At 41.8% G+C, this 112,972-nt stretch overlaps 1 protein-coding gene across 6 annotated transcripts; it reads right to left on the bottom strand.

Annotated features, from left to right (window-relative positions):
• Positions 1-384: 384 nt before the first annotated feature.
• On the bottom strand, positions 385-65,728 carry EDAR (ectodysplasin A receptor). 6 transcript variants are annotated; one of them, XM_066176694.1, is made up of 12 exons: positions 65,656-65,728; positions 27,753-27,821; positions 26,941-27,063; positions 25,667-25,848; positions 20,732-20,817; positions 9,876-9,962; positions 8,617-8,742; positions 8,454-8,528; positions 8,077-8,149; positions 7,194-7,353; positions 4,312-4,372; positions 385-2,939 (listed from the first exon to the last, which is right to left on the bottom strand). In XM_066176694.1, exons 1-12 carry the CDS (start codon positions 65,686-65,688, stop codon positions 2,620-2,622), a joined length of 1,395 nt encoding a protein of 464 aa, XP_066032791.1. In that variant the 5' UTR covers positions 65,689-65,728; the 3' UTR covers positions 385-2,619. The 6 variants fall into 6 exon arrangements, with proteins under 6 accessions (XP_066032791.1, XP_066032790.1, XP_066032792.1 ...); XM_066176693.1 differs by having other exon boundaries at positions 8,617-8,745; XM_066176695.1 differs by lacking the exon at positions 65,656-65,728 and adding an exon at positions 28,118-28,165 and having other exon boundaries at positions 8,617-8,745.
• Between the last annotated feature and the right edge of the window lie 47,244 nt (positions 65,729-112,972).

The raw sequence follows: 112,972 nt of genomic DNA on the forward strand, positions 1-112,972 counted from the left end.
TTAGAAATGCAGAATGAAGACATGCTAATGAGAGCACAGTTACTGCGACATTACTCACCAGTCTCACAGTCTGCAGAGTTCTCAGTACACAGATAAAAACTTACAAATTCTCTGAGGAATTGCAAGGGGCTTGGTATTTTCACGTTACCTTCAAGGTGAAATACTGAATACAAATTCTCTGACAAAATGTTTTCTGCTTCAAGTTTCCTAAGTGATGCAGAGAAGCAGTATCTACAGGAATGCAAAGATTGCTCCATATATGTTACCAAGACACTCCCATACCACAGGAATGTACCTGCCAGCCCTTGGCTAACCTATTTAATTACAGATTCATAAGGCAATGTGCTATTTAATCAAAGAAATGCCCAGTACAACTGTGTTCGACCTCTTTCTTTTATTAGTATATTTTATGTTCATATTTTACAATATAATAAGTTATATATACAACATTAAACAAAGTTATTAGAAAGTAAGCTTTGGCAAGACCTACAGAATTCTTTTTTCAATCCCGTACATCTCTTGTATAACAATAAAAATACTGTATACTAAATAAAATAACGTTAAATAGTCTGTGTTCGCATTGGCACCATCAGTTTCAAACCCCTAACTTTTCATGGCCCAATAAACATAAAAAGAAGAAGATTCCTGTATCTTCTTTTTAACAAAAATGTGATGTGTAAATTTAAATAGGACATAAAACATAGGAGGCAGTCCACTGAATAACACTGTAGTTACACACTGGCACAAAAAAAAATGAATCTTGATGCTATTTTTTCCTTTCTTTCCTTTTTTTTTTTTTTTTTTTTTTTTTAATTCTAGTAGCAATAGTAAAACCTGCAAATTCATGGTCTTGAAAATCATGTTGAAGATTGCTGGGGTGTAAGCAGATCTAGTAATCTTATTGAAGCCTGTTGAAATCTGTATGTGTCATTAGTTTCAAGACAGCAAGAATTTCACGCCTAAATTCAGCATCAATCAGCTAGTTTTCAAATAAATGCAGCTTGTTGCATCATTGAAAGAGTTAAAATCTTATCAAATTTGGCATATGCAAGTTAATCAAGAGTGTGTTATGATGTGAAAGAAAGAGGGTGGAAAAAGAATAATGAGAGGGATAGGTTTTATGTTGCAGTACGTACTTCCCGATATACAAATCAAGTGTTGAAACAATAGTAAATATAGATGTTAAAGGGTGATGCTAAATGTTTTGCACAATTATGATAGTATCATAGATAAGATCTAGTTACTAAGTGATGGAATACTGGATGCTAAATTCTGGGTAATAATAAATATTTTTAATAGCATTCTGTTTAGTCGTCCATTTTGGAATTTAAGAACTACTGCTTTGTAATTGACACATCTCTTAATTTAGTGGTTGCACTTGATGAAATGCATCATCACTATTTTAGCTATAAATTAGGCAAAGAGGTTTGGTAACAGACACTGACCTGTGGTCTGAATGAGTTTTAGATAAATTTTAACAGTGAAAACCAGACATAAATTAAGAGAAAACCAAATTAGGTCAATTTTTGTACTTCTCAAACTAACAATAATGCATTACCTTCCAGATGAGTTTAATGACACTGGTGGATTGTGTGCTCGTGATCTAGGCTTATGAGAGTATAGCATTAAAAACACTTTTTCCTCTGGATTTCAAGTGTCTCTAAAGAAATCTACACTTTTTTTCTCTTTGTGTCACATGTGCATCACTGTTGTCTGGAATTCCTCTGGTTGGAATATAATTTGATATATAGATGTCACTACTGGAAAAGTATATTTTTAATGGTAGTGGACAATCTGGTTTTGATTTTCCTTTTTTCTTAACAGTAAAGAAAAGAAGATTTTGCTCTCAACTTGCAAGGAGTAACCACCCACTTTTACTGCCCACTTGCTAACCAGCTTGTCCTCAGTAAGTCAGCAGTTTGAATTTATAATTTCTGAAATGTCAGTATGGACCAAGGGTGCATTTATGTGCATTTATGTAGATTGTTTTAAAGCACTTCAAGCTGGAAGTTATGTTGACTCTTTTTCCATGTAGCATAGTTAGTCAGTCTGAGGACTGTGCATATACACCTGTGCACATAATGCACATACTCCAAGATTCAACAAACCCATAATAAGTGTAGAAAATGAAACTGGTTGGAGCAGATAGAAATGAACGTGCCAAATGTGTATTAATTGATACTGTAGCTGTGGTACTGCTTCTGACTGTAACTGTTAAACCACTGAGCCATTGAATGAAGCCCCAAGAGACATGAATATTTTCAGAGAGCTATTCAATGCCTTTCCTGAAGGCTGGGCAGGAAGGGTGACAGAAGGGTTATTTGCCCTTCTACTCATACACAGACTGCAAAATGGATGCTTGTGTTTCCACTTATTAACAGTAAATTTTTAACACAATCATTTTGTTTAATGACATGTTTCATGCCAAGCTTCTTGGGAAATTTCTGTTCTTGTTTTGGTAGATGTGTTACTTCACTTTTAGAAGTCAAAGAGCTTCCCACTGGTTATTGTGAGCAATTATGTAGAAGAAGCATCAATCATCTTTAGTCCAAAGTCTTTGATGCAGTGCTTACTGGAATCACACTTCTGATGTGGAAGTGCAGGCCCCAGGCAGGCATGTCAGGATGTCCCTGCTGGTTCAGGAGCCGGCATTGCTTGTGCCCACTCCAGAATGTCTGCACACAAGGATTCGACGGCATCCAATCGCTCAATTTGCACCAGTTTAGTGAGCAGTTCTGGGATGCTGTAGCCGGCCGTGCTGATGCGGTCAAACAGCTGCATGCCGTCTGTCATCCCGCCGATCTCATCCCTCTTCAGCCCAAAGCTCTCGGCCAGGTGGCGCCACGTCTTCACTATGGCTTTCTCTGTGTTGTAGGTCGAGCTGAGCATTCTGCTGGTCTTCTCCAGGCAGTCAAATGGCAGCTCCGTGGGGCTCAGACCTGCAAAGGGAGGGGTGCATTGTCAGGTGACCCTGGGTACAAGTCTTGACATTTATTAAAGTACAACACATTACACTGTTAGCAGTTAATACAGCTGAAATCTTTAAGTGATAGTTCATGATATATGTCTAGGTTCAAAGTTACTACTGCATATTACCAAATGAATTCTTCGTAATGACATTAGGATATCATAATTGGGGTAAAAAAGTTGCCTGGAAAAGAAGTAATAGATGGGTTGTATGAATTCCCATGGCTCTGCCCTTTTCTTCAACAATTTACTAGCTGTTAGAAAAAGTATATTGCAACTGTGTCCTCAGTGAGCAGCCCCATTAATACACCTCTGCACGTCAGGCTCAGTATTTAAGCTCCAGAGACAGCTTTGACCCTTCCCTTAGACTCACCAGCAGCTGTTGAAACATATCTGTAATTGAAAGTTGCCCTTGTAGGAAAGTGAGAAGTGAGGTGGAGCAATGATGCCAGATGCAAGCATAAAAAGTCCCTGCAAGTGCTTAACTGTCATTACTGTAGTGAATCTCTAGAGAGGATTTAACATTCATCCTGTGGGGAAAAGGCTGCTTTCTCCTGGATATATTTTCTGTGTATTTGGGTTCAGAAAACAGAGGAGAGAACCAGCTATGGCATCTTTCCTAAACCAGACTTTTGCTTCTTTAGTTTTCCTGCTTCTTACGCATTAGGAATAATTTGATGGGAGGCAGAGCTCCCTGAATTACAGAATACTCACACACGTGCACACAAAGTGTGTGTGTATGTGGTGGGAAGTAAATGCAGTCACATCTACTGTTCTATAGGGAATTTAATTCGTATCTCCTGCTAAAACAGTTCAGGTAGTCAAGTGCTAAATAGGGTCAAAACACAGCCTGGAAACTCCACATTTTGTTGTGAGATGTGGGACAGAATTTAGAGAAACAGAGAAGGTTGAGAATTGTGTTTTACCCTCAATCCTGACCCTCCCCAAATCACACTTTCATATTTGGAACTATTTTTTTCTGTTATCTAAAGAAATAAGACCAACAGGCTTCCTCTAGATGGGGAATACAAAACTGCTTCTCTGCATCTTGGTCTGTTTGTGTGTCCCAACAGAGCCACCACAACTCTTCCTGTTCTCCACAGGAAGGAAGCCCACGCACGTGCCCGGAGAGAAGCCATGGGCTGCTCCAGCCCAAGCCCAGCCCGGACAGTGCTGTGGTCAGGGCACCATAGGGTTCTTGACAAGTGAATACAAATCTGCCTACAGAGTGTCTTCTCTGGTTTGGGACTATTTTCCACTGATAGCCAGAGGCCTTTCTTACTTTACAGCAAATGCTTGTGATCTAATTTCATGTTTTAACATAGATGCAAATTGTACACTCACCTTCTGCAACGTCACACACGTTAGCATACACGTCAAGTATCTTTTTCCTTCGACTTTGAATCTAAGTGAGAAGAGAAATTTTATTTCATTAATTTTTCAGTTACAAGATTAAACAATTAGCAGACAGCAGTGGAAAGTCTGTGGGGCGTCTCCATTTCATGGGGTTATCGCACAGTGTCCTAAAGGGTCCCTTTCAAAGACTCAAAGAAATTGGCACAGCAATTATTCCATGAAGCATAAACATATTTCTGATTTCACTTGCCACTTCTAGAGATCTTTCATTTCAACTTCTAGACTTTTTTTGAGAGCAAGTACTTTTCTGCCCCAAGCATTTATTTTATTTCTCTTTCAGACTGAGGCAAACTCTTGAGAAGGAGGACAAATCTGATACCATATATGCAACAATTTATGTAGGGATGTCTAGGTAAACCAGGTCAGGACTGGATGCAGGAAATTAATTCAGACCGAAAATGCCTTTTTCCAGTAATCTAAGAGGACTGTAGAGGAGGGGCTCTTCCTTTCTGTATCTTGACGAAGACCTGCTTAGTGCATTACTAATTAAGTGAAATATTTTACAGATAGATTAAAAAAAAAAAAAAGTCAGTGAAGTTTTGGAGAGGAAAAATCTGAGGTCCAGGGGGATATAGTAATTTTTGACAAGAAAGAAACAAGACTGAAAACCTGACATTTTTCAAGCTAAAAATGGACACTCTTCTATAGTTTCATTTAGGGAAATATTCTCAAGTTATGGCTTTGGATTCAATGTGGAGTGAAAACAAATGTCAAAATGTCATGAGCTCTCAGGGACTAAAATTTTCTTCCCTCTCATTAGGACTGAGCTTTCTGAAAAGCTGTCTTTTTGACAGCACTCTAGCATTATCTCCACAAATTTGTCCCTTTCACTGCAAACGAGGCTTGAATAAAAGCTCTACTTTCAGTACTTTGTTTTGTAGAAAGATTTTCCTCATTTTATTTGGGCTGTAAAGGGCAAGGTGCATCAATGGCGTGGATTAATGGGCTTGCAGCTGGAGAGCACAGAGTGGCTGCTCCACCTGAAGCGTGTCTGGCGGGTGCAGGGCAAGTGCATTGTACTGCTGGGCAAAGCAATGCAGGAGCTGAGGGATGTTCACATCTTCCTCAGAAAATTTACATGTGCTTCGTTGGTCACGGTGCTATTCTAGGCTTGGATTGTCTGTTTTAGAACCTTGAAAACAGGAACTTTTCTTTTAATGGGGTTTATTAAAACTCCTCCTAAGAAAACTATCGGATGCTTATTTTCATTCTCCTCTCACTTTTAGGGTAAGGAAGCACGTTAAGTAATTCCATGAAGAATTATGCAAGAACCCCTTTTAGCAGAGCCAGAAGATGGGGGATTTTTAAACTTTAAGCTGGAAGCAGAAAGGAAATGTTCAGCCTGATGATCCTCTGTGTGGTGGCTCATTGCAAATGGGTTTTGTTACACCTAGGAAGAAGACTTGGTTAATAGCGAGCCTCTAATTTTCTTTATCCTTGTCCAACTGCTCTGAATACTCTTTCCTGTGCTAGTAATGCTATTTAATTCCCAATCTGAATAAAATTACTGCTTTTCTAACTTCTGGCAACTGGCTTAATTGTGACAGCCTATGGAGCAGAGAATCTTGATGCAATCTACACTTTCATTGAAAGGTCTGTCTTCAGCCTTGTCAGCAGTCTTTAGTCCATGAGCACGTGTGTTAGAACAGGTCTGGAAGAAATAGTTCATGCTTTAGGTGCACTTACAAGCAATCTATCTAAATCACTCTGAAGAATGTATCTATGATATACAGTTTTTCAAAGGTAACCTGCTTCTTACGAAATATTCTGATTTCATGACTACCCAAGGTGTATTATCCTATTTCAAGCTTACAGAAGTATCATAAAGTTGAATATTTAGAGAGACCTCAAAAACCTGAACTTTAAAATGTGAGCATTGGAATAGTAAGTTATTTTTCAATGGTCATAAATGTCTACAACTACAAAACCATTTAACATGTTGAGATTTTGTGTGTCTGATCCCAGCTGAAAAGTGTTGTGTTTTAGAGATTTTGAGCTGACCCTCTCAACAATTTTAAACATGAAAAGATGCATTTTCAAATCTGTTTCTTCTTAAACAATCTCTGATGTTTGATACTAAAGATGTGATTTGGACCTAGCTATAGCCATTTTAAAATAAATTTGAAATACTAAAAAAATCTGAGCACACACCTTCTTTTTAAGGGTAATTTGATGTCAACACAAACTGAAAGGTTGTGTGGGTGAGGTGTGGCCTTAACTGTGCTTAAAAATACTCCAAGTGAGATAAAAAGCCCTGAGCAGAACATGCTCAGCAGGAAGAAGCAAAGGCCTTCCACAGCAAAACAGTGGATTACAGTGTCCTTCAGAGCACAGGAATGACCTTCAAACCTTGTCTGTGTTTTTCGAAATTCCACACAGAAACCAAGCACAACACCGGATATTATTGAGAAATCTGTGCCATGGAAATTCCAATGCAGCTGGGTCAAGGTACTCAGATTTTCTGCTGTCAGCCAAATCCAGCCTGCTTCATTATTTTACTGTCTTAGCATTAGCTATGACAGGGGATTGCTGTTTTTCTTTCTTGAAACTGTAATGTATAATAATCCAAAAAGCAAATTAATTGTAGAAAATTTCTTGTAGAAAATTTGATTTTTATCCCTGAACACTATGCATATGCATAGATGTCATTATGCAAAGGAGATTCTATAACAAATTTGTCTGGAGAAGCTCTTGCAAATCAATCTGATCTACCCTACAAATGCATTTTGGGGGGTTGATACTTTATATGCTTTTTTCTTTTAAAAAAATGGAAAAATGCTCTAAATTTTTAAATCTCAAGGTAGCCTTACCCCAGTTGATTTATTGCTTGTAGAAGATTTCTCTCTGGCCAAATGCACTAAAGATAACAAGCATCTCTCTGGAGTCCCTTGCTTGTCAACTGCAGCTTCTTCATCACTATCCATACTCCGGCTTAAAAGTCGTTCATTCTCAGAAGATGCATCATTTTCACTGTAAAATGAAGGATGTGGTTATCTTAGTGAAGCCTCTCATGGGTTGACTTCTGTCATTTTCTTTTTGCTATCTGAGAGTAATGGAATAAAAATGTTCTCCATTTTTTAAAATGCCTTTCCTCTGACACCCTGTGAATGTAACAGCCTTCACCAGCCCAGCATGTATGTGCAACGCCCACCAAGACACACAGTCACAGGTAGCTGCAAGAATCCTTTTATAGAGAGATTTTCCAGCTGAGGACAATGTTTAGCCCACCCTAGTCATGTTACCCAGGCAGGTCTGGCTGCTGGGCAGAGACAAGATGAGGAAAACTACCACTCCATGCCATCCAGAGGATGCTAGGGACAAAGGGTTTCCTTAAGGCCTGTGGCAGATATTTTACTCTTCCTGCCTAGAAGGGAAGGGGAATCTCAGTAAGGCCATGTGAGTGAGAGCTGCACTCAGGTCTGAGAAATTAACCTCTGAAAAGAGGAGATGGAGTCCCAAGATCTGATGAATTGGTCACAGAGGGAACGAGGAGGACACAGGTGTCTCTTCACAATGTCTGTTATCATCTCTTAGAAACCAGAGGGGAGAAAGCCTATTAAGGCTGATCTTTGCCCTGCTGCAGCAACTTCCCAGCATACCCATCAAATTTGTGTTCCACTGTACCAGGAAGAATGATGACCACATGCCTCCCCCACTTCAGTGAAACTGGAAATATATTTATCTTTTACCCACCTTTTGACAGCCTTAGCTGGAGTTGCTGTAAGTTTTTCAAACTCTTCTTTCTCAGAGAATATCACAACATTATCTGTAGAACAACAATTAGAGAAGTTTAAATTGGCAAAAAGTTTCCAAACCAGTGCTTTGTGTCAGGAGCTAGTTCTGCTGGCAACCTTACTGACAAAATAAATCTCTCTGCTATATTTTTAATTGCTATCAGAGGATTAAGTGACATTCTGGAAGTACAAAAATCTAGTATGGACAATTCTTTAGTAAACTGGTGAGGGTTTTATACACTCCAAAGGAGAAACTGCAATTAAGAGAAAAGTATTAAGAATATTTAAGCCCAATGTTGTCTTGGATAGAAAAAGCAAAACTATAACAACTTGTACCTTGCACTTCTTTCTTCTCTTCTTGTGTGTTGGCCTGCGCTTCGACGTTTTTTACAGAGTGGCTCTTGCAACAGGCTAAAATATACAAATATAACACTACTTATTCTCAGAAGCTTTCTAGAAATAGCATTTGCAACTAATTTTTTACCTGCTGAACAATTACCTTGAGCAGATGGCTTTGTTTTTACAATGTAAAACATGATGATGAGGACAATGGCAATAGCCATTATGAAGATAGTAGACATAGCAATTATAAGAGCTGTAGCCAGATGTCCTTGTCCTGAAAGATCTGCTGGAATTAAAAAAAAAATAAATGAAGGAGCAATTCTTAGGATCAGAGAATAGTTAACAGTTTGCAGTCTGCTCTACACATAGTAATCCTTTAGTTGATCTGAGTCTTGGTTACTTGTTAAGCATTGAAAAACTTAGTGTTGCATCTCAAAGGCAAGTTAATTAAAATTTTCTCAAAATTTTGATTTTTAGGCACAAACCAGTTAGTAGTATTCATTAAGAATATTTGATGGTATGATCCATCAGACACAAAGATGTAGGAAATTGTATTTTAATATGGGAAGCTGTACATATGCAAGAGTAGAAGCTTTTGTGGCACTGCATTCTGGGAATCAGCATTGAAAAGACAAAAACCAGTAAATATACAAAGGTAAGAAGAGCTAAAATGACTGTTGATTACTGTGGCTGCCTCAAAAGCTCTAAGTTCAAAGGAGGATACAATGCACACACAGAATAATGGATGTTTTTCTAACAGATACTTAAAAAGCAGCATGGCTAGAAGGTGAATTTAAAATAAGCTACGTGAAAAGATATTCAGAAAGAAAACTTGGATGTGAAAGGCTAGAATTGAAAAGGCATGAAAGGATGCAGAAAATTATAGATATGCTAAAAGGCATGAAAGCTTTAATTTCTCTGAAAACCTGATCCTAACAGTCATGTTTTCAGACAATACCAAGAACAGCATTGTCAGTACCTCATTAACTGCACCTTTCCTGATTTGTCTTCTCAGGTTCAAAAATTTTAAAAGCCAGATGATCGTGCTGGAGAACTGTTTATGTTAGTTCAATAAGAGACTGACCATATTTGTGCATGAAGTTATTTTCACCATTCTAAGCTATGCTTTGCTGAGGCAGAGTGCTATTTCTGTAAAGCTACAAATAATGAGCTAAATTTATTGCTGGCATCACTGGGTGCAGTTCAAATCCTCTTTATGTTCAGCTGACAAACAGCGGTGTTGATTAAGTGAGAAAAAAAAATGAAATCTGAATTATTTCTAATAGCAGTTTTAGAAATCTGGAAATAGTGACAGATAGTAAAAATAGCAACAGATATTTTCAGTTTGGTTGCACTGTGTTGATGCCCTTTCCAAAACAAAGAGCTGCTAAATTAACCCTGTGAGTGCTTTCTTACCTTTGTGAGCATGCTGGTAAGGTGAGAAAGTGCTTGTGCCAGAGGTGCTTGGGAAGATGGCTGAAATGCCAGAGTTAGTGCCTGCACCTGCAATATAAGAAAAAATGCCATAAAATTCCGTGGTTACTTTGTTGAGTCAAAGGAATAGGTTGGTTCAAGGAAAGAGAGCCTTTACTTGTCTTGATTGCGTTCCCATTTATTAGCAAAGGACCCAAGAACTACTTGCTCTTTGAAATGTCTCTAATCCCAAAATGCGTTACTGATACACTGAAAGTTGGGTTACAGACCATGTTTTTGGACACTGTCCAGAGGGGGTGAAAGTCAAACTCCTGAACAGATATGAACTCAGAAGAAAAATATACATAGATTCTCATGTTATGGATCTGTCCTAGGTAGCAGAAAGTTTCCCAGCATCCAGCTGATTACTCAAACCATTTACAACCCACTCCAGTATTTGCAACTGCAGACTGAGACTTAGCTGGTAGGTTCATCAAACTAGTGCATCTCATAAGCAACCTTCACTAGCAGCATCAGCGTGAAGCTGTGATGGTATGCAAAACCTCATGACTTCCCAGGAAAACCTAGGGAAGGTGACAAATAATGGTGTTGATTGCTTTTCTGTTCCATGGAACTGTACTATCATAAAATGGAATTTTAGAATTTCCTGCAATGTAACTGGGCAGTATGTTTCTTGTGATTTCCTGTCAGTCCAAATCTATATTCTGGGGAAAGTGAACATTCACTGAAAAATTAAATGAAGAAGTTACAGGAAATCTTCATCCTGTCAGAGGGATGAGATTGTCCAATAGGTGTTTCCAGGTCTAAATTCTACAGTCAAGGTTAAAGTTGGTGGCATGTACAGCATTTACAAAGCATTAAACCAAGTCATAAAATAACATATTTTGACAATAGCAAACAATAGTGCATTTTATTTGGAATAAAGCTGTTCATGGGAATGCTTTTATATAGAAGGGTGTTTGTATAGTACTCCAAAACAGAACAAAAATATTAGGGTTGGGAATAAACATTATCTTCCTTCTCAAATGAACTCAAATGCCATTGGTAATAGTGTAATGCAAACAGCTACTACCAATGGACACTGAAAATCATTTTCTGTCTTGGAGGAGTTATGAAGTTCCTCCTGCTTTGTATTAGCTGTCTGTGGAAAAAGTCCAGCGATAATTAAACTCAGCAGACCTAAAGGCAAAAAGCTGCCCCAGTCATCTGGTAGGGTGTGCACAGCACATGGCTCCACAAGCTGGTTTGGTAACCAGAGTAGATGAGAGCTCACTGTGCCCTTCTTTTGACAAAGTAAATATTCAAAGAAATCAAATCACCAGGTAAACTTGATAAGAAATCAAGAGGTCTGGAATGGTCTGAGAAATGTTCTAGGGTTAAGAACAAAGCAGTATGCACTTTCTTCAAATGAAGAGAAATGGGTTTTTTTAAAGGAAAAAAAAACTTATCTAAAATAAAATGTCTGCATGTTATGAATGAGCAATGTACACCTAAAGAGGCCACAAAGTATGAGTTACAGATGTTTTCAAAAGAAATTTTTCTTTAAAAATCATAAAACTTCTTTCAAACATCATTTGTTGAAAGGAAATGGATTAACTCATTTTTTTCAAACAGAATATGGTATTTTTTCAAACAGAATAAGGGTTTTCATAAGGTTTTAAATATACTAATTTATTAATTCAGATGCATTTCATATTTTGTAAATTAAGGCTAAATTACATAATTCTTGCCTCTGGTCCTTTCTCTGTGACAGATTTCCTTCTACGAAGAATTAGTTCTAAGCTCCAGAAACTGCAATGCACTAAGACTATCTAGGGATCAGTAAATGAAGCTGTCATCTGCATGTAGTGGACATTAAAGACAGGTAATTTGTAAAGTTTTCAGCAATTCTTCACAAAACTGAAGTGAATCATCCTTGGTCATGACCTCTGTGTTTACTCATCATGGCTGGACAACAGAGGAAATTTAGCAAATGGCCAGTGCTGTAGCCTGATACTTTCCTTCATGTTCATGCACAGCCACCAGGCTTACGCCTATTCTTGCAGCCCCCCTGGCGAATCCAATTACAGCCAATTGGAATTCTGCACGGTCCTTGCAAGCTGCAACAAGTCAACAATATTTTCTCTGACACTGCCTCTCAGTGAACGCAGGCAAGCTGTGCTGCTTTGTCTGCCTGGTGTTTAGCTAACAAGCTTCAGCTCATCTCCATAAGTGAGTTTTAGCAAACTTGCCTCTCTTTTCCTGCATTTGAAGCATAAAGTCATTGAAGTATTTCTGCCTAATAATCTTTCAGCCTCTTGCTATTGTTAACTTTGTGTTTTTTACCCATCTGTGAAAAGAAGTAGAGCCTCTCGAAGCGGGAAGTCAGGCAGCAGCAAGTAGCACGGGAAGGGTAAGGAGGAAGGTCACTACTCTTCATTCAGCAGCATCATCACACTTCAGCCAGCTCCACCCCACATCAGGGCAGGGTGTGCTGCCCACATCAGGCACACACGTGGACAACACAACCCCCTCTCCTGTGCACACCAGAGAGAGCCTCCAGCCCCAGAGCCCACGTGCAGAATGTCCATTGCATGGGCACGGAGCCACCTTGTTTGCTCTGTAGTGCTGGCATGGCAAAATCAAGGCTAGCCCTAGAATGTTGTGGCCTTGTACATGTACCTGGGTGGCAGTTACTCATTACACGTATTTTAAGTCTATTGTCAAATGTAATAATTTGGCACATCCATTATAAGCCAAGATTTCTCTTCAGATGTGGCTTAGAAGAAAGTGCCAATTCATGCACCTGCACTACAAGAGGAACCAAACTGCCACCTTCTGTGGAATTTCAGTTAATTTCCCTTTCGTATGAGCAAAAAGAAACAACTCATAGCTGCTGCTTCGTGTGCACATCCAGTTTTGCATCCCAATCACATTATTAATTCTGCTTCCAATATAGATGACACATAATCTATAAAGACTCAGATATAGCTTGGGCAGAGACATCCTAAGGTGTTATAGCACACCATATGGAAACAACTCTATTTTTTAAATAAGGACCGATGGCTCTAATATAGCTGTGCAAAAGCGTGGTTTATGTACCTAGACACCTCTGTGTAATACTGCAGGAATGTGATAAAGAAATTAGAAAAGAATTTTATCACTCATGGTTGGTCAACTTTTGCATTATGAATGTTTTTATTTTAAAAAAAGCGATTTAGTAGTTACTTTCTTGTAGTCTAAAGAGAATTTCAATTAAAAAAATTCTCCATACCTTTTGTTTAAAAGAACAATTGAATCTGTATTCACTTTTGAATATTTGGGGATTTCAACTCAAAAGATAGCTTAAACTTAAATTACCACGCAGCTGCCTTTTGTTCTTTCAGGAAACAAATCCTGGGCAATAAAATACTTTTTTGTTGTTTCAATGAACCTTTCTGCTTTATGTAACAGACTATTCCAGTTGTTCTTGTACCTTGAGACAGAACTTACAATACAAAGTGATGAACAAAACTACCAGATTCGTGTGAGGAGGAGGGGGAGGGCACATGGAGGTTTCACCACCATGCCCCCTTGCAAGTGTTTGTGAGTGAATAAAATCTGGTGCAGTAGGAGACCATATGTGCCCTTGACATATGTTGCTGTGGGGATCAGCTTACTGGTCCATTCAAAGGACTGCTGCTCACAACTAGCAACAGATATTTTTTGAGTCTATTTAATACTTAATGACATGTTATAAAAATCCCCAAAGTCTGTACACAACAGACAATCAGAGTGATCATAAAATAAGACACATTTTTTAAAAACTGGAGTCTATATGTGTATCTATTTCTCGCTTGAGTGCAGCTTGCTTTCTCCTGATGCATCCCTCCTCTCCCAGGCATAGTCCAGCTATGAATGGCACAGATGAGCTGTGAGTGCCATCCCTGAGACTCTTTTATGGGCTGAAGTGGGATAAAGCACACATGCAAATAAATGACTACAAGCCTGAAACACGAGATGAGAAATAAATGATACTGAGTTGAAATTCAATAAAAATAGACAGTTTAGGTCTGACAAAGTTAAAACTGGATTTTAACTAAACCTAGTCATAAATAAAGACCTAGATATGTAGAAATCAGGGGTCAGAACTTTTAAATAATCTAAATCTGTATTCAGGTACTTACATGAAAGGTTTACTTTCAAACTTAGGGAAACAACACTTCAAATGGAATGCCTGTGCACTTGGAAAGTCATGGAAGCTAAAGCAGCTGTCAAAGCCAACCTGCTTTCTGAGGTGCCTAAATATGACTTCAGTAACCAAACATAAACCAACCCTGAAAATATCATAAATCAATGATAACCGAACATATCCCAGGCAATGGAGGATTGCCTGAGTGTTCTTTATTTTACAGAATACTATAAGTTATTCTGATATTTTCTGGAATCACAGGTAGATACTTCAGTTAGTGTAGGTAGCTATTACACCAGGAAGAGCATGAAGTAAATCAATTCCTGAGAATTAAACTTTGGAAAATGATGATAGGATAGTTCCCCCCGAGTTTTGTTTTCAGTCTGGCCAATCCTTCTGTAAGTAACTACATCAGATAAAAGGATTTTTTTTTTTTTTTTTTTTTGCTGCTGTGCTTTCCTATAATGCCTATAACTATTTATTTCTCTCTCCTTTTATTTTTCCAGGGCAGGGAAGTGATGATGTTTATAGGCCACATGGCCTTAGTCTGACAATTTATTTGCATCAGTTGAAGTTTTGTTTAGGACTCACTGGGAACCATAATCATTGCACAGCACTGGAAAGTCATAGACAAACGCTCCATGAACTCAGCCTCTGTCCAGGAATTCAGTGTTATCACCCCTTTCTCTGTGCAACATGAAGGAGATAATTGCTATTTAAACTTTGTTGTCATGACTTTAGAGCATCATAAGGAAGAGAACAGACCTGCCTGGAGATGGTCTCCCATTTCCCCGGTGTCTTGGTGGCCAGTCTGTTGGAATAGTGGTACAAGGCTGCAGGTCTGCAGGTTTTTCAGCTCCTGAGCCCAGTCAGAGCAATCCTGCAGAGACCTGCAGTCTCCCACAGGTGGGTGGTGCTCACTGTGGGAGCTGCAGCTCCAGCACCAGTGAAAACATCAAAGTCATTGAAGTGGTTTTATAGGGAAGAATTGCACCAGGACCACATAACCTCCTGAGGGATACCCGTCATGGGTTTTGTAGGCAATACCTGAGCTCAGCTTTCCCTGCAGCTGAAGACAGCAAAGCCCACATTTTCTTCACAGATCCCTCCCCTTGAAGGCTGATGGCTCAAGCTGGCCAATTTTATCCTAAGGTTAGGTTCCTTTCCTAATATGGAAAAATCTTTAGGGGAGGAGGATCAGGCCATACCACCAGTGAATAATAAAGCACGGCCTTCAACATTTCTCGCAGTACATATGTGAAGAGGAAATGGGTGTTCAGAGATCAAACAACTCAAAAAACAAAAAGAAAAAAAAGTTTGTTACTTCCAGATAACAAGCCTATTCGTTTTATAGGCATAATTTGAAACAGAAGGAAAAAAGGTCCTGATGTTGATTGTATTACAAAAGGGTAAATCTGGCTAGGAATGGAAATTAGTGATATTACAAAAATAGAAAGTTAAAATAAAAATCTCTGAAATAATTATTTTAACTAATACAGTGGCTTTGTTTAAGTTTGTTTGTGTTAAGCCCTTCAGTCAAGGAGGCCAAGTTCTGAATCTTCAGTACAGGGGCTTGGATGTGCCCCCCTGATCACACCTCGTCACAGAAAACCATCAATTGTTAGTCAATTGCTTCATCTCATCTGTTTAGTTCTTTTTGAAGTTCTAATGATACAATAATAAAAATGATCATTTCTATTTCTAGATGTCATTTGCTCTCTGGTATTTAAAAAATAGCCTGACCACATAATTTTTCTTTTATCACTATTTTTCTTCATTTAAAAAAAAAATTTCCCAAGCTACCACTGGCAGATGTGAGCCCTAAAATCTTTCACAGATTGGTTATTGTATCTGTTTTCATATCTAAATCCACCAAAAAATGAAATAAAATAACATGAAGTATTGTATGCACATACACACTTATGAATGTATACAGTAGATTAAAAAGAAAACCCGCAATCGGTTGCTGAAGTTCTCTGGACCAATAATCTGTGAGTAGAAAAGGATTTGCATATTTGATGGAAATGTGTAAATTCAGCTTCAAAGTAAGTGTTCCTAAAGTTATTGTAGCATGGTTCGATTTTGTTTTTCTCCAACATTTTTGAATTGGAGTGGCAAATATCAAAGTTTGAAGAGAAAGAGAGAGTTAATATACATAAAATAATTGAGAGTTTCAGCTGCTAAAAGACAATCTCTTCCAGCAGTAACTGTACCTCTCTGCCAGAGAAACGCCATATATGGCTAAATCTTCTGTCTTTTGCATATACTTTTACACTAGATAAAAGAAAAAGAAAACAAAAACACCCTACATAGTCAGAGGCCCGAAGCGACTCCAATTCTAGAGGTGTTGACGCAAAATTCAGCACCAATAACTGTGGGAAGCCACATCTTAGAGTGGTTTGGTGTTCATTACCTTAATAGTATGATTTACATGGAAAACCTGCCTCCCCTCCCTTTTGCAGTGCTGTTATTTATCGTAGAGCTATCAGATCCCCATTTAGTGCCGCAAGGGGCATTGACGGCTCATGATCTGCCTCAAGCACAGCTGAAGTTCTCATACCTTTGGCTTTTCGCGTTGGGCTCCTCTGTGCTCAGCACAGAAGCTCCTGCACAGGAGACTTGAGAGAGCTGCATATTGAGATCAGAAATCTTCCATAGCTGTTTCACAGTGCACAGGACAGGGCAAACTGTAGTCTTTATGGTGATATTCACCTTTTTCACAATAAGAAAAAGCTTTCCTGCTACGTAACACACATTGTTATGCTCATGCATGCAGAGCCCTTTCCCCCCTGTGTGTCCACTGTCCATAAGCTGCCACTGAAGCCTGTTATTCCTCCCAGGCTGCAGAACTTTGCTCCCATCCTTCAGACCAGTGACATTTTCAGCACCATAAACTAGTGACATGTTTGCCTCAATTAAACCTCTGGCCTCTGTAAATGATCTCCCTTTCCTCCCCCTCTTTTCCTTGCTATTTTGTGCTATTTATGTCTCAAGTCCTTTGAGAAGGTAAAAAAGCCAACAAGGTGACACAAGGCACATCAAGGAATTCCTTTCTCACTTCCACTCCTTTCTACACTATTTCCAGTCCTTTTTTACAATATTTCCAGATGCTGGGTCATGGGGTGTTCATCTCGTGTCCTTGGCCATTTCAAGTTTTATTGACTGCATATGAGCTGAAAGATATTTGCTTACCCTTTGATCAAACCCAAACACTTTTCTGCCAGATGAAATGTGCCATCAGACAAATTCCCTGAGCAAGTTTCCATGCAGGGGCACATAACCCTGGACTTGGCCATCTGTAACACATAGTACAGGCACTTCCCCAGTAAGGAATATTTACAGCTAAGGAGAGCACCACTGTTCTCCCATCCTGTCTCAGCCTGAAACAGGATTTATCTGCCCTCATTTTTCTGTATAGAATTGCAAACTCAGAGATTGTCACCCCGAACTTCCTATTTTTTAAGTAATTTGTCATTCTCATTTCCTTGGAACCTGCTGGGTCACCTTTCTCCAGTGGTGGGCAGGAGAATTTGAAGAACTAGGAGCTCTAGGGGAGAGGCAACGCTGTAGTGTGGGGTTTAGGCTCCTGAATGCTGTTCATTGCTATTCTGAACTCTCATCAAAAGAACAGAAGATTCCTACAGCCACCTGGAGTTTTCATACTGAGTTCTCCATCCTGACAGCCAGTTAATAAGCAGAGGTTGTTCTGCACAAAGAAACAATTCCTACCAAAATGTTGGTATTATCCTTCATGTGACAGAAGCCTTGTCCTCTTGTTAAGGTTATGCGCTCAGAGCGGAGCACTTAGATGAGTTTGGAATTTGCAAACCTTGAAAAATTCCACAGCTGTGCAACACTAACATGTTACCTCTTCTTTGCTCTGACTGGTATAATCTAATGACAGTGAAATGTGTGAAAAAAGATCATCTGCTAATACCAGATTTTACACTGCCTTTCACACTAACAGGGAGCATTTCAAGGGGTTCCTGCAGCAAGGCTGGTTTTCCAGGTGGAGTACAAATTAATGCCTATGAATGGGGGTACTGCTATTCCAAATCGGGCCAGAGATGTAGATATCATAAACCAAATTACTTATTGGTTTGAGGGACTTGGATTTTGAGACACTTTCTTGCTTTTTGAACACTTGTAATCAAATGGTTGGTTTCATGGACTTGATTAAAATGGAAGTATTTTGTCCTTCTAGAACTAATGTTTTCTTTTATCTAGGTACCCAATCAATTTGTTGGTTTATGCACCTGCCTAAGTTTCTCACAAAGATAATACGTATTTATTCTTGTGTTTATCAAGGTAAAAATTGCATGTAGTTGATCAGTTGTGCTGATCATATTGTCCTTATAGAAACGCATTACTTGTTGTATCGGCCAGATATCCTACAAAAGACAAAGATTTATTTTCTTTTAGGTGAGTAATAGCCGTAAGATCTGGTAGTTTCTTCCCAAATCAGTAAGTTATAACATGTCTGATCCTACTAACAACCCATTTCAGCATGTGTTTGAGACAGACCATCTGAGCTGAGGAAGGGATTAATTTCCAGCTATAGGTTAGCAGTATGCATGGTTCTATTCCCACCAATGGGCAGCCAGGTGCATCTGCACCCTCTTACCTTATCCCCTCATGTCCCACCATGACCCTCTGTGCTGGGTGTGGCTGGGGTACAGTCAATTTTTTAAATAGCAGCTAGTATGGGGCTAAGGTTTGGTTTTGTGACCAAAAAGGTGTTGATAATTCAGAGATATTTTCAATATTGCTGAGCAGTGCTTACACAACATCTTTTGTGCCTCTCAGCCCACCCCATCAGTGAGGGGGCTGGGGGTGCACAAGGAGTTGGGAGGGGACACAGCCAGGACAGCTGACCCCTAGTGACCAGAGGGATACCCCACACCACATGGTGCCATGCTCAGTAAATGTGGGGAAGAAGGAGGAAGTGGAGCACGTTGAGAGCGATGGTGTTTGTGGTCCCAAGCCCTCATTAAATGTGATGTAGCTCAGCTTTCCTGGGGATATTTCCTGGATACTGAACTGCCCATGGGAAGTGGAGAATGGATTCCTTGTTCCACACTGCTGGATGTGTGTTGCTTTACCTATTTAACTGCCTATATCTCAACCATTGAGTTATCTCAGTTTTACCCTGCTCTTCCCTGTGTGTGTGTGTGGGGGGGGGGGGGGTAAGTGGCCACTGCCTGGGGCTGGACTGTCAGCTGGGATTAAACCTTGACCTTCCTACCCTTGTGTTTTCATTTATCTCTGCACCTTCTTCCTGTATCTCACATTTGGGTCCTCCCTAGCACCCTTCCCTCACCTCCTAAACAGATGTCTCACCAAACAGATGTTTGTTTGTCTCACCAAAATCGCGCTCACCCTGCCCTTCACCCACTCCCACTGTCTCAGGCAGAAGGGCAATCTCAGGGCTGGGTGGATTTCTGCAGCCAAATGGGATGAGCAGCTGTAGAACAGACCAGTCCCTTGGCATGCAGACAGCTCGGGGAGCTGCCTCCTTCTGGACTGCTACCGCCCACCAGGAGCTCTGTGAGGTGGTGATCATCCCCTGGTGAGCTCCACCAAGCTCTTAAACTGTAGAAAAGGTGGGAGATGTTCATGTGCTATCCTCCTTTAAAGTAACTCCCAGAGCACCAGTGATACACATTTCTGCAGCATCTGAACGAAGCAATTGCTATTTATGTACATAAATAAATGCTCTGGAACTTTCAACCCTTGCTTTCAAATCAAGCAGACAAAATACTGCAATTCCTTTTCATGACAAAGATTTCTAAAAGAACATGGACAGGATTTTTGTTTTAGAGGCATCAGGTTTCGCTGGGGAACTGCTCCTTTTTCTGTTTGTTTGCATTTTTGTTGTTGTTTTGTTTTAAAGATTTTGTCCTGATCTTCACCAGATTCTCTGAGGGGGTGTCAAAGTAATTTGGTCATTCAGAGACAGCCTCACTTTTCCTTTTATTTTTCTCACTTTCTTTGCTCCCTAAAGAAGACAGCAGTTTTCTGGGGGGTTGCCCCTGCAGGACAGTGATGGTGTCAGCTGTCTCTCCTCCCCGTGACATGAGAATGGATATGCCATTGCATGTACACGGCATGCAAATGAACTTCTAGGTATTTCTAGGTACATTCACACATGATTTCTTCAATTAGCAAACAGCAGACCCTTTTGTCAATGAAATCTACAGAACTAATTCTCTTACCAGTGCTGACCACAAGACGTCAATGTCAACCCTTGAATCACTTTGCAGCCAAATGATATGAAAAGGTGTGATGCCCTTTTACTCCTCCAAATTACAGATCTACAAATTGTCCCAAGTTTTCTTCACAGGTGAATGGACTGTGAAGTTCACTCACGTTAAAAAAATACCCAGACATGGGATTTCCTGGACCTACTGGTTAAATCACCCTAATAAGTCCTGCATGGGATATCTTAACAGATAAAAACTGGAGAACAAATGAGCAAGAGATCCTAAAATAAAAGATTCTGTTTTTTTCTCAAATGATATGCATTCCCCCCCTTTGTTGGCAAGGCGTGCTGGAAGCACAAATTTCTCAACTGGAGCTGGGTTTGTTGTTTGAACATAACTATCAACACTGAAAGATTTCACATTGAGCTTCCAGATGATTTCAAGTCAAAACCAGATGAAATGCATGGAAACATCAGAACACTTACATTCCTTGGTGTTGGGAGGCGCCAGCAAGCACGAGTAGCAAACCATCCCATAGATGTTCCGAGGTCTGTTTTCCAGCATGTAGTAACTGCAGTGAAGGGCAAGAAGAGGCAAAACAGTGCAAATTAATATGATATGACTGAACATTGTTCAGCAGCAACCAATTATATGGAGATAAAATCATTTAAAAAAAACTTTTATATGCAATTTGAGGCAAAGATTATTCTTTTTTTTTTTTCCAAATTGCCTAATAGAGACTGTGTTTCTCTTCTTCCTTTCCTCCTAAAATGTAATTAATCAAACATCTAGACATGACAAGAAGTGGTAACATCGCCTAAAACAATATTAGTCTCCCTGCTGAGTTCAAACTGCAGTTTACAGCATGCCCTGAAATAAGATTTTTCAAAATAAGAGAATGCCGTTTTTTGAAGCAGTAATCTTTCAAGCAAGACCACCAGTTGGATACGGCTGGCTAATTTCACTCAAAACACTGTAAGAATAATCTCTGTAATCTTAGAACCAAATCTCAGCCAGATCATAATAAAAAATACAGGAAAACACCACCCTCACAGGGCAAGGCAGATTAGGTTTTACAGGTTTGTTTTGTTATTTCCTTGCTGTATTGTTTATAAATCAGTCCTTGACAGTGGAATTACAGTGTGAAGGAAAGGTTTTCATAATTTGAACTTCTGGGCTGCTAATAAAGTAAGTGTTGAAATAAGGCAATTGGCTACTTAAGAGTTGGAACCACATGCACCCTAATGAGTAACTGCATCAGAATCCTACATATGTTGATGTAACATCATACTGTTGTTGTTACGGATATGTCCTTACAAATCACTTGTAAATCACTACATATTTTAATGATGAGATGAATAAATTCATAATCTATTCTGTGTAGACAGGAACTCAACACTACAAACATTTTATGCAACTGGGGATCTGTTTTCTGCTCTTATATACCTGCCTATGCATGTGAAGTGTGGGCTTTTTCTGGAAAATGTATGCATTGTTAGAAAATCACTGCTGAAACCATCCATCAAAATCAGTTGGTGCATTAATGAATGGCAAATAAGGGATATAATTCCAGGAAACGGAATACACAGAAATGCAAAGGGGAGACAGGGACTGGGGGAAACTCAGAAAGCAGGGGAACTACACATGGTTCCTCGCTTCTTTCTTACTGGTTTTAAAAGATTCACCCTCACTTCTTCCTTCAAATATTTCCTGTGCTCCATGTGCCACTCTACCATTCTCTCAGGAGCAAAACTTCATCTTTCCTCTCTTATGGGGGCCTACATAATTTTAGGTTGTATAACAGTTAATAAATATACAGGAAAATGCTGCCAAACCACAAAATGAAAGAGTGGAAACCCAAAGATACACATAAATTTATGAAGAAAAAATACAGGACAGTTAGAATCCACAGTCTAATAACTGTGCTGGTTTAGGAAAGACAAACAATCCTTCTGACACTTAATTAAATCAAGCTGGTGGAATAATTCTTGATTTTCACCACAATGCAGAATGGTGGAGGACATGTAAAGAAAACTGAAGAGGATGCTCATGGCAGGCAACCATTCACTCACATGAGTAGGAAACTCTGCAGTTGCAAGCATTAGTAACTCACCCCCATGAAGTACTGGTGACAAATTTATGTTTCTGGTTCCTTTCCAATGCATCAGATACTAAAGGTAATGTTGGAAATATGTGATAGCTTTATATCACCACCTATGGAGAAGTGACCCACTAATGACAAAATGAATTTTCACAGTATTAATCTTCCACTATGATATTTAGTCTTTCTTTCCTTGGCACCAGCAAGGCTCAGGTTTGGAGGGGCTACAGGCAAAATTCAAGAATAGAGGCTAGACTGAAAAATTGACTTGTTTTCTTGCTTAACACCACAGTGGCTTATCTTGGGCTAACCTTGGTGGTGTCAGTCCTGAATCAGGGACTGGGACCCAGGTTTAGGCCTGCACTCCCACAGGAAGAGGGGGCCTGGGACTAGGGCGGGAGGTGGAGAGGGGTGGGTTGTGCTGTTCTCAGCAGGGGACAGTCTGCAGAGAGACAGCAAGGAGGAGTATCCGTGGTGGAGGCATCTGCTGCTTAATCCAGAACAGCAAGGGTGGGACTCAGTTTCATTAGAAATTCACTGGCTAAACCTTTTCATGCAGAAAACAGAGGAGTATTCACTCCTTCTCTTAAAACCCCTAGAGGACTGATCCTGCATTTGCTGTAGCCATGGACAAACACATGAAATGGGGAAGTGTCAGTAGCAGAGGCATTTCTGACTGCATTTAAAAAGAAAATGATCCCATTGCAATTCTGTCTTGTGAGGAAACTGGAGACTTACCCAAAGCTGAAAATAGGTGCTGGGACAGCATAAGGGATATATATTACTTATACTTGACTTTTTCTTACTCCTCATGGCCACTGGTGGGTGAAGATGACCAGGCTAGAGGGACCCTTGCTCTGACCAGCCATTTCTGCTTGTAGTCGGCTGTGGCCTCAGTCACACTCCAGGAAGACCTAATGGACCACCTCACTGAGGGAAATAGTCTGAGTCACACCTAATTTCCACGGTCTTAACCTGTCCTACTTGGCATGATGGAAGAGCTTCTGGGCGGGGAGCAGAGGACAAAGCCTGCAGTGTCCCAGGAGGTTCAGACTAGGTACCTCTAGAGTTCACTAGCAACTGAACTTTGGTTTTGAGGATCACAGATTTGGAACTAAGCCTTTAAAATCTTCCCGGTCTTGCACACTTCTTGTGAGCGTCACAGTGTTATTTTTTTTTTATATGAGAGGGAACAAAGAAGCAGTGGAAGACCTCAACTCTTGTACTAAAATTCTCCTTCTTCCCTAAAACTGGTCATCAGTAATAGTGAAAAAAAGAAAATAAAAGGAAAAATATATAATTATCCAGCACTTATTTTAGGATAAAGTACAGAGGATGGCTCTTGTAACCACTGGAAAAGACTGCCCATTCAGAGGTATTCTGTCTGAAAACTTTCATACAGAATGTGCCATATGCTCATCTTTTCCTCAGGCTTCTTTACTGAGCTGGTGAAAAATAGCAAAGAGGTGAGATGTCCCTAAGTGCAAACAGCAGCATGTGGGCTGTTACATCAGGCAGGTCTGCAGTGTGGTAAGGAAGCAGTCCTCTGAAAATGGAAACCCTGCTTTTATCCCTCACAGCCACTCAGGGGTTCTCTGAGGTTTACTGCCCAGGCAAGGGAGCACCCTGCCAGCTGCCACTCACCCTGGTACCTGGCTGTCCCTGTGGCACAGGGGACAATAAGGACAATCAGCTACTCACCAGCTCTTTGCTCTGACACACAGGCTCTGCATCTCCCCCACCAGCACCCAGGAGCAAAGTCTGAGGACTCTAGCATGAGGAGTCAAGGCAGCTTCAGAGCTTGTTTTAGCTCACATTTAGTTTATCTTGAGAATTCCATCTATTCAAGCTTGGACTGAAAGAGGGTATTTCTCCTCAACTGCTGGCTTTGACAAACAATCCCAGGACCTGAGCATTGCAGGAGGAGCGGCACACAGCCAGATTCCCGCAGACCACTTTCTGCTGCAGGCTACACCTGTGCAAACACGATGTTTTGAGATTTCTCCCCAGGCACCAGCTGTGCAAGCTGATTATTTTCAGCCAGCACCCTGCTCCCACCTGGGTGACTTCATTAGTCCTTACAAAAATTGCAAAACAGCAACTGTGACCACTATTTGAGTTTCTTGCTCTTTATGATCTATGAGGGGAAGTCAAGAGGGAGCTTTTTTCAGGTCACATCATCAGTCTGTTTGGCTGGCAGCTAGACACATACTTCATTTTATTTGTAAACTGTGGAAATTTCACACAGGCTCACTGATAAAATAAACCTGGAAGCTTGCAGGGCCTCTTTAACAGAGCTTCCTGTGCTAGAGGGAGTGTGGGTTATACAGCATCGGCAAACTGCACAAAAGCCAAATGTCAGAAGGAATTACTCTCTAAACCAAAGAGAAATAGTGGCAGAAACTGAAAAAGTATGTAAGAAGAGGTTGTATGTTAGAGTATTTACTCACCCTGCAGAAAGATATCAAGAGTCCAAATATATGCTTGGGTTTGCAGACCTTCAGATGTAATATTGTCAAGGATACACATATCCAGTGTAGCAATTTCCTTCTCACTACTATTACCAGAATTATATCGAGTGTAAGAGACCACTACAAAAATGGAGTTAATAAACAGCACCTATTTTAAGCCCCTTCAGCCAGCTCTGAAACTTGTTTTGACTCTGAAGAACACTACACACGCTACATTAACAGCTCCTTAGACTCCATTCTGTTGTGTAGAAAGGACCTCAGAGACTAAAACGCCTTGGTAAATCTCACTGAACAGCTATGTTAGCTAATACTGTCAACTACTGATGAATGTGCCAGATGTTCACATCTGGAGAGGAGATATTTTATGCCCCTAAACATTCTGTGGTGCCAGCATAGACCCTACAGGGTATTTAAGGTGCTGTCATGCAGCTCATAAGTAGGAAGCAGGACTTAGAAGGCGCCATCTGAAGCTACAGCTGGAGGCCAAGCTGGATTTCTTTGGGTATTTAAAATGGCACTGTGCACCTATGCTTGATCCCTTTCCATTTCTAGTAAAAGTTTTCTAGTTGTTCCAAACCACTATTTCTTCAGTGAGAATTCAGTAAGATTAAAAACATCTTCTTTATGGTCCCTTCCAGGCCTAGCTATTTTATGATTCTGTGTTTATTAAACTCACCAATGCCTTTGAAACATTTGAATGTACTGTTTTAGCAGAGATGAAAAAGCATAATTTACCAGTATTGCACCTATAGTCAGCTTTGACATGGAGAGGCTGTCAGAGATTTTGACATTAGAAAAGTACTTCCCAGTGCCTTGGGTAGAGCAAAGGTCCATGGATAAGTCCTTACCCTGGGAGACAAGGACCACACTCTGCATCATTCTCCTGATCCCCAGGTGTCATGACTGTGGCTCGAAAAAAACCCTCACAGTCCTTGTGCCGTCTGCATATCTGGTAACCTCCTTTGGAAAACTTCTCTGAAGGGCAGGGGATGCATCCATAGTCCTCATCTTTGGTGCCGTATCCACATGTCTGCAACAACACACAGTCACTGAAAAGCAGTCTGATGCTGCACACCAGCTTCCAGCAAAAGAGAATGTTCACAGCCTGCCCCATTGACTTGGCAGCACAAAGGGAGAGCAGTCTGTCGTTTGGCCTGTTAGTGTCTATCCTAAAAAGAGCATGCAGGGATATAAGGATCCAGCACGCTGTGTGCTGGAGAGGGAGAAGGGGAACTGGACCATCATACTGCTTGTAAGTGGCCCCCCACACTACTTCTATCACAGTCCAGCAAATTAGGGAAGTGAATTTCAGCTGCTGCTTGGATAGAAAGGGAACTAAAACTGGAAGAGTAGAGAAGACTCCTGCAGGAGAAACACAGCTGCAGCAGGGCTATCAGCAGTTTCAGGCTAGGAGACCCCAGAGGGAGCAGCCCAAAAGGCAATGTTTGGGTAAGATTTTGTAACCTCTGAATTCACATGTCCCAGCTGAACATTACATTTAGATGAAATAAAACTAAACCAAACTGGTTTCTACCCAAACATACTTGTTTGGGTCTACCAACTGTGTGAAATGCTTGCAATAGGATGTTTATCCCATTAAAACCAAACAGGATTTCAGTAATTTATTTTTTTTAATAAGCAACAATTATCTGCTGTAAATCAAATGCTAACTTAGGAACTATAATTTAAAATATTGCAGAAACATCCAAGCTCCTCTAGTGCCAAAATATCCTAGTGGGAGAGCAAAATTAACTTGTCAGTGTGAGGGGCCAGCAAGCAGACCAGACTGACCAATTTATCACTCTGTGTTGGACTGTCAGCATCAGATTCTAAATAACTACAGAGATGACAACAGACGGGCAGAGACTGTGTATGGAACTTCTACCTTTCAATTTTTTGCAGTATCCCTTTTAACAGGCTACTCCTGGGATGTGGATTGCTGGTGTGCATGCAAGATGCCTCGCTCCCATGGCACACTTGGAGGTGTGAGTGCTCCTGCTTAGGCATCCACAGCCTTCCCCATTTCCTTTCCTACCCATTACTTCCACATAACAAAGCATTTGGGCTTTTTGCATTTGGTGTTTGATATGTTCCCCTCAGCAGCAGCAGAAGCTGAAATTACCATGTAAGGTTCTTCGCCCGGCTCGCACTTGGGGCAGTCATGGCACATGCCGGTGGTCTGGTTGTAGTACTCGTTCTCACCGCAGTTGGAGTATTCGGCACTGGCAGAGTACACCAGGGAGACCTGTCACCAGAGAGCATTCCAGAGCACTGTCACTTCCACTGCCATTGTCCTCCATGCTTCACCCCCTCCCCTTGCACAGCTGCTGTGGCTCAACAGGCAGCAGGGCCAGCACTGCAGTGTGAAACACCCTTAAAGCTCAGAAGCAGAAGTAGTGACACTATTTAAATGGAAGCAGATGCAGGTTCCAGCAACCTGGTAATTCCAAGAGTTTCTCAGAGACTGACATTCATGCTAGTTGGCACTGTTACTCCTTAAAACACTGAAGGCCATGGTTCCTGACCTGTTAACTGACATGCTCTCCTGCACATGCAAAGTTCACACCCTCATCACTCCCAGCTCTAATGAGCCTTCATAACTGTGACTGGAAGGGACAACTATAACAGCCAGAGATTATGCACTGCCTCAGGCCTCAACCATAATAGGGCTGTGCCTCATGTGACACCCAGGCTAATGTGCTCTTCCAGCACCTTCTGTCTCTGCTCCATCCTGGGTCCTTCTCCTTCCCCCTTTTCTCTAGCAGCTGCAGTTTAAACACCACATTCTCAGGTGTTTTATGGAATGAAAATGATCACTGCATTGAGGTTCAGTGCCTAGTCCCTCTGCCACAATTCACAGGTGGTTATGAATAACCCAAAGAGAGCCCTGTTATGTTTCACACTAGAGAGACACGTACACACAGAAATACCTACCATCAGGAAAGGGAACACGTGAGTCCATTTACATTCACCCAGGTGAGCCATGCTCTCTTGATATTTTACCTGAAAAGATAGAATTGGTGATTGTTTATGAACATGAGTAAATATTTGTGTGTGTTGCCAAAATAAGAACAGAAGGGCTCATAAGCAGAACAAAGGTTACATGGGAGCAATGCCCAGAGGTCTAAACAAAGAGAGGAGGAGATGTGCACGTGCAGTCATGCACACACACAGACACCACACACCCATACCACACATCTCTTTCCTCTCTTTGAGAAGATAATGGCAGGAGGGAATCCAGTCTTGCCATATTTATAAGAATCTGTGAAATATGAGGAACCAAGCCTGAATTCTGGCACCTCTTGGCTTGCTCCCACAAGAAATCCTCCCACAAGGAACCGAGGGGTGTGTCTTGACCACTAAATGAAGGAGGGCTGGGGATCAGCAACCTGGCTTGTGTCCAGACCAATTAGTGCTTGACCACAGCACATCAGGTTTGTCTGAGAAAGATCTGTGTGGAGCAGCCAAGGCAGAGCCAGGGAGTGAACCAATGGCAAGCAGTGTGGACAGTCAGAAAACCAGGGCTGCACCTTCGTTGCTGGCTCCCGTGGATGCACTGAAAAAGCCCAGAACTGCTTTCCCTCCTTTGGGAAGCACCAGCTTGATAAGCAAACTGCAGATTTAAGAAGTTAAACCCAGGGAAGGAACCAAACTTTATATACAAAATGCCATTGAAACAGTTGGAGAAAAAGAAAGGCTGAAATCAATGTTACAAACACATGTGCTAATTTATTTAGTTTCTTAAAATGATTGATTTTGAAGAAGAGCTAATGTTCCATATTCAAGTACTGGATTTTTTTCTAAGGTGAAAAAAGAGACAGGAAAAGGAGGCTTGTTTTTTATTTTTTTTTTTAAGCTTGATGCTAACCTATTTACTTATATTGTTACAGCACATAATATGCCCTGGGGGTTTTAGAACTTCAAATTGCAAAATGTTTGAGATACAGTTGCAACATTTTAGTCCTAGCAGATGTAGACTACTCTTTCAATTTTCCATGTCTCAGATGCTAGGAGACTTTTAGCCTCCCAGAAGAATACAATTACTGCTTTGTGCTACATTCAAGCACACAACTTACATGAGAGCAGCACTCTAGTATTTGAGATAGCTGCTAACATTTCCATTTTTAAACACTAAGTAGATTAAGCAAAGATTATATCACTCCAGCATCAAGCTATGAACTTGCTTTATATGTTCCTTCCAGCAATTGGGCTAGCTGAGACAGGTAGCTGGGTGGGTGGGTGGACAACCTGAATTATGAATATATTCGTTTGTGCAGGAAATTACACTTTGAAACCTAGAAACAAAAAAGAATCAGAGATAAATTGTCCTAAATCTGGAGGCAAGAGATGGAAAATAGTAATTCCATTGTATAAAGTGTCAAACATGAAGTTGGATGAAGGCTTTGTCTGTGGCAGTGCAGTTGCCTGGAAAAATTCCAAGGATATTGTCTTAATGCATATGTATGTTAAACTGTACCCTAACTGGATAAGAGTTTTTTAGACCTTAGATATTAATATTATTAAGGCCTCACTGATGCAGCTAAATTATCACATTACTTATAAATCTGGTCTGAGGCTGCTCAGAACCAAAACTTTCACCAGTAAATCTTGAATCTGTAACTTCACAGTAGTATATCTTACAGCAAAACCACGCTTCAGTTGCTTTCAAGCCACCCAGATGTTTGCTGTTTGAGGCACTTTCATGAAATCATAGCCAGATTTGAAAAATGGAAACGAAGAAGTAGAGCCCACTAATGTTCAATACAATCATTTGGCATTTATTTACATAAAATGTTGAAAGTGTCAAAGTTATACATACATAAATAAAATATTTTTCTCTCTCTTAATATAAATATGCATGTGGGGTACATTTTGTATGTAAACATATTTTTCCCTGCATTCCTTCATTTTATGCAGCAATATGTCAAGCATATGGGAAATACTTCTTTTAACTAGAAAAAGCCATTTCGAAGTGCTAGATTAGAACTCCACAGGAGACTTCCCACAAATTGCAATATCAAAAAAGTTAAATTTTGGTATTCAACCTCCTATTCAAGTACACTGCCATAAATTGGCTGTGTTATTTCTGTTGGTTTTATTTGTTTGGTTGGTTGGGGTTTTTTCCTCCTTTGGTGTTAAAACTCAAAACACTTATTTTATAACACAGGAGTGAACATGGGAGTGCGGGGAGGGAGATGAAGGAGGTTTCTGGCAGTAGGGCCACAGGTAGTTAGTTACTCAGCTGGGGAGAAACCTGAAGGTATCTACAAAGATCTGCCAGGCTGCTCTTGGGCTTGCTGTCAGTTTTCAGGCATGGTAAGTTGCATCTGCACCATGCTCTCTGTCACTCAATAATCCCATCCGCACAAAAAGGGGTCTTCTAGTGCCAAGATCACTTTTGTTTCTAGCTGACACCTATGAAGACACGTTCAACCAGCTGCCTTCTGCCAAGACGCAGGAAAAAGAGTGACCAGACATTATGGCCCCTAACCATTAAAAGAAATTAGTTCTTAATGAATTATTCTCTTCCAGCTGAAGGAAATGACTTTCTCCTGTGGGATGTCATGAAGCAGTGAGCAGGAAGGAGCTGGAGGTACTTTTCGCTGGGACTCCGGTATTGCTCCTAAGGAATTCGGGATCTCCGGCTGCTTGTCTGCCAAGCCCTCCAGAGATCCTGATTTGTGTTTTTGTTTGGGACGTGTGGGTGTCTGCAGAGAGGAGGTGTAAAACACAGACAGTGTCTTTGTGGATCAGGTGTGCAACACACAGCAAGTCTCGTCATGACTAGCGGGGGTTGCTAATTACAGCTATATTTGTCTTTTGGGCATATTCGTTAATAGCTGGGAAGAATATACACGTAAGATGACAGGAAAAGGAAGACTACTTTCCCAGTGGCAACCACAGCAAGAAATGCTAGAGACTCCCTGTCTCAGCTACTTTCCTGTAGATGCAAGACAGAAAGTTGGGGAACAGAAAAAAGAGATGACTGGGACCCTATTACTCAAATTTTTTTCCTCTCAGACCAAAAATCCTTCCATACAGTCCTTGTGGTTTCCTATCAAGAACTGGCAGATACAAAAAAAATAAGTAAATAAGTAATTAAATAAATAAACTACCAGGTAGAAAATGCTTAGTTCATGTTGTCTAAACAAGAAAAAGTATCATTCATTGTAGTTAGCTTTCAAATTTGATAATTTACTTAGAATATTAAGTAGCACTGCCATGATTTATTTACAGCTTCCATGATTATAATCATAGTAAATATATGAAATGTGCAAACAATGAGGTTACCATGCTGGTGGACTAAGCTAAAGCTCACAGCTTTCAATGGATGACCCTACATGTTCTTCTAATTCTCTGGCTTCGGTAAGTAATAGAGTGGAAAAATAATTTCCTATCATAGACTTTTTTTGGTTTTTAAAATACAGTTTAAAAAAGGAGGAAAACAAACACATGGATTGAAGCACAGAAATGTTTCTCATGTAAACATATGGGGGCTTTTTCATATATCTATATTTCCTTAGTTTCATCATTGACATAGATATACTTCAAGGACAGAAAACAACCCTGTGAGAAGGAAAGGCACAACCGCTGTCTCAGACAACTTTGCCAATTCCAATAGGTCTATACATATTTCTTTTCAGGGGTTTCCTAAGCAGCAATTTGGTTATCAGGTCTGTGGCTAGGAGTGTAATCCTTAAGTAGCAGGCAAATTGGTACCGATCATCCACATCCAAGACCCCAGCTAACAAAAGCAGAATGCAAGACAAAGGCATTCATATAAATAAAGGTGGGCACATTTCATGTCCTTCCCAGGGCCACTAGAAAACCCAGAACTTTCCCTGAGTTCCGAGGGTTTATGGGAACAACCTCACAAACCACCTTTTCCACGGATTATCACAGTTTTTTGCATGAGCTCAGTAGACAATCTCTGCATGCTCCTGATGGTGCTAAATCCTTCTTAACTGAGATAAACATATAATCCTCACTGCAGGGCCTCAACAGGCTCCAGAGTTCAGCAGCAGAGCTCACCCTGGCTCCAGACTTCTGAAAAAAGATGCAGCCTAAGTTTTGCTTTCAGGCAGGAAGCCCATCACTGAATGACAATGATGGCACTGTATGCTCAGGGATGGAATAAACTCAACGAATTAAAAGTAAATGGAAACACGGAGATGATGGAAGAAAGCTATTTTGCAGCTTTAATTACAGTTTGCATTGTTGTAAAAAAATATTGTACAGAACATTATTACATTTGCAGGACAATACCAATTATACTGTTTCCCACTGTTTCTTTATCACTTTGACCCCGCAAATACCTTAAGAATTTCTTCAGAGAGATCTAAAAAGTGCTAAAATGATACAACTCTATTCTCCCTTTTCACCTGAAACATCAAAAGGCAGTGAGAACAGCCCAAGTTACACATAAAACTTTAATTGCCCTGTGATCTGGCAACCCTGTCAGAAAAATAATTGATTGATCAGGCACAGAAACAAGATTTTTCCAGTGGGAGCAGTATTGACAAGAGGAGACACAAGATTCTTTAATTTGTTAAGGGGGGGCACTGTGTGCTGAGGACCTGGGGACAATCAAACCTAATGAAAAGCCATCCATCTCCTATAGACTTATTTATTTGGAAACTATGTCTTGAAGTTGATATTTGAACCTGTTTTTTCACCTCATATAAAGACAGTATCAGCTCTCAGGTAGGTGGCCCATCAACTTCATGAAAAGAACTCTGGGGGGAAAAGAGGCTGCGATGCAGGAACAAAGCAAAAGCAGGAAAGAAGGAAAGGCTTTTCTAACACACTTGGCATGACTGACATACAATTCTGCAGAAAGAGGGCATTGACAAGTTCTGAGAGGACCCTGGGGTTTCCCGTAGTGCACACACTGTTGGCTGGTACCAAGCCAGCCGTGCCCCAGCCCGTTTGCTGCTGGCATGGCCCTGACTCAGCCTCTCCCCTGGGCTGACATTGGTTTCACCTGCCAGCAGCAGCCCTCCAAAACCTAACCCTGCTGGGCTGGGACTCTTAAAACACTGGAGGACCACTGTGGTCTCCATTCCTGCTCCAAACTCCTCTCGGGGCACATGGCTCACAGGCAACTCCTCTCTGTGCTGTCCCAAGCCGCTTGGGGAGGTGAGAGGGAAGTGAGCATAGGACAGATTTTTTGGGCAGGAAAATGCAAATTAATTAATCTTGCAACCTGCCACCACAGCACATACACATCAGTGATGTTCATGGTAGACAGACTGGTGTTTTGGTGGGGGAGTGATACTGTAGGGAAAAGGCACTCATGACCTCCTGCAATGGAGGCTACTGCAGCTGGTGCTGCTTTATACAAACAAGAAAATATTAGGGAAAAAATGTGAGCAGGCATTTGCATCTCTCCCAGTCAAAAAGCTGCCCTGATCTTAGGAGATGTTACATAGGCTCTTTTGCTTTCTCACTGGTGTTCTACTATAAAAAAAAAAAACAACAAAACAACAAAACAACAAAACAAATAAATCTGTGACGTCTCCTGATGCATAATTAAGTAAAAAAAAACCCCAGAAACCTTATATCTCTGAGATATAGATATAGATATATATATATATATATATATATATATATATATATATATATATATATATAATGGAGAAAAAAATCTTGAATGCTTTGGGCAGTCGCCAGAAGGATTTTCCACAGTGGTACAGGCTTGCTTTCCACCTCTGCTTGTTTTTCTAAGGTGATTTCCATGAAGACTTTCTGATTATTTTCAGCTCCTCCTAATGTCTGCCAGGAAGTGCTACAAGGGTCATATTATTCCTTCTGGTTTCCTTGCTCAGGTATTTGTTTTCTGAGGGCTTGGGCTTTTCTTTTGAGAAGCACTGGCAACGGTGGTGGTGCTGGGGGCACATTAGGGCTGCACCCCATCCTCCTCAGCAGATCTCCTGCTCCACCGCCCAGGTGAGCTCACCCTGCTGCCAGCTCACAGCTGCCAGAGGGCATCTGAGATTTCCATGGAAATAGTGGGAAGATTAATCTTACATCACCATGAAAAATTGCAAGTGAACATCCTAGATTTCCCAGCCTAATACTTCTAAGATGAGAATTAATGAGCAGCAACACAGTCATTCGCTGTCTGATGGATTGTCCCAGTGCCACATCTGCTCAGTGCTTTCTCCACCACCATTTCCTAAGAAGTTTCCCCATTTACCCAAGGGACAGGAAACTTGTTTTTGGAATTTTGCTTCCAGGGACAAGGTAAAACTGCTGATGTGGAAACAATTTAGATTCAGAAGCTCTCCTGAGACAAGTATTGCTTTCCATTTAGAGCAAAAAATTAAAAGCTTATTAGGAAAATACAAACTGCCAAAGCAATGATGGTGCTTCTCTAAGACCTTTTCCTTTTTGCTTTGTTTTACTCTTCTAGATGACAAGTAACATAGTAAGAACAGTCTGAGACTTGTTTTTTGTTGTTAAGACCAATAAGGATTTGAGCTCACACTTTGCTTCCATTTCTCAGGGTCTGTTCCTGGGAGCTGTTGATTATCTTCAAAGATCACAATATTTGGGAAGCAGATGATTTTTAGCACAGCACAGACACTGTCATTCTTTAAATACAATAATGGTTGATTAATGTATTATTATTGTATTATTATTTAAATACAATAATGGTTGAAATTTAGAAATATTTTACAGGAAGGAGTTGAGGTGAAATCCTGCAGTGACCATTGAAAGAATTTATTGAAATTGTAAATAGAATAAAAGTCCCATGGTGACCATTCAACAAATAATGTCTGTTCTTAGCTCTACAGTGCATTTGCATTTCTTAACTAAAAGCCAAATATTGTTAGAGAGGTCAACACACAGTTCTGGTTGTTCCATGGTTTACATGAAAACATCTGAATTACTGCATCTGACAGGCACAGAGAATAGCAGCTGGGGTGCAGTGGGAGGGAGATGCAGCAGAGCACGGTGGTGCCTTTGGAGGTACTACAGAGCAGGTCCCTGCATGGGCAGGGTGTTATCAGGAGGGTCCTGGCCACAGATTCTCCCTCCTTGTACAAGTGCATAAATGATGGTGCAGCAGTTTCACTCTTTGGCAAAGGTAACGGAGGCGGTATTATGTCGTGGCCATGTATACTTTGGTACTTGATGTTAGAGTCCCAGAAAAGCCTCTCGTTTGTCAATGAGCCTCTGTCTTACAGACAAAGGGATACGTATGCTGCCAACGAACATTAAGTTTTTTATTATTCTACTTTTTACATAACTGTGTTTGAAGGGGACTTATTATTTTTGTAAACTAAGGCTGGCTGCATTTAAATTCAAAGCTACATCCCAAGTTGCCTGGGCCACCATTGTTGGGAAGAGCAGGGAGACAGAGCAGAGGGAGGGGAAGCTCTCCGGGGGGAGCAGGGGCCACACAGCGAGCAGGCGCCGTGCCGGGGTGCCCGAGGAGAGAGGCGGCTGCAGGGCACGGCACAGGGCCCGGAGCACCAGCCAGGGCTTGTGGGCCCCAGGGGCCCCAAGCAGGAGGCTGGGGCATGGTCCATGGGAGCAGCCCCCCATGTGCCCCATCCACACACCCATCGCAAGGGCACGGTTCCCCCTGGGGCTTCAGTAAAGGGACGGGGCACAGAGGCCAAAACACAGCTCCCAGTCCCAGTGCTGGGCAGAGGAACATGCCTAAAATCGCCCGTATCTGTGGCTACTGGCGAGCTACGGCCTGCTGAGGCTGCTATTTATGCCAACCACCACGTGTACAGGCAAGAGAAGGAACAACCACCACCTTGACTAAGAAGAGCTGAAGTTCCAGCCCGTCACACGGACATGCCTACAGGAATCGCGTGTTTTCAGGCATGCGTGTGTACACAAACACAACTATTTATACACACAGGTCTTCAGAGAGGCTGACTGTCCTTCACATCTCTGTTCAGCCAGGATGTCCCAAAACTCTGGGAATGTCCCAGTGCAGTGGAATCTCTATGGTCAACATGCTTGGTAGGGTTGCAATTACGAAGTATGCTGCCTCTGTTCCTAGAGAAGGAAGGAGAAATGGGTTTCTCTGTTGGAATACTCTCTCTTTCGAGTTGATAATCATAAAATCTCTTCATCATTTCTCTGAGGCCCTCATTTCTTTTTTAATGAAGGTGTTTACATTCCTAATTAAGGAGTGCATTAAGCCTAGTGGTACCTTATCTGATAAACCCATTAGTAGGCTATGTCAAGCTGAGCCTTTCAAGGTAGCAAGCTAGCGCTAAACTGGTTATCCTCTGGGCTGAAATATGCAAACCAAGAGCTCACAATTAACTTCAGTTAATTACAAAATACCAGAAATGTAACAATATATTTAAAAATACAACAGAGGTGCTAATGACTTTTTTTTTTTGTCTTCTCCTCCCCTTCTCCTTTTTTCTCCTCTCTGCAGGAGCTTGCAGCCTGTCACTTTGTTCCCAGGTAACACCCCCCCCTGTGCTCCACAGGTGTTAACCACCTTTTTCCTCTCATGTGGAGGGATTTATTAGCATAACAAGATTGATCCAAGAATTCTTGCTTCTGCCTTGCAGTTACCATGGATTTTTCTGGTGCTTTTTGGACCTGATGAACAAACTAGGCTTGAAATGTTTATTTTTTCTAGGTCTGTCACTTGGTCTAATAAAAGACATCACCTATCTCTCCATGCCTATTCTCTCAACACCACCATCACATGACTCAGGAAAACTTTGAGACACCACCTCCTTGCCACACAAGGTGTCAGCTTGTGGAAGTAACCATTTGACATCCTTCCCATGAAGCAGCAGCCTTGTGACTGCACCCTGCCTGTTTGAGAACAGATACTGCTTTCCACCATGGCACGCTCAGCCACTTGTCATCGCAACTTGCAGCCCAAGCTCACTTAAATAAGACTGCTTTTGACAGACCAGACAGGAGTCTTCAATTCAGTGATTGCTCTTTTGATGTGACCTGTAGGACCTGTCTCATGTTCTTTATGCATATGAGTGCCAAATGTTTTATCAAAGTCCAAGGATTCCATAGTATCCTCTTTATTAGGAATTAAAGCTTCCTGTCGAGGGGAACTCGGGACCCAAGTACTACCTACCAAGGACATATTGCACATTTATATTGTGCAATGTCTCTACTGTGATTTTACAGGAGAGGGAATAGGCTACAAGCACCCATCTTGAAAGAAGGGGCCAATGGTGTCCAGGGGCTGCCCGCTGCAGGTACGTGGGGGGCTGCCCTAGGGCAGGTGTGGGTCTGCCTTCCATGGGTCCCACTGGTGCCTCGGCCTTGATACCTGTGGCCTGGGAGCTGAGGTAACTGGAAACCGTTGCACATGATGTAGGCCACCTCGCAATATATGACGGCCAAGCTTTGCCACCTGCTGACCTGACAGCAAGCACTCCAGAAAGCACAGACAAAGTGGGGAGTTCAGGCTGGCAAACTAATGCCCTGGAAGGTAAGCCTATGTGGTGTTCAGAAAATGTATCTGCAGAAAGGAAGCCATATTCCTGCTGCTAGTGCTGTGCACTACCAGGTGTCTGTGACTCCCTTCCCCAGGCACCTGGGGAGAGCTGCTGACTGCCTCTGGCTCGGGTACTGCTAAACCCAGCCTACATGTTCTCTTCAAATATACTGAATTACAAATCAGCTTTATATTTCTTCTTGTCTCCACTCCATTAATTGGTCATTTAGCTGATTCAGGTGCCTTTTATGGTGCTACAACCCAACTAAGCTGCTGAGAAGATTTCTTTATCACTCATAAGCACATCTACTGCCTCATCCCATTCCAGTGACACGGGCACAAGAAAACATGGAGATGCACTTTCATCCTGTCCTGACACAGAGGTGATGTGATGAAAATATGGCAGAGCACTGTGGAAAAAATGGAGAGGATGAAACCAGAGAATAACTGACACAACAGTGAGTGTCACAGATTTATGGTCTTGATTTTTATCATCTATATGTTTAGCTGTATGTTTAAAAACATATAGTCATGTAAATCTGCTTTTTGATAAGAGTCTTTGGAAATGCCATAAGTCTGACTGTAACTGTGAACCTAACCTCAGGTTTTACAATATTCTGTGTTGCTGTAGGAAAAACCAATGATGATAGGAAAGGGACTTCTGTAAAGCAACAACAGTCCTAAGATGTATAGAAAACAAGGAGCCATTGGGAGTATTTAAAGTTATCTCCAGAAACATCCAGTGTGATCAAATATATATAACTTTTTCTGTTTACCTACCAGAAAGCAATACATTTTCCTACCAGACGATGAGGGATGTTGTAGTGAATAAATACATGTCCTGACAGCTGCTTTAATAGTTATGTGTAATACCTCATTGGCCTTAAGACATTTTAGACTTGGCTATTCTCTAAAAATGAGAACTTCCGATAGCTCCTCTTAGAATCTTGGGAATGTGAAGCATCACCCACAAACAGCTGAAGACCTTCTGTTCGCTCTAACTGCAGTGCTTGCTGAGAAAGGAGATGTACAGGGAGAGCACTAATTGTACTGCCAATTTAAAACCGTATGCGAATCATCCTCCCCATAAAACACATTTGAATAAATTTAATACTGCCCCACCAATGGTTAATTTAACGTTTTGATTTACCATATGTCCTGTGAGTGCTCTCTTTACCCACTTCACAAGTGAAGGTCGGCAAAGCTCAATCTCCTGAATAGGATTCCGACTCCACTGGGGGGCAGTGCATTAGCACATATATTAATAATGCACTTACCTGCTTCTGAGAAAGCAAGTTTTCCAGAGAAATGTTTAGCGACCATGAGACATTCTGCTTAGTGGAACAAATATGCACTAGTATCTCTCCTATATGTGCTGTTAGGTTACTGACTTGCTAGGTAGACAACCAATGCTAACCTGAGGATGAAACCAAGCCTGAGTACAGAGATAGTTTAAACTATTTATTGGCACCAGGATCAACAGGTTCTAAATTAGCTACAAAGCTGCAGGGAATCCTGAAATGTGAAATCAGTTTGGTGTGGGATTTTTTATTTTTTTTTTTTTTTAGTTCTTAGCCCCTCAGGAGATTTGAGATGGTTTGATGTTCATCTGAAGACTTGTCAAAATTCCATAGAAACCTAATAGCCTGCCAACCTGGGTGGTTGCTGCTTGGAGGCATTTTGACATGGCAAAGGTCCTGTCTGCATGCTGCAAACCTGTATCCATCAAAGGCTGCCTGGAACAGCATGAAAACAGGAGCTGCGTGGTGTCAGAACGCCATGTGCAGGATTGCAGGAGTAATGTGTGCACATCCCAGCTCTCCCAGGGCTGCCAAACTGTGGGAGGAATCCATCTGGCCCCTTAATTATTCTGAGCTCTGCCTAGCAGTTAAGCCCCACAGGGTGCTGCCACACCTCTATGGCAGGGTTTGGGTGGGACGGTGCTCTGTGCTCTCTGGTTAAAAGAGAAATGAAGACTCTAAGGCAGCTGGGGAGGAGGGATGAAGCTGGGCAGAAGCAGAAACCAGGGCAAAAGTCTGGGCATGAAGTGCTATTGTCCAGACCAGGAGCCTGCACTGGAGAGAGGGCACCAAGCGTGGAAACAGGAGTGGGAAATGTGACATAAGCACAGGCTGCAGTGGCCCTTTGGGGGGGTCCTGCCTGCTGGCTGCTCCCTAACCGGTTGCCTGGTGGAGTCTGGGTTACATGACTCTGGAAAATGGAATGGGGCCTCCAGGTCTGGAGGCAATCAGGGTGCATAGGGCCTCCAGGCTTGGAAGCAAGCACAGCATGATGGAATGGACTGGGTTGTTGAGGCTTCATGAAGCAGAACTGGAGCCATCCTGTGCTGAGCAGTGGGAGGGGAAGAGGATGAGTCTTAAACAAGCCCTGTGATGAGGCTCAAGCTCTTACTTGCAGGCATGGAAAAAGACAGCTTGACAGAAAGCTGGGATGTCTGCCCCATGGCAGCACAGAGAGACTTGCTCACATTTCTCCAGCAGAGCTCTGCTGAGCTATGCCAAGTGCCTAGGGATGGTGACGTGAATTAGGGTGAAGAATTAGTCAGTAGGACAAAACTCAGTTACACACCATCCTGAAGGAATACATGTTGGTATTCTGGGGATACATATACACAGAGCAGCAACCACAGGTGAAACACAGGAATTACATTGCAAGAGAGAAGGCACTTGGGCAGGCCCTGCCTTTCCGAGTGAAGCCCTCACCCTGAGCAGTGCTCGTGGAGGAACTGGTTAGCTCAGAGGAGCCTGAGCTGGCAGACAGACTGGGACTGCTCAGGACAAGTCCCTGGGAGAGCTATGTGCTTTCTGTAACTCAGTGACCCTCTCACTGGAGCCTTAATGTGCCCTTACTGGGGTCCTCGTAATAGTTTTGCAGTTGCACAGCTGAGGAGAGATGGGTGCTGTTGGCGTCCAGGGCATTCCTCTGGATGCCCTAGGAGGCCACAGACCTGAGCAAGAGGGTTTGAGATCTGTACAGGGGGGGTTGGAATCTGTACAGGGGGGTTTGGAATCTGTACAGGGGGGTTTGGAATCTGTACAGGGGGGTTTTGGAGCTGTACAGGGGGGTTGGGGACCCTGGCACGGAGCTCAGGAGGACACTGCCTTTGACTTCAGTCCATGGGAGCGGCTTCCAACATTGAGGGAAGAATTACAAACCACAAAGATGTGAAAAAAGTAGTTTAGTTTGGTATAGGATGAGAAACGATGTAGTTTTGAGTTTTTAGAATATAGGTACATGGGGGACAAGATGGAGGATTTAGGGTGTTGCCCTTAGTTCTTCCTTCTTCTCCCCTGGCCTCCATCTTTTGGTGACGGTGGCACAGTGTAGTTTAAGGAGACTGGATTAAAGTTGACCATTTTAGTATACGTGATAGGTATTGGAATATTAAGTGTAAACAGGTGATACGTAACTTTCTGTATAAAGGGACTGCGACGTCCCACTGTGGGGGGAGTTGCCTCATGTCCTAGTTGCTGTTCAGATCTCGGCTGGGCACAGAAAACATTTTAAGAAATGAAACAATAAACAACACGAAATATCAAGCGAACAAGACCTTGAGGACTCCACTTCTTTCTTGCAACCTGGCTTGGGGCTTTCAGAGGGAAAAAAGTCTGTTTACCATCTTTAAGCTCAGGTGAGGAGACCAAACCCGACAGGTGCTTCCCTGTGTCTTGTTTCAGACTGTAGAGAAATGTAACATATCCACCACTCACTACAAAAAGCACATTGAGATGCTGAAGTGTATCCAAAGAAGGGCAATGAAGCTGGTAAATGGGCAATGAGCACAAGTCTGAAGTGGAGCAGCTGAGGGAGCTGAGGGTGTTTTGGCAGGAGATGAGGAGGCTCAGAAGTGAACTTTTCACTCTACAACCACCTGAAAGGAGGCTGTAGTCATTTGGAGGTCTGTCTCTTCTCCCAAGTGATAAGCAATAGAAGAAGAAATGGTCTCAGGTGGCACCCAGGGAAATTTAGATTATATATTATGAAAAATTTATTCACAGAAAGGGTGGTCAAGCATTTGAACAGGCTGTCCAGGGAAGTCATCATCCCTTGAAGTGTTAAAAAACCATGCGGATTTGGCAGTTGGGGACATGGTTTAGTGATGGACTTGGCAGTGCTGGGTTGATGGTTGGGCTCAATGTTATTAGAGGTATTTTCCAACCTTAAAGATACCTGCACCAGGACTATACCTGTGTCAAATGACTTGCACTAATCCCAGTCACTGTTCTTGTTCCCCTTTGGGTTTTTTTGAACAGGTTTCAGAGCAGAGTGGGGCAGAAGTGTTAGAGCTATGGAGAATCCCTCTAGGCTAGGAAGAGGCAGAACTTGCTGGAAAATTTGTGCTTACTCATCAGTCCCTGGATTTTGGAGCTTGTGGAGGAGGAGGTTCTCACTGGGCTTTGTGAGTTTTGTTTTGCTTTGCTTTGTTTTGCTTTGCTTTGTTTTTTGGGTTTCTTTTTTTCAGGGCTGGACATGCCATGAAGGGCTTTGTCTGAGAGCCTTGCAGCCAAGAATGCAGATTTACCTCACCACAGGCTGGTGGATCACATTTGGACTTCACAAGGAAGAGAGGAGGGGCTGAGCAGACACTTGGAGAAGTGGCCTGACTAGGTCCCACACAGCTGCTAAATTGTAGTATGGCTATGGCAGGATGAGGGGTGAAGTTGGGTGTGCTGGGCTCTGGGTGGGAGAGATGGGCTGTTGGGAAGCAGAGCAGTAGGTCCTTGGCCGAGGAGAAATGTTACATGTCTGGCTGGAGGGATGTCACTCCACTCAGCTTGTGCACAGCACAACAGTGCAAGCCAGAAAGCAGAGCTGGCTAAAACTAGCTAAGATAATTCTAAGAAGATTAAAAATAATTTTGGCAATTAATGGATAATTCATATTTATCAGGATTATAAGAAAGAAGAAGAATAGCTTACAGCTGCAGATTTAAGTGCTTTTCTTACTGTCCTGGCACTTAAGAATTCACTGTAATTGCAGCAATGAGAGGCTGAAGGGTCTCCTTGGATTAGAGTTGCCTGCAATTCAGATGATATTGCAAACACTTCTGCAGTTCTCGTGGATCTTTATTGGAAAGCTTGGACCACAGATGCTTACTGATGTGGATATTGCATCTCCATCTTATGGCCTTCATGCAGTTTATTACTAAACATGGAAGAAATTAATTCTCCCTATATTTCATTTCTATCACATCTGACAGCTTTGTAGTTTGTGTCTATGTGCAATATTTGTGGCCAAGTATTTTAACATAAAAATTCCTTTTGCAAGGCCAGAATGGATATTTTTCTTATACTTCATCTCCCACTTTTTTCAGCAATTTTGACAATGAAGTAATATTAATAGAATAAAGTTTACACTTAAACAAACCTCAGAACTATATTAAATTAACCTAATTAAAGCAAGATTCTTGCATCTTCTCGGCTGTACTTTCTTTAAAGTCTATGTATCTCCAAGACACACCCAAAAAGACCAGATTATAAAGCAATCAGATTCTACAGAGAATTATACAGACCTCTGGTAGTTCACTGTATCACTGCATTAAAGTGCGTCCTATCAGAAAAAGAAAAAAAGGTACTTCTGTGATAAGTGCTTATTTTATATTTAACAGTTATCAAATAATTCAGTTGTCAAATGAACACCAGGATGAGATGGGACCACAAGAAGTTATCTTCTGATTCATACTCAGAGAAGTTACCCTTCTGATTCATACTAAGAGAATCATTCTCTCCCACACCAACAAACTTTTATATAACTGCATCTTGGGAACCTCCAGTGACAGAGATTACACAGTTTTCCCTCATCTCTTTATTCCACTGCTTTGCCATTCCTGCTGTTAGGCAGCTTCTCTGCATGCTTCATCTGTATATATCTCCCTTCATTCACTTGGAGCTGCTGCTGTTTTTCTTACCCACCACAGACACGAAGGATTATTTCCTTCTGCTCTGCAATAGTCTCCTAGGTATTTGTGACCTGAGCTTGGTCATACTTTATGTAAAACAGTTCTGATTCATGCAGTCTCACACCATTACCCACCATTTCTAGAGCACTGTCTGCTTGTGCTTCTACCTGGATTTTCTCCACTGTGACCTCATCTTTCTTGAAATGAATATCTAAAGCTGAACAGAGTAATTTTATGAAAGCCTTGGCCACTCTGGATAGAGCATTGCATTAAAGAGTTTATAATTTCTTTTTCACACATCTCCAAATGAGGTTGTGAGAGACTAAAGGTCCTGAAGTCAGCTAGGGATCTGCTGGAGACTAAAATCTCATCTATTAAGCTGCTACATGTTTGAAGCTGGTAAGTTTTTTAACTTGCTCTCCTCCTTTCTTCCCCACAAGCTATTTGGCATTACTACCAAGATGAGAAAAAATATCTTGCATTTGTAAGACATATATCAGTTTTGCAGTGTTTCTATTTATACCCCAGCAAATGCATTCCAGTTGTGCCTAACAACTGTCCTGGGTTTTTTATTCTGCTGGAGTAAACTCTACTGAATTTTCTGTTCTGCCATAGCAACACATTCCCATTCTTCATGCTCCTTGCTTTGCCAGGCTGGTAAAGGAGATGTTGAGACTGCTATGGTAAGAGTGTTTTCATCTGGAGAACAAAAGCAATCTGCACCCTCAGAAAGCTGTCATCGTCTCTCCTGCAGACTGCTGAGCCATGCCAGCTCACATCTTTCCACTGTGATGCTGGATGAAAGCAGTGACTCCAGCAACACGAGCTGCTATTTTGAGTTGGATGCTCAAGTTGCTGAAAAAGATTTTTCTGGCAGAATATCTTTGCAATATTTCCCCTACAAAAATCTGCTTTCATCCTCAAATTCTAGTGTCTCTTTTTTGAGGACTGAATGTTTTACAGGCAATACACTTGTGTGGTCAGGAGATAATACAATTGTGAGGACTGGCAAGAACAGTTGTGCTTTAAACAGAGCTGGAAAATTGCTCCCCTTCGTCCATTAACTTCTCCAAGTATCTCCTGTGTCACTTGTCGGCCAATTCTGAACTCGAGCTACTGGAGGATGCCGTAATAGATAACATCTACTTTAATAAAACAACACAAAAGAATCGATGTCTGCAAATACTCTTTGCAGATATTTAACTGCTCTTTAAGCAACTATGTTAAAATTTGTTCAACTCCTTAAGTAACCTGAGAGAAATGGGGTCAGTAATTGCATTTAACTGCCATCCTGAGCATAAAGCAAAGCAGAGTGATATGCAATGAGTAGAGCCTAGGAAATGTTATAGTGAAGCTTATATCTTGTCTTTTTGGAGTACATCAGCAATGGCTTAGTGCAGGCTGCATTTTTTTTTTTTTTAATGTGGAAGAGTGAAGGATGGCTTTCACATGGAGACACTGAACTTCGGAAGCTTTCTTTAGTATAAAGCAGTGACTACTTCTCCAGAGCCAGCACCTCTGTACTTCGAAGATCAACAACTTAGAAGAAACATGGGAAGCTTTGATTGCCTACAAACCCTAAGATTTTCCCATCATTATCACTACAGGGCCCCTACTAAACCAAAGTTAGGGCAATTGGAGAGGGAAATTTCCATGCAACTGGATGAAGTTTTAAAGGACTGAATCTTACAGGTTGAAGTAAAATCAAGCCCCAAGGACAAAAGAAACAGATGATGAAAATATATGTTTTTACCTTTCTGCTTTTTTTTCCTTCAGTCTCCTAAAAAAACAGTGCATTGAAAATATACTGGAGTGCCATCCAGGTATACTATTGCTTGCCTGATTTTGCACCCAGATAAAGTACTTGCTGGAGTCAAGTATCTGCTTTGAAAGAGTCAAACAGGTCAAAAGTCTACTTACACTATCACATGAGCAAGCCAGTGCAAACTGAATGTTTTAACGTGTCTTACCTGCCAGCTATTCTCAATTTTAGCTGTTGGGATGGGACCATATTGTTTTGAGTTTATGTTGAATAAAAAGCTTGTATGTACATCAAAGCCAGCTGGAGGAATGGAGAAAGCCTTCTTTATGTCTGAACCAGCTCACTCAACTAGGTCATACTGGTAACATCTCCTTCAGTACTTTCTGGAGCACCTTGAGGTGCCGCCTAGAGTCAGTTTGTGTAGTAACCTCTCCTCCTGAACAGGATAGGTTTTGAGAGCTGCATCCAAAATCAAATTGATATATTTTAATTAGTTACATTTTATGTTAAAAACATGTATGTGTTGTTTCTGCAGGGCAAGTTGGAAAAAAACCTTATGCACAGCAAAGTGATGCCTGCACATCTGATCTGTGATCTATGATGGGACAGGCATTTACAGCAGTGGGGAGGGGAGAAGGGTGGCACAGATAGGGCACATGTGGTTTAGCAAGATAACCAGCCCCAAAAGGACTAATGCTGGGTGCTCCTGGGTTCTATGTGGGCTTGAGAGGAGCTGGTGCTGCTGCCTGCCCAGAGTCTGGTGTCCATGCACCAGGAGGAGACAGGAGGCAAGGCAGGACATGCAGTGAACCCACTGTCTCAGAGCTGAGAATGGTAAATCAAATAGCTTTGAAGAGCCAGAAGCAGAAATACACTGTTTACTCCTTAAAACCTAAAATGTTATACAATTTGGAAACAGAATGAATGAGACTTTGTAGAATGAGAGATTTTGATGTTTTTTTTTTTTCCTTTTATAAGCATCTTTCCTCCCTGGTGGCTGTTAGGACAGCCAGGCTTTAACCCTGTCTAGCCACTTCCTTTGTCTTCTGTAGAGCTGGAACAGATGTTGGTAGTAATCTCAGTTTAAATTAAACTTAATTTTAATAAACATGTTTCTAGTATGCAGAACTCAGCTCCTTTTTTGTGGAAAGATATCTTGACCACCCTGAAATCGTGGCTGCTGGATTACCATGCCTCCTCATGTTCCTTCCACCTTCACTACACTGTAGACTGCAAGTCACACTAATATTAACAAATATGTTATACTTAGAAGTTTTGTTTTGCAGCCCTATAAGCAACTAATAGTGATTGCTGCAGAGCTCTTGCAAACAGGTCCATGGTTTCTGGAGTCCAAAGGCATATACCATAAAGTATTTTATGGTGCTGGTGAACCAGCAAATTTTTGGGAGGTAGTGTTTCTAAGCTAAAAATTGCAGCGAGGTGGTTATTCCTTACTGGTTACAAATAAAATTTAAAGTAATTCTCTCCTTCCTTCAGGTTAAAATGTCTGCAGGTATCAATATGTAAATAACCCAGACACAGACAGCTCTGGATCGCACAGGTGACTGTGATGTTCAGTGGATATAAATAACAAGGAACTATTACCTCTTGGAGAAGCTGTTTTGGTAAATTCAAGTTGAAGCATGAAGCAAGAGCAACATAAATTTTAGGCCTTTCCTGTCAAACACGCTGTCTCGTCCCACTGGTTTGAAAAAGAGCAGTTGTTTCCCTTAGAACAGCATGAAAGCCTTGGGGAAAATTAAAAATGGTGAGAGATTCACTATGTAAAATATATAGTGCAGAACACTAGAGAATCTCACTCTGGGCATGAAGAATCACTCTTGTCAGGAGCTGGCAGGAATTTTATCCCTCCTCTACACAAAATTGAATTTGGGGGCTTGATCAGTGTGCCTGCTAGGTGAGCCATCTACTGGCTGTTCAATGCCAACAGCTGACCACCTCCATCAACTCCAAGTGTTAATAGGTTGAGGAAATCTAATGCAGGAAGATGTGTGCCTATGTGAAGCAAGATGTTGTCAATTAGTCTGTTTCTGGAAAATATAATTCGAAGAATTTGTGGAAGAAGAAATGCCAAGTTTCAAGTTAAACTTGTTGAGTATCTCTGGCAAATTTGAGTTAGAAATTTTCTCTGGAGAGACTATAAAAATAACTGTTCGAGCCAAGTAAACAATGTATTCAATGCGACAGCTTTTGTCATTGTGTCAACTCTGATTTTCACAGATTATGATAAATGCATGAGCGAGAAGCTAAAATAACACTAAAGGCTTGTAAGCGGGGGGGGGGGGGGGGGGGGATTCTAGGAGAGGACCTGAACTTGTAATATGAACTAAACCCATGAAGTTAAAGCACATTAAACCTCCAAGGCTTCTTCTGAAGGTGGCTGCTAGAACATTCTCAATCTGCTTACTAAATTAATTAAACATCCAGCATGGAGAAATCTGGAACAGCCTAAGACTCTCATATCACTGTGAAGCTACGAAAGCACTGAGGGCCCCAGGTGTAATTGTTTTCCCATGCTTCACATAGTTGCTGCTGACATCCTGTGCTAAAGTCCTGCATGTTGGCAGCGCTTCCAGCTGCAGCCTTATCTGAGATATAGCTGTATAAAACTCCCTGACTGTGCTGTATCTGGAAAAGGGGAGTCTTCTCTCACAGGGAAATACAAGGTCTTCCACTATATATATATATACATATATATAAAACTATATATATAACTATATATATATAACTATATATGTATACATACATACACACACACACACACACATATATATATGAGAAACTGCCCTATGGTGTGAGAAAGGATTAATGCTGCTTTTCCAACCCATAGGAGATCCAGGCAGACCCCTGATGCATATTCTTCAGGTGGCTCAGACACAGCATGCCATTGTGTAGTGCTGCTCTTGTTCTTGGCCTCACATTACTCAAGGTTATCCCACAGGGATGGGAGGCCCATCCTGGAAGTGAACTGCAGTAATGGAGGCTGGAGCATGACCTTCACAGGTAAGTAGACTAGCAGAATTTGTTGTGTTGCATAGTAGGAGCTTGCTTTAAAGGGAGGGGCTGAAGCACAGAAGGATAATTCCCATAACAGACTGACTGCTGTAGATGAGCTTGGAAGCAGCAAATATGAGAAACATTTTCTCTCTTACATAAACACGCTTTTTTCTCTAAATAATTGGACCTGTCTTAAGAGGGTGAGCTCATGTGCAGCTGAGTAGACTTTAGTTATCTTCCTATGGATCAGTCTGACAAGTTGCCATAGACGCTTCAGATAACTTAGAAAACCTGTAACCATTACTACACCCTGCCTTGTGTGCCTCCATGGTCCACTGGAGCCCTTACAGCTGGATACAAGTCAAAGCAGCTTCCCGGCTACTTTAATATATTTTGGGCCTAAGCCAGGAGAGACAAAGCCCAAGGCATACCTCAGGCTCTATGCTGAGGCCCTTGTTGCCACATGGATGTATTTCTTCTGTTATGCAAACTACATAGTGTGCACGCAGTAGCTCCTGGTCACATTTTGCATGGTGCTTTTCTGCCCTAAGTAAAACAGACATAGTCAGCCCAGCCTTGTTTATTAGGTAGGCTTCTTCGCCCTGTCCTTCAGAGATTTTTCTCTTGTATTAGGGATTTAAAACCTGTCATCTCCAGCATTGTTTACTAGAAGGCACAGAGGGACACAGCTGTGTCTCTGTGAACAGTCCCATGCTCCCTGTGTATGGCAGTCACTTCCATCTGGTGAAGTGGGGTGTACACTGAGGTGCCTGACTCCAGATCTGTGAGGGATAGACACCACTGCCCCCAGACTAGGAGGGGCTGAGACACTTGAGGGGATGTGGGTTGTCTGAACAGCCCCACTTCAAAAGTACAGCCTGGCAGCTCAGGATGAACAAGACTGCTTCCTCCCTGAGGTGAAGCATCAGGCACAGCTGTGCAGCTGAAACCTCCCTGCAGTCTGCAATGAAGTTCTCAGTGATGCTGGCGGCATCTGGATTTGAGCCATGAGACACAAAGAGTGCATTCTGTATGGCAGTTGACAGAGTTAATAAAAGAGAATCACGTAGCTAAAACTGGTGGGTGATCAGTGCACTCAAAGGAAGTAGTCTTATAATTTCCCTTTCAAAACAATACCACTATAAGCACCAGAGACCTACCCTAACATAAACCTGTACTTAGCAGTTTGATCAGAAACCTGAAAAGTGTTTTGAAAATAGCCAAATCTGAGCTCAGAGACTGAAATACAACACTCTGCATATTTCAAGTAATGGAATAATCACAAGAACATTAACAATTAAGTAACAGTTCAGTTACAGAACATATGAGAATTGTCGTAGCCTTTGCTGTACCAAAGGGTTTATTTGTAGTCTGTTGCTTGCATTGAAATGACATGTTACAGAAAGATGAAGGAAGCCTGTCAAAATCCATTTGAAAAGTCACTTCTTCTAAACAAGGCCGTCTGCTTTCATCCCTCTTTGCATTATCAGCTGAACTGCTGGCACCAGGTATTCAAGGAATTTCAGAGGGAAGGAGGAGAGCACAGTATTTCCTTGTCACTGTGATAGATTTGACAGAGCATTTGGACAATAAAGCTAGCATCCTGTCACACAAATTGACATCTTGGGAAAGCAACAGGCTTTAAAAACAACCCTCAGCTCACTCTAGGACTGGGATAGTCAGTGATGACTAGTGCCTCTTTTACACATGAATCACTCACTTTCTTCCTTTAAATGTTTTCAGAGAACTGGAGGTTGGGATATGTCTGCTACAGGCTGCCTGGGTTTGTAATTAAAGTGCCCACCTCCACCCTAGTTTGTTCCCATACACCTGTATCTCAGGGAACAGGTTTTCTTTGCTAGAGATTGAGCTACTCCCCAGGCTGCTGTACATCTCAGAGACAATTAATCATGTTTGCAAAAGCTATTGTATATGTGGCCTGTGGTTAGATGAGAACCTGGGCTTTACCAAAGGGGCAGGTTTGGCACTGGTCACTGGAGACAAGACAAGGAGAAACACCAGCTGCTGTGCCAAGTGATGTGGGCACCCTTCCTTCAGAGGACTGGCACCCAGCCAGCAGCCTAGCACTTTGAAGTATCAAGCTGCTGACAGTGCTGTTTAAGATCAGAAAACAGGCATTCTATTTAAACCATGTTTGGTGCTTGGGAAAGGGAATGCTATCAAGCTCAAGTCTCAAGAATGCAGGCCCACAAAGGACCACTCCACTCCCTGCAGAGTGGCCAAGTAACCAAAGCCCCACTGCTCCTTCTAGATGAAATCTCTGAGCTTCCTCTATGAGGCATAGTCCAGAGCCCATTTTTGTTAAACCTAAAATATGACCCCTCCAGTCACATGCTCCAAACCCACGCACTCTAAATGGAAATTGGAAAGTATTTCTGAGCACAACGCAGTGCTGTGTTTTCCACCATGTGTTTAAAAGGCAGTGGCATGCTGCTGTAAAAAGCCATTACATACAATTTGTATATCCTTTCATAAAATCCTTCCATGTATTTTGGGATTGAAGTTATATGAATAAGACCAAAAAATACGGTCCTATCTATTATCTTCCTTATTTTTAATGACTTCTCACCATCTTGCTGCATGCTGTTTCTCGATAGAACAGAAAAAAGTGTTGGACACATAAACTTTGGGCTTTGGCACTTCAATGACATCCTGAATGAACTCAAAGTACCCTCAAACAGTGCCCTGAGTTTGAATTTATCCCAGGCAGAGGTGCACAGTCCTCAGTTCTCAGTTCTGATAGTTTTTTCTCTCTTCCACTACCTCTTCCCAAGATACAGCTTGCAAACCTCTCCTAGCTCTATCAAACTCTGCCCATTTTTATTTTCAAGTCAGAAATGTGCAACTAGAAAAGACCACTTCCATGACAGCTCAAAGCTTTCAAACTGCATCAGTCTTTCTGTCACTTTCCCCAAGGAAGTGACACTTTAGAGAGGAAAAATGGTTTCTCACTACTTCAAAATCAGACCTAATTTTTCCCAATCTTTCCCTCATATGTTTATCTTTTAGGGAGAGGTTAATTATGGACAACTTGTGGGAACATTTTTCTAGTCAATTATTAAGATGCATTCAAAGAGTTGTACTGTAATATCTCCCCTTAGAGTGGTCAGGTGCAAATAACAATATTTCAAGGCTCCCAATATGAATGAAGTAGATCCCTGACTTGCTTCAAGAACTTGTTCTCCTATGTGTAGAGGGAACAACATTAATTTCTCTTTGCTGCTTTGGAGGAGTACTGCATAGCAAAAGTCTTCTTTCTTTGTTAATTTACTACAGAGGATCAGGTTTCCTGATGATTTCAAAGCAAGTACCCACCCTTGCAGGACCAAGCCTTCCACCCTGTACCTGCTCAGACCCTTTACCCAGTGCCGTGCAGAGATTCACACCAGAGACGTTCCTAGATATCATTGACATTACAAGGAGGAAGCAAAAGGTGAAACTCTGTCTAAGTAAGTCTTTGATAGGAGGATTAATTTAAAATCATACACTTTCTCATTTAACTTTTTTCTTTTGAAAGGAAACATAAACCAACACTGTAATTGTACTTTGGCCTGTGGGAATAATATCCCAGAAATAATAACGTCTCTACTGAAAGTCTAGTAGCTTAAGATCTCTGTGGGGCTGCTTCTTTCACGGCAAGACCTATAATTAGCCATCCATTATGGCACTGAGCAGTGATCCTGAGGAAGCCCATATTTTCCCCTCAAGCACCCTACACAGACATGCCAGAGAGCGGGTAGGGAATGCTCTGGAGTTCACCTTCCTTCTCAATGCAGGCTGCTTATGGAGACCCTCCTGGTGCCCCTTTGCCAGGTTCTTCAGCAGGGACACCCTGTGGGCACCTCAGTGCTCTCAGGTGTCTGGTACTCTGTCTAACACTTTGAACACTAGGCTTGCTACAGTCTAGGTCCTAAAGCCATGGTGGTGTGATTTGAGCTGCTCTCTTGCCTTCTTTTTGCTTAAGGGTGAGCAAAGATAGAAGCTTTCTAGTTAGGAAGGATGGGAATCTGCTTAGCCAAGCACTTCTTTCCTCAGCCTTTGGACCAAACATGGCAGCTTTGGAGATAGAGATGGCTTGGTGGTGCTGCTGCAGGTCTAGCAGTCTGTACCTCCAGGCAGCAAATGCTTTCCTGGCATGACTGGGGGCATAAGGGCATACTTCCAGGGTATTTTGCTGGCCAGATTGAGGACTGAGTTCAGATTGGATGAAATAGTGCATAAAAAGGAGACCTGACCAAATAGTGTTTCCCCGTGGTTGTGGGAAAGAGTTTTGCTCCCCTTAAAATAAATAAGCAATTTTATCAGGTAAAGTACTACAAACATTTTAACTGTTTCACTTAGCAAATTCTGCATTTGAATTGCTTTGTATTTTCCAAAGCCGTTTCCCAGTATTACTGTCTAAAACACTTTCTGAATTAGAATTGAATTTATAAATTAAGTTACTTAGAAACTGTTAGCAGGGTTTGAGTGTGTGTACATGAAGAAATGACTGGCTGAAAAACTCCTTTCTATGTGTAATCTTTATTAACACTAACGCAAGCCCCTCTGCAGAAGTGGTGTGGAGAACTCTGGTGGTGGATACAGGGCTGAGGAGCCCAGTCCTCATCCTGACACATTTAAGGCACTGAGACCAATGTACAGACAATACTCAGATGTGCCAGACTACATCTCTCACAGAGCTTCCCCTGAACTACCAGCCATCCTAAGCTGATATTTAGAAAAGACATTGAATTCCTAGTGTGAAAGTTCCACACTGACTTCTGATGGTGATTGCCCAGATGGGCTCTCCAAGGCTCAGCAGCACAGGGAACACTGTTTCATGGCAGCTCTTGTGTTACTAACTTCTAGCACTGAGTGCAAGGTAAAGCAAACAGTGTTTTTTACAAGGACTTCATTACTACAGATCAATGCCTTCACACACTCAAATTTGCTTTTCATGGATTCAGTGTACTGGGCACAAAGATGGTTTCTCTAAAGTACCAAAAATCTGGGATCAAGAGCATGAAGGAATGCAAAAGGGGTAGTTCTCTGCTGATTTTTAAATGTGATTACTCCTGACAAGCAATATTGTACATTGATCCTCACCAGCCTACTACAACTGTGAGAAACAAACCCATGCCTCAGATGCAGATACACTTTAACTTCACTTTGTCATGTGTCTTTAATAAAGAAATGGATCCAGAGAGGAGTGAGGTTTGACTGAAAGAAGAGGTCGAGTTTTTCTGAAATTCCAGATGATCTTTATTTCCATGATAACACTAAGTTGAAGATTTGAACACAGTGTTAGTGTAAATCTCTAGACACTGCAACAGACCAGGGTTGAAAAAAAGCAGTTAATGTTACCAGATAGGTGCCATTTCTTTATCTAGTAATTTTATATGTGGAAGTATATCTCATATTACTCATTCAATAATGTCAAGGCCTGATTTTCCTCCAAGTACCTTTGAAAACACGAGGGTAATTTTCACAAGGCATAGGAAATCTATAATTTCTAAAAATAGATTGATCTTGCTTTTTGGACATTCAGTGTTACTGGAGCTCACACTCAAGAAACCCCTACTTTGATCTTATGTTGTAGCCAATTTTTTATGTTCTGTTCTGTGATTTTCATAGAAGATTGATAGGACTTAATAATCAGTTCATATTTGTGGTAATAAATTACTTACATAATTTTGAAACCCTACTAGGGTGTTGCAAAGTGATCATAGTCAAGGTAGGAATCCACTATATGCAGCAGCAAACGTAAAAGTTGTATTCACTTGGATAGCTGGGAACACTCATAAGAGCAAGGAAGAAGAAATGTATGTTATTCTTGGGGAAAAGGAAGTTGTCCAATGACTGGGAAGTAGATCAGGAGGTTTCTGGATCTATTAGCTAAGCAATTCTTGTTGCTGGCCTCAACAAGGGCTCAACACAGCTACCCACATATAGGGGGTTGGTGGCACCTGAGATGTCCTGTGGACTCTGCCTGACCCCAGTGTGCCCCTTCAAAAGGCAGTGAGTCCCCTCAAGGTCCTGTATCCCCTCAATGGATACTCAAGGTCCCCTCAAAATCCCCTCAAGACCTGCCCAGCTCACATGGACATCTTACGTTAGCACAGCATAAATGGCAGTAGCCACACATAGGCAGACAAATGAATACAGCTCTTCAGAGGATCTACTACCCATTTAAAATCACAAGGAAAAAAAAAACCCAAACAAAAAACCAAACCAAAACAAAAACCCACTAAAAGATCTCATCTTTGAGACCACATAAAAGAAAGATGCAGAGTGATTTTCTGATTTCAGGTTATGATGGTAGTCAGGGAAAGAAAACAGACACAAACTTCCAGTGGCTGCTGCCCATGCAATTACTTATTTCTACATGAACTAAAGGTGAAAATACTATTTTTCTGACTTACTTCATACTCTTGCAGGTCACCAGAAAAAAGAATCATGTCATGAAAAAGTGCCATACAGAGTCAAACCAGCTGTGTTTTTACCTAAAACTAAAAACCTATATGTGTGTAGGGGCGATATGGTATAACAAGTTAAAACCATCAAAGGCACTGTTCCTCTGACTTTAAAGCAGGCCTGCATTTTGAGGGCAGGATCAAAAATCCAGGGCCTCACACAGTATACCTGTTGGATAAAAGGGTACAGGCTGAAGAGGTAAAGAAAAATCCCCGAACACGTAATTTCCTGAACAAATGGAGTCTGTTAAGTGTGAGTACAGTGAGTGTAGCTTCCCAGAGCCCTCCACCTCCTCCTGAGAACATCCTTATCAAAACTTTTTCATGATCATGGCTGTGATTAGCATTCAAGTAGCATGAGGCAGAAAGAAGCTAAGGCACAGAAATGTCGTTGCACAACAACCTCAGCTGTGTTCTGACCAAAGCTGCATTTGGGGTTCTCTGATTGAAATCTTCATGGAGTTCCATGCTCAAGCACTTTATTTTGAACAAAAACGACAGCTTGTTCACACTATTTCTCACTCCCTTCTTAATTGTTAGAAATTAATACCCTTGACACACTCTTAAACCACACTGTGTAGCAGCTATTTTACAGTGTAGGCAAACATTTGAGCTTAATGCTAAATATGCGGGTGCCGTACATACACAAATACTGTCTCTTTCTCAGAGATCTTACAGTCTGAAAGATAAGAGATGAAAGAGTGCTTGGAAAGATGAGTAACTGGGGACTGTGGGAGGGGTTCACCTCAGTTAAAATGTAAAAACCTGGATATCATTCAAAGAACGTACAGATTTTGGTCCTGGAAGTGTACATTTTTTTTATGTATGACAGTTTTATAATTAAGAAAAAAGCTGAAACTCTTGACATTTTCTTGTGCCTGGTTTTGCAAGGACTGATGCAGCATGTTGCTGCTAATTCTTCTGACACCCCCAAGCCATCCTGCTACAGTTGTCCTCTGCACAAAGTCCAACGCTCTCGTTCAAACCACTGGCCCTGCTTGGGCTTTGACCTTGAGAGGGGTTAGATTTGGAGACCAGATGTTTCTTGCATATGACGGATAACTTTACATTTAAATACAAGAAATTTTTAGCCTTTTTTGCTTTCATATAATTTGGAAAGTTATGAGTCACAAAGTAAACAGAAATAAATGTGATGCAATCAGCATGTGCAATTCCATGATTCAATTTTGCAAACATTTCTTCAAACCAAAACTATCTACCTTCAGCCATCAAGCACAGGTTAAACACAAGTACCCCCAGACACAAGGGTACTGAGCTGCTCTCTCCTTGGGAAGGAGCAGGTGGGGTGTAGGCAGCAGGGTGCTCAGCACTGCCCAGAACCCTTGCTCATAGTTGCCTCCAGGTTTCTAGACATGCAGTTTTTTTGTTACTGGAGGTGGAGGGACTTCTCATCAGGTAGATAGAAATGGTGCGGTAGATATCCATGGTGCAGTAGATATTCACAGGTTTTAACTTCTTCATATGTCACCTTTCATGTGACACTTGCATCCGTAATGAAAGGACAAAGATTAATTCTTCTTTCATTCTTGATGTGGTTTAGCACACATCAGATGGTGCCTCTCTTGGTTTTTGGATCACACCAGGATAGCTTGTTCCTCAAACAATGTTTGAGATCAAACTGCAGATCACAGAGATGACAGAGATGATTTTGCTTCAGCAGTGTCAGAACAGTTCAGATAGTAATAGGAATGATGTAGCTGCAGCTTTTTTTTTCAGTCTGACAAAGTGCTAGCAAGATGCCAAATGCATATGAAACAGGCAATCCCTGGCATAAGGACGGTGTGTGTCTGTTGTAAAGGCAAAGGTTGACGTTGCCTTGTGAATCCAAGTGACATACTTGGAGCCATCCACATTTTGATTTCAAGCCAGTGAAAACCAGATTTTCTTTTTGCTAGAGTTGCTGAAAGGTTGGTGGAGTGGGAGGCAGCTAGTGCCAAGGTAGAACTATGCATGTTTCTTGTCGTACGTCTTCAAGTGATGCATTCCAGAGTTCTTCATTTAATCATCCAGAGATAAATAAGCTACTTATTAAAAACTAATTATGTTTTAAACAGCACAGCTAAGAGCTAATCTGTGTTACAGAATTCCTAGTGGCAAAACATCCAGGATTTTTCTACCTGTAAAATCATGAAACTGCTATGATGCTTTTGAAGTTTTAACACACTCATGCATTTGCTTTAAAACTACTATGCAAGCAGTAAACACTCTTGTTTGGGTCTGATTCTTCAAGGTACAATACAGGTAGCTCTTCATGGGCTGGGTTCTCACGAGTCTGACACAGCTGATAATATTTTTAAACTATGCATTTGACAATCAGTGCAATTAAAAAAAAAATCTGTAGTTTTAGTATTGATTAGTCTCCTCACCAAAAATTACATTCCCAGCCAGAATACTGAGAAGGCTTAACAAAGACACTTTGAAGGGAAAAAAACCCAACACAATGCCTTCTTCTTTTGCTTCTCTAATTGCTGCAGATGTTGTTGCACCTATGAAAAGTTAAATGTTACGTCTCTGTAACATTTTTGATCTTCATTAATTATAGCTCAGAAAACCTTACAAAAAGCAGCCTGCCTCTTTAATACAAATAAGATTAATTGTATGGGTGTTCAGAAAATGAGCCACCAGTAGTTAAACAAAAAAATGTTTGTCTTTAAGCAGCCCTTGAATGATTTTTTTTTTAAACTGTTACAGGAAGTGAAGAGCCTGCCAAATTACCATGCCCGTGAGCCCCACTCTCATTATCAGCCTAAACGAACGCACACACCCCACCACTTTCATCCTCTTCCAGGTCCAAGAAAAAGAAAAAGGAGGCAAAAAAACCCAACAAACCTTCCACACAAAGAGGTGTCTCTGAAGTCTGGAATGCAACCTGGCTGTTTGAAGACAAGATTTATACCTGACACCCTCCTTAAAGCTCATTGTTGAGACTCGCCTGCGTTCAAATCAACCGCAGACTGGCTGCTGCAGGTACTTCATCTTACAACAACCACATCATCTAAGATAAATGCACCAGGAATTGCTATCACTTTGAGGTGAAAAAAAAAAACCCAAAGGGGGGGGGGGGGCAGAAATCAAACCTCTGATGCAGGGAGTGGGTGGAGGAAAAGACAGACGGGCATGAAGGAGTGTGTAAGGGTGTGACCAGGGAAGGAGCCAGCGACAGCAGCCAGCCTGCGGCATGGGGCGCAAGGATGAAATGGGTCTGGCTGCCTGTGTGGGCACCTGTGTTTTGGCCCAGCCTCTCCTTGCCTTGGGCAGCCAGGCTGTGGGACCAGGCACTGGGTGGATCCCTAAGTCACCCCAGAGCCAGGGAAGCGGTAACCACTCGGGTGCTTATGAAGGACTGAAAGGAGTTTTTTGACTTGGTGGGGAGACAATGAGAAGAAATGTGCCATCAATTCATGTCATTCCCATGTTTTTTGAGGCAAGCCTGATTTCTTCATTTTAGGATCGTGTCCCTAAGTAAGCTGTGGTTCACTACTTTCATTGAGCTTTTTAAATTTCTCTGGAGGAAAAGCCTTGGTAATAAGGACTTAATTTTACACTGAATCTGTCTGATGGGAGGCAAAGCTGATAGGTGAAGCAAACAACAGCAGAGACAGAAGAGTGTGCTCAGGACAGTGTCAGGATGTAGAGAAACACAGCTAGAGCTCAGGCTGCTGAAACTAGCACTAGCAGGAGTTGGGCTAATTATTGAAGGCTTTGAAGTGATGCAGGCAGAAAACGTCTGTCATAATGAGAGAATAACACCTGGCAATTGGCAGAGATACTTACTGCCTATATCATACTACCGCTCAAAGGCCCAATAAAAGTTGGGGACTAAGGATGCAATTTGTGGTGTAGAACCAGCTAAGGAGCATTTTCCAGGGTGAAGAATTACCATGGCATTTGGAATAATGCCCCATTAATCCAGGGCATTCAAAAATGGTTCTGAGGAGATATTCTGAAATTAAACTGATAGAGAAAAGAAGGCAGAAAAAATGACAGCATAGGTAGTTAATGCAAAACTTTAAAGTTAGAAAAATCTGCCCTTCTGAAGCATTTTGTAACGCCTATCTTGGATCCAGAGACAGAAAGCAATATGGGATAAGCAAAAAAACTAAGGTCCCTAAGGATTATTCTAGCATCACAAGTTTGACCTGCTGTTGGGTTGGACCCATCAGCAGGTTCTGGATTTAACCCAACAGAAAGATCTTTATTTGGTTTTCTGGTTCTCCGTTGTCAAGCAGTTAAGACTCAGGGCTTTACAGGGCTTCTTCCAAAACTTCTGGGCTGACAGGGATGTTTGAGATCTGGGAAAAAGGAGCTGGTTTAATCCATTTCAGTTATAGAGCACTTTCTATATTTAGCATTTTAAATTATGTTTCATTAAGAATGCAAATTATGAGCATTTCTAGGACTCCAGGTACTTGCATGTCCCAGCTAGCACATAAGCCTCATGCTGTTACAAATCTGAATCAGGCAGGTTAAGTTTGTAGCAGAATTAAAATAGGGCAAAAGGGAGGGTGGGAAAAGAGCTTGAACAACACATTCAACTTTTGCCAACCTGGGTGAGAGGAAAGACAGCTATACTAGCACTGAATTGACACAACTGCATGTGAAGCTACAGCATCAATCTCAGCTTGGCCACAGGTATCCTGTTCCATTTTTTGCAATTGAAAAACTTACCATTTATAATTATCTTTTAGATTTTTTTTTCCTGTGGGCTGTTCTGTAGGGTTTGTTCTTTTTGTTGTTGTTGTTGTTTTTTTTTTTCTCTTGTGGTGTGATGTCTTCTACCCAGTGCCAGCATAAGATTCTCAGAGAAATCGGTTTCATCAACCTGTGACCAATGTATTGAAAAATGGAGCATGGCTCCACTGCAGCAATCACAGGAAATGTTGCGGACACTTAGCCTGGAGCCTCCACAATTTGTGACACCCGCTTCTGAGGTAATAGCATTCAGTATTTCATTCTGACATTTCAGCTCTTGACAGCACTACAGAATGCTGCTTGAACCTAAAGTCAAATGCAATAAACTGTGCACAGCTTTGCCAAAAAATAACAAAGCCAAAAACATGAGCAAGGGCACTTCATATTGCCATCACAGGGAGCCACAGGAGTGGGAAAGAGAAATACCTGGCTCTAAGCAGCTGCTTCACTGCTGCCTGCCTAATGAAAATGACAGAATTTTCAAGAAGCAGTTACAGGCACTATCAGGGCCTCCTGGCCTAAACATAGAACCATAAAACCATTTAGATTAAAAAAGAACTTTAAGATCATTGAATCCAACTATTAACCCAGCACTGCCAAATTCACAACCATGCAGAATCATTGCATTCTTCCTTTCCCAAAAGGATCTTCAGCATCTCCCAAAACAAGTAGCAACAAACAATGATAAAAGACCATCAGAAGATGAAAATATGAATATGGATGACAAAATTTTACATTAACTGAGATTGTTCACATAATTATTTGTGATTAACTACTTGGCCAGGGTATAAATGTATTTTGTATCTGAACACAATGTCATCTTTTGCCAGTGTTGAACAGCTCTTACTGAAATAACATACTAAGAAGGTTCCATGGAATTTCTGTATACTGGTAATCACTGGAATTTTTAAAATTACTTCTGAGCCAATGAAAAATGTGAATAATTATTTATATGTTATATGTTATATGTACATATGCATGCAGGGCTACATGGTAGATACGCAGACATATTTTAGGCTCAAGATTGTTTTCCCACAATCTAGTGAAATTTGTACTTTTTCCCTCCTTTGTATTTCTGATCTAATCATTTAACTATTCTGAAAATGGAACTTCAAAGTTTGGTGCTCATTCTGTTATTCAAGAATGAGAGCACCAGCAATGAATAAGACAGCAAATGGCCTGGATTCACCAGCAGTTCCTTCTCCACCCCCAGAAAGATGCCATCTTTCTCCCTGTCCTCCAATCATCTGCTGTTTTTTTTGTTCCCATTCGATCCTTTGCCTCTTATTAACTCAGTTTCTCCATCACTGCACATGCTTTGTGGGGCCAATGACTCCTTTTTCATCCTGTGTGACTCCTCTGGCTGCCATTCCCCACTCCACTCTACCTCGAGCAGCATCTCAGTGGAAAGCAGCAGGTACCCCTTCCCCCTGCCAGCACTTTGTGCTGTTCCCACAGCCACTGCTCATGTCCCTGCTGATCTTTACACACCTGGGAGCCCAAACAGAATCTGAGCATCCCTTCCTACAACCCTCATGTTTGCTGCAACCCCAGCCTTCTGTTCTACCTGCTCCCTTCAGGCACCTGTTCTCCACAGGCATTCAACTCCCCCATAGGAAGAAGGTGGCTGGACAGAAATCCCAGGCAACCCACTATCACCTGCTTGTGGCCTATTGCTACCAGGGCAATGTGGCACCATGTGTCATCAGTCTCTGCCTGCAAATGGGGGGTCAATGTCAAGATCATCTCGCAAATTGAAATACAGCAGCAGTCATGTTTATGACTTGAGAGGGCTGTGAGAAGAGCCCCTCCTGCCTCCTGGCACACCTGTTTCTCTCCAAGAGCTGAGGACAGCCTGCTTGGTTCAGGGTCCCTAGGAGCCCCCAGGCCCTGGTCTGAGGCAGCTCTTAGAAGATGGCTTAGTCTGACTAAGTTGCATTGCTCTGTGTAAGCAGTGGAGAAGTCGTATTTGTAGTGGTAGCAATGTATTCTATAGCAAAACCCTGTAATAGAAAATCATTTATTTCCATGAATATTTGCTTGAAATAAATAAAGGGTTATAGAAACATAATTTCTGTAAGATAAAACTATCAAGTGCACAGCAGCAGCTGAGGAACTACATTTCTTTTAGAGCTTGTCTAAAGTGTCACCTTGCAGGGACCTGAGGGCATGTTAAAGTGAAGAGCTTTGAAACAGCGAACAACGAAAGCTAATTCCTCTCCAAAAAAGGCAAACAGGAAACTTGTTTAAAGGACAAAGCTTTCAGTGCATAGCAAGTGCTTGTGTTCACATGTGTGCTCAGGTTGCTTTCAGAGTCTGTTTTTTTGGCTCTCTTGGCTCTGTCTCCAAAAGACATCTACAAAAACTCATGTATGCACATAAGTGCCAACTGTGTACACAGCATCTCAGTCGTTTCGACAGCAAGCAACAGTTAATTCAAACCATGCATTACAGAGAGCTCATCCTTTCATGATAAATGATGGTATTGAGAGATTAGTTATTTTTACATTGAACTTAATTATATCAAATCTCAGCCCACAAGTGTGCAGCAGAAAGTGTAGCATTTTTCTTTGTTACTAATAAGCTGTGTTTGTTATTTCTCTTCTGCACTTTTCACATGTAATTAAAAGTGACCCAAACCCACATAAATTATATGCCAATTAAAACCCTTTCATCATTGTTGTCTTGTCATGACATACTGGATATACAAATCTGTAAAAAACAAACAAACAAAAAAAAACCCAAACAAAAAAAACCCACACCAAAACCAAACAAAACCAAAAAAACCCCACCATAAGACTGCCCCATCTCTTAGCACCTCATGGTGACATAAGTTTAAAGCCTTGAGGAAACAACGACTGGGTTGTTTGCCTGTCTGCATGGAATCGGTTCTGTGCATTTTTCTTGCCCAGATTGTTACATATATAAAGCTCCTCACCTGAATCCCTGATGTCCTGTTTATTTCTCACACATGTATTCTTCTTGTAGGAAGAAGTCAAAACTGTATACAGAGATGCAAAATGACTCTCCCTAATTTATGTGCCCAATAAAGCAAACTTCTCCGAAAGGGAGTAACTTTAAACATAAAGATCAAACTATGCTGTTCCCATTCCCAAAGCAGTATCAGCAGCTGAAGTTAGTGTGCCTTCTAAGGCAAAGGTACATTAGCTCAGTCAGCAGTTTCTCAACCTAAAAACAATTAGTTTACAATACAAATGTCAGTGTTCAGAAAATTCTATGGTTATTGTAGAACATTTAAACTTCAAAACCACTCAAAAGCCTGGAAATATAAAGCTAAGATGACCACACTGATACCACCTATTACCCCTTCACTGAAGTTTGCCCTGCAACATCTTTCTCCTAAATCTCTGCTGTGTTCTCTGCTTGCACTCTGAATAATTGTTCTTTAATAGATTAAAATGTATTGCTATAACTTTGGTAAGCACTGAAGTCTTGATTACAGGGCATGGTCAGCACATTTCCGAGCAGTACATGGTTTCCACAGATGAATTTATTGGTGCAGGTGTATGACACATTTTTGAGTAAAATGGGACAACATCAAATACTCCCTCTGTTTAATTTGGAACAGGGAGGTGAATTTCCAACACCTGCATCTCAAGAGAGTGCCAAAGCCATGGGGTTATTGGATATTTGCAGGAGCGCTACTTCGTGGTTTTGGTTTTTTTTAAACTGTGTGTATTTACCCAAATTTTGAGTGGATTCCAAAGCAAATGGGCATTGTGTGGCCATGAAGCAATTTCCCACACACTTCCCACACAGCCTAATTGTGCACCCCCAGCCCCTTTCCCCTGCAGACCCCAAAGGTTTCATGGTGCAGTACAGCATGTGACAAGGGTGCCTAGTGAGCTACTGATAAATACACATGGCAGCAAGGTCTTTGCAAATGTCCCAGTGGGAAGAGCTTCAGCTGGAGCTCGCTATTGGCCACAAGAAACCAATACATCAGAAATCATCCTTCATGCATGCTAGTGTTCCTGCTGCTATTTGCCTCTTAGCCATTTCTAACTAGCCCAGACTAATGTCTAGCATTTTTCCCAGGAAAGTTTCCTACTTCACTGGGGATCAGGCCAGATTCACAACAGAAACAATGCCATAATGGACTCTGTGCTCCACAGCAGGCACAGAAGGTAGCAGCATCCTTGCTACAGCCAGAGTTTGGGAAGAGATATTTCAAAATAGGAATCTTCAAAATGCCTTGGCCATGACCCTGGCAGGGCTTACAAATCTGACAAGGCTTTGCCATACAGTCCTCCAGACTCCCTCCAAATTCCAGCCTATGGAACCCTTCCTACCACTGCTTCATACCTTTGCACTTAATACCCTCATCATCTACAGGGCAACACAAGGCCAAACACCTCCACCTGCCAGGATCCTCCTTTATTTGAACACAATTTTGGAAATCTTGCCTCTAAGTCGCTGGGGCTGGCAGTGTGGGCTCCATGGAGAGGGAGCTGTTCAGAGCCCCTGGCCAGGCAGCATGGCTACACAGGCTCCCTTAGGTTTGTCCAGCTCCCTCCTCTTGCAGCTTTTCTGTTTTGCATGAGACAGTTTTTGTCTCCTTTTCACTCAGACACATGACTCCCAAACCTAGTGACTGGGGAACCACCTGGGTCAGGGTTTGGAAACTGGGCTCCAGTTCTTACTCTGAGCTAAATTTAGATATCTTATATTATTACCCAGAGCCTACATCTCCACACACTTTGGTAAGTGTCTATGGACACCCTAGCCATCACCTGGCAGTATTATTTTTCTTTTGCTCTCCAAATTGTCACTTATCCCTGGGAAAATGTAACAGTTTTTTTTAAAAAAAAGAGATAGACAGACAGATACCTCTCTTGGAATGCACAGGAGCTGGGGCTGGGGGCACTGTTGTGAGTAAAACAGCTGAAGTCTCCACAGGCTGAGAAACACGTTGAGTCCAGACGGCCCACCTGAGCTCCCTGAGCATGTCACAGTGTGACCATTCTCAGGGAGGACTTGACTGTGGTGTGTGGGTCTGTTCATCCAGCACAGGCCAAGCCAGGTAAAGCATGACCAGAAGCACACGTTCAGGCATGCAAGGAACTCACTGGATACAAACGTGGGTGTTGAGGTATGTAGGTACCTCTGCGGTGAAGAGGAGGCAAGCAAGGTTTCTTAGTACCTAAGTTTCAGACTGAGCATGTGAAGTGACTTGTCTGCTAGGCATCCAAGTTCCTCCTTGGGATTAAGTCCTTGAAGATGATCTAACAGAATCTGCTTCTCACCTCAGAGCGCTGCTGAATCAAAGACTCAGAGTGCCTGCTATTCTATGCACTTTTCAAACACCCAGCACTAATTGCTTTTCTGTGAATAAGGAAAAGTGTTTCATCTACATTTACAAAAAAGCATGAAAACTCCAGATGAAAAATATTGCAGAGTTAAGCAGAATTGTTTCTGAGTTTGCATCTGTTCTGCAAAAGTGGACATGCCTATGAAGCTAAGCAAAGGTCTATGTGCACCTCTTGTTAAATTAATCCATCTAGAATTAGTAATGGTATGGAAAACACCACAGAGAGCAGCTTCTGCATCTATTTCTGGGAAATTTGAGCTGTTAGCACTGTCTTTGCTCTTGGATTTGCAAGGGGAGTAGTAGATGTCCTTCACTTATTTTGATTAAACTCATACAGTTTCAGCAGCTTGTGTAGCAATTGCACCTTTTCTTTAAGTTTTAGTCCATCTCTGACATAGGCACAGGCAACAGCAGATAAAAGCACATCAACAGTTTGTTAAAATAAATGGCAAAAACACCCATGACATAAGGACTGAGGACTCAAATCTTTATGCCAAACTGTTTTAAAAGGCACGAACAGAAAGTTCTGAAGAAACAAAACAAATCCAGACATCATGCTTTCCTCTCATTTTCTTTCCTCTGTGTTTTAGAATTCCAGAAGAAAAGGCATGCATGCAGAGAATTTTTTTTTTTACTTTAGCTGCTAAACGCATATATCATTCCACTGCTTTTGCCTTATTTTTGTCTCATATATTTTAAAAAATAATTTTATGATGCTACTTCTGAGTATCTCTAAAATTCTCCAGGGAGGCTTGCATAATTAGCAAGATCTTACTGAATTAATAAGGCAGAGCACTTTGGTAAAGGCATTAAAATAATGCCAAAGCTGTGCTGCGGATGTTGAGCTCAACTAGAGTGTTCTGTTGAAAGCAAGCACTCCCTTCCAAAGCAGCCAGTGGCTCTACCAGCTGTAAGCCCATCACTTCGCAGTGGCAGACTCTGGCAGTGATGCCATACAAAGCCTTTTGAGCCGCTACAAACCACAACAAGTTCAAAACCTGACTCATGTCTAGAACTTCGACTCACTCTCTGTTGCTGGCTTAGTCACTGCCAGCAGCCCTGCATGCATCTGCTAATCCTGCGGTATCCTCAGCACCCTTCCCTCCTGTGGGAAAGCCCTGGTTAGTCAGACTCGCAGCAAGGCACGGTATTGTTAGATTTCTCTTACCATTGTGCTGCTTTGTTCTTCTTGTATTCTCATCTTAATGACGGCGTGAGCTGTTGGCCTTCCACACTTTCTTTGTGCCTATGTAAATTCAGTGTTTGATGCAGAAGAGGCGGAGACGATTTCTAAGTCAAGGGGCAGGTGTGAGTGAAAGGAGCAACCCAACAGCCAAACTATTTGAAAAAGAAACCTTTAATGTCTCATCAGCTCAGCACTAAAAAAAAAAAAAAAAAAAAGCCTTCATAACTTGCCTCAAAAACTGGAAAAACAGGGTGTCTAGCTATAATTTAAGACATCAATAACAAGAAGATATTGCAGTTCCCTGACACATTTTGACTTCTGCACAGTGAAATGCTATCATAAAACTAGGTCTGATCATTAAAATATGAAACACTGTGACAAAGAAATTACGGACAGGTTTAGCCCAGGCTAGATTTTTGAACACACTTGAAAAAAATGGTTCTTTCCCTTTCTTAAATGGACATTCTGACTAGGACATTTGCACTGTAACAACTTTACAGGACTGACCATGCTCTTCAGAGGTATTCATTGGCTACCATGAGCACCCCTGAAACTGCAGCCTTGGGATGTGACACCCCAACTAACAAAGTAAGTTTCAGCAAAAAGTATTTTTTACGTTCAAGAGATGGGTATGCACTTTCTAAGGAAGTCTCCTTTCCAGCACAGAAAACACAGCAAAACAAAACCAAAAACATCCTGTCATACGGGAACGGAGGACAGTACAAGCCATCTGAATCTCCACAATTTATTTTTATTTCCCTCGTCTAAAAAAGGCTTTCAGGCCTGGAGTTAAAGCTTAAGAACACAAGTAGCTTACTTGCCCTTTGTGGGAAAATGTGACTATTTGAAGTTGTGTGTGTGCTCGTAAGCTCCACCATTGTAAGTTATAATTTACAGAAAACAGGCATATACAGTTTCCTTACCACAAGCATCTTTACAATCAACATGGAAATCTCAACAAGAAACCAAAAGTCAAATTTCTTATTGGATTTATTCCTTCTGCTGAAATAATCATTTTTTTCCATGGCTGACTCATCTAGAAGATTTTTATGAAGTTAGTAGCAAATGCAAGCATCCTGCTCTTTGCACCTTCAAAGCTATCACATAAAGATAACAGTGTTTTCTTTTAATCTTTTTTTTTCATTACTGAATATTATGCTTACAACAATCCTGCTTTGCTACAGATGGTTTCCTGTTGTTTCTGCCAAATGTGAAATAGCTATAAAACTTGAAAAGGTTCTGATGCTGTCACTGCTTGAAAAATTACATCTACAAGGGAAAATTAAATATGAGCCTTAGCCTTTAATTTCTTTAATCTTACTTAGTAAGTGAACTTTTTTACTCCCACCCCCAAGTCAAAGCTTCCGATAACATGACCTGAAGGGAAAAACACAGCAGCTATGTATTTTAGTCAGGTATAAAGCCTTCATTAACAAAAACAAAAAAAGAGGAAGGGGAAGCAGATAATTCTCATGTCCAGATCAACCAAACAGCCAGCAGCTCCAGCTGACAAGAGCAGTGCCTTTGGCTCTGTTTCAAAAAATACGCAAAGCCATTTCTGTTAGAAGACAGTGAAGTTCCTGTTTTCAGTGCTATAATAAGGAAATCTGTCACCTTAGCAGACAAATTACTAGAAAATGGCTTGTGTAATCTCAAGGGGACAGAACCTTTGCTACTTGCGTGGGCAAACCTCAGTGAACTCAGTGACAGCTTTACTTGAACACAAAAAGAGTATTAAGAAACACTTCAAAGAAAATTTGAATTTTATACATATGATGAAGAAAACTCTTGATGCTCTGATGCTCGCTATAGGCACAGATTCAGTATTAAATGGGCAAAGGCCTAGGAAAAAGGTATTTTACCAGCAATGAAACTTAATAAGGCACACAACTTACGAGTGAAGCATCAGTGAACAAGTGAGCTTCACAGCTCTCTCAAATTTCTGTATTTGACTGGCACCACACCAACAGACTCATTTTCCAGTTAAAAAAAGAAAAAAAATCAGGGAACATTTAACCACATCCTTCTTCCAACAAGGTACGACTGTGCTCACTGCCATGGATCTGCCTCTACAGGCACTGGGGGTAGAGGCAAAGAGAATAAATATGAGAAATTGCTCTGTCATTTTGAGTGCATTTGTGTGCTGCAGTACATAGAAGGTCTGATATCTTAGAGCTCTGCAGCACAAGAAATAAGTGTTCTGTGTTACACTAGAGATTTGGCAAGCACCCATTTCTGCAAGAAAAAAGGCATTTAGTTGTAGTTTTACCCAATCAAGATGTTAGACCTCAACTTTCCAGCTCCTCAGATCCCTACTACTCATTCTAGGGTTTGGATCTGGATACTCATTTGCTACAAGAGGAGTTTCACTCTTGGTTCACCCTACTACTCATTCTAGGGTTTGGATCTGGATACTCATTTGCTACAAGAGGAGTTTCACTCTTGGTTCACCCTACTACTCATTCTAGGGTTTGGATCTGGATACTCATTTGCTACAAGAGGGGTTTCACTCTTGGTTGGAAAGAGAAGTTTGTGGGATTTTAGGTTTTTTTTCTTTTACCTGTGCTGCCTTTCCCTGCTGTGGAGGCTGCATTTTAAAAGAGGAGGTAGAGGTGACATTGTGGGCAGGAATGAGTGGAAAATATGTACACTCATCAAGCTGCAACCAGATGTCTCATCTACATGTGGACGTGCCTCTCCCATGTGCTGTACCCCCAAGGGCACCACTCACTGCCTCCTCAAAGTTGCTCCTGGTGTTTCCCCATGCATAGACATTTGCAGCAGAGATACCCATTTGTTTGTTTAGTCTGACTTCCACCAAAGCTAAATTAGAAACAGCCTTATGCAAGCTCTGGGAGACCTGCACCATACTGGGCACACTCCTGTAGCTCAGCCCAGCTGTGGCTCCTGGTTCATTGTGAAAATATCTAGGTCTGGGAGAGGAGGGGTGCAGGGCACCTGTGAGGCTGACATGCTGGATCTGCTGCTTTCTCTTAGAGACCCTGCATGGTGCCTGATTTTGATGTCTGTGAAAACCACTGACTGATCACTTGGGCCAGGAAAGCATTCACAGAAAAGCAACCTTTATTTCTCTTTTGCAGTGTAGCCTGTGAACATGGGGATCTTGGAAGAAAATCAGAAATTGACAGGCTGGTTGAATATCTGCTGACATGACTGGAGAGTCTCCTGTTGGCTTTACTGGGAAGTATATCGAGTCCCTTTATATTCATTTTATCAGGTTGGGTTTTTTGGTGGCTATTTATTTATTACCAATTTTATCATTTGGTCACCAGCTGAATTATTTGCAGCTTTCATATCCAATTCAATACCACAAAGTGTTAGTACTGGATTTTTCTCACAACTGGTTAGAAACCATGATAGAAAACATAACCCTGCCACATCAGAGATGTTCTTCATATACCATACAATATTTGCATCTAGGTTTCCTTGTTGCTAGCCAGTGCCATCTGTTATCTGTTTTGGTCTGCTCATAATAACAGTCAATTTTTGAAAATTGAGAGCAAGACAAGAACAATGGCTTTTTCCTTTGTATTTTATGTCCCAAAGAAACCAACTGGATCTACACATGCACAGAAAATATATCCCTCCAATTGGCAATATATTATGGCATGCTTTTTCAGTATGGAAAATTTAAAGAGACAAGACTCATCACGGGGAAGTATTTCAATTTAATGAAATAAATCTGTGCCCCACAATGCCTGGATACTCAGTTTTACTTTTGTCTCTCTTGGAGGGTGTTGACATTCAGACTTGGTGATGGAATAAATGGTGACAGCTGAGATAGTTACTGCCCTCAGCTGTGTGCTCTGTCCCTCTCTTGGAAATTATTACCCTCCTGCAGCTGGCAAAACTGGATGCTTTGTGAAACCAGCTTCAGACTGCCAGACTTCACGCCAGCCTCGGCTTACGTGGATCGGCCAGCCCATAAACTCCCGTGGCTTGGAGGTGAGCCCACAAGCCATTGAGCCATGCCTGCTGTGCAGGTGGTAGACACTCAGAAAGAAAGGGGGTGGTCAGTTGAAGGTGCTGCTGCTTTTCTTGCCCCCCAGTCACATACCACTGTATGGGTGGCAGCCCACAGATCATTCTTTCCTATTTTTGTAAATACACACATGTCTAACTCAGGGGACACATTGTCATCAGCTACCCACCGAGAGACGAAATGGCAAAATCCCAAGTGACAGAAAGAGAACATATCCCCAGCCTTTTCATTTTTTGTGGATTCCAATAGGAAAAAAAAAAGTTACTTAAGGATGGTAATTTCAAGTTTTGTTTTGTTATAAGAGGTAAACTGAAGTCCTTCATGTTTGATGATGCTGTCTGTTTCATGGTTCCTAACTAGAGCAGGCTATAAACCAGCACCAGGTATTTTAACAGACTGCTTATTTTAGCCCTTGATATCATCTGTTCCTCATATTTTTTGCAGTCCCAGTGTTTCTCCTCCAAGATGTGTGATATAGATGTACAGGGTCTTTTAGTCTTCTTTTCAGTGACAGAAGCCAAGTTCTAGAAAGCCTCAATTTATCAGCTATTACTGTACAGGTCTTTCCTTCTCCCAAAAAATGTAGTGTGTATAGACTTCCAAAATAATGGAGCATGTCCTAGGAATGCATCCTTCTAGCCTGGATAATTACAAGTATCTAATCCTGAACTAATAAAATTATTCTTGCTTTAAATGAAATGTAAAATTCTGACATTCAATCTGCAAATAATTGTATGCTTCTTAACTGGCATTTCAGTAGTTTTTGTTTGTGATGTATCCAAAGGAAGAGATGGATGCACTGGCAGAATTAAAACACTCTCATTATTTGTCCATATTTTTCTGCTTTGGTCCCCAGTTTGTTCCATTGCTGTGCAGAGGATAAAGCCTAGTCTTCATATGCAACACAACCTCCAGGGGAGGTAGGAAAAAGAGCGAATCTTTCCGGGGTTCCTTCTTACCAAAGAGCTGGCTTGAACTTGGATGCAGCTAAGTTTTGCAGCACCATATCCTTCGTGGCTGTAAAGCCCAAAGAACCCGAGGCTCATTAACATGATGATCTTCAGGGGATATGCATTCATGAGCACTTGCACAGCAGAGATAAAGACAGCAGGAAACTGTATCTTTGTTTGCCAGGCTCCAGTAGGGAGCAACTATCCCACTGCAGATTGGCTGGGAAGAGCTGGATGCTGAAGGGTAGCAACTAGATTGATCTTAGACTTTAAGATCAAAAGGGTCTCAGGTCCATCAACATTCAGGATGCTGCAAGTATAGTCAAACTAAGTTTTCAAAACTCTTTTGCTTTTTCTCCCCACTTCACCCATAACCATTGACTGTATCAAAGTAACATTCTCAAAACACAGTATACTGTGCACATTTTTATTATCAGAGCAGGACCCTGGATAGTCAGGTCATTGAGACCCTCCCAGCTTCCTATGCACCTCAAGTGAAGCAAGGATCAGCTGAGATAGTACCAACTGCTGGAGATGATCCTTGAGGTACAGGGAATGGGACAACACCAACATCCTCAAAAAGTCTTTCTGCTATGAAACTTACACAGCTCTGGCAGTCCCTTCTGCCACATAAACTTTTACCAGCCATCTCCTCCCAAAAAGCAAACAGGAAGAATTTAAGGCACTAAATAAAAAGAAAAAAAAAAAGTCTCAGCTGTGCAGAACAGAGTCTGAAAAAGAATGCCAGAAACTCTATGAAATCCACGAGAGACTTAGCTATTGATTTTGCACTGCAGATGGTCAGACATTATGGTAATGTGGCAATGTAAAACCTGTTGCTAGATTCATGGTGGGTGATTCAGTTCGAGCATTGTGGCTTAACTTCACAGAATGACACTTCTGACATTTCAAAACTAGCACTCGCTTGCGTCAGATCAGGAGGATGTGGCCCTGACTCCAGCTCCACAGAGAGTTGAAAATCCACTGGCAAAGCTTTAACTTTTTCATAAGACAATAGCAGATAATGCTTTTTAAGTAGTTTTTGTTTATCTTTTATTCTTTTGTTTCTAATGGACTCTTTCTGAATTTGAAAATAACGTCCTCTCTACTTTTGTTCTGATTTTCCCAGTGGAAAGAAACCGAAGAAGCTCATCTACGTCAAGTCAGAAGAAATGTGTGCAAAGTTAATACGATTCAGGAAACAGCGTTTGATCACTGAATGTTGCCAAAGAGCCAGCAAGAGCTGGGCAAACCACCCTTGTGGGAGTTCTGCTATTGACTGCATGGGCCCAGAATCTCATCCATTTGTAGTAAATTGGATGAGTGATAAACAAAGGAACTGCAAGTTACTTGATGTCCAAATAATATTTGTATGTTCTAGTCTGTGCTGTATGAAGGTTCTTAGTTTTCTGGGACAAGCCTAGTCAAACACTTCGTCCATAAAGCGACCATCAGCAGAGGTCAGTTATACTTGTCAAGGTGGAGTCTTACATATCACAACTCCATCCTTGTTCAGTAACTTCTAATTCCTTACAGGGACTTACCTTCTTGAATTATATATGGCAAAAAAGTGTCTCTGTTTTTGCAAATACCTCCCTGACCTATTGACACACTGGCCAAAACTTTTCTACATGTTAGGAAGGGTTTTCTGCAACAAGAGCTGCTGCTTCAGGACCTGTTGAGTAAAAAGGGGTACCGGTTACCTTCTATTGCATCATAAAATGTATACTGGGTCTTGAGAGTCAGGAGGCCACCAGAAGGCAGTAAAGGCCTGGTTTCAGAATAATCAGAGGGAGAAATGAGATACATTTTACAGGAGTGAATGGAAAGGCTGATCTACACTCAGCTTCACACCAATGACTCATGTAGGGTGGGGCCATGCTGGCACCTCTCTGGTTATTCTGCTACTGCTATAGGCAGTAGCTCATGTTGCAATTTATCTACCTTTTAGCTGAAAAGAGAAGTAGCATAGATATGATCTGAGACCCAGTTCCATCCTAGCATGGTTAAAGGAAGCAACTCTGTTGAGGATATTAGAGGGGAATTCCTCCATTGATGACAACATGAGAAAAACATTATCTTAATATCAATCTAATCTTCAAAAGCTTATGCTGCTATTTCTCGAAAACTGAGACTTGGATCATTTATCTAGCACAGCTATATGGGTTCAGTTAGAAACTTAAGACTCTGTTAAATATTTCAGTCCTCCAAGAAATGCCACCTTAACACATAAAGTTTTAATGTTCCACGTGAAGTAATTTTCAGAGGAATTCCTAACAACCCTATGGTAAAAATGCAATCAGTTCAACATTTTCAGTGAGATGACTTCCATGGCACACAGTTTAGTACGATGCCTTGAAAATGACCATCTCACGATCCTATGTGAAAAATTAAAACATCACATGTTTTTCATCTCGCTGCAATAGAGAAAAATCAGTCTATTTATGCCAGTGGATTTCTGCAAAAGCTATCTATGTACTAAAAAAAAAAAAAAAAAAAAAAGTCTGCTGCCTTTTTCTGGGCACATTCTCATCTGAGCTCTTTCTTGTGGTGAGACTACATTATTGCAAACAGAACACAGCTATGCTGTGCCCTACCAACCAAAAGAACTGGGCTAACCTCTGGTAACAGTTTCACCATTGTCAATGATCTCCAGAGAAAATGGGTTCACAGGACATTACCTGAAGGTGGAAGTGTTCCCACTGAGACGTATGGAGCCAAACTTGCTGCTGCTGAATATATTTTCTCTATTTGACAATTCTTGTCTTTTTTAATTTCTCAATTAATTTCTTAGCAGTATTGGTGTTCCATAGAGGATACCCAAACTTACTTTCTTTTCCCTTTGTACAACTTAGACATTTCTGAGAGAGGAGAACAAAGAACTGAGTAATCCCGACAACAGTCACGGGGTTTGACCCTGCTTTGCACAGTCACATTAATTTCCTTTTAAAATTTGAGATCTCCCACATTTTTTCCCATAAAGCTGCCAGAGATTTCCACCACTTGCCCAAAGCATTTCAATACCTATCATTAGAAACTGTAGCATACAACATCAACTCCCACCTCTGCTGTAGAGGAGGGGCAGCATGGCCATTGTTCTTGTCTACTTGAATGAACAGCAGCCAAAAGTGTGAAAAATGTCCTTGTAGTTTGAGGCATGTAGAGAGGTTTGGGGTGGTACCCCAAGGAGGTGGTGGTCATTAAGCTCCTTGGCATTGTTGTACTATTGATGAGGATCCCACCCCATGGGGGACAGATCCTAAGTGCCATCCATTGCTCTTTCATATAATATCTAAGGCTTCACTGGTTGTAAAAACGAAAACACCTTTTCTCTTTGGCATACCATTGTATGGCACACCATTCTCTCAGGCTGCCCTTTTTCTAATACACAGTATCAAGGCTGTAGCCGTGGCAGCAGCAGCGGCTGAAACCACCCAGCTCAGTACAGATGACAATCTTTCGTAGTCGTGCAAGGTCCACAGAGGCCACTTCCCCATTGCAGCAGGTTCTGCAGTCCCAGGTGAGCTCTCTTCTCCCTCAGGTACAGCTGGGCATTTCAAAGCTACTTTGGCACCACATATGGCTACAGAGTCCTGTGCTTGGAGCAGGTATGCAATACCACTCTGCCCAGGTACTTCTCAGTGTGGGCAGCAGCCTGCTTTCCTCTCTGGACCTCAGCCTCACAGTACCCTTTTACAGAGAGCTTGTGGAAGCAGGGAAAATAAAAATCAGCATGCTAAGAACATGTATTCACATGTGTATGCAGTCAGCCACAACACTATCAACACTGTGATATTCTACAGTGGTGGTTGCGATTTCAAAAGTATAGTGGCAGTGTAAAAAGTACAGGCAAATTAGTTTGCAGTGTTAATGCAAAACCCAAAAGAGCAGTTCCACTATCCTCAGGAGAAATTTATACATCTATTGAAATAAAAAAACCCTCTGGATCCTCTAGAGTTTAGAAACCAGTCAGAACATCAGTACTTCTAATAATAAAAAGTCTATCACACATCCTGTGTGAAGAAACTTTAACTTCTAACCAAAGGTACTGCCAGGAACTGCAGCTACTTTCTAGCATGCACAGAAAAAAGCAGTTCTTTAGTCCCGTGCTAGGAGCAGAAAAACTCACTGGATGGTAGACCTCTTTCAAACGAAGCCTAAACCCAACAAGATTTCCAGCCACAGCCCTCAGTGACATCCCCGTGACAGAGCGGATCCCGTACCAAAGGCGCGCTGCCTCTGGGGAGAGGCAGCCGACGTACTCGACGGGAGCCTACCCTGCAGAGAAACGGGAGCCTACCTTGCACAGACGGGCTCACGGCCTCCGAAGCCCGGAGAAGGGCTGTTCCGGCGGGCACAGAGAGCGCGATACCCGGGGCTGCTCCAGCGGGCACAGAGAGCAGGACACCCGGGGCTGCTCCGGCGGGCACAGGGCGCGGGGTCCCGCTCGCTCGGGCTCTCACAGGTGCCAGCGCGCGTCTCGTCCGCTCGCAGAGTTTGCCATGAATGTCCCCAGCTGGGTCCCAGTGAGCCCAAACACCTCGCAGCCGCCAGCCCGCGGCCCCGCGGTCCCCTCGCAACTTCTCCTTCCCCTCGCTCTCCGTTGGGAAGTTCGGCGGAGCCGCGGACGCCGGAGCGGACTTCTCTCTCTGCGGAAACTCGCCTGCCCCACCTAGAGGAGCCCCGCAGGATGAGGAGGAGTCCCGCGTCCATGGCCGCTACCGCCGAGCTCGCATTTGGCTGGTGAACAGAAGGTTTTGTCTGGTTTGGCTGAGAGAAGGGGAGCCAGGGATGCTTGGGATGCGGAGCAGGGGAATGCTTCTGGGGAGCTCCTGGCAGCAGAAGTGAGGGAGAAGTTTGATGGCTGAACTGGTTCAATTTAATGAATGTTCCTATGGCAAAATCAAACTATCCTGGAGAAATACCTGATTTTCAGATAATTTGGGGTGGCTCCTCTGAAGCCCGCCTCTCAGTTTCCTATTTTTCAGTCGCAGTTTTGGAGACTCCCTGGACTTCCCAAAGGACTCTTACCAGGGAAGGACAGCATGGGAGACATAGGAATCACTGGTTCCCCAGGAGCACACACAGCTCCCTGCTGCTTCTAGAAAATTCTAAAGAATAACCTAGATGTTTTGCAAATTGAAAATGTCATAGCTACCTTTCTCAACTATTGATTCTTTTCCTCCCAATCAAAATCGAAATATTCTTATACAGAAAAAAAGTCTAATATACACCTTGTATAGTTGCATATTCTTATACAGCTTTCTAAAGGCTGCAAATTCTGGTTGTCAACTAGCTCTGTGCAAGGGAATCGCCAGTATTTCTGCAAAGACAGTGTTCCTTAAAATCATAAAATGTGAAATAACCTACTCAGATAGCATTATTTATTACCAAAGGGAAATAAATGAAATTAGAAACACCCAGCCCACCTGCAAACGGCTTGAGAGCGGTTAGAGCACTTAACTCAGAGGTCATAAAGGAGAAACATATCAACACTACACCTCCTTTTTTGAGCATCCAGTATGTTGTATGAAAAACTGACAGTGCTTGATCAGTGGAAAATATTTTTCAAATGAGACCTTTCAGCCTTGTTTTATACAAGATTCTTAAATGTGTATTCTGGTGTGTGTTGCTCTTGTCATTCTGCAGCTGACCTTACAGTCACCATCCCATTGGGCAAAGGCAAGGATTGAAAGCAGGGGTGCTTTGGTTCTTATCTAACACCTACCAACCTTGATAGTATGAAACAACATTAAAATATAGTTGGACACTTTTTCATTTTATTAAGAAACGTATTCAATACAATGGTTCCAGTCGTCAAAAGCTGACCCTGGACTACACAGCAAGTTGTTTCCTTCTTACTTGCAGAGAAGAAAAGATTGCAGATGGTATCACTACAAAACATGGCTAAGCCTGTCTGATCTTCCACAGGGACTGCTTCTCTTAGCAGCAGGTGAATTGTTCCTGAACCTACTTTATTTCTGAAACAATTTTATAAGAAAGACAAGGATGAAGGTGGTAGTATCAGGGCAGTTTCACTGAAAATCATAGAATAAACCAGGAAAGAGGTTTCTTCCTTACAGCCCACAGGGTGCATCCATTTCTGAGAAAAACCAAAGGACCATGAAAGACAGAAAATAGTGTGGAGCAGAGGGCAGAGGGAGAACAATAGTTGTTTACCCCCATTGCCTGTGGAAGCAAGGCTTATACAATGTTTGTGTTCCCTCCTAATAGCATTTGAATCTACTGGCTAATAAAAATACATTCTCAGAAGCCTCTAACGATAAGCAGCTGGCTAAAGACAGTCATCCCCAGTTTATTGCCCAGATTTGGAGAAAGCACACTGTGAACACACCTTATGAGAAAGCAACAAATCCATGCAGAGAGAGACCTCACACGTTCTCCAGCCACCCAAAAAGCATACATCGTCTTAGACCACACAAGTCAGTCAACCCACAGAACACAAATCTGTAGGAAATCAGGATTCATTAGTTCCAGTACTTCTGGAGCAAGATGTTTTTCTGAGGATGGTTTATCATCATGGGTCTAAAAGGCACCAGAGAATTGTGTGTTTTATATCTTTGGGCCAAATTAGGTTAGTTTTCATTCTTCTGTTTCTCCCAGTCTTCAAGGCAGCTAGGCTGTGCCAAGGGAAAAATCACAATGCAATATGGGTGCCCAAGGTCCTGCCTCTGAGTGAACTCCTCACAGTTTTGTCTTGAAGTCCACATCCTATCAGGCCTGACATCTAACCCAGAGAAGCTGGTCTGCAAAGATGCTGTGTGAAAAAGAGAAACTCATCTTTTGCTGACCCAGCCACAGTGGAAAAGTAAATATGAAAGAAGAGCCTTTGCCAAAGAGCCACCAAAATGACAGTGTGTTTTTTAAGCTGCCACATTGATTCCTGGCATCAGGTAATAGGCTGAAAGGATTAACTACCCCTTTCAGCCCCTATGACATCCATATGTCTACCCAGCCTCTCTGATATGTGAAATTCCTGCATTGAGCACCCAGCTCAGGAATGAGGTGACATGCAGGCATCCGTGACAAAATAAGTATATGCAGCCACAAGAAACGAAAGGAGGGATGAGCCATGATGAACCTATGAACTCTGGACTTGTGAGGCTTCTTAATGCTTACCTTTTCTATCAGAACGGAGGTCTATCTGGCACATGAATATCTGTTATCACATAATCATCCTTCCACACTACCTTGGGTCCCAACAGAGGCAGCCCAAGGGGGAGCATGTCACTGCAATATTTCTTAAGTTTGTCCAAAGGGCCTGTGTCTTCCCTCAAGTCATGGGAGAGGTAGAATGACATGAGAAGTGCCTTTACTACATGCCTGAAACAAAAAGTGGGTTTTCCTGGTGTGTGTTCTTGCTGCTATCATCAGCTAAGTAAAGCCGATGGGACTCACCCTTTTGCATTTTCTGTCTCCCTTTTCTGCAGGGGTTGGCATCCCCTTGCCCCACTGCAGCACAAGACTGGCATCCAGAGGTGGTACATGAGTAGAAGGAGAGAGGATTATAGCCATTGGAGATACTTTCTCCTCTTGAGGTAGAAAATTGCCTGATTTATAACTAAAGCTGAGCTGTCTCAAGGCCTCCTTTGTCTCTCAGAAGCGATGTTCATTTTATTGCAACACTAATAGCTGAGAAAGATATGTAAGTATCTTATCATGAGTAAGAAGGAAAATGAAATAATTGAGCAGAACCTCCTAGGAAGGAAAAGCCAACACTTCTGGAGGTATGCTTGATAAAGGGCCCCCTTCCCAGAGCTTACACTTATTTCAGAAAATACAAAATTACAAAATTACAAGCACACACCTGCAAAAGGCTCCCTTTAGCATCCCCCCTGCTTCAAAAGCTGTACTCATTGACCTTAAGACTGATGACCTCACATGAGCATACTCATCCAGGGCTTCTAATCCTGCTCCTTTCCTTCACAACCCACCCAGTTGCCTCAGTCAGATTTATTGCAACACCTCCACTACCCTCAGCCCTTCTCCCTCGACACTTTCTATGTCCATGGGGTTGCCCTTCACTGGTTTTATCTGTGCAAGAACCACAGAACTGCTTTCAGATGCCACACTTTTTATTAGGCCAGAGAAAACACACATGGGTGCTAGTTTATGTAGAGACTAGACTGATAAAGGTCTCTTACAGCCAGAAAAGTTTAGTTTATTTCAAATGGTATCTTTGTGATTCTTCAGGTTTAACTGACTCACTTCTCCAGCTGACTCATTACAAGCCCCCAGCCTCACAGATATCTGAGAACTGAAACTGCTTACCAAGTCACAAAACCTTACATAGCATTTGAAGAACTTCTTCCAAATCTTCATGTAGACTGTTTCAGGCTAGCCCATTTAAATATATTTCTGATTTTCAGAATTATGTCTTTCTCAAGAAACTGGTTCCCAGTTTGCAAGAACCTAGTTCTGAAAATTGCAAAGCAATTAGCTTAGCTCAAACACTCATAGTAATCATGCCCTTGAGTTTGCAATAAATATTTCAAATAATTAACAACATATTTCTGTGCCTTCTAGAACGCATGTAATTAACAAATATATTAATCATGACTCCTTTCCTAAAGGAAGAACTCATGTCAACTACTGCAGAAGTAGTTAAAACAAAACCAAATGAAAATACCCTTTCCCTTGCTGCTGAGAACACTTTATTTGTTATATTTTTCTTCCCAGTCTTTCAAAAACTCAGGCAGGTTTTGGAGAACACAGGAGCATGGATCGAAGCACAAACCTTTCTCAAATATCTGAAAAGCCAAGGCAAGAAAGGAAGCTAGGAAAGAGTTAAACTGAAGGGCCAAGAACAAATGGAGTACAGGATGCTTGAGATACACTGCAGTATCAAAAGTATTCTTAAGAGGCCTCTTCATGCATCACAAATGTCTCCTGGAATTTTGCTATTGATTTAATAAAACCCCTGAATGCTAGGACAGTTAGTAGCTCAAACTCTTGGTCTAGACTTTGGATACAGTGTTTTAAATCAGTGATCAGTGGGTATTTACTGTGTTACACTATATTTGAATCTGCTTTTGTACCTTCATTCTCTGCAGCCTTTTAGTTCACGGGTATTGTTTTGCATTGTAATTTTTCACCTTTGCATATATGCTGACCTTCTCTCTTCATTGACATTTATGTACTTACTGTTGTAAAATCACTTGCTTTACCAGCGTCTTTCCATATAGTTTCACTTAGTTTTATTTCTTGATGTATATTCCCCAAATAAGACATTTGACAAACTGCTGGTTTCTTTTTCTTACCCTATTCTTATTTCAAAAACTAGGTCACATTTTGTCAAGTTTTATTATTTGGGGAGGAGAGAAAACTATGGATATTAAAGAACATTAATCTCTAATGCTTCTGGATTTGTCATTTATTATTCCAAACTTTTGCAGTACTATGAGACATTTCTTCCATCTTCAACGTTCTTGTCCATCTTATTTCTGATTTTCTCTGCTGAAATCATCCTTCCAATGGAAGATGCCAATGTCAGAAAGTTTCTTTATAACCCTAAATTTTAGGGGAGCCCTAAATATTCATATGCATATATTCAATGTAAATTATGCATACTTACACACGTTAATGTCCTCTTCCAGGCTGACTTGTATTTTCTCTGTCATTTGAAAAGAGCACAATTTTATCTGTGTCTCTCTTTGATATCAAATTGTCAGAGGCAATAACAGTACTGGAAAGTCAGACTACAAGTTTCTCAGTCACAGAAGAAAAGGAGAAATTTTGCCTATGCTAATATTTACCAACAACTTCCATTACAAAACTTCATCATAACACAGATTTTGACTCAAGGATTTAAATTTTGGACAAAGTAAAATTTGTAGTTTGCTTTTTGCTACTATACACACTGATCTGAGAGAGTTTTGCACCCCTGAATATTGCTATTTTCATTTTTACAATGAAAAGTGAATTATTAAATTATCCAAACTTTCTTCTTACAGAGAATGTGCTCCAACTCTGTAGAAATTGGACCAACTTTTTCCCTTGAAACTACTTCTTGTTAGTGTCATTGGCATTGTAGTGCCGATCTGCAAGGAAGAGAAATTTCCTGTGCTTGTAATGACTCATCCCTGTGTACAGGAAAAATGAAAGAGCTGGGAAGAAGCAGAATGTGAAAGGAGAGAGGAAACAAAAGGGGAAAAAGGGAGACAAAGGAAAGGAAGAGAGGAAAACATAGGGCAATGATTAGGTTTGAGGGAACAAAGAAGAGACTGGGACAATGACAGACTAGAAGGATGGAAACATTAGCATAAAAGGAAAAGAAAGTTATGAAGATTAGCAAGAACAAGACAAGGGAAGACTTATAGAGGAAGAGAGGAAGAACACTGGAACACCAAAAGTAGGTATAATTTTAAAGGTTGGGTTTTACCTTTTCAGTGTTTTGTTGTTTTTTTTTTTCTTTTGACATCTGAAATTAAAATTTGCAAGCTTCTTGTGTCCATAAATATATACATATATATATATCTCCATGGCTGGACAGCCACATATCCACACGTACAATGGTAAAGGGAAGAGGGGGCTCATTAATAGACCAGAACTAACATGACAAAGCCAGAATCCACAGTATGCCCACACTGGCTTGCCTCTGCAATTTCAGTCTCCAGACAGTGGATGAGCACCTGTCCCAGTCAATGTACATTGAACAGGTAGCACTTAGAACAGTCCTTCTTTTCCTCCTTACACAAAGTGCAAGCAGGAACATTATTAATGACCCAATAGCAAACCCTGCTACACATATATTAACTTTCTTATGGAAGTTGCCAAGTACTATGGATGTCTCTTGTAAAACACTCAGTATTCCAGAGCTTTATGAGCAATATTGATTGTATTAATCAATACAACTCCTCTCTAAAACAGGTGGTATTAACCTGATGTAACAGAAAAGAGAGGAAGCCATAGGAATAATGATAACCAAATATGCCAAATAATCTCAGGTGTTTGATTTCAAATGCCTCAGGACTGATATTTGAGGCTGTATCACAATATAGAGCGCTTGATATACTCTGGGGGGGCTTGCAGTGGCTTCAGTGGCAGTCAGAAATTGAATCACTGTGTCAGGCCTGTATTGTGCATCTCTTGGGGAGCAGGGTAATAAGGCAGGAAGCCTCAGAGCTTCCAGAGCAGCATTGGCTGCCTGAAGTGCTCAAATGTTCCTTCCTCTCTTGCATCTCTTTGCTTTTACTTTTCTTTAGATGTTGCAGCAAAGGAAGCAAAGTCTAGTAAAAAGCACAGCACAGCCTGTAACCAAATGGAATACGGTATGTCATGGTTTGATATTGGCCAAATGCCAGGCACCCAAAAAGTCATTTGCTCACTCTCTTCTGCTATAGTTGGGCAGAGGAGAGGAAAAGAAATTATGAAGGACTCATGATTTAAGATAAGGACTGGGAGAAAAACACTCTAAGGGCAAAACAGGTTCAAATTAAAAGGTACAAAGTAAATTTAGTATTAACAGAGTCAGAGAAGGATAATGAGAATTTAAATAAGCCTTTAAAATGTCTCTTTTTTACCCAGCCCCTCCCTCCTTACCACTGACAGTGCAGGGAGATAGGGTGCGGGGGTTTTGGTCAGTTCATCACTCCAGAACTTCTTCTGTTCACTCAGGGAGAGGAGTCTTTCCTCTGCTGTGCCGTGGGGTCCCTCCCATGGGCAAACAGTCTTCCCAAAAGTGTTGTGGTGTGGGTCACTCACCCATGTGGTGCAGTCCTCTAGGCTGCTCTAGTTTGGGAGCAAGGCCTCTCTCTATCTCTGGAAGCAGGAGCTCTCTCTCTCTCTATTCAGGTCTCCCACTGGATCACAGCTTTCTCTGGCATACTCCTGCTCCAGTATGAGTGTTTTTCACCTGGGCTGCGAGTGGATCTCTGCATCCTCTGTGGGCTTCATGCATTACAGGGAGACAGTTTATTTCACCAAAGTCGTCATCATGGCCTGCAGGGAAATCTCGGCTCCAATGCTTGAAGCACTTCCTCCCCCTCTTTTTTTTTTCCACTGACCTTGGTGCTGCCATGTTGTTTTTCCTCACATGTCCTCACTTCCTCATCTTCTCTGACTAGAAGAAAAACTGCTGCTCGTAGGTATCATTGCCAATAAGTTCCACTAGTTCAAAGATTCCTGTAGGATCCCACAGTGCTGAGAGGTTGATTTTGTCTATGTTCCACGTTGGGGAATCGCTTCCCATGTTTTCACTGCTGGTACGCGGCCCCACCGCAACTATGTCAGTGGCGGCTGCCACAGCGCTGGCACTGTTTAACGCCTCTCCTCATGCGGGGTGCCAGGAAGGAGAAATTGCTGCCTCTGTCCCTGCTCTTCTGCCCGTGGTGTGGCTGGCTAGGGATGGCCAGGCAGGTAAGGCTCAGCATGGGCCGTGCTGAGACGGCAGCAACCATGGTGGCGCAGTGGCACACGCTGGGATGGCAGCAGTCATGGCATATCTCCACTCTTGGAAAAAACTGCCCTTATGATGCAGCAGGAGAGCTCCCCAGCTAGCCTCTTGCCCCGGCCAGCACCAAGAGTGGCCACCCCCAAACCACAAATGGTCCAAGAAGCAGTGCAGAGCAGGGCTGCTCCTGCTCTCTACAGCCTTGGTGTCACAGCGTCGAGGATCAGGACAAAGAGCAGGGAGGGATCCTACGTGTGGTTCTCAAGGTCGTTTATTCCCCAGAAAGCATCAGGGACAAAGAACACAGAACAGCACTTTACACGATCTTTTAAGCAGGGCAGGTACAAGGGGTGGGTACAATTCTTCAGCCAATAGGGATGGTACAAGGGAGGAGCTAGAGGAGGGACTTACAGAGCTAAAACCAATGGGGGAAGGCAAGGGGAAGATACAGCTTGAGGGAGCCAACAGAGCATCGAGGAACATGGAAACTTCTAGACCTGAATGGGGGGTCAGCTGTGGATTGACAATATTAGGAGGCGGAGTCGGGGAGGAGTTTAGGCAAGGGGCTGGGACAACAAAGACTGGCAGGGAACTTTCCAGAACAGAGGGCAGGGATTAGGGAAGATTGACATTTAGATGGGCAGGTCTGGGGAGAGGGAGAAGAAACTTGGAATAAACCAGCAACTTGGGGAAAACTGGAGCAAACCATCCAAAGGACAGAGAACATATACTAAGAAAACACACCACCACACCCTTGTGCTGTTTTGATTTTTCTTCTTAAATATGTCATCACAGAGGTGTTACCAATCTTTCTAATTGGGCCAGAAGTGTGTCCATCTTCAGAGCCATTTGAGATTGGCTCTGTAGGACATAGTGGAAGCTTCTAGCAGCTTCTCAGAGAAGCTGTGGCCCTGTCCCCCCCTCGCCCTCCACTACCAAAATCAACACAATGTAGTTTGTACTTGCAAAGTAATTTAATTAAGTACTTGAATTCAGTCTCAGCTGCCTAATTCTGCTTTATGTTTGTATAACCTCTGCCAGTCAGGCAAAGCTAGTCTCCAGCCCTGTCACACTCAACTGGTGACTCCCTACACTTGGTTTGCACACAAATCACTTTTCATGGATCAGGCTGCATCCCTCAGAAGTTACTTGAAACTTGGCAACAGCAAGCTTTGTCACCTGGCAAGAGCAGTAGTCACCTGCATATTGAAGCATATATTTCACTGTTACAGTCATGGGTATATAAGTGAGGGAATTCTTTGGTTAGCAGTTATTTGTCTTCAAATACCTAAAGGATACTAAGGCCATTTAGCCACCTAAAAAGTGAATTAACTTGCAAGAATTATTTGTAGATATTTCAAGCATGTCCTGAGCCTGTAAACACCTTGCTTTTAGCACAGAACTGGAGGCTTTCAACTTGGCCATTGACTTGGCTGTCAGCTTGGTCTGTTTTTATTTGTTGTGTGTAATGTTGGAGTATTCTTGGAAGAATCACTTAGAAAGGGTAACTAGAGCAGCGTTCTAAGCATTTGTTTTAATGTTGATCATCATAAGTTTTTTGATACAAAATACATGATCATGACTTCAGCTTAATAAAAGAGTATAAACAGGGCATGAAGTGTATTGAGTTTATAAACGTCTTGTAAAATGCGGTTTTTAAAGTGGTGGTGATTTTAGCTTTGGTTCAAACCAAAATCTAATTGAAATTTGGACCATAAAATTATGAATACAAATAACCACAGTGATGCCACAATTTGTCACTTAAGTGGTAGAAAAAAAATCAAAAAGCCTTAGGTCATGAGTCTGACCAAAACAAATTTCTATGTCTAATAGAATAAACCATTCATTACCAGTCAGTTCTTTCTCCAGAGTGACAAGAGAGTTTAAATTCACATCCCTAAAGGTCAATTACACTTTATTACTCTTAATATATGTAATTGATCTTTAATACAGGAATCTTGTATTAAGAGGAATTATTCAGCATGCTTTTCAAATACATGCCAGTAGCACATTTTTCAAACACAGAGCAATGAATTCCCATTTTGTTTATAACTTCTTCCTTGGCACATTACTTCCCTTCATGAATGCAGACGGTTTGCCCATTTGATTAATATTTTAATATGGCCTTGTATCGTCCAAAAGGTATGACTGTGGTGTATTACTAAACTTCAAAATGCATAATAAATTGAAATTGGCAGCTGGTTAAACAGATCAAACCCAGCCTCGCACTTTCATTCAAGTGCAGGTGACTCAAGGTTAGCAGGTAGTCAGGAGATGTGGGTGACATCACCATCTATATCATCTACTGACCGACCACTGGTGTGTGTCCAAATACTCTTGCTTTCATTTTAGAAGTGAACTGTAAGGCCAGATGCTTGTTCAGAGGTAGAATCCCAGTTCTGTATGTGCTGAAGCAGTTCATAACCTCTCACAGGGCAGAACACACCTTCTCTACCTTGCCTTTAGTTCCTACAGTGCATCAGCTGAACTGGTTGGGATCCTTTCCCAAAAGAAATTCAAGCTCTTTTCAAGATAATTTTAAACTCTAATTCCTGGGAAAATACCCTTAGGATAGAAGGCATATGTAGGTGTGAGAGGCATGTGTGTTTGTTTCCCTTTCCAGCACAGCTAGCAACACAGTAGTCAAAGTACTCCCCTGGTACATTCGGCCTGAATTAAATTGGGGGCTTACACCAAGATCTCTACCAAGAATTTTCACTGCTTCCCGGTTAAAGGCTTTCATCTTCTTCATTTTTTCTTTTAAACTAAAGGGTGAAGACAGAGAAAAATGGATCCAGGTGTTGGCAGCCGCCAAAGATTTTGTTTTAAACTGATGCATTTTCCTGTGCATTCTGTGGCCCAGGGAACTGATTGCTTCAGGCGAGACTCCTCAGTAACATCAGTGAGCATGCAAAGGGTGTCCGTGAAGTCAATGAGCCACTGTTGGAGCAGCTCCCGTTCAACAACAGTGGAAAGCTTCTCTGTGCTGGCAGCTTGCATGGATGCTTTAAGAATTTGTGCCTTCAGAGAAAGATATGAGAGCCAAACTAGTTGAATTGGCTTTGAAGGTACATTCACACTGAAGACACATTTGCCACAGCAAACTCACACCAGCACTTTGGTGTATCTAACAAAGACCATCAGACTGCTGAAGAGACTATGCAAAGTGCAGGGAGAGCAGCAGGAACAGAGACAATGGCCCCAATGTGCTGCAGAGGTGCCTCACCCTACACACCCACAGCAACAGCACAGCCTGGTCTGTAAAAACACAAACTTGTCTCTAAAATTACAAATAATTGAAGAAAAACTTGTCTCTAAAATTACAAATAATTGAAGACTTTATAAACTTTTTTTTTTCTCTCCCCTCTGCTAATACCACTTTTGCTTCTATATTGCATCCAGATGATCTTAATTTGTAATTTAGGAGAGACTTAATTACTGTAATTGTTAAGAAAAGTTAATTTAAATGCTTACAGAGTCAGTGACCCAACATGCTCAATGAACTGCTAAGGTTGGGCACAGAAGAATGTAATCTTAATGTACTGAATTCCTTTCCTTCAGGCAAATACAGGACCAAATGTTCAAAGCTTCTTCTTAAATTGCACATACAACATCTGAGGAGACTTCTGCCTACATGTAAGAAACATGATTTACATGCACAAATACATAATTTCATTTAAACATATCTATATATTATGTTCACACTGAGAAGGCAAGCAAAAAAAAAAACACTCAGGGGAACACTGAAGGCAGTTTTCTATGCTCTTTTACATGAATAAAAATACTAATACAAATACTGTCCTATGATATTTCTGAGCTAGTTTTTTAGAGTACCCTGTGAAATGCGAACTTTGGCTTCTACATCTACCTCTGCAGCTTGTGATCTGCTGATTTGATGGAGTCTATGCTCTCCTTCCAGCTGTGCTGTTAGGCTTAGTTCTTGACTGGAATATTTTGAGATTCTTGATTCCTAGGAATATTTGGAACATTACTCCTTCTTTAAATACAGTTGCAAATCATTCCCAGTCTGTTAATTTTCCTAAACTCTTAGGAACCTTCTTTGGTCTTTGGTTTTTCAGTCTTCCTGCACTTTTTTTACTGTCTTTCTTTAGACTAAAGTAGGCATTTCCATCCCCTCCGGGGCAACACACTTCAAATCCTGTTCTCCAGGTGGGTAGTAAGAATAGCAGTGCTCCAGCACTGGAAGACCACATCAGCAATTTCAGCAACTTTGCCAGTGCTTGGGAAGACTAGAAAAAGAGTTATTTGAATTCCGAGTGGGCGAGGGGTAGGCATGCCAAGCAGATGAGGAGAAAAACCTTGTAAGGAAATCTTGGAGTCCAAGGAGGAAGAGAAAAACTGGGACTGGGAGCTAGATAGCAAGACTGGGAATGGAAGTTGTGAAGCAAGATGCAAGCTGAACAAGATTGTAGTGGAGGAGACATGGGGGCAAGACATTGAGTGCAGGTACTCACTGTCGTGAGAGGTGGTGAGGGACTAGGGAGGTGCTTGGGCTTGGGAAGTGGTGCAGAGGGCTGTGCTGAAGTAAGTAATTCAGATAATGCCCGCAGAGAATGCCAAAAGAGGGAGAACTTGGATGGCACTGGGAACTGTAATGCTGGCCCAGCATCACTCTAGAGTTCACAGCAGAATGGGGTTTGCTGTGTAGATTTTATCTACATACTACCAGAAGAAAAAATGGTGTTACAAGACAAAAAAGCCCCAGAAGTCCTAGTTTATATTGTGAACAGTTTGAACTGTCCTTAACATCTCTATTTTATCAGAGTTATACTGTAGTACAACAAGCTGAAATGTAAACAGTCTGGATACAAGTAGCAATGATCAATTAGTAATTTTCTCAGAAGTGCCTCATCCAAACAGCATGAGCTGCATTCCCGTTAAATGTACAAAGAATTCTACTCTACATTAAAAAAGCTGCGTTTTCCATAAAGCTCCCCGAGTTTCTCCCCAAAGCTCTAAATATCCTCCCTTGCCTCACACCTCAAATGCAGCAGATACAGCTATTCTAATGAAATTCATGAATCATCAGAGGATTGTCCAAGAAAGTGAATTTGGTGTAAGACTGATGTGGACTGGCTATTGGGGCTGCCAAGTGCCTGGGTCAGGCAGTGTAGCTGTGAAGGTGCCCTGACACCTCGGGGCTGTGCAGGCAGCCAAAAGGGGGATGGCAGGCCTTACACTCTGGCAGTAAATCAGCTTCTGCATGGTAAGGTTTTGACATACAAGTATAGACACTTGGAGCTGTGAAGAGATTTCTCCTGCCTGACAAGTGGTATATACTTGATGCTTTAGATATGGCTTAAAGAACTTGATATTATGGCATGAAATTTTCCAACACAAGGTATTTTTCTCAGTTTTCTATACATGCTGTTCACTGACATCAGCTAGGCTTTTATCTTCACACAGGCAGAAAGGACAGCTAGCATCATCCATATTTCTTGATCTCTGGTCAGTGACTGGTTGGTCTTTTTAGCCTCTGCAAATTCCTACCTGTTCTTACGATCTCTTAACCACCATTACCACTACATTGTTTCAAGGTGAAATTACCACAATCAGCAAATATTAATTTTTTTCCCTTACCACACTAAAGGTATAGACTGATAAATACATAGTCCCACATTGAGTCCCTGATCCACATAGGCTGATGATTACAACTCTCTTGGGAGCTCTCCCAGTGACCAAAACACCTGGGTCCTTCAGCAGGCATTGGATCTGTTGGGGGTTGAGTTTGTTCCTTCTTTCTCTGAAGAATTTTTTCCCCACGAGTTGCCAAAGAAACCGGGTGTTGGATACTTGAGAGTGCTTGGCTGAAACAAAGAGATGGACAAAAGGTGGAAAAGGAAGATAACGCAGGTAAAAGACACAGCTTGAAGCAGCTGCGTGCTTTTCTGTTTCCGGCGTTCGAGAGACGCGTGTCGGCCGCTCCTCGAGGATCTCAGCCGCCGCAAAGCACACCGAGCAGAAGCTGGGCCGCTTTCTGCCTCGCCTTCGAGCTTCTTCGGCGCTGCTCCTCTTGCTGCAGCGTGACCCTGCACCCCCTGCGCTGCCGGAACATCCTGCCCCTGCCTGCCGGGACACCCTGCCATCCCAGCTACCAGTCCGGGACTTTTCCACTGTTCCAGCTTGGTGCTCTGAAGATCCTGCAGAGACACCGAAACCAAACTGCCCTGGGTTTTGTGAAACAAAGCCCTCAAAGTTCTTAGTACTGTTGTCGTTTGTCATTAATGCTGTAGTTGTTTGGTGGGGGGGGGAGTTTTTTTTGTGTTTGTTTGCTTTGTATTACATACTAGTAAAGAACTGCTATTCCTATTTCCCAAATCTTTGCCAAAGAGCCTCTGATTGTAATTTTACCTAGCAGATACCTGTCTTCCTAAACCAAGACAGGATCAAACCGGGCAGCTCAATAACCCCTCAGGAAAAAAAAAAAAAAGTTACTAAATCCTAATGAGTCTCGAGTAATTTCAGACCCTGCTATGCCCCCTGCCCCCAGTGACCACCAGCTGCTATTTCACAGAGGAGCAGACCTCTCACAAGCCCTGTGTCATTCCTGCCAGCCCCACTCAGAAGCCTCAGATACTGAGGGCGTATTAGATGGCAGTAAGCCACGTTTTGTTAGACAAGATAAACCCACAATCAGTCTCATTCTTTCTTTACGAACTTGCGGCAAATTTTAAAATAGATACATTTTGTAGACTTGCAATTCCATGATGAGTGCTGGAGGCAAAGTCTGGGCTGTACATACAATACCATGTCACTGTGACCCATCTGTATTTGTAAAGATGAAAACATTAGTCAGTGTGGACAGATTTTGTAGCTAAAGAAATGCAGATGTTTTACTGGTGAGTGGCTAAAAGTCAAGGTTCTGTGAAATACCTGCTAATTTCCAGTACTTTAAATTGGTATTTCATCGTGTGACATTAACTTCATCTGTAAATATACTGGTCTGTTGGTAGATAGTCTGCCCTTTTTTACTTGGTGTGATTTATTTATTCACTCTCCAGAGCCTAATTACATCTTCAATTTTATGTAATAAGTTTGAACTCTTTCCCTGCAGACTTAACCTGAAAGATCCAGGGGCATAAAACTTAATCATCTCAGATAATTACATGATGGCACCCCTGAAAATTAAGTTAGAGCAGCAGCAAAACATGTGAAACAATGAGACTTATCTATATTATAGTCCTGATGAAATCGTGTAGAAACTTTACAATATGCTTTATTGACCTTCTCTAGGGTACTATAATGATACATCCTGTGTCAGATCCACATCACTGTAATTGAATTTTAGAGAATTTCTGTGATGACTCAAAAATTGAATCTGCTCCCTGGTGCCTTTTCTTTCAATGCAATCTAGATCCTTTTTTCATTCCTCCTTTTAATTATGAAGGTGGGGAGACTAGAGAAAAGTGTTATCAGTCTTCCTTGGCCTAGAGCCCTTTGCTTATACTAATGTTTTCCCATTGGAGGCCAAATAGTAACTGCATTTTGTACAGGATGGGCTCAGGAAGTTTTCTACTATTTTACATATGGCGGGCAAGAGACTGGTACCAGCACACCTTTAATTTCAACATTCAAGCCCTAGCACTGCTCTATATTATCCAATTGCCTGTCCCCAACTGGACGGCACTGTGCCTTATGCAGCTCATTCCTGTGAGGAGACATGGATGGTCATTCCCCCTGTGCAATGCCAGGGAGGGATGACTTCCACAGGGCAACCCTCTCCTGGCATGGCTTAGCCCCAGGTGCATCTCTGTGAATTAACTTTAGACATACCTACGGAACTTGGAACACATCAGAGGTTTTGGGACAGCCTGTAATACACCTTCAGTTTTGGCACATCTCTACTGACTTTGAGCAAGGTCACAGGGATGTTTGAACTTGGTGGGTTCTGCAAGTGGTTGTTGCTGCTCCCTCTCTCTTCATCTTCTTCAGTACTTGTTCATGTGTGTTGTTAATAAGTATAGACACAAAATGATGACGAGGGAGTAACAATATGGTTTTTAGAAAGCTAACTTCAAATCCAGTTGACTGGAGTTCACTCCAATAGGCACAACTAAACCACTTTCTCTCCCCAAGCTAATAATGGCTTTCAGTAACAGTGAGTGAGAGCACATGCAACAATGAGTACATGGCATTTCTCCTTCTGGGACTTCAAGTTAGATAGCTTTCTCTGGACAGTGACTGGAGATCCCATCTTTTCTCTTTTTGCTGGGTTTCTCCTTACCTCTCTGCATTCAAGAAAAACAGTCTAAGTGTATTTATAAAATGACTTTTTATGATAGGAAGAAATTGCCTCAGTAGGATTCTTTAACTGGAGCAAATGTGTGTTACTTTACTGATCTCCTGTACAGTGAAATCATTCAAAGGCACAAGCTCTCCCTCCTTCCCTCTGCATGAAATCCTCAAGGGACTGTGCCACGGCCAGGGCTGTGGCATATCTCAGCAGCGCACACACTATTTACTTTCAAGACTCTCCACTAAAATCCATTTACTTCTGGTACAGAGGACAACAAATCTGTATAGAATAAAACATAAGGAGAACAGTTTCTTACTATGGTGGGATACTGGACTTTTACTTGCACTGTTGTGCCCTGGTTCTGTTGCTCCACAGAATCTATTTTGTACCTGTCCGTGACAAATCAATATCCAGGGGCCTTGTGAGTTCCCATACATGCTCAGGAGCTGTCTAGCTCAGTTAGTCTCCTCCCTTATCTCTCCTCTCTCATGAAGAGTGGCAGAACTGTGTAATAAAACTATTAAAACTGGATCTGGTTGAAATAATTTGCAACAATTTTTAAGTGAAACTAGAGAGTCTTCCTCTTGCTGGCTTTCTGATTTTTCATTTCTTCTGGAACTGAAAAAAAGAATTTCTCCATTTAAGACAATACCATTTTTGCACTCTTTCAGCCACCTCTGATCTTCTGCAGGCTACTTTTTCTCAGACCTTCTCTTCCCTTTTTTGTTGTTAAAATGCAAAACACAGAATCCTTTGTCACCTCTGTGTTTGAAGGAAAAGATCCTATATCTGAGAAGAAAAGTTACTTCTGTTGCTGAGCAAAGCATGGTTATGTCTAGACTAGAGTGGGAAATGGCAGCTGGCAAAGAAAACCAGAAAGGGCATGGCAAGTTTATTTGCAAAAGGAGTAAATACAGGCAAAAAATGCACATGGTGTGTCATTATAATTATAAGCAATTTTTAAAGAAGCTGTGTTTTCACTTCATTGTCATCCTAAACAGTTTGTGATATTTGTAAGTATGCTACAGATCAATTTATTGTAACTGTAACCATATACACTGTGCCAATCTGTATGACTTCAGTAAATGTTCAGTACATGCGAGGAAAATCAGGCACTTGGAGTACCTGCTGGTTTTCCACCATGAAAAGCAAATTTGTACATGTTCCAGAAATGAAGCAAATACCTCATTCCATAAATACTTCAGTGTTTATGAGTCTTGAGTCTTACATTGTATATATTACATTGGAGTTTGCCCACAGGAGAACTGCCTTTGCCTTTGGTACTAATATGACTGATAAAGAACTTCAAATAAATAAATTAATTATGAAGGTTGCATAATCAATCTTCAAACTAGAAATCAAATTAAGTAACTATTTCTAAACCAGTTCATTCTACTGTTCTCTTACAAGTAACCCAGCACTTTAATCTATATTCATTTTCTTGGCCTTTCATCCAAGACAAATCAAGAGAAGTTAATGTGTTAGATAATGGGCTTCAATACTCTGGCTTTTGATTTTGGTTGGTTTGGTTTTAATTGGTCTGTTGATACCTTCCAGAGGCTAAGGATTCTGGCAGGATAAAGTACGCATTTTGTGCACTTCAGGTTTGCATATTATTTAGATGTAGACCTGAAAATTTAGCAGGCTTAGAAATGTAGAATCAAAGAACGTGTTCATGTGGCCTAAGGCTTGTATTAATACAAAGAAATAGGACTGCAATGTTGGGTGTGTGGTTATTCATTGTGTTAACTAATGACAAGTTCTGTGGTACCCACACTAGATGACTCCTTATAGATCTCTGCCCTTACATGCCATCAACAGCACCTGCAGGAACGGCAGAAATGTGGGGCAGGATAACGGGCAGGCTTTTGGTTGGACCGGCTGTCCAAAACTCTGACCTAGGTGGATCTGGGGTAGGAACTGCTCCAGGGGAAAACAGTGTGGATACTCACTGTGGATGCTGTACCATTTCTCTGAGCCTCATCCCATAAGAAGTTCCCCTGTGTGCAAAGGGTCAAACAAGTATGACATGAGCTATACATCCCCTGCTGCTGTCAAGACACTTCCACACTCAGAAGGGGATATGGGAAGGTGAAGTGTGGCTGGTGCTCAGATGCAACTTCTTCCCTCACTCTTTGGGGCGTTTCCAGTGGCCTTTTAGCTGTTAATTTTTACAAGAACACACCGTAATACTGTGGTACAGTAATGTGTTTTTCCAGCTTCATGGATTACTTTTTGTGAAAACTGGTTCCATAGGTATGGAGATGCGCTGAAACTGCCCTGCCAAATCCAATGCCCTGGGTGATGGGAAAACTGATTAATGCTCTAGCTTTCATACTCATGATTCAGGCCATTGCTCATTTACCAAACAAAATGAAGAAAACAGCTGTTCTGGGAGAAGGCAACAGTATTGTGTGGTACCCTTCAGTAATAAAGTGCCAACCAGCTTGGTGGCCAGCTAAACATTTCTATGTTTCTAAACATATTCTAAGGAGGGAATGTGTGCTGTTGCAAAGTTAATTGATGGCACACATGGACTGCCTGGGATGCGCTCTATTTCTGGGCCACGCTGGGGTGCAGGATTTTGGCCCACACCACAGTTTTTCATGATCCCTTCTCAGTATCTCTTTTGAGAGGAAAATGGGTTTACTTTCATTTGTTGAATTTCAGTGCAATGGATGGCTGTGAAAAAAAAAAACCCAACCCATATTCCTTAATAGTATTTAGGTTGGTTTTGTGATGCTTGGCTAGTACTACCTAACATGCTATTTTTATAAATCATTAATAGCTTAACTTCAGCAGATTCCATGCAGAATGAAAAAAAAAAATCTAGGATTAGGCCCTGAAAGTACATTTTTTCCAGGTTAATGTTTTAAGTTGATTTTGCTTAAATAAGTATCTGTATTACCTAGATTACTGCATTTCAGGTCCAGCCTATGGAAACCACTCATAGTAATGATTTTGCCTTCCATAATGATTTTCTCCCAAGCACAGAGTTATTAAAAGGCAAATGAAGTACATTACAAATCTCATTATGTTTCCTGTAAAGCCAGCATTATATATCAGATATGGAGAGATAGACTGTGATACAATTTGCTACGGGCAGCCTCAGTAAGAATTTGTTGGATCTGTACCTCTCTCCAGAGAGCCCTGCCTGCACAGCAGAAGCCATAGACGACAGCTGCCACTCAGAAGTCTGTTCCTTCTGTGATTAGATTTTTTTACCCTGCAATTCCTACTCTTACAATATTAGCTGGAAAAGCATTTATTATGGATAACAAGATTTAATTAGATTCCTTCAATAAATCTTCATTGTCTCCCATAATTCTAGTAGATCCAAGTCTTCTGCAACCATTAGTCTTTTTCAGAAAGAAGTCAATGTGTTTATTAATTTGCCATGTATGAGCCTGTGAATGATAAAGAAATTAGATGTACAAATTCTACATTCTTCAGATGATGTTGTGATGGTTCTTTTCTCGATGAACTCTAAGATTTTTAGAATATCAAATATGTACGAAAAGGAGGGTGACAGGCTTTTAAACAGAAAAGTAGAGAAAATTCCAGATTCTCATAAAAGGCATAATTTTCATCAAGTTTTTTTTTTTTTTGCAATATCAGTAACTTTCAATAATAAAACTTTTTTATTACTTCATCCAACCATGGAAAGATTTCTTGTTAAATTAAATAATCTTCTTTGAAGGATGTTAATTTACTCTCCTTTACTAATTAAATACCCAGCTATGGGAAAAAGGTAGACCATAATCTGAATAGTAAAAAATGTATTAATGCCACTAATTCTAGATCAGGAGATACTAAAGTCAGAATGGATTACTGAAAGAAATAACTGTAGAGGAAAGAAGACTTATTATAATTTAAATTATGAAAAATTCTTAATGTCACTAATTCTCTCACAATCGCTTTTTGTGTAACAAGCCATTTATCATTAGGATCATTTCAGTCAGCTGTGGTGATAAATGGGTGCTGATTAAATTAGTGGATTAAGCAAGGTTTCTAGTACTGGGTGGAAGAACAGCACTAAACCTGTACATCTGTCTACATTTCTTTTGAGTTTTGGGGCCAAAAATGGTGTTCTTCTTCTTTCTTAGATATTAGTTCCTTGAACATGTGAAAGTCTGAAGTCTCCTGGGGAACATAGGTCTCTCATGCAAACTCAAGGACTCTTTTTGCCAGCAATGTACTCTGTGTCCGCACTTGTAGATGCTGTTTAATCCCACTGGACAATATCTTTTCATATATAAGGAATAATCTAAGCACTGTCTCCTACTTAAGAGGAGAAGAAACATTATATTATTTCCTATTGTTTGGCATATCAAGTGCATCAGGAATTTCTTTTTTTCTGTCTAAAAGTCATGTGTAGAGAGGGCTTTGCTATTTACAGATTCCAGCTCATGAAAGCTGGGTGTGGGTTACCTCAGCCTAAATCACATCTCTGAAAGATGCAGGGCTAATTTGTCTTCTCTCAAAATACAATGGAGGAGACTTGCACAAGTTCATTTCCCTGAAGTCTGGCATCTGATGGAGTCCTCTGAGTCTGAAAGGAGAGGGGTTTTTCAAAGCTCAGCTATTACAAGCACTGAGAGCTTTTTTGAACTACTCCGAGCTCTCAGGTTTGCTCTTCATCAAAGAGCTCCACATCCCTCCTAGCTACTTCTCATAGCAAGAACTGTAAAAAGAAAGGGAGAATTACTGGACACAGGTCTGTGATGCACTGATAGCTGAAGAGGAGCCGATGCTTTTCTGCTGTTTCTCTGCAGCATCACTTCACCCAATATTACTCCCTCCTGGGTGTCTGCTGATCACCTATAAGGCATAAGGAGGAACTCCTTTCTATAATCTAAACGCCTCATTTGTCACCAGCTGTTTCCTGCACTTTTCCTTGAGCAGCTGGGAGAGAGGGCACTGGCACGTGCTCTTGATGGTGTAGCATCTTCAGCTAAGACATTAACAGGTACATCCACATCAGCATTTTAACCCAGACCTGGAATATAGTTTTGAAGTTGTGGTATTGGTGGTCCCCCCTCACAGCAGTGTGGGTTGTGTCACAGCAATGCCACTGGATGTGTGTATGGGGTTCCCTGAAAGAGATTAAACCAGGTGTGTCTCAGCTGCACACCGAACATACCCCAGTATGGTCCTGGGGGTCAGACGAGCTATTATCACCCCTAAATTGTGTCTGTCAATGGCAGGTTTTCAGCATCAGTGATTTTGCTCTAGAAATCCGTATTTTTTGAGCTTCTTCCTTGTTGAGGGAGACATAGTCTGTCCAGTTCACATACTGAAAGTCAAGGCAGTTTGTGATCTTGCTGGATGGTTTGGCAGGGAGGAGCAGAGTGTGACCCTCATTCACAATACAGTGATCTATCTACCTTGAAGCATCCATGGGATATCCTGTGACTATGGAAATTGGAACTCACAGAATCAGAGAATATGCTGAGTTGGAAAGAACCCATGAGGATCACAGAGTCCAACACCTGGCTCTGCACAGCACCATTCCCAAGAATCATACCTTGTGCCCGAGACCATTGTCCAAATGCTCCTTGAACTCTGTCAGGCTGGTGCTGGGACCTCTTCTCTGGGATGAAAAACCACTTTCTAATATCCAGTCCATACCTCCCCTGACACAACTTCAGGCCACTCCCTCTGGTCCTGCCACTGGTCACCACAGAGAAGAGATCAGTGTCTGCTTCTCCTTTTCCCCTCATGAGGAAGTTGTAGACTGCAATGAGGCCTCTCCTCAACCTATTCTTCTCCAGGCTGAACAGACCAAGTGACCTCAGTTGCTCCTCATACGGCTTCCCATCAAGGCTTTTCACCTTCTTTGTTGCCCTCCTTTGGGCCCTCTCTAATAGCTTTAGTATCTTTTTTATATTGTGGTGACCAAAACGTTCTCAATTTCTCCTAATTTTTCCTCTGCTGCATTAAAGGTATCACAGTGGGTCTGTGGCAGGAGAAATGGCACTTTGATTGAAGTCTCTGTTCAACTCAATGGTGACTCGATTCAGTGACCCTGCAGATCCCATCCAGCCCTGTTCTTCTCCACCTACACCTGAACAAATGTTAGAGAAGAGCAGATGAAAACAATCTTGGAATGTAGACCAAGAACTAATGTCAATGCAGGGTGCTGGACTCCTAATTAAATCAATATCCTTTTTCACAAATTACTTTGTATGATGGTCTTCAGCTATCTTAGAAAGCAGCCACTGCTGACATGAACTCTACTTTGCTGGCATTGTAAGGAAGCTGATCTTGAGACACAATCAGTGTCCATCTCCCAAGTGCTCAGGGCATCAACAAGTTGGTAGGTATGTGATTACCGTGAATTTTGTCTGTGAGTCTTAAAAAAAGTCACTCTGACACAAAGCTGCTGAGTTGCTACTTGAGGGAAAATTACTGTCTTCAGCCTCATGACTTTCACCAGCACCATATATTATATCAGATTTTTTTTACCCAGAGAAGCTACTTCTGGAATTTAGCTCCCCTGACAAAATGCTGCCTAAAGAGAGTAGCATTTGCTAGTGTTATGAAATGCTTTCCCCCCTCACTTTTTGAAAGTTGAAAACAGAGCCCTGTCTCCATCAACTGTAATGACTTAATTTCCCTTCCTTAAAAGACCCCTTACTTCTCCATCAAAGCACAGTTGTATTTTTATGCAACATGACAAAACACATTGACGAATCTTAAGTGATGATATGTCGCTAGAAACTTTTTAAGACCTTCCGTAGTTACCTGACTTTGTAGGATAGAAATTACATTAGATGTCCCTCAAATCACTTTTAGCTATGAACGTGCCAATCAGCTATGGGATGTCCCTGTGAGCCACTGGGGGTACCCAGCCATATCCTGCGAATCCCTGGAGGTGCCCAGCTGGCTCGGAAGCCACCCATGCCACCTAGTTTTTCCCCAAGTACACCCCTGCCCCAGAGCCTTCTGGCTCTGACACTTCTTGAGTTGGGGTATATCCAGCCTGATAGGCTCAATCTCCCTTTGAAAACCAATCTTGCAAGTTGGGCAATTGAAAATGGACCATTTCCAACAACTTTCTGGTGATGGCAGCCCGAGCATAGTTTTACAGTTCCTCCCACAGCTCTTGCAGCATGCATGTATGGGTCTTCCCCTCAGATGTGGATCTGTGGTGATTTCTTTCCAAAATTCTTGGTTTTCATCCAATAGTTGCATCTTGTGTGTCCTGCAGTGAGGTACTCTGCAGTCTGACTACAAACCAGCTTCTCCCACCTAGAGCAGACCATCCTGTCCATTTACTGGTGTGATAAACAGGTCTCTTCAATGCAGTGCAACGGCAGAACATTGTTCCCTTCTCTCTATTTCCCTCTATCTCCCCAGTGCAAACCCACTCTTGCTTCCTTAGTATTTCTCCAGGAAATATTCCTTGCAAAAACCTCCATCTATTTTCCTTTTATTCTCCACAGCCCTGTGGATATTTATAAACTTTCCAAATTCTACCATTTCATTATTTAGCTGGATATTAACACAGAAAACAAGACCAGACTAGGCCTTGGGAGGTGATTTACTCCATCACTCTGCCTGAGGCAGGATGCTCTGTACTCTTGTTGTTCCTGGCATATATTTGTCTAACCTGTTCTTAAAGGAAACTTTTATCCTCCCTAGGACCTTATTTCTCACTATATGGGAGATTGCCAGCAGTCATATCATCCTGCCTCTATTTAGCCCTGTGGTGTGCTGACAAACGTACCTAATTCTCCTGACAGCCCTGAAACCCAGGTTTACATAGCACACCTAAGACATCACAGCTTTGTCACCTGCTGGTTTTTGCACTGGTGGTTGCATCCTATGTTTCTCTGGGCTATGATACCTCTGAGATCCTACCTCCCCATCTGGCACACTCCTTGCACTGAGATTTGCTTATACAAAATTGATTTTGACCAAGTGGTATCTCCAACCACACCCCTGCCTCTTTTCTTTGGGCTATGGAAAGAGGTCCCACCTGGGCTGAGTTCTGCTCTTCTCCTCCCTGGCAGATGCTCCTCCCCTTTTGTCTGCCAGTTTAAAAATGTGGCAAATTTAGCTTTGAGCTATCAAATAATAAAGCTGCTTCAGTCTTTCCATGTGATGGTGGTTCCTTTGTATGCAAGGTTTTAAAAACCCTCACTTCTCTTTTTGTACAGGGTGGTTTACCCCAAAACCTTACTGATGTCTCTTTCAGTAAGCAACAGGCAGTTCTTACAAGGCTTCAAAAGTCTCATAGTTGTTTTTTGAGGCAGCATGCACTTGATTCTGATTGAGAAAAAAATACTAGGCTTCTGCCTGTACCAGCTGTTCACGGGGATACACAAACATGCTGAATGATGGACCACCTCCTCCACAGCAGGGCATTTGTTCAAGAGTTTGTCGTTGCACATGTTGGAAAACATCCCTCTTCCTCACTGTTGTGGGAACTGGTTTACATGGGTGTCCATAGCATTTTGGCAGGGATATGCTTCCAAAGGAGCATCAAACCGTGCTGCTTAAGCTCTTGATTTAGCCAAAGTAGATTGAACTGCTTCAGGCCTTAGTTCTCTTTGATTTTTCTTGGCATCCAGTTTCTCTTAATACACTTTCTCTATTACATATTGCCACAAAAAAACAGTTAAAAAAAAAACCCCAAAACCTAACAACACAAATCTGTTTCTGTGAAGTAGACACCAATGCTTCCTTCAAATTTGAAGTTGCCAGGCATCTGAAATTAAAATAGGTAACAGAAAGACACAAATTGAACCCCACTCGTCACAGAAAGCCCTCCTTGGAGGTACTAGACCTAGTTCGCCTTTGCCAGGAAAAAATTCAGAGACAGGTGGAAGCTGATTTGTCAGTCTACTTCAGACACTTATGATGTATTGGTGGCAGTGTCAGTCCATGCTGTTATTCAACACCTCTCCACAGTTGACAATTCACGTTGGGGTTCCTGCTATGGGAGAAATGCCTCAGTGGTGTGCCCAGTCAGCATTTCAGAGATGGATACTGATTTCTATGTGAGCATAAACAAGGCTGGAATATCTGCATGCTTGAAATGTCTCCTTTTCATCTGTATTTACACAGGTTTGGGCCAGTAGCTCCTGGGATCTGTTTTAACTACTGCCTCCTGCCTCTAGATTCTGCAGTGCTGAAGGATGCAGTTCATAGAATCACAAAATTTTTTGTTTTGGAAGGGCTATCCAGTCATGAAGGCTACCTATAGTCTTAAAGACTATCTAGTTCCAACTCCACTGCCATGGGCAGGGATTCCTTCCACTAGACCAGGCTGCTCAAAGCCCCATCTAAGCCTCTTTGCATTTTCACTCACAGGCCTGGAGATCATCAGCTTTTCAATACACACATATGTGAACAATGCATCTTCAAGAGTCTCAGTCTTCAATAGAAAGCTGCCCTTCTCCTATCTATTAGAGAGCTGATAAAAACACGTGTCATGTTGGTTGCCCTGGGAGTATCCTCTCAACTTGCCTTGGCTAGCCCTGGCACCAGCGACATGTTTGGTACGGCTCTGATGGCTGACCAACTGAGCCTATCCGGTGAGTTCTTCTAGCTTTGGCGTAGCGTGGACGCTGAAGGCAAGGACGAAAGGAGGACTCTGAAGAGGGGATGCCACAGAAGTTTACTGGAGCCCCAAAAGCAGCAAATTCACTTCAGAGAGTCTGCCTCAACAGAACCCAAACTGCCCTGTGACAGTATCTTTTATACGGAGGAGGAGCAAGGGGAAGGGTTAGGGAACTAACCAATAGGGAGAGACCTGGGAGCGGTCTTGGGGATGAGAGATTCCTCCAGGAACCAATCCTGGAGGGGAAGGGGGGAACCTCTCGGAGCCTGTCCAATCATTCGATGTCCTCCCTGGAATTTTCCAGACACAGGAAGAGGCCTTGCCATGATTGACAGACCCCGGGGGTAGGGGGACAGATAGCTGAACATGGGGTGAACCATACAGGGATGAAATTAGGGGTACATAGAACAAACCAACTGTAACATACATTTAACAAATGAAACTGAAGAACACACCACTACAAACACCTTTATATTTCAAGATCTGCATTCTGGCATATTAACATTTGTTAGCACGTTAAAGTCAAAATAAAAGCAAGAAGCAGTAAAGCTTTATATCTTTTCCCAGCTCATTTTTTCAGAAATAATTATAGTAGTTTGGCCCATGTTATTAATATTGCAGGGCTTGGTGATCCATTCACACAAACAGGAAGTGAATAAATCAGTTTTGGCCCCATTGTCACAGAGGTCACATTACATTGCCTTTCCAATTTTTTGTTGTGTGGCTTCCTAAAAATACATGTGATACTTCTTAATACCCACCTGACTTTAGGTCAAAATGTATAATTTTTTGTTAATATTTATTAGTTGCTGTTACTTACATGGCCATTGTAAACTAATATTTTGTTATAAAAAACTCCACTTTGTCCCGCATTAGCCCAGGACAGGTGAGTTCCTAGATAAATTTTTCTGAGAAAAAAGTTCATGATATGTTTTGTCTGGGGAAAAGAAGATCTCCTCTCAAATTTATTTGCATTAGCATTTCTTCCGTGTACAGATTTTTTCAATACACAGTAGCCCTGACATCATGCAAACATGGTTTGGAAGGGCAACACTCTAGAGTCTGTAGTTTTATTGATTATGTTCAGTTTTAAATTATGGGGTGAAAAACCTAATGTTCAATACCCTGGACTATATAATTTATGCTCTGCAAATGAGTTATAAATACTATTCTGCTGGGCCACATTAATGATTTTTGCACAAGGGTGAATTATTACAGAACGGCTAAGACACTATGAGCTGGCCTTCCAGTTATAGACTGTTATAATTTGGCTTCTCAGCTGGGAAATAAAGAGAGGAAAAATTAGCACCGGAGAAAGAAATACTTAATTTTTGTATTTCCTTTTTTGTAAATAAGAAGCCAGGTACATACTAAGCATTTCTGCAAATGAAAGAAAATGTGCTTTGATTATATTAAAGACCTTTTGTGTTTCCTTTCTGTAGGTGGTCTAGCAAATAAACACTCTGATTGTAATGCTCATGAGGAAGGTAAATCCCAGAGAAGTGTTTGAAGAGTGCAAGCTGATTTGTGGAGGGGTACTTACACAGAAAACCCTGTATGGATGATTGGTCTACTCTGTCCAGAATACATGAATGTCTCCACATAAACACTGCCCATAGGAAAATCACCCTGAATGCTGGGCACTGAATATTGATTAATTAACTGTTTTCCAGGCAATGCACTGTTTACATAATTTCTCCAGCTAATATTTCTGACAAAAAAGAAATAGCATTTTTAAGATTTTGGTATTAGTGCCTTTGAGAGAGTACTGCTCTGACAAAACCCCAAAACCTGGATTTTTTAATGGTGAAAAATTGCAATATTTCAACTTTGGAAGTCACTTGAAGCTTAACAATGATATCTAAATTGGTATCAAAACTAATTTAAAGTTATAAAAATAAGCACAGATCACATGAACAGAAATGGAAAATTTTATCGCCTGTTTTGTTGAATCCTACAAATCTCAGAATCTGCAATTGTGTTTCCTGTAGAAGCAAAAAGCTAAAGATACAAAATCTGAAATACTTCCTAATATATTTTCTCTATACAGAGACAGAAGTGAACCCCTCCTTTTTACTGAGGCCAGAGGTGATTTGGAGCTGCCACAACAAAGCACCTCCTCCTCTGGCAGCTACTCATGAGGCAAGAAGCGGAGGCTGCACCAAAACTGAACTTCAGAATCATTTTTGGCTCCTTGCCTTCTGCAAAATGTGTAGGCAGCATCTTACTGCTGCTGAGGGTGACTTCCTGTTCATGGCTTAAGTGCATATTAGGGGATAGGTATTGATCTACAGGGAACTGCATCGCAGTGGTCTCTGCTAGGAGAAAAACACCTCTTTCTTCCACGTTATTGGGATGGCTCAAGTCAGTTGAATTTACTATTTCCTCAGGAGAGACTGTGCCCTTTCACCATGTGATTCATTTCCTTTGCTATTTTGATGGAGTTTGTTGACTTTTACGACCACATTTACAAAAGCAGGCAGTGACCACAACTTACAGTTGTTCCCAGCAAAAACTACTAAGTGTTCAGCTTTTCTAAAGAAAAATACAAAGCAGGTAATTAGAGCGCAGTATGAGGACAGATTATGTCTTGCCACCAAATTTGCATGCAATGGGATGTGTCAAACTGGGTTATCATATCAAGCAGAGTTATCCTATTTATTATTTCTGAGTAGAATCTTTGCTGCTTTGCTTTAGAGAGCCAATCAGCCTGTTCAATTTTGTATGCATCCAGAGAAGCTGATAGTTAGTGAAATACAAATAAATAACTAATTTTCTACCTAGACTGAATTTGGAAAAAATGTTTTTCAGAAAACTTGGCAAACTATAAAGAGGATTTTTTTTCCCCCCCTTCTTTCCTCTCCTCCTAGTTCCACCTGGTGTTCCTGTGTGGTATTGTTTTCCTTAGCTACCCTCAATGTTAAATAATTCATAAGTTATATCTATGGTGCTAGATATTTACAGGCCTTCCCTCAGACCAGTTTTCTCTGAGTATTTCAGACTGTTTTTTTCAGTCCACACAGCTGGAAAATATGAGTTCGTCTGTAGAAGTTGTGTGAGTTAGTCTGAAGAAGCCTAATGTTGGAGCATGATGTATAAGATTGGCACCAAGAGGATTTGGGCACAAGGTTCTCTGGGAAGGTGAATCCTAGTGTGAGCTGGAAGCATTGCTGCATTTCTTGACCCATTTCTTGGTATTTCCAAACTGAAGGATACCATTTATGCTATTTTTTAAAAATCTTGTATGGTGCATTAAATAACAGCACTTCTTTAGGTACTGAATTTTTTTCTTTTCCACCTTTTCAATATTTGCCTGTTGTAAACTCAGTGTTCATGTGCTGGAACTGTTATTACCAGGCACTTAGAGAATGCAAATACTACAGCTTTTCTAGAGAGATGAGTCTGACTTTTAAAGATAAATATATACAAGAGAAGGATAAAAGCATAGGAAGAAGCTAAATATTATGTTTCTTATTCCTCTTTTCTGGCACTGGGGAAGCAGTTATGGTAAATGACAGAGGGGAAGAGCTATACCTGCAGTGAGTGAAATTTTGAAAGCTCCTCTGTAGGACATAATGTACCTTTGGAGACCTGACTGATTCCTTCTCTTCCTTGATGTGACATCAAAGTCAAGACACCACAAAACCAGTTTTGGTCACATCAAATCAGACATTGGACTGTGGAGAAGAAAATATTAAGCCATGCCTACTGTCCTTCCAAGAAATAAGTGCTGTACAAATCCTTTAAGCCTTTAAATACTGAAGACTGGCTGTTACTCATTCTAGAAATCAAGTCCTCACAAGGTGTCCAAATGCTTCCTATGAAAGAAACATCAAAAGATGTCTCCATCTGTAACAGACCACAGTATAATCCTGACAAGTGTGCCCTTATTAGAGCAGAATTTACCTCTTTATTTATTATTCATGAGTACATTATAGTGTCTTCAGAAATATATTCTGCAGCAGGTAATCTAGTATTGGAAAACAAAAATGCTTACGTCTAATTATAAGTGACATTGAAAAGATCCTGTAGCAGCATACTTCCTTGGCACTGGTAAAGTTCTGCATTATAGATTAAAGCAACACAAACATATTACAGTTTGTATAGTGTTTCACTCTTGCTGGATGTATGTTGCTAAGAAACAAAATTGAAACATCTCTTTTGAACCTGAAGCCTCTAGTGACTGTGGTGTTGCACATGTTGTAAATGTTTTTCACTTTAGGATGGATTAAATGCCAGACCAGGAAAAATAGGGAGGGTTCATTAGTCTCGCATGCTTTCCAATCTACTGCTAATGAACCCAACTATTACAGTAGTAAAAACTGTGTAAGGAGCTTCAGTGTGTTCTGGGATGAAGTGTTGACAGCTGCTTGTTTGAATATTAATAAAGTCTATTGAGCTATTCCATGCCTGTATTGTCTGTAGCTTGAAACTGTGAAGATTTCTCTGAATATTACATCTTTATGTTTCTAAGTACGCGCCTGTCTGTGGAGATGGTACCCATTTCATCCCTAGAGATGGCATGCCTCACTATAGAGAAAATTACAACCTTGTGCTCCATTAATCATTTATTTTGGCAGCATTGTTGGTTGCTGTTTCCCCTCTTCAATGTAAAGAAGTCAATGCTGATTGAAAGAACACGTGTCCCCTCTCGCCTATGATAATTAATCCTTATTCTTCCAAACTTTTACAAATAAAAGTCAAAGTTATTTCTAAACCACATGCAAGAAAAGTTAATTCTCCTTCAAAAAAATAAAATTAAGTCAAAAGTGTCATAAAGGAAGAATTTTACATTGCTCAGTATTGTTTCATGTGTTAACTGCAGATGGTTTGTTAAGTTGATCATGCATTGATTAGCTAATGGTGAAGCAGCAGTTTCTGCTGGCTGGATGTGCTGGTTAACGTTTAAGGAAAACACTGACAACACAGTGGTTCAGTTCCTGCTGGAGAGGGGAGACCTGGGATTTTCATTTGCAGAGCTGAGAACCAGCCACCCCAGGACACAAACAGAACTGCTGTGTCTACACAGCACAGGGCAGATAGGCGAATGGGCCTCCAGAAATAAAACTGGGCTCCTGGCAAATAAGTTTTCTTGGCTGGCTGCTGCAAGTGGAGTAATGTTGATTAAATATTCATGGAGTAGTGTTTGACTAAAATTGGAAGTATTAACTATCACAAGCTGAACACAGACTGGTCCCCATGAGAGTACATAAATTCAAGGAATTTAGGTGTCAAGTGCAAGTTTACTGCAACTTGACCTTTCAAAACAACTGCAACACAAGAAGATTAAACGGCTATTATTAAACTGTTAAAAACCTGGCAATTTGAAATGTATAGGTTAACCACAGCAATCCCTTCTTACTCTCTGCAACGGATTTCTCTAAAGCAACAGTGCAGGCATCTCATTAGTGGCAGGACAGTGATGAAATAGTTTATCCTCTCACAGTTGTGACAAGTAAATCATAACAGAGGATTAACCACAGTGTTGTGCCTGGGCATCTGCAGCCATGCAGCTTTGCCAGCTGAGACGTGTCCTCCTCGCAGCTGTGATGCACCACATTGAACTGCCACAAGCAGGACTGTGATGGGTTCACACCAAAGCCAGTCTGTCACTCCCCTCCTCAGCTGGACAGCAGGGAGAAAATACAACCAAAGTCTCATGGTTTGAAATAAGGACAGAAAGAGATCACTCACCAGTTACCATCATGGACAAAACAGACCGGACTTGAGAAAATTTATTAAATTTCTTACCAATCAAATCAGAGTAAGATAATGAGAAAAGAAATCAAATCTTAAAAACATTTTCTCCTCACCCCTCCCTTCTTCCTGGCCTTAACTTCATCCCCAGTTTTTTACTTTCCCACTTCCAGTGATGCAGGGGAAAAAGGAATGGGGTCTGTGGACTGTTCATCACACATTGTCTCTGCCATTCCCTCCTCAGGGAGATGACTCCCCATACTCTTCCTACTGCTCCAGTGTGGGTGTCTTCCACGGGGTGCAGTCCTTCAGGAACAGGCTGTTGCAGGGTCTGTGGGTTCACAAACACTGCCAGCCAGCAAACTTGGTCCAGTGTGAGCTCCTCTCTGCACATATCCATGGGACCTTCCAGGAGCCTGCTCCAGTGTGGGCTTCCCATGGGGTCTCAGACTCCTTCAGGCATCCACCTGCTCTGACATGGATTCCTCCATGGATATCTTCTATCTGTACGTGGATAACTTCTCCACTGTGGACCAATATCAACTGCATGGCTCCAGACTGTCTCTCCATGGTCTTCTCCAGGAGCTCCAGGGGAATCTCAGCTCTGGCACTTGAAGCACCTCCTCCCCCTCCTTGTGCACTGACCTTGGTGTCTGCAGGGCTGTTCCTCTCACATATCCTCACTCCCCTCTCCAGCTGCAGTGGCTCAGGGTGTCCCCCTCCCCCTTCTTAAATGTCATCCCAAAAGCTCTACCGGCCTTGCCTTGGCAGCAGTGGGTCCATCTTGGAGCCTACTGGCCTTGACTTCACAAGACAGAAGGGAGTCTTCTAGAACCACCCCTGTAGCCCCCTTACTACCAAAACCTGGCTATGCAAGCCCAATACAGAGACTTCATCAGATATCCTTAAAGCTGCTGTTAGTGTTTCATGTGATTTGGTGGGAAGAAATCAACTAACTGGAAAAAGAATTTTGATAAATGGAGTAAATGAATTAATGACTAACTGAAGTATCTTTCACTCAATTTAAAAAAAAAAACCTGTTTTACTACAGGAAGAAAATTCAATCATGATTGACAAAGACAAAAGAAATAGAATGTGGGGTTTCATTATCTTACAGAACTGTAACTGACTCCTAGAGAGGACATGGAACTATAGTTCACTATATTCATGACCGGAAAAATTTCCTTGGGACTAGGATAATATTCCTCTTAAGTGTCTGATGCCATCAAGCCTATTTCCACAAAGATTAAAGGCTCCTTCATGTCAAATCCACTGCAAAGAAGGTAGTCTTATAAATGCTTGAGGCCCCCCCAAAAAGTTGCAGAAAAAGCTGAAGTTAACACTTTATAAAAGTCCAAGGTGCATCTTGAAAGTCATCCCCAAGGAAGGTTCTACAATCACTTTGGAAGGCAATGCCCTCCAGAAGGGCTGGATGTGTTGTAAGAGCTACACAACAGACAATGCCTCTGTCGGTATCTTTAAAACATCCTGAAATACCAGGAAAGAGATAAAATTTGTCAGAAAACTGCAGTGATTTTATAGGCTGTCATACTGGGACTGGCAATGGACATCATGTATTCTCAAAGGACATGCCATTTTAATTCTTAAGTTCATTGAAACAAACCACAGTATAATGCAGTAATTTTCCTAATGTCTAGAGTTTTAACATTTATCTGTCATTTTTATGGTCAAGAATCTTTGATATTATTTTTTCTGGGTTATTTTTTGCCTGTAGGAGTTTCATAAAGACACACTGATTATACAGGCAAGGTGCAAGGGAGGGGACAGAAGAGCCAGTCAGGGCTGTTGGGGAAGAAGATAAGGCAGGACAGCTGAAGTGTCTGCCTGAACATCTGCTGTCGTTCCACTGCACTGCCATACACATATCTTTCTGACCTGTGGCCTACATGACCAACATGTAAGGAGACAGCAGAGGTACATGGATGTCATTCTCTTTCCTGATATCAGTGTTGTGGTTAAACACAAGGCAAGCTATTATTTTCTCCTCAGTATTAAAATACTGTCAAGAGTAATTAAAATAACACATGCTCCTTAATGAGTCTTTTAAGCTGGCATTGAAAATAATCCAGGGGCCAAATGAATGGATTTTCTTTGACTGTCTTATGTGGGAGAATCTCAGATACCCTCTCCAGATCTTGATATAAGGGCAGGCTGTCACACACATGCTGCCAGGACAGATATTGTAACAGCCAATGGACTTTGGGACAGTGGTCCTGCTATAGCTTCTACAAGCATTTTCAGCCACCAGTTCTGTGCAGTCTGGTTTTTTCCAGGTAACGCTCACCACATGCAAGAAAAAACATTTACAGAGTTTATTACTAGGTTTCTACAGTGAAGGGGGGTATATATGTATATGTGGATGGATGGATGGATGGAGGGATGGATGGATGGATGGATGGATGGATGGATGGATGGACAAAAAGATCAGCCGACCTTGATTAAAAATCTTATCTCCAGTCAAAGAAGCAGAGGGAAGATCCCATAATTAAACTTATCTATTTTGTAGTAATATTACCATGGTCTGAAACTTGGTCTTTTTTGTTAGATATACCTGAGTTTTTAAGTCAAATAAAAGGGAAAAAAAAAAGGAGAGCTGACAAGTCCCCCTCTTTCTCCCTGCTTAGTATTAATATAACTCACTTAAAAATCCAAGAATTCTTTAATTTTTTGAATCTAAATGTACATAAAGTAAGTAATGCAAGTATAAATGAAGGATCATTTAAACATATAGAGAAAATGCAAAAGTAAATATGAACCGCTGTGCATTCCACCATAAGTTTATCATTCTGTCATTCTTAAAATGCTTTCCAGGTTTGGGAAGAACCATACAAATAGAGCTACTTGTTATGTAGTAGACAAATGTTCCCTCAGTATGCAAACTGAATAGTTATTGTGCTGTAGACTCTTAAAAGCAGAGCAAGCATACAAGCAAGAATTGAGAATGATTTCTGTATAATCAAATCCCATTTGGCAGACGACTCCAAAAGAGTTGGGCATTTTCAAGAGCAGCATGCAAATGCATGAAGGCAATGCTGAAGGTGCAATGTTCATATACTGTCCCAAGAAAATGCATTAAAACCCAACATAGATATAGCTGCAGACAGCAAAATCTGTCATGTCTCTCCTGATCTGAACTAAACAGCAAGACAGATCATGCAGGGAAAAGAACCAGGAAAGCAGAACACCCTTTTTTTATTTTCAATTGAGACACTGAGTTATTTTTAATTTAGACACTAGTACATCGTTGTAATTTAAAGACAACTACAAATGAATTCTTGGAATGCTTCAGCATCACTCTACTCTCCTGCAACAGTATTTTGCTTTTTTGAATCTCTTCTTGTCTCTGGGTACTCATCACTCTTTACATCCACCATGGGACTGAAGCCACTTCCACAGCCTGAAACAGAAGTTGTTTATCAGCTGCCTTGTCAAACACATTCACCAAGGAATGTATGGCAAAATGTGCAGCTACATCCCTGTGTGTAAAGCAGCACCTCTGCTTGAGAACCGTGTTAATCACATTACTTAATTAGCTCACAAATAATCGCTTCACACTTATAATCTTTAGCTAGATGTTTTGGCAGCTGAGACAGGGAAATTAATAAAACCCACATTTGTTTAAAGTAAACCTGTTACATCTTCTTTATCTTTCTCCTTTTTTCCCCATGTGTTTTATCTCAACCTTCTGAGAGTTTCATCTTTTCTCTATTTCCAAACTTAATACTTGGAGTATTTAATTTCCTAATATGGAATGTAATTTTTCCCATGGTCTCTTTGGCAAGAAGGAAAAAAGTATGTGTGATGACATTTTTTTTCTTTCATTTCCTTTAGGCCTGGACTAACTTTGATAAAGTCCCAGGTACAGGGAGGTGCACAAACACACACTAAACTTGTAAGTCTGAAAATGCTTCTCTTTACATCAAAGAATTAGGAGGTGTTTTTTTCCAGTTGGAGCCCAACTTGCAAGTCTTTTCCTCCTTTCATAAAAATGTGCTTTTATAGTCTCTAGTCCTTTGTGCCATTTCTATATAAACCTTTCACTCTCCTAATCTTTGCCTCTCTTCCTTATTCCTTACCTCTTTTTCATCTCATGTCTCCTTTTCTCTTTCCTTTTCTGGTTCCCTATTTCCTCCCTCCTCCTCAGTGTCCCTCAGCAATTCCTTCTCTCACTTGCAGTCCTCTGGGGTGGTTGGAGAGCTCCCTGACCTCCTCTCCCTTGCAGGGATCTGATGCAGCTTTGCTTCTGCTTCTGTGATGACAACCAACTCCTGTTTAAGAGGGTACTTTCCAGGTGGATTACAGCAGATTCTCATTTAAAGTGAGTTAGCAATTTCTTCTATTGAATAATAAATGCTTTACACATCTGCACCTATTTTAAGCCATCCCAGTATCAAGGCACCCTCTGATCACCTTTGGGTGCTGGCTGTCCAGAGTGATTTGCCTGCTCTGGGGCTATGTAACTGGGCTGCTGTGGTGACAGGGTAGTTGGGTTGTAAACTCTGGAGCAACCAGAAGGAAGGAGGGATTAAAAGTGTCGCTCTAATCACTGGAGGTATTCTGGTGTGTAACACAGCACTTTTGGCTTTTATGTGTTGACAGTGATATTTAAGTTTTCACTTCTGAAGGAAGAAATACGAGGTGTTGAAACAATTATGCATTTCATTGCAGATATTCCAGTATTTCTCTCTCCTTCCTGAAACAATGCCTTTTATTATTAAACGTTCTCCGCTACTTCTTTTTCTTAAATTAACAGTTTTACTCCAGAGAAAGTCCAAGTCCTTGATACTGTATTCCACATTTCTCCAGGAATCAGTATTATTTATAGTTTAAAACTGTTGTTCTTGGTATTTCCATCTGCAAGGGCATATGTTCTAACCTTACTGGACATTACTCACCAACAAATAATGACCTGAGCTTTGCATCGGGAGCTTTTATTTGGCTTCACACTTATTCCTTCTAGAGTAGCTAAAGAGCAGCAGGAGATTCATGGCTTTTCACACACTGAAATCTAGTAAATTTTATTATGCAGTGTCTAGATTACCCTTAATACAACAAGTTCAACTTTCTGTGTGCATTGGAAGTTTAGTGTAGAGTCATGAAGCTGACAGAAAGATTTTGTGCAGCCGTCATGACATGGCTCTCACAAAAACACAATTTTAAAAGTGTCACTTAAGAGAAGGATAGGAGGGCTTCTGCAAGCACTTGGATTGCAATCCTCAATTCCAAAAGTGCTCTGTTGCAGCAGAGGCACAGGTATAGAGGAAAAGACTGGATTAGGGGTTGGACCACAAATGAAGAATCTCTTTGGCAAGATTACTACGTATTTCAGTTGTAGTTTCTGGGTTAAGTACGGCCCTAAATCGTATTAATAGTCCAAAGTTAGACAAAAAGGGACTCATCAAATTAAATATTTATATGAAGAATAGGGCTTCTTTGGCAGCTTCACCTAGGAGAAGCTCTGCACATAATCCACGCGTGCGAGTGGCTGTATGCCATATTTTTAAATTTCCTGTGGTTAATAAACACCACGGATGTGTGACTCCAAAATGACAAGGTCTCTCCCCTTACTGCAGGGACTGACCACCAGCTGATACAGGACCCGGGAAAATCCTGCTGCAGCCTCCGGGACAGGCTGGACAGCACCCCGGCAGGCAGCTGGCTGGAACACATGACACCCGGCAGGAAGAGAAGGCGCAACCCTCGCTCTTATTTTCGCCCTTTCGGCCCCCTCAGGAATTGGGTACGATACGTTATCAATTAAATTACAATTATTTGGGGACGCCCTGGGGCACCGGGGGTGACGGGTGAGGCCCCGCGCCGCCTTCAGTCGCGCCGCCAGGGGGCGCCGCGCCGCCAGGGATGGCGCTGCCGGCGGGGCCCCGGCTCGGCTGCCGGCCCGCGGCCCGAGCGCTGCCCCCGCGGGATGCCGTGCCCGCCGGCCCGGCCGCCGCCACCGACACGGCTCTCCGCGGGGCGCCGGGCCCGTAGGGACTCCCCTACGACCCCGCCTGCGCGCCCTTGGCTTCCCCGAAGGGTCTCCTCCGCCTGCCCCCGCCTGTCCGGGAGCCTCCGCCGGGAGGAGAAGGAGGAGGAAGTAGCGGCGGCGGCAAGCGGGCGGCGAGCCCTGCTGGGTCGGGTTACAGGGAGCCACGGAGCGGCGGCGAGGCGGGCGGGGACCGCCTGCGGGGCGGCCGCCGTGCTGCGGGCGCCCCCCCGGGGCTCCCCGCCGCTCCCCGCCCCGCGCGGAGGCGCGGCGGGCGCCTCGCCGGGCCCCGCCGTAGCTGCCGAGCCGCGCCGGGCGGCGAGAGGAGGCGCGGGCAGACAGGTGCCCTCCTCCCGAACCGCCGCGCTCCCCGCCGCTGGCATCGTCGCCGCGCCGCTCGGCGCT

This window comes from Chamaea fasciata, unplaced genomic scaffold (genome assembly GCF_029207755.1).
Source record: "Chamaea fasciata isolate MVZ Bird 193981 ecotype frontalis unplaced genomic scaffold, bChaFas1.0.hap1 SCAF_2, whole genome shotgun sequence".
NCBI lineage: Eukaryota > Metazoa > Chordata > Aves > Passeriformes > Sylviidae > Chamaea > Chamaea fasciata.

Bases quoted from the DNA above. Each gene is read 5' to 3' on its own strand.
- EDAR (XM_066176693.1), bottom strand. From the start codon at position 65,688: ATGAGAATACAAGAAGAACAAAGCAGCACAATG. The intron at 27,822-65,655 runs GTAAGAGAAATC...CTATCTTTTCAG, and splicing joins AAGAACAAAGCAGCACAATG to GTAAAATATCAAGAGAGCAT. The intron at 7,354-8,076 runs GTGGGTAAAAGA...TTCATTTTACAG, and splicing joins CCAGCTAAGGCTGTCAAAAG to TGAAAATGATGCATCTTCTG.